Consider the following 127,127-nt stretch of genomic DNA (forward strand, 5'->3'; position numbering starts at 1 on the left):
CAGCCCTTCTGCTATGTAGGGCTGCGCTTTTTAAAAAAAAGTGCAGCCCTTCCTAAAAAAATTTGAAATAAAAAAGTTCGCGGGCTTCAAATATAAAGCAGGATTCGTCAAATATATCCCTCATTCTTCTCTCTCCTCTCTCACGTCCCTCATTATTCCTTTCCTCCTTCTCTCTCATCCTCTCTTCTCTCTCAAAAACTCCCATAAACATTTGCGACAAAAACCATGAAATGATTTGCACTAAACATGCCGACGGAGTCCGATTGCCTATTGTGATACCTTTTCGGAAGCGGAACGGGCCAACGAGTCAAACATTATTTTAAGCCATCCGAGTTCGTTTAAGCCTCCAAATAGGCATTTTAAGTTTTTCCGAATTTTTTTTTTCCTTAATTATTTTGTTTTATGTATTTAAACATTATTAGGTTAATGTTTGGAGGTAGTTCTTGTATTTTCAGATCTATAATTTTGTATACTTCTCTTTGTTTTGATTAAATGTTCTTGTATATTCTCTTTGTTTTGATTAATGTTCTTGTATACTTCTCTTTATTTTGATTAATTAATGTTCTTATACTTCTCTTTGTTTTGATTAATGTTCTTGTATTTTCATCTTTGTTTTGATTAATGTTCTTGTATTTTCAGATCTATAATTTCTTCTCTTCTGTATATTAGTTTTTGTTCCTTTTTTTCATTTTCGTTTCGTTCTATTTTTTGTTTTGGGTTTAGTATTTTCATTTTCGTTTCGTTTCTCTTCTGTTTAATTTCAGAAAATGTGAGATTATGAGTAAAAAAATGTCGAAAAAATTTTTTTTTTGGTAGGAAGGGCTGCGCTTTTTAGGTAAAAGCGCAACCCTTCTAGCTGAAGGGCTGCGCTTTTTTAGCGCAGCCCTACTTAAAGAGTGAAGGGCTGCTACTGAAAGGGCTGCTGTCAAAAAGCGCAGCCCTACATGCCTTTTTCAGCGCAACCCTTCTTCATTTTTCCACTAGTGTATGTTCGGATTATATTCGAGTTGAGATTTTTTACAAAAATTGATTTTCGAATTGGATTGGATTGAGTGTAATTGGATCCAAAAATCTAATATAACAGAATAGTAATATGCATTATACTATGTATCTGGATTTGGGCTTAAGTGATTAACTGATTTCTTTTTTTTTTAAAAAGAGTCTAGTCCATAGCTCAGTAGGTATAGCAATTCAACCCTTCACCTAAAATCCTAACAGTACTTAATTCCGCATTTCCTAAATCTATTAGGCTGTAGTTGCGAATTTATTTCATCTAAAATCAAGAATTTTAAAAAATCGGATTTTCGGGTCGGATCAAATCTAGAGTATGAAACTTCGGATTGAATTGGATCAAATTTAAACTCTAATCGGTTCGGATTCTGATTGAAAAATTGAAATTAAAATTTTGTTCTGATCGAATTGGATTAGGCCCTAATCCAAACCCCTTTTAGTGACTTCAATTAATTTGAGCACATCTCATATTCCACTATATATTTATTACTCTTAGGTTTGATCAAATTGAATCGTGTGTCATATTGAGTTTGAGGCCAAATTTCATGATCAGTTTCAAATTGACTTTTTCAGTGAATTAGTTCCCCTTTTGTCAACTCCAATTTCAAGGGTTTCTGCGCTGCAAATATTTTTCCAATTAACCTTAAGGGAATGCTTGGATTTAGGATAATGGATTAAAGAGGTAATAAAAGTCAAACCACATTAATAAAGGAAAATGGAGGTGAATTGAGATGGTTGTAAAGGGATAATGTGATTTTGTTGTGATGAAAAAGAAGGGAAGAAGAAGTTATCACCTCCAAATGAGGGTGACAATTACTCTAGGGGGTGGTGGATAACTATTACCCCATAATAAAAGTAACAATTCTCATATCCATTCCTTTTTCTTCCTATCATCACTAGTTTATCCCTTTTATCTGTTAGAACTTGTACAAGGGTGATGAAGATGATTACTATGAATGATGAATCTTCTAGGCGTGTGTAGACACTTTCCCAAAAGTGATATTCCGATCCTATACGAAGCACGGGTTGCACGGAATTCAATTTCGAGATACAAAGAAGAACAACAAGAGTCACGCTCGTATGAATCTTGTAAAAATGAGAATAAGTTTTGTGATTTTGTGTTTGATGATCAATGTTCTCAAAGACCTTGAGAGAGAGCTTTTAGAGAATAATAAAAACAAGAAAAAATTCTACATTCATCTGTGGTGAAGGCCACATTTATACACGTACAATAGAAACCGTCAAAAACTGCTCAAACACGCACAACGCTACGAAAAAACAGGCTCTTGTCGCGAGCCGTGACAGAGCTCGGGAGTCGCGAGCGAGCCTGTCGCGAGTCGCGAGCGAGCCTGTCGCGAGTCGCGAGCGAGCCTGTCGCGAGTCGCGACGAGCCATCGCGAGTCGCGACGAGCCATCGCGAGTCGCGACGCCTCCAGCTCACTGCCTGCTGCTTGTGCGAGCATGCTATGCTACTGCTTGTGCGAATTTGTTGTAGCATGCTTGGCTATAACCACCAAGCATAATATGTTTTACATATATTGTTTCAAGTAACATTTTGTACTTGTTTGCGGTTTCTATATTACTTCAAAGCTTATTGTTTACTACACCATAAACAATCTACATGCATACTTAACGTAACTTGAACAACGACACCATAACAGTATTCAAGTTATACGTTTCATGAATTCAATCAACTAAATACTCTAAATTATCCAACAATCCTCCCCCATTTAGAGTATTCTAAAAGATAATAAGCACTAAACATCATCAAACACAAACAATCTCATGCGTAAATGAAAGTGTATAAAACTTGAACTTCATATAGTAAAGTACACATTCCAAGTATCCGTATCCAATTGGTGTCGATAACGATTGAACCAATTTCAATACATAATGGAAACCCGAAGATACAATACACACAAGATAAACTTACTTAAACTCATTATAAACCGACACATAAAGCCTTGTGTCCATATCTATTCATAAGTGTATCAAAGCTATGCCCATTAGCTCCTTGAAGCGGCTAAACTTCACACTTACATAGGTAGATCTCTAAAATACATGCTACTGTGAAAAGCATAAACAAGAGACCTATTAAGTTATACAACCTCCTTATACAACAAATTTATAGAACTATAAACTTAGGATGAATAAAAGTTCTAAATACTTGAAGAAATTAATCTTATTGAACTTAAGACCCAACGTCATATTGGGCGTTAAGTTAAGATTCCCTCATTCGTGATTCTCGAGGGGCTCCAATCCTAAACCGATTGCCATCCTCTTTACATTATCTCTAGCCAAGGCCTTTGTAAAACAATCCGCTAGATTATACGTTGTACGTACATAGTCAACAGTGATTACACTATCCTTGATAAGTCCTTGGATGTAGCTATGCCGCACACCAATGTGTCTTGACTTACCATTATAGACTTGACTATATGCTCTTGCCAAAGCAGCATCGTTATCACAATGAATCGCTATGGCGATATCGGTTTTGGCAACAAAGGAATCTCAATCATGAGATTCTTCAACCACTCCGCCTCTTTGCTTGCGGAAGAAAAGCAATGAATTCCGAAGTCATGGAGGAATCCGCTATGCAAGTTTGTTTCTTGGAAGCCCAAGATATAGCATCCCCCAAGTAGAAATACCCATCCACTTGTAGAAGAGTGATCCTCTTTATTAGAGATCCAACTTGCATCCGAATACCCTTCTAAAACCGAAGGATATCCACTGTAGGTAAACCATAGTCCTTGGTTTTCCTAAATACCTTAAAACCGACGAATAGCTTGCCAATGTTGTACACTAGGATTACTAGTATACCTACTAAGTTTGCCTACCGCAAATGCGATATCCGGCCTAGTACTCGTCATAGCATACATCAAACATCCAATCACCCTTGAATACTCAAGTTGAGATATTGCACTACCTCATTAGGATAATTTCTCACTAGGGTCCATTGGAGTTGACACAAAAGAGCAACCACTAACATCGAATTTCTTAAGAACCTTTTCAATGTAGTGAGATTGAGACAAACTCAATTTACCTTTGCTTCTTTTAATTCTAATTCCTAGAATGACATCCGCCTCCCCCAAATCTTTCATTGAGAACTTAGACGATAGAAAAGATTTAGTCCATTCAACTTGGGATAAATCAGTTCCAAAAATTAGCATGTCATCTACATATAAGCAAATCATCACACCATGACCATTGTCATCAAATTTGCTATATACACACTTGTCTGAATTGTTCAATTTGAATCCGTTAGACAACACTACCTCATCAAATTTTTGATGCCATTGCTTAGGTGCTTGTTTTAGCCCATACAAAGATCTAATTAGTTGCAAACTTTTTGTTCTTGACCTTTGACAACAAATCCAACCGGTTGTCTCATGTAAACCTCCTCATCTAATTCTCCATACAAGAACGCAGTCTTGACATCCATTTGATGGATCACAAGATTATGAATTGCTGCAAGGGCAATCAATAATCTTATAGTGGAGATTCGAGCTACAGGTGCATATGTATCGAAATAATCGATACCCGGCTTTTGAGAAAAGCCTTGTGCCACTAACCGGGCTTTGAACTTGTCAATAGTTCCATCGATTTTCATTTTCTTCTTGAAAATCCATTTGCACCCTATTGGTTTACATTTAGGAGGTAGGTCCGCTAAAACCCATGTGTTATTCCCCATGATTGAGTCCATTTCATCATCAATAGCTTCTTCCAAAATGAAGCATCTTGAGATTGCATGGCCTCATCATATTAAAGGATCCCCTTCCACATTATAGACATATGGAAATTTAGTCAAAACACTATCTCTTGATCCTTCAACCAAATATACATGAAAATCCGGGCCAAAAGATTTCTCTTTCCTAACCCGTTTACTTCTCCTTGGTTGAGTTGATGTAGATGCAACATTTTCATCTAGAATTTGTTCATCTAACTCTGATCATTAGTTTGATCAATTTTGAATTTCGGTACTTGGAGTTATTCTTTGGTCTAGGAACCGATGAATATCTATTTTCATCAAAAATTGCATCTCTTGACTCCACAATAGTGTGAACCGACCAAAAGTCGTTTTGTTCTATAACATAGAACCTATAGGATTTGCTATGAGCAGCATATCCTATAAAGATGCATTCAACTCCTCTTTCACCTAACTTTTTACGTTTAGGTTCCGGCACTTTCACTATTGCCCTACATCCCCAAACTCTAATGTAACTTAGATTTGGTTTTCTTTTGTACCATAATTCATAAGGGGTACTTTGTTCTTTTTCATAGGAACACGATTCAAGATGTAACAAGCGTTAAAACCGCTTCACCCCAAAAACCATCACTCAAACCCGAGTAGATAACATAGAATTTACCATCTCTTGTAAAGTTCTATTTTTCTTTCCGCTACACCATTTTGTTGTGGTGTATAAGCCGCGGTTGTTTCATGTATTATTCCTAAAGCTTGGAAATAACTAGGATTATGAAATTCACCACCTCTATCGGTTCTAAACCGTTTAACCTTGTCACTTAGTTGCAATTCTACTTCATTTTTATAGATCTCAAATTTTTCTAGGGCTTCATCTTTAGTAGACAATAATATACATAACAAAATCGTGAATGATCATCAATAAAGTTATATATATTTTTTGTTTCCTAAAGAAGGTGTACTATGAAAATCACAAAGATCACTATGTACAAATCAAGCAATTTAGTATCTCTTTCCACATTATTAGGGAAAGAACACCTAGTTATTTTGGTAAGCATGCATGTTCTACACTTCTCAATACTTGGATCAAAAAGAGAATTAAATCATCCTTAGCCATAGAATATAATTTTCTATAATTAACATGACCAAGTCTTAAATGCCAAAGAGAAGAATTATCATTAATAACACACACATTGTTCACTAAAGCATTTGAAATGCTGAGTTTAAACATACCATTACATAAATAACCAAGTCCAACAAACAAACCACCCTTAGATAATATAAATTTGTCCGACTCAAAACCATTTTAAAACCTATTCGATTCAAGATAGCTCCTGACACTAGATTACGCCTAAGTTCCGGAGCAAATACAACATCTCTTAACACTAGAGATTTGCCGGAACTAAAGACCAACTCTACTTGTCCTACACCAAGAACTTGAGCTGTAGAGTCATTCCCATGTATAGAACTTCTCCATTGTCCACCTCCTTGAAGGTTTTGAATGAAGACCGTCCTTGCACACATGCCTTGAAGCTCCTGAATCGATTACCATGAACAATCATCCTGTACACAAAAGATTTCAGAAATCATACACATATAATTCAAACTGAATTACATGAAAGTTGTGTACAAGTACCTTGTTTGGCTTGGGATTGGCTAGACTCGCCTTTCCCTCCACCTTGCTCATTCTTTTTTTCATTTTCCTCTTCCATAGGAAGCAATCCTTTTGAAGTGTCCGGGCTTGCCACACTCCCAACAACCACGTTGTTGAACATCCACCATTCTTAGGCTTCTTAAAGTTGTTGCCTTTGGTGAAATTATTAGCCCTCTTCTTAGGATTTGAGTCTTTGAACTTTCCATCCTCCACCATGTTAATGGTAGAAGAATTAGGATTTACCTCCTTTTGTCCATCTTGAACCCGAATGCCCTCTTCAATCCGAAGATGAGCACCCAATTGTTCCACATTTATATCATCTTTCCTATGTTTAAGAGTATTTCTAACATCCTTCCAACTTGGTGGTAATTTGTCAATTATGAAGATACAATAAAAGTTTCATCCATACTAATATTGTGTTGTTTAAAACTTCCTAAAATCCTTTGAATTTCATGGAATTGTTCCATCACAGGCCTTGTTTCATTCATCTTAAAGTTATTAAATTACTAACTAAAATTCTTACTAGATGCATCTTCGGCCATGTATTTGACTCAAGGTCATCCCAAAGCATTTTAGCGGATTCATAAAATTGATAAACATCAAATAAAGTGTCAGACATACCGTTTAAAATGACCACGACATATATAATCTCGTTCTCCCACTTGTTCCTTCTCCTTGAGGCCTCCAAAGTTATCTTCCACAAACTCGGGTTTTGGAGTACTCAAAACATATGCCACCGAAAGAGAAGTGAGAAGAAAATGCATCTTCTTTTGCCATCTACGGAATCCCACACCCTCAAACTTTCAAGTTTCTGAAAATTCGAAGTCATTTCACGTACCGTAGCCATCTTCAAGATATCACTTTTGGATTGTTAGAACTGTAAAGGGTGAGAAGATGATACTATGAATGATAATCTTCTAGGGTGTGTAGACACTTTCCCAAAAGTGATATTCCGACCCTATACGAAGCACGGGTTGCACGGAATTCAATTTCGAGATACAAAGAAGAACAACAAGAGTCACGCTCGTATGAATCTTGTAAAAATGAGAATAAGTTTTGTGATTTTGTGTTTGATGATCAATGTTCTCAAAGACTTGAGAGAGAGCTTTTAGAGAATAATATAAACAAGAAAAATTCTACATTCATCTGTGGTGAAGGCCCACTTTATACACGTACAATAGAAACCGTCAAAAACTGCTCAAACACGCACAACGCTACGAAAAAACAGGCTCTTGTCGCGAGCCGCGACAGAGCTCGGGAGTCGCGAGCGAGCCTGTCGCGAGTCGCGACGCCTCCAGCTCACTGCCTGCTGCTTGTGCGAGCATGCTATGCTACTGCTCGTGCGAATTTGCTGTAGCATGCTTGGCTATAACCACCAAGCATAATATGTTTTACATATATTGTTTCAAGTAACATTTTGTACTTGTTTGCGGTTTCTATATTACTTCAAAGCTTATTGTTTACTACACCATAAACAATCTACATGCATACTTAACGTAACTTGAACAACGACACCATAACCAAGTAATTCAAGTTATACGTTTAATGAATTCAATCAACTAAATACTCTAAATTATCCAACATTATCATCACTTCATCCTCTTCATAATCACTTCTAATCATCTCACTTTTTTTAATTTAACTTTTTTTACCACATAATACATTATACTCCATCCAAGCAAGCCATAAAAAACCAATTGGACGAAACAAGATGGGAACTCGAGATTTAATTTTCACTCGGAAATTGTATGTGTTGACTCTTCTTTTGTAGTACTAATATTAGTGGTCAGTGGACATGCCTTGTCGATGGTCTAGTAGTCGCCTAGTCGGTGCCCGCGATAGTGCAAATGGGGACAATCTTGGCTTGTCGTCCCATCCAACTCGTCCAATTATACGTGCACTTTCTCTTTCACATTTGGTTAAGTGGAACAGGTTAGGTAGCATAAACTAAACATTTTTTAAAAAAAGCTAACATAGTCCATATTCGATTCTTAACACAAAATTAATACATGTAAAATGACAAATTTGACAACATCCTCAACAAAAATTATTAAAAGAAACGGTCTAATTTTAATATAAAAGTAGACCTAATTACTAAATTAATTAAATTAATCACCGAAAGAAATTAAATTAGTCACTATTGGGCTAATTTTCTTTTTAGTATTGGGCTAAGCATTATCTAATTTTAATTTAAAATTAGGCGGTCTCTTACAAGACAAACTCTACTGTCAAATATAGAGCTTTGTCCAATTCATAACAACCATAAATAAATCTTGTTTACAACAAGATAATAAGGCTCCATTTGATTCAACTCATTTTGATTTATCTGAAATAATTTTATCTTAACTGAATCCGTCTTATATTTTCTAATCCTATCTAATCTTAACTTATCTTAATTTATTTTTATCTTATCTAAAGTTATATTCTAGTTTATTGTGTTGCCTAACATAGTCCGTGTACTAATGTGAAGAATAATTGTGTTAACTTGATTATGTTAACCTGATTAAGTTTATATATATATATATATAGGAGGACTCTTGTGAGAACACCCCCTCTATGTGAGAACACTTTTTTATGTGAAAACAAATCTGGACCTTTGGATCTAATCGAATCTAACCATTCTAAATACACTTATGAGTAATGGCATTTTTGTAATTTAGTTTAACCCTTACTCCCTTCTTCTTTACCCCCTCTCACGCTACTTTTTTTTCTCTCTCTATCTTCTCTTTCTTTCTCCTTTGTATCGTCGTTCATGGAGTTTTAGTTCTTCAAAGTTTTAGTTCTGTTATTTGCGGATTCCACACTATTTTTTCCAAAAAGTGTGTTGGTTATTATGATACAGCAGATGGTCCCTATGATATAATAGAGGGTTGTGTTGGTTACTATGATACAGCATAGGGTCACTATGATATAGCAGAGGGTCACCAAGATATGAAAATAGTAAATATTATTTTTTCTTGACTAATTTCTTTAAACATGTGATAGATTGGTTATTATGATATAACACATGATCACTACGATATTTTCTCATAGTTTTGCATCAGGCTTAGTTGCTCAATGTCGTTTTCTTGATTCTCTTGGTAATCTTCTTCAATTTTAGCTTTAATGGACAACAAAAAAAAAACTCGAACACATATGACATATAGTGACTGTTATACATATATAGTCACCCTTCATATATAGTTTTAATGTAATCCTAGAATGTCGTAATTTCCAAAGAACAAGTTCAACGCGTGAGAGAGAGAGAAAAAGTTGCTTGGGCCGACTGTTTTGAAGCAGAGAGAAAAAGTTGCTTGGGACGATTATTTTGGAGGAAAGAGAAAATTAGTTTAGTTTCTATTGTTTGAAAAAACGTGAGCCACTTGATTAAGCCTAAACCTATTGGATGAGATTCATTCTCACATAAAAAAGTATTCTCACATAGGGACCTATTCTTACCTGATCCCAACCCTATATATATATATATATATATATATATATATATATATATATATATATATATATATATAGGGCTACAATACAGACCTAATACGAATAGAATTTATTCTTACCTTGCGTACATACAATATTACACTAATACTCCCGCCCCTCAATATTTACGGGGTGAAACAACGGATAGATTGGAATGATAATGATTAGTAAACAAATCAAAAGATAGGCCTTTAGTAAAATTATCAGCAACCTGCAACTAAGTGGGAATATGACAAACCATAAGATCTCCCTTGGCCACCATTTCACGAACAAAACGGTAATCAACATCAATATGTTTGCTTTGATTATGATGAACTGGATTAGCAGTGAGATAAGTAGCAGAAATATTATCACAATACAATATCATAGGGCGTTGAAGAAAATAACCAAGACCGGCAAGAAGTTGCTTGAGCCAAATAGTTTCGGCAGCAGTGTATGCAACTGCGTGATATTACTTAGTTTCATTGGAGGATTTAGAAACAGTAGGTTGTTTTTTCAAGCGCCGTGAGATCAAGTTCTTCCCAAGAAAAACAGCATAACCAGTAGTAGAATGACGAGTATCAGGACAACACATCCAATCTGCATCAGAGTAGGTAATAATAACAGTGAAAGAGTTGCTGCTATGTAAGAAAAGACCAAACTCCAAAGTGCTCTGCAGATATCTGAAAATTCTTTTCATAACATAAAGATGAGTCGTACGAGGAGAATGCATAAAATGAGACACCACATTAACAACATAAGTAATATTTGGACAAGTCATAGTTAAGTATTGCAAAACACCAACCATAATACGATAATTTGTAGGATCAGCAAGAAGTTTTCCGTCAAGAAGAGACAATGTAACTCTAAAGACAATAGGCGTGCAAACTCGTTATGTAACAGTACGGAGATGAAATTTAAGAAGTAAATCATAAACATACTTATTTTGAGACAAAAATAAACAAGATGGAGTATGCACAACCTGAACACCTAGGAAATTATGAAGACCCCCTAAATCCTTCATAGCAAACTGAGAAGAAAAGACAAAGATGAATTTGTGGACAAGAGCAGAGCTACTACCAATAAGAACAATGTCATTAACATATAAGAGAAGCACAATGAGATGACCACGAAATTTGAGAGTGAACATGGAAGTGTCACAACTGCTGCACTTGAAACCAATAGATAATAAGAAGTTGTTGAACCGAGAGAATCAAGCTCAAGGAGCTTGTTTTAAAAACGACAAATCTAGCTTTGAACCGCTCCACAGAACCATCATAATTGTATTTAATCCGATAAACCCACTTACAACCAAGTGAATTCTTATCATAGTTGCTAGGTACCAACTCCCATGTATCATTTTTAAACAAAGCCATATATTCATCTAACATAGCTTGAACGACAACGTGAGTCTTTAGAAACTTGCTTAAAGTTAGTGGGTTCAAACTCAATGACATCAGTTTTTAAATGCATTAAAATGGCGGGGGTTTGAAACACCATCTTTAAACCGGGTGACCATACGATGTTGATTTAAGACAACGGGATAGGAACCGGGCACTTGGGAAGATGGGGACACATCAAGGGAAAAGGGAGACGACAAAACACAAGAGGATGGAGGAGTGGAGACAAGATAAGGAAAATTGGAGGAATTCGGAGTGGACAACCCAGCAAAAACAATGGGACGAATATAGAGGGAAGCAGCCCTAGGATTCAACGTTAACCCTGCAGCGTGAGTGTGCTCAAGATGGATCGTTGATTCATCAGCGTGGAAGAGGGAAGCGCCAAGGGTTGCTGGTGGGCGAGCGCTTGTGGGAACAGGCCTAGATGAGGATGGAGATCGTCCAGTGGACGCTGGAATTCTAGCGGGCTGGGCAGTGGATGCCAAGGAAGATGGATCAGGCCTAGCGGGAGATGAAACCCCAGCGGGCTGATCAGACTGGCAAAGGAAAAGCGGGTGTGGGCCAGCGAAAGCTGGATGCCAAGGGGAGGGGGAGAGTGCATAAGAAGAGAGTGCCCAACGATGTTACGTGAAGAACGACACGACTCTAAAAGGAAAACACTCACATGAGAAGGCACATTTGACACAATAGCAACATTTGTGGGACTCCAATTAACAAGCAAAATCAATGGGGATGTAAAAGGCATGGAGGATTTGGAACCACCAAGAGAGCGATAAGGGAATTTATGTTCATGAAACAAAACATGACGACTTATATAGACTTTGTTGGTAATAGGATCTAGACAACGATAACCTTTATAATCCACAGCATATCCAATGAAAACACATAGTTTTGACAAGGTTGAAGTTTGTTGATTTCTGAATCCATGAGCAAGTAGAACACGCACAAACCAAAAGTTTTCAAAAAATGATAAGAAGGAGGATAATGAAAAGTTTTTCAAAAGGAGAGACATCTCCTAGAATCGAGCTAGGCAACCTATTTATGGTATAAGTGGCAGTGTGCAAAGCATCAACCCAAAATTCAGCAGGAAAATCAGAGAGAATAAGAATAGTACGAGCCCTTTCAATAATATGACGATGTTTGTTTCGTTCCGTAAAACCATTCTAAGCTTGGGTATGGGGACATGACTTTTGAAAAACAATACCATTGTCACAAAAATGTTGAAGAAGAGGAGAATTATCAAATTACCGACCTCCATCACTTTGGAAAATTTTAATTTTGCAATTAAATAAATTCTCCACCATCTTTTGAAACACAAGAAATTGAGATTGCGCATCTGACTTTCAACATTAAGGATAAATCCATGAATATCGCGAGAAATCATCAACAAAAGCAACATAATATCTATAAAATTGATTTGACAAAACAGGAGATTGCCAAAGATCACTATGAATTTTATATAATGGATAAGGAGAACAATTTTTGAAAGGTAAACGATGTATTATTCTTAACTTACAACCAACGCCAATCATCATGAAATTTTGAAGTACATGAGATAGACTTATTTGAACATAAAGATCCTAAAACTCTAGATGAAGTATGACCAAGACGAGCATGCCAAACTTCTCTAGACTCTTTAGTAGCTAGCAAAGCAGGAACAATTGAATCATTGGTGATAAGGGTGGGTTGAATTGGATAGACACCTTGCTTACTGGATTCCCAAAGCAGAACCTCCCATGTTGTCTTGTCCTTAACAGAAACATGAAAATTTATCCAAACACACAACACAATCATTTTCTTGACACAACTTGTTACCTGATAATAAATTATGTTTCAGATTATGCACATGACAAACAAAAGGCAAATTGAGAGGACTACTGGAAATTTTTGTTGTCAATTTTCCAACACTCTTAATAAGGAGAGAGGTACCATTTCCAACTACAACAGAACTTGAACCAGAGTAAGGAAGAATAGCAGAAAGCTTACCATCCTAAGGAGTCATATGAGAGACACCTCCCCAATCTGGGTACCAAACAGAGTCATTCACTTCACCACCAACAAATAGTGCAGCTAGGGCTCGAGTGACCTATCCCGGGAGGAAGGAACAAAGCTAGAATTGAATCGTTGTGGGCAATAAGCCGCTTGATGACCTGGAAACTAATAATGACCACAAGTATCGGAAGTAGGGATAGAGTTTAAATTGCCATTTGACGAATTATTCCCATTCTGGCGACCCTGATTAGCATTGTCATTGTTGTTATCAGATCCACGAGCATTCGATTGATTACCATTACCTCGATTGTTGTTGTTACGACCATTATTACCTCCTTTATTGTTATTATTCTTGCCCTTATTTCTGCCACCCGAATTATTTTTAGCAGAAGAAGAACTAGAGCCAAATGACTAAACAACGACCAAGGCTTGATAAGAGGATGAATCAGACCCATCCTTGGAGCTTTTGAGAGTTGTTCATAAATCATAAGCTTAGCACGTAAATCATCAAAGCTAAGCAGAAACAGATAATGAAGCAAGGTGGTAACAATATGATCATACTCAGAATCACGATCCAAACCAAACAGAGTGAACTGGACTAAATCTTTATTAGACACTGGACACTGAATTACAACAAGAGAATCAGCAATAACTTTTATCTCACTTAAGTAACTATCTATAGACTGAGATTCGGTCTTTTTAATGTGAGATAATCGTCCCTTTAATTCCATGGAACGGGCCATATTCGCATGCATAAAACAGGATTGTGAACGATTAAGATTTCAAATATCCACAGAAGTATGAAAATCATGAACATCAACAAAAACATCGCGAGATAAAGTGGCAAAAATCCAAGATTTAACTTGTTGATCAATACGAAGATATTCATAAAAGTGCACATTAGGAATCGAATAACCATATTCATCAAGTACAGTAGAGGGAGGAATATATGTCGTACCATCTACGATACCAAGAAATTGATGTGAAAGAAGTAAGCAAGTAATTTGTGTTTTCCATAAAAGATAATCTTCAAGAAAATAGAGAGTATTGGTTACCAGATTGGTAACATTGGGAGCAGACAACTGCGGAAGGCTAAAAATCGTCGACAAAACAATAGGAGATGACCAAGGAGTAGGACCCACGTGAGAAGAATGCAAAGCCGGATGATGAAACCCGGGTGGAAAGCGTGAAGACGCACGCTGGGGGGTGTTGTATGACGGCACATCGGCAGAGGTTGCCACGCCAGAAAGAGAAGCGGGAACCTGTGGGCTGGGCGGTTATGAAGTCAGCAGCCAGAACCCATGGGACCGTGGGTTGCGTTGTGGTATAATGACCGCCATAGCCGTCGAGGCCAGCACACTTATCGAAGCAAGAGAGCCACGCGAAGGCCGCGACGTGGACGAGAAAGCAACGAAAGACGGAATGGATAGGGCGACAACCATGGAGGATGATAGGCCTTGGGATGAAAACATGGAGAAACACCAGATCTTCCAGTTGCTTATCCGACAAGAGTAAATTTTTCCCATAATGAAAATAGAGACACTTTCGTCTCAAGTGATCCACAAACTTCATCCCAAGGGTGCCAAACAAGGGCAAGTCCTTTGAACCCTGGAGGGAACGGTCATGGGAATTTTAGGAGAAATGACGAAATGGCAGCGGGCATGGAGCCAGGCTGGCACGAGGCGTCACGACATCATCAACCTACTTTTCCAATGGGTGATGGATAGTTTGGAGATAACACACACCAACCTGGACCATCACATGGAGGGCAAAGGCATGGAACTTTTGTTACTAATAACAACAGTTCACCTAATGCATTTGTACCCACACATCAGCCAACTATGGCTGGGAATCCTCCTTCTTCTAACTTTATGGCCTTTCAAACGCCTAATCTAGGAGCACCTCATTATGGAACTGTTCCAAATTATGGTCATAATCAGGCACCATTTGCTCATACAAATGGAAGCTATCCTCAAAGCATGCCTAATAATGGGTATACCTTTCAGCCGCAAACGGCACAAGTACAGAATAATCCTAGCTATACACATCGCCAGGATTTTCCAACGGGTGGTTATCAAAACCAACAATTTAATCCTAGTACATCCCCTATGTATGATCAGATGGGGAGTATGGGAAATGGGAACATGAACCACTCAGGACGAAATTCAGATCCTCTAGCAACACAAATAGAGGCCATAGTCTAAAGAATAGAAGGGGAAACTTCTAAGAAAGGTCATAAGCAAATAGGTCAAAAGCCTTACCCTGAATGGATTGATAGAAATAATCCATTCCCTAGGACATTTAAAATACCTGACTTTACCTTGTTTTTAGGAAATGATAGAGTATCAGCTGAAGAACATCTTGTTAGGTTTAATTGTCAATGTAGAGAAGCGGTTGATAATGACTTTTTAAAACTCCGAATGTTCTCTATGTCCCTTACTGAAACTATTTTTTGGTGGTATACAAACTTACCTCTTAATTCAATTCACTCATGGCAGGATATGCAAGTGCAATTTACTAATCACTTTGCACAGACAGAACCTGGAGTGACTTCAAGCGATTTAGCCAGAATCCAACAAAAGCTAGGAGAGTCTGTAGAAGACTATTTAGCTAGGTTCAAAATGGCTAAGATTAGGTGTCATGATAGCATCCCCAAAAGGGAATTTATGCAAATGGCTCAAGAAGGAATGCTAATTCAGTTTCAAAAAAGGTTTGTTGGTCATGTCTTCGGTGATTTTGTTGAATTAGCAAAATTAGCCGTAAGATATGAAAGAAACTTACAAGCTGAAAGTGCATCGAGACACCAAATTTTCTACGCTCAAAATGAACAACCTTTTCTCTTTGAAACATCACCAGAAGTTGATGTGGCTAAGATTGTTCAAGGAGCACCTTATAAATGTTCGCCTCTAGAGAAAAAAGAATTCTCAGCGCTTAAAGATTTAAAATCTGGGCAAAAGAGAACGTATACTTTTGACACTAAAAAATATAGCGCCATCTTTGACTGGTTATTATCTAATAAGAAAATTAAACTAGTAGGGAGACATAAGTTGAAAACAGTTGATGAAGTTAAAGGGAAATACTGTAAATGGCATGATGCAGTTACCCACGATACTTCTGAATGCATTGTGTTTAGAAATAAAATTCAAGAAGATATAGACGAAGAAGAATCTAGCGCCACAAAAATAGGAAATGATCTAGATTTCGTATCAACTAATCTTTGGCCTTTATTGGAAAAGAAAGCCTTGTACAATTTCATGATGGTATGTAAGGCCTAGGGATTGAACATTGTTAAACAATTTTTTCCTTTGGATTTAACCCACAAATACCATAGATAAATTATAGGTGAAAGTGTCCTAGGTATTTTCATAAGGAAATACCGGATGGTTCAGTTGGAAAACAATACTAACTTCAAGAAATTAATCTAGTACCAGTGTACTTGTCGTTTATGGCATGATCATATAAGGGAAACTGGCTTTCCCATGCCATTGATTGATGATTATTCGAATGATGATGATCCAGATGTGGGAGAAGATGAAGAACCACAAATTGTCATCAGTTTTGCTCATCTTAGGATAAATTAGAGTTTAATGGATTATGGAGTACCCTTTCATTTATGTTATTAGGTTTTTATTATCAAGCTAAATGTTCGTAGTCTCTTCTAGATACTATGTAGTAGTTGATAATGATTGAATAAATTACGTTTTATTTTGAACCTTAAATCATTTAGATATTATTTTTCTCTATGCGTAACAAATTACGTACTTGTATTCATGATACTCATGCATTAAACTCAAACGTTTAAAAAGAGTATAATGAATCGAAAAATCGGAATGTAAGCCCTAAGGTTTATAAATGTAAAATCAACATGAGGATGACTATCAAATTAGTCAAGTTCTCTTTTAAACTTCTTGAAAAGTGATCCCAACACTTAAAGTTTAAGCCTTTAAGTTATTGTTAAAGTAATCGTTATGCGAAAAACGTCTATTTAAAGAAGTGTATGTTTAGAGATGTCACCCATTATCTCATCTCTACCTCTCCACTTTATAAAAAAATTTAGAAAGTAAAAACTTTCTTCATCATCTTCTGACTACCTCGTAAAAATTCAAAAGTAGAAGGACTTCGACCATCATGAGGATGTTATAGGCGACGATGATGAGGACTGTTTTAATCATCATCAGGCCCTAAACATTGTCCAATTGGACAAATAAGTCTTTGAAGCAGCAAAGATTCAGCAGTGGAACACCAATATGGCCAGGATTTTTGGGAATAATCCAGTCATGGAGCCAGAAAATCCAGCGCTAGCATAATCAAGCGCTACAAAAGTAGGTGCTAGCATTGGCATATTGGCCACGTACATTTAGCTAAGATCATTAGAAAGTTCACAAGATGAACTTCTATTAGTCTGTAAGAAATGGGGGAAATAAGTATCTAATACAACTTTCCAAGACCCCAAACTCTTACCTGGGCCTATGCCAAGAGTTTAGTCCTTATTTGCACCCAGACATCTGTCAAGGTCATAAGGATGGAACCATGGCGGGACGAACCCGAGGGCATAATAGTACACTTTAAATGCCTCTGCCAACTATGGCAACTATGGGTCTCAGAAAACTTTTTCCCATGAATGTACCTCGCCTTGCTGAATAGAAGATACACCTGGGATAATGCTTATCGAAGGATGATCTTCAGGGCAAGTTTTAACTATGTACCTAGAGATGGCCATCATTTTACCGTTATAAGCTACATGGCAGAACATGAGATTGAAGATGAAGATTATCATGCCATTGTAGGACTTGTACACCGGGACCATCTCCAGAAGATTCCATTAAGGCTTTTGGTTTTAATTAGATATTTGTCTTCAAATAGATAAATGTTAGTTGCTTCTAAAAGCAATTTTCTAATAACGTGAAATATTAATTATTAATAAAATAATTATGTTTTATGGCATCTAAAATTACCACGTGTCATGTGATGATTACTTTTCTCTAATATAATTGTATTCTAATTAGGCGGTTAAGAAAACAAGTGGTTAAGAATTCAGAATTAAGATCTCTATATATAAATATGTAGAAGGAAACAACATATGTGAAAGTCAGGAAAACATTACATATAAAAAGGTTAATAGTGAGTCTTACTCAATTAACAACGTTTCATCCAATATCGTTAACATATAAACCTTATCCATATAAGTGTTTAAATCATCATAAAATGTTGGATTTTCTATCTGAAGATAAGGACAACTTCATGAAAGATTAGTCTATGAGATGGAACGCTATAATTGATAGGCATTTTGGCAATAATCCTACGATACAAAAGGATCCAAAAAATGCAAACAAATCTAAGGCCTTTCAAATAGGGTCAGATGTAGACTTGATGCAAGCATGGATATTTCCAAAACTTGATCTCCAAGTTCAGATGACTTCGTTGTTAGTATGTAAATCTTGGGGGAAAGTCATCATGAAAAAAGCATGACAACCAGATATGCCTTGGAGATGTTTAAAAATGCTCTTTGTTAAAGGCAATGCAAAAAGCATAAAAATCTCACGAATAAGGCATGGATCATCTTCAAGGGAAATAATACAATACATATGTACATGTCAAGTATGGCATAATCTCATGATCCAAGGTTTTGATCCCTCTTGGATGTTGCGAAATCATCCTTTAGGACCACATCTGAAACAAAGTTTTCTAATGGATTTTACAATGGCTAGAAGAAAGAAGGAAGGAATGCACGATAAATTATTCTTCTCACTAAATTTAGTCATCCTAAAGAAAAATTTGTTGATCATCTTAGAATGACGGAGGAAGCAACTTTTAGAACACTTCTAAAACAATTTGGTTATGGCTATTAAGCATATCTCTCTGCTAATAATTTGTGGGTTCTGAGTACATCACCTCACAAATCAGGGGGGTAATTTGTTACTACCATTTTTGTATTATATTTAACATTTATTACGATTATTCATTGAATCAGGCCCCAAAGGGTATAATGAGTATTTAAATATACAGGCCCAATCACATAAAGAAGCCCATGATGAATAGTCAATGAAAGTCAATAGTCAACAATTTATAATCAAGGCCCAGTTCTTAAGAATAATCAAGAGATAGCAGTTGAAGATCAAGCAACGCCAAAGACGAAGACGTGGATGGAAGTTAATCTGATCATAAAGGCATGCAAGAACGTGGGCAAGAGGACGTGACTATCATGGCACCAAAAAACGACAGTTGTGATTTGAATCATAAATGATTCAAATCACTTCCCTCCAAAGAGCAAGGAAGTTATACGTGTCTTAGCAATATAAATACAAGAAGGAACATCAGAAGAAGACAACAAACACATACACAACAAATGTGCAATTTACTTTCTACTAGCGTAGCTTTTCCTAGATTAGCCAACCCCCTTCGGGGGTTATAGTTAGCAAATAGTTTAGAACTAGAGCATATATTGAGTTCCAAAGTTTATTCACTCTCCAATTCGAGTCGAAATCCATGGAGGTATTCATCTTCATGCTTGTCCTTTAATTGTTCATCTTGGTTTATCCTTATGTGTGTTATAAAATCATTCTAAAGAAGCCCATGATGAATAGTTAATGAAAGTCAATAGTCAACAATTTATAATCAAGGCCCAGTTCTTAAGAATAATCAAGAGATAGCAGTTGAAGATCAAGCAACGCCAAAGACGAAGACGTGGATGGAAGTTAATCTGATCATAAAGGCATGCAAGAACGTGGGCAAGAGGACGTGACTATCATGGCACCAGAAAACGGCAGTTGTGATTTGAATCATAAATGATTCAAATCACTTCCCTCCAAAGAGCAAGGAAGTTATACGTGCCTTAGCAATATAAATACAAGAAGGAACATCAGAAGAAGACAACAAACACATACACAACAAATGTGCAATTTACTTTCTACTAGCGTAGCTTTTCCTAGATTAGCCAACCCCCTTCCGGGGTCATAGTTAGCAAATAGTTTAGAACTAGAGCATATATTGAGTTCCAAAGTTTATTCACTCTCCAATTCGAGTCGAAATCCATGGAGGTATTCATCTTCATGCTTGTCCTTTAATTGTTCATCTTGGTTTATCCTTATGTGTGTTATAAAATCATTCTAGAAGTTTGTGTTATAAGTGGGAATATTCAGCTTTAATTAATAGATTAATTATTGCATTAATTGTTGTATTTAATACTCATCGCTTGAATTTATTAGGTGTTATAGTTTAATTACTTTAAGCTATAGCAAAGTACGTTAGCAAGGTTTTATCAAATTAAAACCAGTAACCCCCAGGGACTAAGACTCCCGTGACATTCAATATCTAACTATTGGGTGTGCATTGACTTGTTTGCAAAGTCATCCAACTGAATTTGCACCAAAATATATTATTATATATATTATATAATATATATATATATATATATATATATATATATATATATATATATATTTGGTATTTTAAAACTAGATGTCGAGGTGAAGCTAAAAATATTGCATATGACTATATTTTTTCTTATATAGGGACTCGTTTGGTTGAAGTTAGAAACTATAACTTCTCATGAATTCATTGCCCATGAAATTTTATTTTCGAGAAAGTACTTTTTTTTTTGTTTAGTTGAACATGAGAAATTCTATTTCCCATGGGAATTTCCACTTACCTAGGGGGGCTAGCTAGGTAAGTTATTTCCTACTTGCTTTTGTCAACCAAACAACACCACATATATTTCCCATGCATTTGAAGGTTAACCAAACAAACTCTAGATATCAAAAATTATTTGATTAAAAAGAGTGTGAATAGTGTAAAAGTCAAAAACTTTTCAAGTAACAAATAGTGTAAAAGTCAAAAACTTTTCAAGTAACAAGAAACGGGGAAAGTATACTCCCTCTGGATTTAAAAGGATGCAAGTATACAACATTGTGACTTGTACGTTTGCCAACACGTAACTTTGTCCATTAAATTTTAACTACCTATTAGTTTAAATTATTAAATTTTCATATTTCTTATATATACATTAAGACAAATCAACCTTCAAAAACTAAGAAAGTAGTAAATATTTATAAGACACTACACTATTTAATTTTAGGTTATAAAAACCAGCTTAATTAGTTGTAAATGACGCCACATTAATCGAGATAAGTTACTCAACTTTAATAGTAATCTTGTCGCTTTGGCCGAGTGGTTAAGGCGTGTGCCTGCTAAGTACATGGGGTTTCCCCGCGAGAGTTCGAATCTCTCAGGCGACGTTAAAATATTTTAGTGATCCATTTGCCTTTTGCTTCAAATTACTGCGTTTTCTATTTGATTGTACGGACTACCACTTATAAATTAACCGGAAAAATTGTATTTGTGAAGTTTATGCTTTAGGTCGTAGGTTTATTAATGGGGTTCTGTCATCTGTGTTGGTTTATCGTTGAAATTTTTGATTATCTCATGAAATCAAAATCAATCTTTGGTTTACTTATCTAGAGGATATATAGTTCTGTTTATATATTTGGTCACTTATCGGAAGCATTTGAATTTTGAGCTTTACGACCTTCACCCCATTTTTGTTTTCATATTCCATAATATATATTTGTAGTTTTGTACTTCATATGATATGATCTCTCTATTGTTCTCCTAGAGGCTAGCCGCTAGAGCTTTTAATCTTTTATCTAATCTGCCAATACTTCGATACTCCACTTTAAAATTGACCTGAATATATTTAGAGAAACAATCCATCTTGCATGGACCCGGTTCACACTAAAAATAGTGTGGACCAGGCCCAGGCACGTGACCGGTTAAGAAGTACTCACTTATACACTATATCAAAAATAGATACACTATATCAAAAATAGATACACTATATGATACATAGATACACTATATCAAAAATAGATACACTATATGATACATAGGTACACTATATCAAAAATAGATACACTATATCATACATAGTGTTATGTCCTAAATTTTTCTAAGTAAAAATGCGTAGGTTCGTTGGCTAATGTGACCACCTGGAGTTCAGCTAGAAAGCACCAGTTAGCAGCTGCAGCAAGCACTTGTAAAATCCGAAGAGAGATTCAAAGCAAGGGATAAGCAAGACCAAGTCAAATAATGTTGTTGTGCCTAAAAAATAGGGCTGAAGCAGTCGTTGAGCAGAAGTGGAGATACCCCTTGATATTAGGAGATCATGGCACCTTATTAGGAGTTAGTTGTGCAACGTAAACATGTAGAGCAACGTTCTAATAAATGTATGGGTACAAATAGAAGTAGAAGTACTTGGGGAAGGGCAGTTCATTCACATCAATTACATTCGAACACTTCTCTTTACTTTCATAATATTTACAAGTGTACTTAGTGCAAGCTACAAGCTGCTAGCTACAAGCTGTAATTAGGGATGGCAATCCAATCCGAATCCGACCCTAGTCCGCTCCGGTCCGAAGGAAAAAATCCGAGTTGACTCCGACAAAAAAGTAATCCGACTCCGACTCCGTTTAAAAAATCCGACTCCGAGTCGAGGAGGGTCGGAGTCGGATCTCATAAAATAATCCGACATCCGAATCCGACTCCGACTTTGAGTCAATCAATCCTTTTTTCTTATTTATGTAATGTATTATTTATGTATAATCTGACTTCGACTTTCAGCCAGTTGAATTATATAGGCTTTTCCCACAGAAAAAATGATTAAACAATTGGAAGAAAAATAAGTCGGATCAGGTTTGGAGTCGGATGTTCGGATTTTAAGTCGGTGTCCGGATTTTAAGTCGGGTCGGATCTCGGAGTCGGATGTTCGGATTTTAGGTCGGGTCGGATTCGGATTTTCAAAGTCGGATCTCGGAGTCGGAGTCGGCTCTCGGATTTAAAATCCGACTTTCTGTAGGGTCGGAGTCGGATTATGCATAATCCGGTCCAAGTCCGACCCGTTGCCATTCCTAGCTGTAATCTTCATACATAGTGGATTGGTAGCCTCATTGCTACCCGCGGTTTTTACCCTTTTCCTTGGGGTTTTCTGCGTCACCATTTCTTGGCGTCTCGTCTCTCTTTTGCATTTGTTTATTTCTGCAGCTTGCTTCTTTTATTGTTCCTAGCTGCATTTATATTAGCTGTAGATCCTCAGCTAAGTTCTGGCTGGTCAGAATTTGGCATAAACACATAGGTACACTATATCATAACTACGTACACTATATCATATAGAAGTACACTATATCATAACTAAGTACACTATATCCTATAGGAACACTATATCATAATTAGGTACATTATATCCTATAGGAAAATATTTACTTAAACGCATTACAGAAACATACACTATATCAAAAATAGATACACTATATCAAAAATAGATACATTATATTATACATATACACTATATTTTTTTAACATACACTATATCATTTTAACGTACACTATATCATTTTAACATATACTATATCATTTTAACATACACTATCATAAACTCACATGATATGGATTGGGTGGACACTGATTAGTGTGCACCGGGTTCATATTATTTTTTTTATTAGAGAAATCAAAACTCGACTTGAACTACTAAAAAAAAAAACTTGAACATGATTTAAACCTATCAAGCTCGAAGTTATCCTATACTAAAACGGAGCAACCCCTGTTCAAATTATTTTGATCTTTTATATGACATGTACGGATGTACCCCACTTTGTATTTGACCTTGAACATATTCAGAGAAGCCAAACTCAACTTGAACTAACGAAAGAAACTCAAACCCAACTTAAACCTACTTAGCACAAACCTAATCTAAATCGAAATGGAGCAATCTATATTCAAATTATTTTGAACCATTGGTCATATCTTGTAACTACATTAAATTTTAGATTATATTTGACATAATTCAAACACAACCTAAAATCCACCCAATGAGACAGTGACACAAATTGTCAACCCTGGTTTTTTCCTCTAGTGACATTATTCATATTTGAAGAATCACCTCAATATACTTCCTATGTTTCATATTACTTCAAACATTGCTCTGGTCACGCTTGTTGGTGTGTTACTTAATCATTTAAAATCTCTAATTTCCTATAAGTAAAAATTATATAAATTTGATATTTTGAAGCTAGATATCCAGGTGAATATAACAATATCTCACATGACTATATTCACGAAATATACGGACAACGAGAGTGTATTAATTATCAACAATGTAAAAGTCAAAACTTTTCAAGTAACATGAAACATATAGAAGTATACTCCCTCTGTTTTTTTAAGAGTCCAACATTTGACACATATGCTTGCCAACATATAACTTTTACCATTAATCATTAGTTACCTATTAGTTTAAATTATTGAAATTTCATATTATGTACATTGTACATATACATTAAGACAAATCCAACTACAACTTACATACTTTATTTTGTTGTATACAAAGTATTAGCGATATAAATCTGGTCGAAATTGATGGATGAATAATACAAAAGTCAAAATGTTGTAGCGTCTAAAAACTACATAAAGTAGTAATTATTTAAAGACACGAGATTTTAGGTTATAAAGACCAGCTTAAGGGTTAGAATATTGGGAGTCTTGAGGGGAATCTTGTGGCAAGACTTAGCAAGACGCGATTATTTGGGTGAAGTCTTGGACAGAGTCTTGGGTTTGGTTTTGATATTCAAGACTCCTTCCAATACTCTTGCATGCAATGTAAATTTTTTTGGCCAGTAACAGAATGCCATGTATTTTCTTCTTTTTTGTGGAGTGAGTCTGAAGAGAGTATTAGGAATAATGTATAAAATTGAAATGAGTCTGAAGTGAGTCTGTAAAATTAAAAATTAGTGAAAAGCTGATGTGTCACAGTCTGAATTTTGGAGTTGAGTATGAGGGATGAAATCACCCTTTAGGATATGAATATTGGGCGTTTGAAGGAGAGTCTTGAGCAAAGACTTGGAGAGTTGAGCAAAGATTTGGAGAGTTGAGCAAAGACTATGCAATAATGTTGATAGAAAAAGTTGAGAGTTTTGGAGTGGGTTAGATAATTAAAGACTCTATCTATGACTATGATATCAAAGAGGTTAAATTTTTAGGTCTCTTAAAACTTGACATTTCCTTTTTTCTTTTTGTATAATTCATTGAAAAAATAGTCTGTAAAGAGTATGAGGTATCAAGTATAAAATAGGAATGAGTGTGAAATTAGTTTGTAAAATTAAAAAGTAGTGAAAAAATTGATGTAGCACAGTCTCGATGTTGGAGTTGAGTGTGACTGTGTGAGGGACGAACTCACCCAAATTAGTTGTAAACGACGCTACCTTTCTACGGAAACAAATTACTCGATATTAACAGTAATCTTGTCGCTTTGGCCGAGTGGTTAAGGCGTGTGCCTGCTAAGTACATGGGGTTTCCCCGCGAGAGTTCGAATCTCTCAGGCGACGTTAAAATGTTTTAGTGATCCATTTGCTTTTTCCCCTTAATTTACTGTGGTTTCTCTTGATAAAGCAATTTTGAGGTGAACTAAATTATGTTGCTTTCATAACCTAAAACAGATAATGGAGGATTGTTCCCATAAAAGAAAAAAATACCTTCTCCAGTTCTTTTTTGTTCTTATTATATAAATCTTTTCTTGAAAAAAATTGGTCAAAATAGAAGAAACTTTTTAACCCATATGAGAATTTTTATTTATTAATTTAGAATATATATTATGGTGCACAATAAATTTATTGTGAACTTACTTCATGTTTTTTTGTCAAACGACACTTTTAATCGAATGGTGACTTTTATCTTTAATATATCATATCTGTATAAAATGAAAATGGCCCATTTATATAAGTTCATTTTTGAATTTGAGCTTAACCGTTATGCAACCTAAAACCATGTTTGAGTCCAACGAGAATTTCAAGCGAGTTAAGTCTAACTCAAATTATAGTTTCGTAGTTTGGATCCAATCAAAAATTCCAAACTATCAAAATTCTATTTTATCACAATCATCATAATATATTAAGTAAAATAATTACAAGTCGAAGCATGGACACAGATCTTAATCAAAGGTTTACTTAAAAAAGTGATAAAATTTCTCTCGTTGAGAGTCAAACTCAAGACTAAAATTAGATAATTGAGGGTTGGTTTGTTCCCATAAAAAAAATACTTTTGACGATTCTTTTTTTTCTTTTTATATAAATGTTTTCTTCAAAGATAATTGGTCAAATTAGAAGAATTTTTTTAACCCATAGAGAGTATTTATCTATTAACTTGAAATAAGTATTGTGGTGCACTATAGTTTTTTGTAAAATTACTTCATTTTTTTTTGTCAAACGAAGTCATTTTTAACCGAATGGTGACTCTTATCTTTAAATGTGTTATATCTATATAAATAGAAATGGTCCATTTATATAAGTTCGTTTTTGAATTTGAGCTTAGCCGTTATGCACCCTAAAACCATGTGTTCGAATCCAACGGGAATTTCAATCGAACCAAGTCTATGTCAAATTATAGCTTGATAATTTGGATCCAATCAAAAATTCCAAACTATCGGAATTTTATTTTATCATAATCATCATAACTGCTAATATATTAACTAAAAAAACTACAAGCCGAAGCATGGACACAAGTGATAAAAAAGCTCTCGTTGTGTTTAGACTAAAATTAGATAATGGAGGTTATGTTATCATAAAAACAATACCTCCTCCAATTTTTTTTCTTTCTATATAGATCTTTTCATGAGAGGAAATTGGTCAGAATAGAAGAAACTTTTTAACCCATAAAGAGTATATATCTATTAACTTAGAATATTTTTTTGGTACACAATTAATTTATTGCGAAATTACATCATTTTTTGTCAAACAAAGTCACTTTCAAGTGTATGGTGACTTTTATCTTTAAATGTGTTATATCTATAAAAATGAAAATGGTCCATTTATATAAGTTTGATGGACAATTTGGACTTAACTGTTATGCAACCTAAAACCATGTATCCGAATCTAAATAGAAATTCAGTCATACTAAATCTAATATAAATCATAGCTTGGTACTTTAGATCCAATCTAAAATTCCAAATTATCAAAATTTTGTTTTATTACAGTTATCATAATTGCTAATATACTAACTAATTTTTTCAAAAAGAGCTACAAGCCGAAACATGGACACAAAGTATTAATTAATCAAAAGTTTACTTAAAAGAGTAAGAAATAAAAAGAAAAAGTGATAAAAATGCTCTCATTGAGAGTCGAATATACTAACTAATAATATTTTCAAAAAAAATTACAAGCCGAAGTATGGACATAAAGTCTAAATCAAAAGTTTACTTAAAAGAGTAAGAAATAAAAAAAAGTGATAAAAATGAAAATGGTCCATTTAGATAAGTTTTTTATCAATTTGGACTTGACTGTTATGCAATCTAAAACCATGTGTCTGAATCTAACGAGAAATTCAATCGTACTAAATCTAATTTAAATCATAACTTGGTAGCAGTTTAGATCCAATCTAAAATTCCAAACTATCAACATTTGGTTTTATTATAGTAATCATAATTGCTAATGTACTAATTAATTTTTTCAAAAAAAAATTACAAGCCGAAATATGGACATAAAGTCTTAATCAAAAGAGTAAGAAATAAAAAAAAGTGATAAAAATGAAAATAGTCCATTTATATAAGTTTGTTTTTCAATTTGGACTTGATTGTTATGCAATTTAAAACCATGTGTTTGAATCTAACGAGAAATTCAATCATACTAAATCTAATTTAAATCATAGCTTGGTAGTATAAATCCAATCTAAAATTCCAAACTATCAAAATTTTGTTTTATTATAGTTATCATAATTGCTAATATACTAATTAAAATTTTTAAAAAAAAATTACAAGCTAAAGCATGGACACAATATCTTAATCAAAGGTTTACTTAAAAGAGTAAGAAATTTTAAAAAAGTGATAAAAATGCTAGTCCATTTATATAAGTTTGTTTTTCAATTTGGACTTGATTGTTATGCAATTTAAAACCATGTGTCTGAATCTAACGAGAAATTCAATCATACTAAATCTAATTTAAATCATAGCTTGGTAGTATAAATCCAATCTAAAATTCCAAACTATCAAAATTTTGTTTTATTATAGTTATCATAATTGCTAATATACTAATTAAATTTTTTTAAAAAAAATTACAAGCTAAAGCATGGACACTATATCTTAATCAAAATCTTAATCCAAGGTTTACTTAAAAGAGTAAGAAATAAAAATAAAAAAAGTGATTAAATTGCTCTCGTTGAGAGTCGAACTCAAGACCTCCCGCTTACTAAACGGGTGCTCTAACCAACTGAGCTACGAGAGCTTTTTAATAAAAAAAGTACTTTTCCGTTTTAGACATTTATAGCTAACAACCGCTCATGAAGTTTATAAAGTCTGAGAGAAGAATAAAGTGAAGAAGAAATAGAAAGTAAAATGGAAGACGATGAAGAACCTCCGGTAGCCATCAAAATCAAGGAGATAGAAGACCCTAAATCATCTATTAATCAATCCCAAAACGACAACGTTTCCGTTGTTGGTGTCACCGTCATTACCGGCTACCTAGGCGCCGGAAAATCCACTGTAAGTGAGTCGTTTTTATTTTATTCTGTTACTTTGTAGTATATTAATGATATAATGAAGTTAACATAAGAAAAATGATGTAAATGTAGTTGGTGAATTATATACTGAATTCGCAACATGGGAAGAGAATAGCAGTAATATTGAATGAATTTGGGGAAGAAATAGGGGTAGAAAGAGCAATGATTAATGAAGGAGAAGGAGGTGCCATTGTTGAAGAGTGGGTTGAGCTTGCTAATGGATGTATTTGTTGCACTGTCAAGCATAGTCTTGTTCAAGCTTTGGAACAGCTTGTTCTTATGAAGGAAAGGTATTTATTTATGTTATACAATTCATGTCAGTTGTATGAATTTGTGTTAATTGTTAGTGTTACTCTTTTTGTTGCGTTCTTTGTTTCTGTGTTGGATATGCACCTGTGTGTCCTGACACGAATTGAGACAAGTGAATTATGGTACGAATTAGATAGCGAATTAGGTAATATTGTTTATCATTAGGGCTCCGTTTTACTGGAAAACTGTTTTCCTCTATTTTTAGTTTTACATTGTTTGGTTGGCAAGAAGTGTAAAACCAGTTTCCTTTGGGGTAAAATTACTCTCATAATGATGCAAAACTATTTTCCTTATCTCTCTTGTACATTCCTTTCCCTACCTTCCTACTTTCCTTTTCATTTTCTTTTCACTTTCATCATTTTTCTTACGTGGAACCAAACAACGGAAAACTAATTTTGGACTTGTGTTTTACATTGTAAATTGTTTTTCATGAAATAATTTTACACTGAAAATGTTTTATGTCCTACCAAACGGAGCCTAAATGTGTCTGCTTGTGGCATGGAACTTGAAAAGGATATGAAAACTCAGAAACTGGAATTAAGATGTTCAATAAACAATATGGGGCATTCTTTCCTTTTGATTTATACCGTAGCGTGCAATCTTATTTTCTTGTTAAATTAGAGCTAGCTTTGATAATTGATAGCCTCTAATAGTTGATTTTCAAACTTCTTTTGCTTTTCATAGACTCGATCATATATTACTGGAGACTACAGGTTTGGCAAACCCTGCGCCTCTTGCATCCGTCCTTTGGTTGGATGATCAGCTGGAGTCTTCTGTTAGGCTTGATTCCATCATCACTGTGAGTGCCAATTTTTTAATGTTTGAAGATGTTTTTATATGTGGCGAAAGAGTTTGCAGCTCAGAATTCTGTTTTCTGCTCTTGTAGTAGAATTGAAAACAGTCCCAACTTTGAAATGTTTGCTGGAGACTGTAGTTTGTATCACACAAACTTTTGAGCATATGATCATTTTGTCTGTCTGCAGATCGACGTATGTGTAGAACTACTTTATGATTTATAGCTCAGGCTCTCCTTATGGTCATCTTTAACAGTTTGTTTCCTTTTTAACTTTAGGTTGTTGATGCCAGAAACCTTCCCTACCAGCTGAAGCAACATACCGATTCATCTTCTTTTCCGGAAGCTTACTATCAAATAGCCTTCGCGGTAACGTAATTTTCTGTCTGCTTAATGGGAAAAAAGCACGAACACACTAGTTTTTCGATAAACTGGACCTTGAATCGAAATGGAAGTCTACTAAGATTTATTTTTGATATGGTTGTAGGATGTTGTGATACTTAATAAGGTTGATATGATATCTCAAGAGCATCCTGAAGGTACTCTCGAAGACTTGGAGAAGGAGATACATAAGATTAATTCTCTTGCTAATATAATCCATTCAGTTCGTTGTCAAGTTGACTTGTCTAAGATATTGGATCGCCATGCTTATGATGCTAAAGTTAGTTACATGTGTCTCATTTTTCATTGGTAGATCTATGTTGTTTCATATTGTTGGCATAGATTTGTGATGATTTCAAGCTGTTCATTTCAGCATGCTTCTCATTTGGAGGCTTTATTGGAAGAAAATAGATCTTTATCTACTGGGGATCTTCATGATGTTAGTGTTAGGACCCTATGCATTTCAGATCCACAAGTGGTTTCTCTTGATAAGGTACTTCTGATATTTACCTGTTTCTTGACAAGGTTTGTTAGGTTAAAGCTTTTCCTACTGACTACCAACGTGATTGCTGAGTGTGATGTTCTCTGTACAATGACCTTGACAGAAAAGTTGATTCACGAACAATGTAAAAAATATACAATGAAATAAAGTGAACAATTACTTGAAGCGAGAACTGGAATGGAAATGTATGATACCAGCTCTTTTACTTGTGCTGTAATATCTTTATATTTGTTTCATTTTCTCAAGATCTCTATGAAAGTAACTGACCATTAAATATTTAGTAGGGAAGGGGTGGTTGGGGGGGGGGGTTGGAAGCTAAAATTGAAAACAATAGAAATTCATGTATCTATAAGAACATCCTGTAATAATTAATTTTCCTTTCCATAATTTATGAACTTATATGGATATTAGTAGGGAGTTAGCAAGCTTTGGCCTGATTTATTTCGACAGCTGCAGGTTGTGACAAACGTTATAATCCCCCTCCATTTGTTATTAAGTGCTTTTGATGTGATACACATAAAGGGCCTATTAAGTCAAATGAAGTGGAATAGTAGAAATTGTGGAATGACAGCTAATAAGTCTTTTTAAGGAGTTTTACTTGCTATTGAGAGGTTGGCTATGGCCTATGTGACTAGTGACTACTATTAGAGAGGAAGTACAGCCAATTGGACTCTTGATCTTTCCTCTATCACATTTTGGGTGCTATATGTGGACTCGACATGATTCAGATATTATCTTAGAGTTAAATGTCAATGTGGCGTGTGATGCTTGATTTAGCTTATAGTGAGCGTTTTGAGTGGAGGGATATGCTTCTTCACTTGTAAGTTGTAACCTATGAGATACGACTAAATATGCAGACGCAAATAATTCCAATATTATGATAAGAAGTCTGATTGTGATCAAGTTGCTGAAGTAAAGCCAGAAGATACAAAAAGACAGATTGTGTGAGAGAAGTAAAAAACAAATTGTCTTTACATTTCCCAATACAGGAGGGTTTCTGATAGTCAGAGCCCAGAGGTCTATATGCATTGAAAAGCCAAAATTTTGATATAGGGTGCATTCTCTTCACCTACAAAAATGAGTTTTAGGAGAATTAAATTTAGATAAGGTCCAATAAGTTTCTAATAAGTATAAGTTCAAATAAGTTCCAATACGTTCAGCAATATTCAAGTGAAGAAAACACACTCGTTGTATGTGAAACATGTGCTATTTCATCTTATGTAAAGAGATCATGGATACTTTTTCTTTTGCTCTACAAGTGCTGTTTTCACGTTGAATAGTTTATATTTGGTCCAACCTCATACTTATCTTTATTAAATTAAGGTTCGCGTATGGCTTGAGGATATTCTTTGGGACAAGAAGGCGGGCATGGATGTCTACCGCTGCAAAGGAGTTCTAAACATTCTCGATTCTGATGAACTCCATACTCTACAGGTAATAATTACCTCTCATGTATCAGTTTTTTGGAGACTTTTACTAATCACTATTGGTATAATACGAATATGCATTGTCATGAGTCAGTCATTGAGAATTTTGTGCTGCTGAATGCTGTCCAGGCTGTGAGAGAAATATATGATATTGTTCCTTCTCGTGCGTGGAAAAAAGAAGAAAACCGGATGAACAGAATAGTGTTTATTGGTAATGTTTGGAAACTCGTCTCTCATTCATAAATCTCCTGTATCTTTAACCTCTTCCTACTTTTCATTATGTTCAGGTCGATGCTTAGATGAGAACATTCTAGCTGATTCATTTAGGGCTTGTAAGGCAACCAGCTGACATTTGCATTTCAAGTGTGCTCAATCGACGATGACGCTTTTGAGATTATGCTGATTAGCAAGAAAAGCTCATACAAGTACTATCCATATTGCTTGAAGTCTGAAGATGTGCTTGTATCTGTTATAAAAGTTCTCTATGTTCATTCTGGTTTGCTGATTGTGCAGCAATAGTTGCTATTATATGTAGCTCGCTCAATACAAAATAGGAGTAAACACATAAGAACAATAATTGTGGACGAACTTTTGGCCCTGTTTGTTTAGGAGATACCATTGACCAATTTTTGGAATTTGAGATGATTACATATTTACATCCGAGGTCGGGTTTTATTGTTTTTTTCGTGATGTCCCCATTATTCAACCATGAATTTACTACGAAATTGCCCCTATATGGGAAAAGTGCAACAGAGATTGGTTTCATCACTTGTGTATTATTAACAAGTTGTCCTTGTTTGCCTAAAAAAAACAAGTTGTCCTTGTAAAACCTTCAATCCATTGAACTTCTAACCTTCAATAGATTGAATTTCTATTTTTAGATACCGCCCGTGTTAACTTGTATAGTGAAAGATAAGGTAAGGGGTGAGTTATGATGTCCCCATATATAATTACTTTTGTATCCTTAACTTATCAAAAAATACTTATTTTAAAATATCAAATTTCTTCTTGATCTACAATTATGTGCAATAACTAATAAGGAAACTTAAAATTGCCTAACTTATAATAAGATGTAATGTATGTATAGCACCTTTCAAAAAAATGCTTAAAAATAGATATTCTCGATTGAAAATTAAAGTGATATAAGTAAAGCAATTCCAAATAATTACAAAGTAAGAACTTATAAAGTTTCTTTCTACCTAAACTTCTAATTGCAATTGCAATTTCAAAGAATATACATTAATAATCCATAAACCTACCAAGAAAAATAAGAGGAACATCTCCTTTTTTTTTATTGCCTTTTATAATTGTCGTATATGTCGATTAGGATAATTTATCATTTTATATATTTAAACGTTTGTAGTAGTCTTTTGTGTGATTTGGGATAATCCATCTCATCGTTTTATTGTTATGTAGAAATATGTCATGATTATTAGATATATTATTTAAGAATATGTTTGTAATTTAAATATATTAAAGAAATAGGCTTATATCATCCAATTTTCAATGTAATGTTATGCAATAAATTACACATATATTAAAGAGATTAACATATAGAATTCGATAACATCAACCTATAGTACATTATGATACATGTTCGTTTATCACAATGAAAAAAGTTGTGAATAATCAAATTAAACTACAATAAAATAATATTAATGTTTCTAGCGCTTTTTAATGTTAGTATATATTGATGTTAATATGCCTTTGCCGCGTCGCGTGCATTTGAGGCTGATATTGAAAAGTCACTAGTGGAAAAATGAAGAATGGCTGCGCTAAAAAAGGCATGTAGGGCTGCGCTTTTTGACAGCAGCCCTTCACTTTTTAAGTAGGGCTGCGCTAGAAAAGCGCAGCCCTTAAGCTAGAAGGGCTGCGCTAGTTAGGAAAAAGCGCAGCCCTTCTAGCCCAGAAGGCTGCGCTAGTTAGGAAAAAGCGCAGCCCTTCTGAGCTAGAAGGGCTGCGCTTTTTCCTAACTAGCGCAGCCCTTCCTACCAAAAAAAAAAAATAAAAAAAAAAATTTTTTTTGACATTTTTTTACTCATAATCTCACATTTTCTGAAATTAAACAGAAGAGGAGAAACGAAACGAAAATACTAAACCCAAAACAATAAAAGAATGAAACGAAAATGAAAAAAGGACAAAAACTAATATACAAAGAGAAGTATACAAGAAGTATACAAGAACATTAATCAAAACAAAGATGAAAATACAAGAAATTATATACAAAGAGAAGTATACAAGAACATTAATCAAAATAAACAAAGAGAAGTATACAAGAACATTAATCAAAACAAAGAGAAGTATACAAGAACATTAATCAAAATATATAAACAAAGAGAAGTATACAAGAACATTATAGATCTGAAAATACAAGAACTACCAAACATTAACCTAATAATGTTTAAATACATAAAACAAAACCCAATACATAATTTAAGGGAAAAAAAAATTTCGGAAAAACTTAAAATGGCTATTTGGAGGCTTAAACGAACTCGGATGGCTTAAAAACGCGTAGCAGTGAGTTTGACTCGTTGGCCGTTCCGCTTCCGAAAAGGTATCACAATAGGCAATCGGACTCCGTCGCCATGTTTAGTGCAAATCATTTCAAGGTTTTTGTCGCAAATGTTTTGGGAGTTTTTGAGAGAGAAGAGAGGATGAGAGGAAGAGAAGAGAGAAGGAGGAAAGGAATAATGAGGGACGTGAGAGAGGAGAGAGAATGAGGGATAATATATTTGACGAATCCCCGCTCAATATTTCAAAGCCCGCGATTCCGAAATTTCAAATTTTTTCAGGAAGGGCTGCGCTTTTTTAAAAAAGCGCAGCCCTACTAGCAGAAGGTGCGCTTTTTAAAAAAGCGCAGCCCTTCACTTAGTAGGGCTGCTTTTTTAAAAAGCGCAGCCCTTCTTTACCTACGAAGGGCTGCGCTTTTTTAAAAAAGCGCAGCCCTACTAGTGAAGGGCTGCGCTTTTTTTAAAAAGCGCAGCCCTTCTGCTTAGTAGGGCTGCGCTTTTACGAAAAGCGCAGCCCTTCCTGCGCAGCCCTTTCTGTTTTTCCCCTAGTGAGTGTAAAGCAAGGACCTATGATATACAACCGCCGGTGGTTGGGTTCTACACAACATGGATATTTTCTTTAAAAAAAAGGCTACATATAGTGTTCGAACATTTATAGAATAATGGGTTTTATGCTCATATGGTCATATACTAGAAGAGGAAGAGGTCTAGTATACAAAAGATTAGAGTACACAAAATTACAAAGGCACGTGGAAAAGCAAGGAAAAACATAAGTTGGTCACGGGTCGCGACACCCGTCGCAGGTCGCAACCTGGGGGCCGTTGCGACCTGGGCCTCGCGAGTCGTGACGTGTCTTCTGTCTTGGAACATGAAAAGATGCTTTGACGATTTTCAACCGTTGTGATGTGTACGTTATCCGTTTAATGACTATTAGGGTCCTTAAATCAATAGATTAAAGGTCCTTAATCAGTGATTAGGGGGAGGGTTATGAAAGTAACAATTCTAATCTATGAAGGATATATTTTCTATATAACCTTTGTGATTTCTATGAGGAAGAGGTTAGGAAAAATCAAATTTTCTACACTCTAAAGTACTTGCTTTTGCTTGAGAGAAACTTTGCTACTTTCTCTTGAGTGTTCTTCACAAAATATAAACACAAGTTCTTGTTGATTCACTTAGAAGATCATCTAAGTGGATTGTTCTCTCCATTGTATCCCATTAGTTATTTCGTGTTAACCCGTGATCCTAGAGGGGTAAAAATAAACTAATAGGAAAACATAGTTTCCGTGCCTTGGAGTGATATATCCGGTTCTCTAGTTGATCACACCTCACAATCTATTAGTTTAATTCTTCTCTTCTTTTTTTCCGGATATGTCTCAATCACTCAGGGACATGACTATGAACTTCCAAAAATTGGATAAGTTCGAGGGGGTGGGATATCGTAGATGGCAAAAGAAGATGCACTTCTTGTTGACTACTTTGAATGTGGTGTATGTCCTTTCAACACCCATGCCACCACTCCCGGCGGATGGAGAGGAAGAGTCTATTGAGACTACAAGGAAGAGGATAAAGTGGGAGAATGATGACTACATTTGTCGGGGTCACATTCTCAACTCTCTTACCGATCCTTTGTTCGATCGCTACCAAAACGTGGAGAGTGCAAAGGAACTATGGGATACTCTTGAGGCCAAGTACATTTCGGAAGATGCTTCAAGTAAGAAATTTCTTGTTAGTAATTTTAATTCATTTAAAATGACTAATGATCGGCCTATTGTGGTTGCCTTAATCATCGATAAATTACCAAACTCTTGGAAAGATACTAAACATTGCTTGAAAGATAGGAAGGAAGATATGTCCATGGAGCAACCAGGAACTCATTTTCGTATTGAAGAGGGGATCCGGGCTCAAGATGGGGTTAAGGATACTACTCCTGTATTTCTAAGTCTACCGTAATTTGGTAGAGGTTGGTGGGTCTAGTAAGACCAAGAAATCCAAACAAAACAAACAATAACAAAACCAATGTTGCAAACAAGAAGAGGAAGACCCTCACTTGTTGGATATGCAATGGTCCTCATCTTAAGAGGGATTGTCCTTCTAAAACAAGAAGAAGACAAAGAAGAACAACCTAGTGTTGTTCAAAACCAAGGTAAAATGCACATGTTAATGTAATTGAAGAAATGCATTTTGTTGCTATGATTTCTGAAATTATGTGTGTGCAGGTTGATGATTCTTGGTGGATAGATTCGGGAGCCTCTAGACATGTGTGCAATAACAAGGATTTTTTCAAGTCTTTGAAAGATTTGGATGATGGTCCAATCTTGTATATGGGGAATGATTCTACGGTAAAGGCTAAAGGTATAGGCCAAGTAGAATTGTTGTTAACCTCGGGAAAGACTTTAACTCTCCGGGATGTTTGTTATGTACCGGAAGTTAGGAAGAATCTTGTGTCGGAGGTCTTTGAATAAGTATGGTTTTAAAGTTGTTTTTGAGTCGGATAAGTTTATTATTTCCAAGGGTGGTATTTTTGTTGGACAAGGTTTCTTTTGTAATGGAATGTTTAAATTTAGTATTGAAATAAAATTGTTCTAGTTCTATTTACATGCTTGATGTTTCTTCTCTATGGCACAATCGTTTATGTCATGTGAATTATCGTAGATTATATGACATGTCTAAAATGGGTTAATACCCCCTTTCGATTTAAAGTTAGAGAAGTGTCAACTTGCTGCTAAATAAAATTACAAAAAATCCTTATCCTAGTGTGACTAGACAAACGGTATTGCTTAATTGGTGCATAGTGACTTGTGTGACTTTCATAGTTCACCTTCTTTGGAAATAAAAATATATTGTAACTTTTATTGATGATTTTTCAAGGTTTTGTTACATATATTTATTATTTACTAAAGATGAAGCACTAGAAAAGTTTAAGACCTTTAAAACGAAGTGGAACTTCAACTTAATCAAAAGATTAAAAGACTTCGAACGGATAGGGGTGGTGAATATTATAATCCAAGTTATTTTAGTTCCATTGGTGTAATTCATGAAACAACCGCCCCATACTCACCTCAAAGTAATGGTATAGCGGAAAGGAAAAATAGGGTCCTAAAAGAAATGGTTAATACCATGCTTTCTAATTCGGGTCTTAATGACGGTTTTTGGGGTGATGCAATTTTAACTGCATGTTATATTTTAAATCGAGTTCCTAATAAAAGGAATAAGACTACCCCTTATGAACTTTGGTGTAATAAAAAGCCTAATCTCAATTACCTTAAGGTATGGGGTTGTAGGGCAATTGTCAAATTGACGGAACCTAAAAGGAAAACTTTAGGTGAAAAAGGAATTGATTGCATTTTTATAGGCTATGCGGTACATAGCAAAGCCTATAGGTTTTATGTCATTGAGCCCAATGACTTTGTCTCTATTCATTCCGTGATAGAGTCAAGGGATGCAATATTTGATGAGACTAGATTCTCATCGATTCCAAGACCAAAGGACATGATACCTAGTACTAGTTCCAATGTTGTAGATGACATTTCTAATGATCATGATACTACAACACCGGAAATTAGGAAAAGTAAAAGAATTAGAAAAGAGAAATCTTTTGGACCGGATTTTCAACTATATTTAGTTGAAGGGTCAAGGGAGTCAATTTCGACTCAAATTTCATATTGTTACAATATGGAGGAGGATCCTAGGACCTTTGATGAGGCTATGAAGTCTCATGATTCTGCTTTCTGGAAAGAGGCAGTGAATGATGAAATGGATTCTATAATGGTAATCACACTTGGATTTTAGCTAATTTACCTCCCGGTTGCAAACCCCTAGGTTGTAAATGGATTTTTGTAAGGAAAAAGAAAATCGATGGAACCATACTAAAACATAAGGCCCGGTTAGTGGTCCAAGGTTTTAGGCAAAGATATGGTATCGATTACTTTGATCTTATGCTCCAGTAGCTAGAATAGCTACTATTAGACTATTGATAGCATTAGCTGCGATTCATGGTCTAGTAATTCACCAAATGGATAGTAAAACTGCTTTTTTGGTTGAATTGGAGGAGAAGTGACATGAATCAACCTGAAGGGTTTGTGGTCAAAGGTCAAGAAACTAAAGTTTGCAAATTAGTTAGATCTTTGTATGGTCTTAAACAAGCACCTAAGCAATGGCATCAAAAATTTGATGAGGTTGTGTTGTCTAGTGGGTTCAAAATAAATCAGTCCGATAAGTGTGTATATAGCAAATTTGATAATAACGGTAAAGGAGTTATAATTTGCTTATATGTTGATGATATGCTTATTTTTGGGACTGATTTGGAACAAGTGGAAAAACCAAAGTCTTTCTCCTCTAGCTTCTCCATGAAAGATTTGGGTGAAGCGGATGTTATTCTAGGTATTAGAATAATAAGAGGGAAAGGGTCGTTTTCTTTATCACAATCTCATTATATTGAGAAAGTGGTCAAGAGGTATAATGAGTCAAATTCGACTCATTTTGCTACTCCTATGGATCCTAGTATTCACTTGGTTCCGAGTAGTGGTACTCCAATTTCACAATTGGAGTATGCAAGCTTAATTGGAAGCTTGATGTATGCTATGACTAGCACTCGGCCGGATATAGCTTTGCTATTGGCAAGCTCAGTAGGTATACTAGTAATCCTAGTATGTTGCATTGGCAAGCATTGAGAAGAGTGTTAAGGTACTTGAATAAGACCTTGGATTATGTCATAACATACAAAAGAGAACCTTCTATCTTAGAAGGTTACTCGGATGCTAGTTGGATTTCGAATAAGGAAGATTATTCATCCACTAGTGGTTGGGTGTTTCTTCTTGGAGGAGGTGCCATTTCATGGGCATCCAAGAAGCAAACATGTATAACGGATTCCACTATGGCATCGGAATTCATTGCTTTGGCTTCTTGTTGCCAAGAAGCGGAATGGCTAAGGAATGTGTTGAGTGAGGTGGACTTATGGGTAAACCTATGTCACCTCTTGCTATCCATTGTGATAGTGCATCAACCATAGCTAAAGCATATAGTGAAGTCTACAATGGCAAGTCAAGGCACATTGGAGTTAGACATAGCTATGTGCGGGAAATGATAAGGAATAGTTGTATAACTATTAATTTTGTTCGGTCTAGTTTGAACTTGGCGGATAGTCAAGGGAACTAGTGAACAAAATGAACAAAGGGATGGGTCTTAAGCCTATTGATCAACCTATGGTGAAGGAAAACTCTATTTGATGTCTAATACAACGTTAGATCTCAAATTCAAGGAGGATAGTACTTCTCTAAGAGGTTGGGAGCACTTGTTTAATACATCCCGAGGTTAGTGCTTGTTGCTACAATGATAAAGAGGTTGAATTTATTCTTAATAAATCTTTGATAAATGCTCAATTGTAGGAGCATGTTCGGAAAGATTTACCTATATAAGCTAGAAGTTTGGCCGCTTCACAAGTCTAAGGCTTGACTTGGAAGCTTATGAATGGATATGGACACCAAGGCTTCATAGGTGTCGGAGGTTTTAAGAACCTAGTTTATGTTTTGTGTATTAGTAACTTCAATAATTTGTAAGGTTATATGATTCAAAGCTTTGTCTATCATTATGATCTAAATTATTGTAAAGATTACTTTTACTAAATGGAAATTCAATCGTTAGATATTTCCATGATGCATGAACATGGTGTTTGCGATTTATAGCAAGTTGAAAAACTTTTCAACATTACCCTATAAATGGAGGAGGATTGTTGGAACATTTATAGGGTAATGGGTTTATCTCATATGGTATATACTAGAAGAGGAGGAGGTCTATATGCAAAAGATTAGAGTACACAAATGCAAAGCATGTGAAAACCAAGGAAAACAGAAGCTGGTGCAGTCGCAACTGGGCCGTCGCGGTCGCGACCTGGCCTCCGACTCGCGAGTTTTCGCGAGTCGCGACGTCTTGGAACGTGAAAAGATGCTTGACGGTTTTTCACTTGTGATGTTATTCGTTATCTTTAATGACTTTAGGTCCTTAAATCAGTGGATTAAAGGTCCTTTATAGTGATTAAAGAGGGGTTATGAAGTAACACTCTATCATATGAAGGTATATTTTCTATATAACCTTTGTGATTCCTATGAGTGAAGAGGTTAGAGAAAAATCAGATTTTCTTACACTCTAAATACTTGCTTTTCTTAAGAGAAACTTGCAATTTCTCTTGAGTGTTCTTCAAATACAAGTTCTTGTTGATTCACTTAGAAGATCATCTAAGTGGTTGTTCTCTCCATTGTATCTCATTAGTTATTTCGTGTTAACCCGTAGGGGCGAAATAAACTAATAGGAAAGCGTAGTTTTCGTGCCTTGGAGTGATATATTCGGTTCTCTCATTGATCACACCTAACATATAGTGAATGTATTATGACAATTTATCATCACATATCTTTTTATCAACAATTATTATATGTTTGTTTAAAAGTTTAACACGATTATTTTCTTTATAAACTCACATAAGATTGTATAATGATAATTTGGTAGATGGAAGTAACATTTTTCCCTAAAATTAAGTGGTTTTACAGTAACTCTATAAAACGATCAAGTCTTACACAAAATCTACCGCATGTTAATTTTTGGAATTCACCAAAAATAATTGAAACTTCTCATATAATAATTAGGAAAAAATTGATAATAGAGGTCTGAACTTTGGGCGATAAATTTGAAAAAGTTTGAACTATTGATTGACGTGTGTAGGTCCCAAATTTACTTTTAGCCGGTCTCGGTGACTTAAAACTGACGATTTTTTTTTAAATCTCATTTAGTTCCTACTTCCCTTCCTCAATTAACTCTTCTGGTATGAACCAAGTTTTACAAGTTATGACCTATTAATATAAAATAAGATGATATAATATGATATAATATAATATAATATAATATAATATAATATAATATAATATAATATAATATAATATAATATAATATAATGTAATGTAATGTAATGTAATGTAATGTAATGTAATGTAATGTAATGTAATGTAATGTAATGTAATGTAATGTAATGTAATATAATATAATATAATATAATATAATATAATATAATATAATATAATATAATATAATATAATATAATATAATATAATATAATATAATATAATATAATATATATAATATATATAATATAAATATATAATATAATATATATAATATAATATAATATAATAATATATAATATAATTAATATAATATAATATAATATATAATATAATATAATATAATATAATTAATATAATATAATATAATATAATATAATATAATATAATTAATTATATATAATATATATAATATAATATAATATAATATAATATAATATAATATATAAATATAATATAATATAATATAATATAATATAATATAATATAATATAATATAATATAATATAATATATATAATATAATATAATATAATATAATATAATATAATATAATATAATATAATATGATATAATATAATGTGATGTAGTGTAATGTAATATAATATGATATAATTGAGGATAATAATAGTTTTTAATAATATAATATATTTTCGTCTATTTGCGTGACGATGACGGCAGACTTCATTTCTTGAGGAAGCATTGTGCACTTTCAAATGATTATGTTAATAGGCCAGAGATGCCTATGGATGATAATAATATGTTTTATGAGTTAGATGGTTGTGATGGATAATCTAGTTAAAATTATATGACTTTATGGGGTGGATTGTTTTTGAGTTAGAACTTTTACTTATTTTATGTTTATGATGATTTTATACGTGAAACTTATTGTTATTATCGTATTTTACATGTGGAACTTATTGTGAAACTTTTAGTTATTATCGAATTTTATATGTTTGTCTAAATCAAATTACATTAAATGCATATGTGCCTATGTAGAATGGATGAAGATTTGGTACAATGACGTATATAACATTGCATAAGTTTAAGAGATTAACAACCCAAGTTGAACAGACGTCTTTGCATTCGGGGGGAGAATGGTGGCATCATTATATACCTAGGATCTTGATTGTTGACAGACCATCGTAACATGTGTAAGGAATAATTAACTTCGGCTAAGTAGAGAAATATTTGTAAGTCTTGCTAATATGCTTAGAGCACAACTTCTAGTAGAATAATAATAATAATAATAATAATAATAATAATAATAATAATAATAATAATAATAATAATAATAATAATAATTTTTAATTAGTAATAGTAATAGTAATAGTAATAGTAATAGTAATAGTAATAGTAATAGTAATAGTAATAGTAATAGTAATAGTAATAGTAATAGTAATAGTAATAGTAATAGTAATAGTAATAGTAATAGTAATAGTAATAGTAATGATGATGATGAAATAATCGTAACTGTAATTATATTATTTTATTATGAGAGAAATAAATTAGGAACTGAACAAAACTAATTGGAACCGAAACTCTGTTGGTTGGATGTAAAACATTTTTAATGTAGAATATTTTACATGAAAAATCCAATTCTGAAGCTAATTTTCTTTTGTTTGGTTCAATGACTTCAATCTAAAAAAAGTTATGGAAATCTCTATTCTATATGGGAAGAGGGGTAGGACACTAAAATATTAGAAATCCCATTTTATCCTCATAACATCCCTATTCTAACTACTTACTTTAATGAAAAAATAAAAAATAAAACTACCTAATTAATTTTAAAAATAAAAAAATATTACAAAAAGAAAACCATCAACAATTTAAATATTCCTAATTTATTAGAAATAATTAATAATTAATTTAATTTTTTTCATCTCCTAAAAGAAATTAATTTTCTACGTATCTTCGCACGCATCGCGTGCATATAAAAACTAGTAAGAAATATAGAAGGGGGAGGAAGAGAATGGATAAGAGGAGAGTAAAAGGTTGCTAAGAAGAAGGGAGAAAAATGCGTTTTCCTTTTTTTTTAAAGGAAAATAATTTCCACCTATAGCTATTTTGATTGAAAGCTTGTTTTACACCTCTTAGAATCTTAGCATACCAAACAACGGAAAATGAGATGAAAAGGAAAACTAATTTTCATGGAAAAATATTTTACACTCTACCAAACGGAGCATGAATCCAACTGATTGTAACTGAATTGAAAATAAGATGGAGAGAACAGGCTAGGAATAATAATCCTATTTATATGATAATATTTAGAGTCCTAACAGATCCTCGATGTACAATAAGCTATTACTAGTTTCATATGCATGTTTTTGTTAATGTATAAGTTCTTACTTTTTAATTGTTTGAAATTGCTTTAGTTAGATTATTTTAGTTTTCAATCAAAAATATCTCTTTTTAAGCATATTATTTTGAAAAATATTTTATGTGTACATTATATCTTATTATAAATTAGACAATCTTAAATTTGCTTATTAATTATTATACATAAATATAAATTAAGAAGGAATTGAATATTTTATAATTAACATTTTCTAATAAGAGAAGGGTAGAAAAGTAATCTTAGGACACATATTTTTTTTTGATCCATTGGACACATATAATAGGTCGCCTCAATCCTCATCTCTTCTAAACTTCCAAGTTCCAACTGTCTTCGGCCTGAGCTGTATGCGAGTAACACTCCAAAAAGACGCTCACAGTGCCGGTGCCGGTGCCCAACTCATACGCAAATTGAATTCCTTTAGAACCTCTGATAAGTCATACGCAAAGCTCGAATTGCAGAAGCTCGTTCCAGGTTCTTGTTTTGTTCCTTAGATGAATCTACTTGTTTTGTTGCGGATTTTGGTGTGGAATTGCGATTTTTGAGATTACTTCATGTGATTATTCATGCGATTGGTTTTATGCTGTTTGTTTCATGAATTCAACTTATTTTTTCTTTCTCATATATGTTATCTCATGTTTTTAGTGATAATTTACATGTTATAAACCTATGATTCGAATGAATTTCTGGTATAACTTGTTAATTCATGTTTGTTTGTTTCATGGAAGTAAATGATAAGAAAATTTATGTTACAATTTGTAGATGCGCATATTTGTGTTCACTTGTTCTTGCTTAATTTCATCAGATTAATTTTTCAAGTGTTGTGGCTGGAAATCAGTAATGAATGACCTCATCCCGGGCAATAAAAAATCCTATTATTTACAGTTGAAAAAAAATGAAAACACCCATTATAATGGCAGTCGCGGAATAAGAATGACACCGAAGTAGAAAAATGGCGCTGAAGGAGATGAACAATGCTAGAGTAGAAGAAATAGGTAGTTGAAATTTCTCTTCCTCTACTTTAGGGTTTGATACTTGTAGGAATGGAGTTAGAAACTTTGGGGGGTTGGTGGTTATGAGATTCAAGGGGTTTGGGGTGGAATTAGAATCCAAGGAGTATGAGGTTCCATACCAAATTACCTCAACCAAACACTTGTATGATTTTTAATAGTATGACATCCATCCAAATAAGCTCAACCAAACACTTAGTGAATCAATGAACAATTAGTCGAAACTAGTGAAGAAGATAAAATAGTTGAGATAGCATTGGACATAGAATTCATCCTTCAATTGCAGACAAAGCTAGCTGAAAGTATACTTACTTTTTGCCTTCATTTACTGGAAATCATAGTGCTTTCAGATTAATCTAAATATGTGAGCTCGAATTATGCTGAGGTTTTTTGTCGATGCAAAGGCCCATTTATCATTCACCTCAGTTGTTAATAGTAGTTTAAGTGCCAAATGAGCCCTAATGGATGTGGAGTGTGGTTGCTGCTGATAGCTTTTCATCTTGTTGAAGTTGCAGCTAATCTTTTTCCTCAAAGAGAATGAATTGAATTAGAAAAACACCCTTTTAGTTTCCAGTAGTTTTGTATCTTTTCTTGAATGTGGGGAGGTTAGGAAGTGAAAGTATTACAACAAGACTATCTTAACCATGCATTAAATTACTTTCTTTGATCTCATTGTAGCCATGGATCATGATTTTGTTTTTCTGATTTAAGAATATTGTACCCTTACTTGCTGAAACAGAAGTTGATAAGATATGATCTCGGTGAATGAAAACAAAATGCAATTCAAATTGGAATGATTCCATCCCTGACCTGAAAATTTTGATTCTTATTTTTTCCGTCCAATTTTAAAACAAGTTTGCATCCTTGTAAATTGCATTAAGAATGTGTGCGTGTGTGTGTGGGGGGTTATTTTAGGAGATGTGGCCGTTTGCCTCTCAAAGTGACCTGCTTTCAACCTAAACTATTGGACTTGATGCTTCTTTAATAAAACTGATTGTGGTTAAGGTAGAATTTTAGATGTCAAAGGAATCAGAATATTATTAGTATCAAGTCATCTAAGATCAATGAGGAACAACCTAACAGCTAGATGGTGGAACCTCACCAGATTTACACCTCAACAGAGGGCATTAATGTAAACACTTTTAGCCAATTCCCTTTGCTTTATCTTACCAGCTACCCACAACTACATTTGCATCAAGGATTATGAACTCAAATATCACGTCTTAAAGAGCTCTATAAGATTTTGGATTTTCTTACATTGAAAACGTAATTTTCTCCTTTCTATTGAAAGCTTGTAGTTATAGCCAAAAAAAAAATTACAACAGGAAGGCCCTAACCAAATAGATGGAGTGTAAAGTTCATGCAGGTGCCTTTCCTATTCTATCTTTGGTGAATATAACAAGTTTCGTTCGTCAGAGCCGACAAGTGAGTCTTTCCAGTGTACATCTTATTATGTATTGATTGTTGTTTGCGTATTCAGTTATTCCGCTATCCTGTGAGGAATTCATAAATCAGATAAGGATCTTAGAGAGTTTTCTTACTTGTTGCAGCTTGACTAATGAAATTGGATCCATCACTTAGATTAAATTAGAATTGTCTTTGATCCCCTCTTTCTTCTCTTTTTCTTTGTTTTTTTGTTTCTTCTGGTGGAGAGGGAGGAGATAGGCGTATATTGATGCATTAGGGGTTTTGTTTTTAATCATACATGAGGTATGCTCGTCATTGCTACAGATATAAAGCATATATCAAGCAAGCTATCAATTACTAGAATCATTCAGGAAATACCTTTTTTGTTAATAACTTGTAAGCCTCTGACCTAGCTGCGGAATTATAATAAAGTAACATTTAATTATTTTCGTTAAATGTAGTAACTAGGAAATTTCTTTCCTCCTGTTTTGTTGAAGTGAAGCAATCTGGTTTACTGCCTTTTGATGGACCTGGATCAATCTGATAGAGAGGCCATATATAATGAGCTTGGTCTGATTGGAAATGTGCCAGATAAGTTAATGTCGAACAACTCCATTGGAGTTCATGCATGAACCTGAGCTTTGATTTGGCTGAGCTGCTAACATACTCTCCTGGAGGGGTTAAACCATCAGCTTGTTATATTATTGTAGTCTATTTACTCGATTGATTGTAGGCTTTAGCTGATTGATAAACGTGTGCGCCCTAATTGTTTTCAAAGCCTGAAAAGATACTTTGCTGTTGATGAATTTTTGTTTTCCAGTAGCAAGCCTCTTTTGTCTTTATACCTAATGGCTTGCTTTGTGCATATTTTCATATTTATGTTGCTTCCAGCTTTTTTAAATGCTGAAGGCAAGAAAGGTCGTTGGCAAGGGAGAAGCAATGGCTGCTCACTATGCTTTTAGTCCTCATGAAGATGATGTGATTATAAAGCACAGGCTTCTCACACGCACTACCACCACAAGAGGTGAACCTCCATTGAAGAAGCTACAAAAGAAATTTACTGCATTTGCCCTTGAGATTGAGAAGGATGCAGATAATTACAACGATTGTGAGAGACTTGCAAAGGCCTTTTTGCAGGAGCTTAATACTTTTGAGATTCCTCTATGGAAAAGCAAAGTGGTTATTGATGCAAACGTGAGGGAGAAGGAGCATTTTAACGAGTTGAATGATGAAATAAATAGCCAGATTCTTCAAGTTCAGGCAGAAATTGAAGATCTAAAGAAAGAACTTGAAGCAAGCAAGATTGAGAGAAAACACAAGGAGGAGTGTGAGGCAATACGGAAAATAATTGCAATGCAGCGTCCTAGGTCAGAAACAGAGAGGATGATAGCAGCACTGGAGAAAGAGATAGCTGCCTTGGAAGCAGAAGACACAGCTAGTTCTAGACTGCTGGAACTTCGCAAGAAACAGTTTGCTCTGCTATTACATGTGGTATGTTATAATTTCCATTTCCCTGCTGCTTTATTTGTTGTTTTCCCTGTAGTTATGTCATCTAATCTCTGTCTATATACTCTTGATGGGTGCTGTCTTGGGGTGTTATCATCATACTGAGCTCTGTTTGTAAGTGCAATACAATGGAGTGTTTTTTTACTAATCATTTATTGTGTAGGTTGATGAGTTACAGATGACGATAGAGGATGAGCAGAAGAGTCTAGCTGAAGAGATGAAAAATCTTTCCGACGAGCAGAAGGTTGGTCCAGAAGATATGAACAGTGGTGCAGCAGCTATGAATGTTGATTAGCCATTTACTGTTGTTTTCCTTGGTACATGAATGAATAACTATATAAAATCATGATCATTGTACCATCGTCTTGTTCATGCTCTGAAGTCTGAATGATCCTAAAGATTCTTGCTTTGCAGGACTGAGGTGCCGTTACCATGAACAACACGATCTGCTTATTTCTTATTAGATAAGCAGGATCTTATTGCGATGATCATGAGTTGTGCTAACTCTTGCAAAGCATGAATTGGAAAGTTTGGAAACGATATCGTTTCAAGCTCCATACATGGCTAATAGAAACCCTGAAGCTCCTGAAGTAACACAAGGCTAAGGGATTAAAATTCCCACAAGGAAACATGTGTGCAGGACTGATTGTAGTTTCCTTTTATGCCTCTGGTATTTATCAAATATGAGAGGAAAATGATTCCTCGTGTTTAATTATATGGGACTTTCATTTATATTTAACAAATCAAAGATCCCTTAATTTAAGAAAGAAGAAATTGGTGATGGAAAGTTCAGAATTGATTTTTTTTGTTTAGATAAAGTAATTTCAGGAGAAAACCTCATACATTACACTAGGTCTATATAAGATTACTCTTATCATTCCGAACTTTTAAATAGCATAAATCATTTCCCCTACTTATTAGTCAACCACATAATAACAGGAAATATCATGGAATTTCCTTTCAAACCTGGTTATTAACCAAATAAACAGAAATGTTAACTTGTTTCTTTTCCCCTCCCATTCCTTCCATTCCTATCATCTTTGGCCTCCTTAAAAATCCAAACAAGCTATGGAGTACCCGAGATCGAGCCGCTTCATCATCATCATCATCGTCGTTTTTAGTAGGTTGAGGAGATGATCTTTGTACATGCCATGAGAAAGAAGAGGAAGATGATTTCCCTGACGATGTCATGGACCACCTAGCCAACTTCTCCAGGTAGAATGTGTAATCCTTAATACATTCAGGGTCCAACTCCAACTTAACCTTCAACTTGGGTTTAGCCACCCTCTTTTCCTTTCCCCATTTCCACCTTAACCAAGAAATGGGGAAGCAACCACTCTTATGACCCGAAATCAACTGAAGTCGGGTCAACAAAGATGAAGGGAAGTTTTTGGTATTGGAAGGGAGACTCATGGACTTTACCCATTGTGCTTGGAGTTCTCTTGATGGTGATGAAGAGAAGGAGCTGGATTTAGATAATGCTGGTGATGATGATGAAGATGATATTAATGGTGGTGCTAGTTCATGGGTGTAATGTTGTTGGAACTTCGAAACTCCGGGTCGGGTCTCCCAAGTGAATGGGATTGCTCCTGGTTTCTTGAATGAGTCGTCTGCTACTACTATTTCCATTTCTACTTCTCTATTCTTCACTTACGCATACACACTACATATTTATAGACCATGACCTCAGTGTGTTAGCTAATTTGATTGGTAATGTCTTGAAGGATGATACGTGATATACCAAATGATTAAATATGATCTATATCTCTGCATTGTATGGTCTTTATAGACCATAAATTATAACAATGATGAGCTAATAACATTGTGGTGCTTGCTGTAGTCGGGAAAAGAACGGAGACTCATGCCACTCTTCTAACGTCATGGATAGATTAGAGGTATGTCTCATGCCATAACTAATCATGCTCCTTCATATGTTCCGAAAAAACAAAAAGGTCACAATATTGTACGAAGAACATTTTAAATATAGTTAAACATAGTACTTTGTAAGAATATTATACACATCTTAACATATGTGATCTGCTATATGCAGGGGTGCTTTTAATATACTCCTATATTTCTAAATAACTAGTATTTGGACTCGAGCGTTGCCCCGGATTGGTATTGCATTTTCGAACTTGATATGTATTTTTTTCCGTTCTCACTAAAATATATTAAGGAAAACTCAACATTTAAAAGATATGAATATAATAATGTGGTACTTAAAGCATGATTAAAAGTTTGTTGAGATGATAATTGTGTCATATATAACAGCAAGAGGTCACTGGTTCAAATCTTGTTGCAAGCTAATTTTACTTTTGTTGATTGACATGACTTATGTACACATTGCACAATTCTAGTGGAGTAAAAGTGAGTAACAGAGGTGCCACGTGGTGTGTATGCATTGTCAGGCACGCCTTTTAGTATATTTGTATAGACGGTTACACTTTGACTTTTGGCACCATTCACAAATTTCAATTTAACTATTACTTGTGATTTATGGGTAAGAAAATATAGTCATGTGAAGTCTTTTGATTCATTATGTACTTTAGAATGTCATTTTTTGTAATTTTTACAAATACAAAATTAGAGATATTAATGCTCAAAATTTTACATCGGTAATGTGTGAAAAGTGAAAAGTTAAAGTGTAATTACTTCCTCCGGTTTTTGTTAGTGTACCCATATATTTTGTACAGAGTTTTAGGAGAAATAGTGTTGTGGGATATAGAAAAAAAAGAAAAAAGATTAATTTATATTAAAATTGAATGTGTGTTATGCAAAGTTAGTGGCCCCATTTCAAAAAAAGAAACAAAAAAGGGGTAAACTAATAAGAGAAATCCCAAAAAATAATACGGATAAAACTAATACAAATTGGAGAAAATATTTAGAAACATAGATAGTATCTTTTTTCTTGTAAAGAGGTTGTGAAATTACATCATTTGGCCCCTTAAGGAGCTAGGAAGGGGGAGGAAACAATCAACCGAATTTCTAGCAGGGGGATTTCGGGATCCCACTTCATAGGGGGGTACGAATTGAATCTTTGTTAAAGGGGTGGAAACATGAAGCTAGGAGGCCGGGGTGGAAACATATAGTCGGATTCTTGGGATTTGGGAATCTAACTTTGTAAGGGGTAAGAATTAAACCCGGTCACACAAGTGGAAAGAGAGTCTCCAACTAATTAGGCAAACTTGATTCTTAAAAAGGATTTTGTTTTAAGGGAATAATACTTACGTGTAGAATATATTTAGTACATTTGTTAGAAAACAAAGGGCCTAAAACTAGTAAAACTTTTAGCGGAAGCGCACAAAACACCTCGTAAACTAGATGTTGCATGTATTTAGAAAGAAAGCACAAATAAAGGTGTTTCCTTTGCAAAATACATTCTCATAGAAAGGATTTTATGAGAGGACAAACTAGAGTAACCACCTCAGAACCAAGTAACTAGACTAAATTCATGATCTAAAATAGGGCAAATTTGTAACAATAGTTGAGGTTGTAGCTTATAGCTTTGAGAGTAGATGTTAGTTATTCTAATAACAATTAGTGGTTGTGTCTAGTTGTTAGCTCTTAAAATTGCAATAGTAATATGTCAATGTTCGATTAAAAAAAGTTGTCGAATTGGCTGTTTACAAATAATTAGTCAACGTCTCAGATAAAACATTAATGTAAATTTATATGGCATTAGCCACTATCTTAAAAGTTGCAAATTCACCTTTTAACAACTTGGAACATTATTTCTACAACTAAAAACTACCCACGCTAGTACACTACTACTTTACCAAAATATTTTTCTTAATTAGTGTTCATTTCAAAAGCTTTGGGCTTAAACACCCAACGAAGATAGAATCAGAGAGGTGGTAAACGGGTCACAGAGATAGGGTTATATTCGGCTGCTATTAAATTCAAGGTACGATCAATTCGAGTACGCATCAGGTCCATGAAAATCCTGGTCGGATGCGCGTTTGATGACTCAAGTCAATATTGATCTGGTTGAATCAGCTCGGATAAATTCAGTCAGAAAACTTGAAGTTTGATAATCATATCATGAAAATATCAATTCTACAATCAATTTACTAACTTTTATGCACGAATGATAGTATCTTGTCATAGCTTTGTTGCTATTTGGAAAATCTATCAAAAGCACACAAACTATGCAAGATTGAAATTATTTTTCTAGAATTATGTTTCTTGTTTTTATCCAACAGTAAAGAGAAGGAAACATTTTGAAGCTCTTAAAATATGTCCCACATCAATCATAAAATGCCCTACTATTAAGTATTAATAACTCCTGAGCATTCCAATTAAAAAGATAAGATACACAAATTCGGGGTACAAGTCAGATTCATGTCATAAATTTCAAGTCAATTTCGAGTCGGACAGATTTAAATCGATTTGTCTTAAGGTACAAATCATCTTTAGGGCTACTTGCTTTCAGGGTTGGGTCGGGTTGGGTTATTTCGGATTCTAGTTCTATTTCGAGATGTTTTCACTTGCCAAGGCGAGTCTCGGGTTTGATATTTTGGGGTCAAATATCGTGTACGGATCCGTTTTGTGAGCTCTACGGAAACAGCATCTTCGGTAGGAGAATTTTTCTATCAGAGGCTGGTCGTTGATAAAACGCTATGTTATTAAAGATATGGAATTATATGCGTATGCCTTTCCTTTTTAGTCCTTAACTGAGTTTCTTATTTGTGCTTTGCAATTTAGTTCTATAATTCGCCGGAGCCGACCGCATATTCGCCACCGCCCACCGCCCCCCGCCAGTCTCCGTCGCCGACCTCAGTCAGTTAGTCAGTCGTCACCTCAGTAGTTCAGTCAGGCAGTAAGTTTTCTAAACCCTAAGTTTTAGTTTTAGTTTTAGTTTTAGTTTTTTTTTTCTAGGTAATATTTACATTGTTTGGTTGTGAATTGTGATTCTTGTGAAATGTGAATTTGTGATTGTGGATTTATGGTTGTTGATTGATTTGTTGTTGGTTTGGAATTGGTCATGAACTCATGAATTCATGATTTAGGAAATTGTTAGTTTGTAATTTCGAATTTCTAATTAGGAAATTGTAAATATGAGTTGATTTATAATTGAAATATTGAATAGTTTGGTTTGATGACTTTGATATGTAATTGATTAATGTTTATCAATTTAATAGGAAATTTCAAGTGATTCACATTCATGTGATTGTAACAAGTCCAAAGCTAAGGGAAAACAACCCGATCTTCGACAATTTATCTTTATAAGAATGAAATCCCAAGAAACATCTTCACCCGCTCATAGTGAAACACCTCAAACTGTCTGTATATGATGTTGAATTGTGTTGTACTGTTTTTTCTAAAATAAATTTCCGAATGCTCGACGGTTGGATTTTTTCCCCACTATGAGAATCCCGGCTCCGCCACTGGTAACAGTCAATTAGGGTTTTGATATTTGAGTCTGATTTCTTGTTTTATCTACCTTCTTTTTTTCTAGTTTCTATATTCTCCATTCCAGTTTTTCATATAAAAAGTTGTCCAATTATCGCAGTCAATTTCGGCTTCTAAACTCCATCAAATTAACAGGAACGAATAAGAAGTGTGAGAGAAAAAGAGTGCGGATAAATCAATTTTATCGACAAGATCGAAAGCTGGAATTTTGCAGACATTTGAAGGTTTGTTTAGGAGTAATGATTAAGTTGTAGGAATAAAACTTTGATTTTACATACTTTTGAGGGATAATGCAGATTTTTATATGCTCTTAAGCTTTTATATGATTTTTTTAGGACCTGTTTTTAGTTCTGATTGATTTCACGTTGTTATAGGACAAACTGTATGTTCCTGGATTAGGTTGACCTGATTTTATTTACTTAATTGCTGTTGTGAATCATGTTCTTTTAGAATTTTTGTTTAACTATTATTAGTATCATTGAATGCCCAAATTAGTACACACACGTCCATAGGATGCAACCATACGCATGATGAACATGAAGTACTAGATTATGAACACAAGCAATACCAATGAACATGACCAACAGAGATATACATATGTTCATTTGGCTTGTTAGCCATGTACATGTGTTCATTTGGCTTGTTATATATGTGTATTTGGCTTGTTAGCCATGTACATGTGCGTACCATGCTCTAAGTATAAACTGTGTGCACCATCTAGGCATTGCATAGAATGCCATGCTTATCTATGTTTTAACTTGATATTTTCAGTGTGTAAATTCTTTTATAGTTTATGAACTCTAAATTCATGCTCTATATAGTTAGTTATGCAATGAAGTACATAATTTGTATCAGGACTTGGGAGTGATGGTGTAGCATACATGAATAATGAATTGCTGGTGGATGAGTTTTGGCTGCATAAACTTTGTTCTGGAAGGAAAATTTTTGCTCTATATAGTTAGTTATTCTTCATTAGATTGCCTCTCACCATGGCTCGCTGTCAATCACCTCAAGTAGCCAACCTGGTCCTACTTTCCTTTGTCAATTATAGGATGTATTATATCTTTTGGAATTTGAATTTTAGTGAAATACCTAATCTCTAAGCAAATTTTGGAGTATGGAAAAAGATTCATTGATTTGTTATATTTGAACCTTTGCTACATTCTTATTTGTAAACAAAGTTGTTTGAAGTTCTCTTATGTAGTTTCTAAGTTATAAAATGTTCCGCGATAATATTTCATTTCCTATCAGCTGCTTTTTTTTGCTTTACTAGACAATGATCATAATGTTACTTGCATTTAACTCTTTGGTATATAGAGGAGAGAAGGAAGTTAGAACAAATGATACTATCTTATATGTAATTATTTTTCCCTTCTGGTTTGGGATTTTCCAAGCTACGCAAGGACTATTGAAACTTCTGAATACTTGTTAGGATTTTCAATTTTCAGTGCTTTAGGAAAGGATTATAGACAATTTTGCAATAAAGAAATCTAGTTTTGTTTGCGGTGAATGACATTTGTTCTTGCTCTTCTTTCCATTCTCTTGTTTCTCTATTTGAATCCTCTGTTCAATCTTGAGTCGTTTGCTGAAACTCCGCTTCTGAAGACTAATGCTGAAACTCTTTCTAAACCATGCTTTAGCCAATACGTAGTTGATTGATTCCTTACCAGATGAACAAAGTCTATTTCCAAAAGTTTTAATATTCTGGTTCCAGTCTCGTCTAGGTTGGACCAGTTTGCAGCTTTGGGATAAGAAACTGAAAGATTTTTCTTCGAAGTTTACTTTCATTGATTGTGTCCATGACCATAGTTGATCATATCAATTAGAATTGCTGTCATTGCCTACTGGTCTTGCTGATAATTCCTTTTGTGCTTCAGCTAAGAGGTGTGATTGAACGACCATCTTCAGTAGGTGATAAAAGAGATCTATTATATTTTTCTGAGAAATGGCTTTGGTGGTGATTTGCGGGCAGCCATGCAGTGGAAAGTCAACAGCTGCAACATGTCTAACAGAAGCTCTCAGAGACTCGGAAACTAACTTAGCTGTCCGGATTATCAATGAAGCTTTCTTTCATCTAGATCGCAACCAAGGTTACGCCAATATGACTGCTGAAAAGAATGTAAGAGGAGTGCTGAGGTCTGAAGTCGATAGATCTGTGTCTAAAGAAAATATTGTTATAGTAGATTCCTTAAATAGCATAAAAGGTTACCGATACGAGTTATGGTGTTTGGCACGTGCAGCAGGAGTTAGATACTGTGTGTTATATTGTGATGTGGAAGAAAGTGATTGTCGAAAATGGAATGAAGATCGCAAAGAAAAAGGTGAAGCAGCATATGACGAAGATATCTTTGAAGACCTAGTGAGAAGGTTTGAGAAACCAGAGAGTAGAAATAGATGGGATTCTCCTTTGTTTGAGTTGCAGCCATCTAAAGATCGGATAGAGAAATCCTCTCCTGCCATATTGGATGCTGTCTCATACTTGACAAAAAAGATAGACTCAAAAACAAGGGATGTCAAAGTTTTGCAGCCAACAATTGCCACGCAAAGCGGACGACCTTCAGAAGCGAATTCCCTTTATGAGTTGGATCGCGCAACGCAAGAGGTAATGAATGCGATTGTTGCAGCGCAATCCCAGGCACTTGGAGGGCCTCTTAATGGAATTTCCATTGATCAGGGATTACCAACCATTAACATTCAAAGTTTAGTTGGATTACCTGAATTACGTAGGCTCCGTAGGACTTTCATAAAATTGACGGGGCAAACTAGCTTAAGTGGTCCGCCCCCTCCTGCAGATGCAGCAAGTGCAAAGAGGATGTTTGTGGATTATTTGAACCGAGAACTGGGAGTTTGATATGCTAATAGGATATGTTGTAATGATCCTTCAGGCCTCAGAAGACATTCCAGAGGTTTAGTAGTGAGTTGGTTATGTATATTTGCATGAGCAGTTTTCACTTGGTGCTTTGGAGATACCCAAATTTTGTAAAAGTTGATTATACTCTGTTGCAATACCACATTTTCTTTCTCTGGACGTGTTTGTTTCAGAGTTTAGTACTATTTTTTTGTTCACCAACATAGAGAAAACTACTGTCAAAAACTACCTCCAAAAACGCATCTTCGTGAAAAACTACCTTATAGAGAAGAAATTACCTTTTAAAACAAAAATGTTGTAAGAAATTATTTTTAATCGGTTTTAGTTGACGACCTTTCTCAGCATTGACCTTTTATCTTTTCCCTTCCTTTTCCTCTATTTTCACCCAAATTTTCCCCTCTATTTTTCCCTTCTTATGATTTATTGGTTATTACTCCCTCCGTCTTTTTTTATTTGCTACAAGCACTTTTTCACAAAGACCAAGGAGGGAGTGGGGACCATTGACATAAATGGAATTAACAAAAAAGCATATAGGTAAATTGTGGGACCTATGTATTATATATGGAAACATTTACAAAATCAAGAAGGGAGTGATGGCAAATTTGTAAATAAAGTGTGGGACCTATGTACTATATATGAAAATGTTTGCAAATGTAGCAAATAAATTAAAACACCCCTAAATGGTAAAATGTAGCAAATAAAAAAAGACGGAGGGAGTACTTATTACCAGCTTTAGAGGTACTTGGAAGGACAGCAGTTTGAGATGTGCTTTCTAGTTTCTATTCTACTCTGCTTTACTGGAATTCCATTGCAGGCCCCAACGAGAGGAATTTCTCACATGGTTGCAGTCATTAGACCAGCTCATAATAAGTAAGAAAACGTCTGCCACCTTCCGAATCTCTGAACTATCAAGATCTCTGTTTCCTACTTTCTGTCCATTTTTTAGCTGTACTACTGTCTGTTTGGACTTTGGAGCAATGATCTAAACTCTTGCCTTGTTTTTAATTAAACTCCTTTTTTAATAGATTAGTGTGGGATGTGGATATATAAACACTGCTGTGCTAAATCTTGCATGGATTTAAAATGTCCAAATGAACTTGTCATGAAGTATTTCTCAAAATCAGAGAGATTTTGCTTTAGTTTCTAATAACACATTCAAAAAATTAATCAGCCCGTTCTTGACGTTTTGGAGGTCCTGGGGCGAACTAAAAAAAATAGGCCCTCCCTAATGTCAGCTACTATTTTTGACGTATATTGATTTAATCATATATATACAAATATATTAAAAGACGTGCGTGACAATGTATATACGCCACGTGGCACCTCTGTTACTCCGCTAGAATTGTGCAATATGTACATAAACCATGTCAATTAACAAAAGTAAAATTGGTTTGCAACAAGATTTGAACCTGTGGCACCTCTATTACTCTACAATAATTGTGCTATGTGTACATAAGTCATGTCAATTAACAAAAGTAAAATTAGCTTGCAACAAGATTTGAACCTGTGGCACCTCTATTACTCCACTAGAATTGTGCAATATGTACATAAGTCATGTCAATTAACAAAAGTAAAATTAGCTTGCAATAAGATTTGAACATGTGGCACCTCTGTTACTCCACTAGAATTGTGCAATATGTACATAAGTCATGTCAATTAACAAAAGTAAAATTAGCTTGCAACAAGATTTGAACCCAGGACCTCTTGCCATTATACATGACACAATTATCATCTCAACCAACTTTTAAGTGTCTACATTATTATATTTGTATATTTTAAATATTGAGTTTTCCTTAATATATTTTGATGGGAATAATGAAAAAAATGCATATCAAATTCGTAAAACAATACCAACCAGTGGCAAGTCCCGAGCCCAAATACTAGTTAATGATTAAAGTTTGGTTGAATATGGGTTTCGTAACTCATGAAATTTAGATTCATTTTAGCTTACATTTTGTATAAGGTACCCACTTGATTAATGGTTAATTGGTTGCATTTTTTATGACTTGTCTTCCTAAATTAAGTGATGTATTGCTTCTTAAATTTATCACATCATCCTCTACATTGAGTTATCAATTGGAGCCTCGGTTTTGGATTACGAAATTTGTAAGCGTTTATTACTTCTTTAATATTTTTTCAGGGTTTGAATTGTGAAAAAAGGAAATAAACTTTTTAACAATTCCACTTTGACATTTGCGTTTTTTTATTAACATCTAATATATTTGACTATCCTACTTTATTAATTTGTACAATTTTTTGTAAAAAAGAACATTTTGAATGTAAATATGTAATTTACAATAACATAAATTTATTAATATTTCATATGAACATTTATCCTTATACATTAGTAACTTTATAGTCGAAGTAGAGCAAAAGAACCATGTAAACATAAAAATTGAACAATTATATAAAATCGAAGGGGGTATGAAATAGCAGTAGTTACTCTATATGAGAAGGCAAAAAAAACCCACATACTAAAGATTAAGTAGCTATTTAAAACCATTATTGGAAATAAAAGAAAACCAAAAAGAAAAAAAAATGGCAACTGAAGCTTACAAAGGAAAAAAATAGAAAGTTAAAAGACACAAAAAGTAGAATAAAAGAAAAGTAAAAAGAAAAAAATAGAAAGTAAGACAAAAACTTTACGGGTGAGGATTCGGACCTCGGACGGACGAAATGCAACGAAAACAATCACGGACAACAAACCAATGAGCTACCACTAGTTATAGATAAATGTAATGCAACACTAATTTATTTATTCAATAATATCAAATTGCAAAAACAGTAACTTGGACTTTTTTTTCCTTGACCTGGGCGGGCATCCCTCCTACCCGGGCTTAGGGACGAGTCTGGTTATACACCCAGGTACATTATACTTATATACCATGAGCATAGTACACCCAAGACTATTGTGCTGCTCATTGCTCATTGCTCATTTCAAATTATCTAAGGTAGTGTTTGAAAATTTGTATTTCATTTCAAATAATGGATTTGAAATTTGGAATTTAAAGTTTGTATTTCAATTCCTAATAATTGTTTTGTAAAGGGGGGTTTGATAGAGGAGAGAAATAGAGGTTTAATAGAGGAGAGAGGAAAAGTGTGGCTTAACTAAAAGAGAGAAAAATAGATAGTAGAAAGAGAATGAGTGAAGTTGGGATATAGATACTCATGAAGTTGGGATATGTATGAGGAGAGAATTTCAAATGACAAGGTAATAGCTTGAATTTCAAATTCTACTAATATAGGCTTTTTGATGAGAATTTGGACAAATTTCATAATTTCAAATTCCATGCCATCCAAACAATAGATTTCATCCGAATCCGGGATTTGAAATGAAATCTTACTATCCAAACATAGCATAAATGAGCAAATTTTCCTAAAAAAAAGAATTTCAAATGAGCAAAAATTAGTATTAGATGCAATTGGTATACGTTACTTGTCTTCTTATCCTCTTCTGTACGAGAGAAATACTAATAGCTAGTACACTACCATATAAATATATTCTAGACAAAAGAAGTATACATAAAATTAATTATGACTATAAAAATCTAGATTCTTTTAGCAAATTTGTAAGAATTTATATACTTTTGCGTGTCACAAACTTGTTACTTAAAAGTTTGCTTCAGGATTCAATCTAGTTTTGAAAGCCTTTTTGCTTCATAGCATGTCAAAAATGGAAATCAATTATCAACAAGTTTTAATAGAAGTATACGTCTAAGCAACTACCACGAAGATACCCTTTAACAATTGAACAAGTTAACACCTACAGGAGCAGCAGGTGATAGCCTAGAGATATTGACATCCCCTCTAATTCCAAGAATTCTAGGCCTTGTTTGGTTGACAAAATAAATTACGAGAAGTGCAAATTCCTAGGAAGTAGAAGTATATGAAGTTGTTTGGTTGACAAAACCATGGGAATTTGCACTTCCTAGGAAGTTCTACTTCCTCCAAAATGGAGGAAGTTACTTACCTAGGTCCCCCTAGGTAGAGCTTCCCATAGGAAGTTCTACTTCTCATTATCAACCAAACACAATTTTACACTTCCTAGGAATTTCAAATACATGGAAAAAAATAATTCCTAGGAAGTATGACTTCCTATATACAACCAAACAAGGCCCTAGAATCGAGTCTCATCCCTTGCAAGTAGAAATTCTCAATTTTCCCCCTTCCCTCCTTGCAAGGGAATTCATCTCACCTAAAAAAAAATTAACACCTACGGGCTACAAATACAAGTGGATACTAAGACAAGATATACTCAGTAACTTTGTAATATTTTTCTCAGAATAGAGCGTAAGTTTAAAATTTCTCCTTAGTGGAAAGAAGCTTCAACCGAGTGTTTTGGTTCCCATCAAAAGAAAAAAGGAAAATTTCACTTGGTACTACTGTAATTTGAGCTTTTTTATTTGGTACCCAATTTTATTTTCTTTGAATTTCATATGGTACCATTATAGTTTGGATTTATTCTATAATGTAACATTATATTTAACAGAACATTAGTTTGGGAGTTAAATAGGGTTAAAAGTTTGTCTAATTTTGCGTAATAAACGTTTTGGGAGTCATTTTTGTCCTTAACGACCAAATTTAATGTCCGGTTTCACTAAAAAAAACAAATAGGCATTTCTTGACACGTAAAACGAGATTTTAGTCGTTTTTCTCTAATTTCGACTTCAATTTTGACTCATAAGAGCCAACATGACTCCCACACCTTAGGTGAACTATTCTCGATGCACAAGACACGTAAACGAGGCAAACTAGTAAAAGTATTTAACCCAAAACTAATGTTTTATTTAACGGAATGTTACGGTATAAAATAAGTCCAAACTACAAAATTACCATATGGAATCTAAAAAAAATTGGGTATCAAATGAAAAAGTATAAAATACATTGATACAAGCGGAATTTTCCTTTCTCATTATCACACACCTTCGATAATTTATTTCCCTGATTTCTCACTATAAATCATAATTTTATCTCATCTTTCATTAAATCCACCGCAAATATTAAAATTCTTTTATCAAAACCCTGATTAATCTAGCATATCCACTTCTTAACCATAATTGACCATAAAGAAAGGAAATTTTTTGATGGTTGAAAGTGATGATAAACTTAAAGGGATTATGATTAAAATTTTATAGGTTAGGGTTCTTGGTGGAATTTGGAGCTTCTATACTACTAATTGTATAATTTGTTATATTAAAGATAAGTTACAACAATTACTATGTTCTTTAACTATCAATTGTTATAGTTGACACTCCTTTTCACTTTTCATTGATCAATTACCACTTATCCACCTTAAATGCATGCAAATTTCAATTTGGGTAATGAGCAAAACTTTCTAATCATTCGATGTGTTCAACTTCACCATTAAGCTTAAAAACACCCTTAATTGCCGTCTGAAAAAAATTAAGGGGACTAAGAAGTTTGAATCTTAAATTAATTTGAGTTTAGATGAGAGAATTTTGAAGTTGTCGGATGAATATGGATTAAAGTGGGCTAAAGTTTTAGGTTATAAATAAGGATCGAGGAGAGAAAAATTGGAGGGAGGAGGACAAAATTTTTGGCAAAAATGATCCAATAGGCCAGTGGGACAAAGTGCCCACGAATGTATTATTCGAGCAACAAATTTGTGCTCGAGCTCATAGCTTTGTTTGGCACGTTGTTTTGCGAGTCTCCAACAATTTTTTATGAATCAAAGTTCTCTTTTCTTGTTAACAATGAAGATTTAATTGTTAATAATGAGTCAATTGTTGTAGAAACATGAATCTAATATATGCTTATCCAACCTAGATCTAGTAGGAAACGGGTATACTAACTTGATTATTATCATATCAACCAATACAAAATGTTATATATATGATAGACTTAATTTATCTTATAATCGAAGTAACCTTTTTATGGTAATGTGAAATCTCCCTACATAAGACTTGTAGATCAATCAATTAGCATACAAGTAACATACTCCAAAGTGAAAATTGTCCTTTAATGCTATTTATCCCCAAGCCTCGCCGCCTAGAAGGATATGCTAAAAAGTCACGCAATATGACTATAATTATATTGTTGCCGAGAAAAACGTCCATGTATCTAAAGGAATTCCTACATTAAATGCTAAATGAATAAAAACTTTGTTAAAGGCCCCAACATGAGTAGTTCCGTTGTGGACTTGTGGTGCACCATTGAGACACTGATAGTGACTCCCAGCAACTTGTCCAATTAAATCAATTGTTTATTCATACTACTTCTATAGTTCTAATATTGTTAATTGTTATCAAGAATATCTTCATCTTACTTCATTAACTACAGGTAGTCTGGACCTTATATGCTTATACTATAAGAAGTACTACACATTTGGCTCCATCAACTTGTGCAGAAAAAACAACTTACTTAGATTTTGTTATTATCTCCTGGACCAATACATTAATATGTCAATAATTACTCATATATGTACATATCAAATATATCATGGTGTATCACACTTTGTTTGGAGCTTTGGACCAAGCTATCGAGTGAGAGTATTAGCAAGTTTATTTATTTAATTCCTATGTAATCCAAATAAAGTGTGCTGAATCAAATCATGTTAATTAATAAGAGCCATTCGAACATAAAAAATATATATTTAATAAACAATAATCAATATCATGAATAAATGGTTTGGCTGAGACTGTCTTAGTGTAGCAAATAACTGAAACGGTCAACCATATTCCTCATATTATGTGGTCAGAGACAGAGTTGCTATAAGGCATCAACCAACGATTTAGCGGTTGTTGCTCGTGTTGTAGATTTTTTGTTGGTAGTCGGGACTACTGCTGTTCAAGTCTTTAAGTTACTACATTTAGATCCATTATTCCACATTCTGCAAAAACTTCGTTGCCACTGTATGTCATGCATGACTTTCATACTTAGAGAGAAAATATGTTTGTTTATTTGCTACTAATAATATCTTGTCATGCCTGACTTTCATACTTAAATCCTTTTTTTTTTGGTACAGTTCAGTTTCATTCAATTGCTTTCTTTTCACAATTTTAATTTAGTGCAGTTCAATCCAAAAGACAAGGCTTTAGAGGGGAAAATGTACAACCACGCTGGTTTTGGAATTTAAATGTATGTTTCTAAAATGATAAATTTGTCTTATATATAATGAGAAAATATGTTCGTACACTGACAATGGCTCAAATTGATAGATATACGATTTAAACTGATAGAAAAGGGTCTTAAATTGATATAAAAATATCATAAACGGAAACTCATTTTAGTCATTTTAATTACTGAGATTGCGTCTCAAGCAATATGCTTTGTATCATAAAAATCAATCATTTTGAACCTCTTATCAATTTTTCATGACATTATGCACATATCAAATGTATCATGGTGAATTCTTCAAATATAATTGTATTTTACAAGTGGGTTCGTAATGACCTTAATTCACACATACCAACATGCATAAACCTACATTTTAGTCAATTACAATGCTCAATTGAAGTAATATATAAATAATTACCATCACTTATATTCCCATTACGAGACAAGGTATATAATTTCAGGATCATACACTTTTATCAAATCATATATATTTTGATAAAACTACCAATAGGAATGGGAATTATTTCTTAAATAATGTTATATATATAGTTCATTTTATGTGGCCAGTTGATGTCCGTTCTTGAAACATAACTCACTCTATTTCTTATGAGTGCAATATTACATGACAGGAAGATAGATTAAAGGTGTGTTATCTTCTCCTAAATTTTCTTGAAGTAATGTAAATTGAAGTTAAATTTATTTGAATTGATAAGAACTTATATGTACTTATTAAATTGAAAAAAAAAATCCTCATGTACCTTTGAGGTTTGGCGTAATTTCCAAATTACCCCTCACATAATTGGGGAATTCCTCAGATACCCCTAAGGTTCGGGTTTGTTTTTAATATACCCTTACTATGGACGGAACCCTCACGCCATTAGGTTTTCCCCCTCTCTTTGCGCAATTTTCTCTCTATCCTCTCACCATTCTCCATTGATGAACCTCTAATCTTTCTCTCTCCTCCCACCATCCTCATTTGTGACATTCTAAACCTTAGAACTAATCCCCTTAATCTACAAACAATTGTTGCACAAAAATCAGTTCAAAGCCACGATGGTGGGGCGAATTCGGTAAATCCAAGCGACAAAAGATGGTGCAGATAGGCGGCAAAGGGTGGCGAGAACTGCGGTGGCTTATGGCGAACTGGGCAGCGAGGCAGGGGTGACTGACGACGGGCGATGCGAGCTAGTGGAGCTCCGGTGCGAGCTAGGCAGCAACTCAGGCAAGGAGGGCAAGAGAGAAAGAAGGAGGAAGCAAGCAGGGCGAGAAAGAAAGAAGAAGGAGGAAGCAAGCAGGGCGAGAGAGAAAGAAGAAGACTTCAAGCAAGGTGCGAGCTGCAACAGGGTACCAACGGTGTTGTTGTTCTGACGGTGCACCAGCAAGGGTGCGTAGGTGGTGCAGTGGTTTTCTGGCGGCGTTTGTGGCACAAAGTCAGAGAAGAAGAGGAGATGAGTGGTGAAGAAGATGGGAGGAGAGATGAAGAAGAAGAAGATGGGGAGGGGAGAGGAAAAAAGTTAATGGTGTTAACTTTTTGCTGTCATTAGTAAGGGTATTTTAGACCAAAATACAAATCCAAGGGGAATCTGAGGAATTCTCCAAATGTGGGGTAATTTGAAAATTATGGCAAACCTTAGGGGTACCTGAGGAATTTTCTCTATTAAATTTCATTTTATACGATGTTGAAACTAATTTGATTTAATCGAACTTACTTGACCTAAAACTTGTTAAAATTTTAAAGTAAAGAGAATGGATCCTGAAAGCATAAGGCCCTGTTGTGTTCAACTTATTTTAACTTATTTCAGAAAAATAAGATAAGATATAAGATCGAGATAAGATAAGATAATATCAGATAAGATGTTCTGTTCAACTTATCTTCACTTATTTCAGAAAAAATAAGATCAGATAAAATAAGATAAAATAAATTCAGATAAGACAAAATAAGTTAAATCAAACGGACCCTAACTATGCATTGAAAATATTACTCATTTACATTAAACAAATAACAACAAAACAAGGCCAACCAGAGAAAATATTATTGATCATCATGAAAATCTTGTTAAGTGAAGAAAAACACGACCTATATTTACAAAATCATCCATATACTTCACAAAATTACTAAAACCATCGACAACATACTATTGATAAATAACTCAAACTATATTAATAAAACTACTCATTATTAGCTAATATTATAATAAAAATGTATTGAATGACAAAATATTCTAAGAAATCTATGTCTTGATATACATAATCTATGATCTTCAATGATTAGTTACTAGCATCAACATGTCTGTAATAGTCTAATGAGCCATAACAACTAATTACACTAGAGAACATTATTAGAGAAAAAAACAGAAAATGTGATACGATATAGAGTTTTAGATCTGAACACAACACACTCACTCTCACACCCAACAATCACACTCTGATATTTCCAACCAAAAAAACTGAATAATCCGAATTTCACTCAACTCTTCTTTCTCTCTCTCTCTTCGTCATTGCTGAATCCTGAGCTCTCATTATACTTCTTCTCTCTTTCTCTCTCCTCTTCTTCTCTCTGTTTCTTTGTCTCTGATTTTTTATTCATTCGATTTTTTTTTCCACATTGAATTCCTCGTAACATTGATCACCTTTTCCAACTTTCTTGCTCTTTTTATTTTTGTATCGATCTTAAAACTCGGAGATCGCTTTTTCTCAAACCCTAGGCACTTCCTTCGGATTTTAAGGTTGTATTGTTTTTCTTAATTAGTGTGTAACTGAAGATTGTGATCTGAAATTTTGCAAGTTTCCAGGTCAGATTTTGATTTTTAAATTGTATTGTTATTATATTAGTTTGTTGTTTATTGTTTTTGATAATTCAATTTTATAGCTTATTTATTTGTTTAATGAGTGATTAGTTCATAATCTAATTGAGATCTGTGACATTCTTGTTGTAGGCAAATTGTTGGCGCTGTTATGATTTTCGTAATTCTTGGAGATTTGGGGTAATTAGACTGTAATTAGGATATTAGTTTAATTCTGGGGGAGGGGTTAGTGTTAGTTTTGGTGTTTCAGATGAACTGTTGAAGGGGGCTGGTACAATTTGGACATGAGAAGCTCTTGGTTTAATAAATTGTCGCTCGTTTTTGGTCATCGAATTCGCCATAATTGGTTCCTATTGTGCCTTCTTAGCATTCTTGCATTAGTTGCTCTTTTAGGATCCTCGTCGTCGTCTTTGAGGGACTTTGATACGTTAGGAACCCCTAGATTTCCCAATGTTTACACCAATTATAGGAAGTTGAAGGAGCAGGCGGTGGTTGATTATTTCGACTTGAGGTTTCTAGCATCGGGGAGTAATCCTAGGCAAAAGGAGCTTCCCCTTTGTGGGAAGGAGAGGGAAAATTATGTATTGTGTTACAATTTGAGTGCCAACGTGGAGGGTGGGTTTAAAGATGGTGAGGAGTTTGATCGACATTGTGAGCTGTCTCGTGATGAAGAACGGTGTTTGATCCGACCTCCTAAGGAGTATAAGATTCCCTTGCGATGGCCTGCTGGCAGAGATGTGATTTGGAGTGGAAATGTGAAGATCACAAAAGACCAATTCCTTTCTTCTGGAAGCATGACTAAGAGGTATCTCTTTCTCTTCTACGCTAAATTAGTAAATTGTGTCAAAAATAATTGGATTGCCTCATCTGCTTATAGTGAGCTTGAATTTCCTAATCGACTTTGCTAGGATGATGTTACTGGAAGAAAACCAAATTGCTTTTCACAGTGATGATGGGTTGATCTTCGATGGTGTGAAAGATTATACCCGCCAACTTGCAGAGTCTATTGGGCTGGGTAGTGACTCAGACTTCCTTCAAGCGGGTGTAAGTCTTCATTTGATTGAATTTTTTAGACATGTTGGAACTGACATGTTTTTGTTTGTGTCAACTTTTGGGAAGAAAAAAAGAAGTATAGGGTACCTTATAAGTTTGTTTCACAATTACAGGTGCAAACTGTGCTTGACATTGGCTGTGGTTTTGGAAGCTTCGGGGCTCATTTAGTCTCACTAAAATTGATGCCTGTTTGTATTGCTGCATATGAGGTGACTGGAAGCCAAGTCCAATTTGCCCTTGAGAGAGGTCTTCCAGCAATGCTTGGCAATTTTATTTCTAGGCAACTTCCATATCCATCATTGTCATTTGACATGGTTCACTGTGCTCGATGTGGTATTGATTGGGATGGAAAAGGTATGGGGTCACATGTTTCAGTCGGTTACTTCTTGAATTATCTCTCTCTATATTTGGGTTTGCAGTAGCCTTTTCCGTGCTATATAATTGGAATTAAAGCTTGAAAGGACTGTGTGTAGTATTAATATCCTTCCTACTATAGCTCGTCACTCCAGAGAAAGCAAAAAGAATAATTTGAAACATTCCTTGTCTGAAAACTAATATTTATTCTGAGAACAAGAATGCATCCTGTGATGGTATATTTAATTCTTTTGTGTGCTGATTTAACTATTCGAACAAGTTAAAAGGAAAGGAACGTGATATTTGAAAATATAATAGAATTGTTTGTCTCCCCCCTCTTCGTTTCTTTTCTTTACTTGGGGGGGGGGGGGGATGAGTCTATGATGCGTCATTGATGATTGAGGGATGCTCTCTCTTGCTTGATAACTTTTTCACAAGCTTTTCTTGTTTTGGGGCCTTTGGCTGTACATACCTTTCAGCTTGATACTGTGGTGCCTGTTGGAAATTTGGAATGCTTGGTATTTAGGCTAATGGTGCAGCATTTGGTGTACAACTTGTTGGGAGAAATTGGTACATTAAACAGGCTAACAGCATATCAGAAGTTGTAGGAGTCTTTCGTGATTCTTTTGTTTTCTGAAAAAAAAAAACAATATTCTCTTCATGTGCTGAGTGCAAAAGGGCATGTCTGCTGGATTGTCTTCATTATTGGGCTTTGCTAATTTAATACTATCAGGCATTCGGACCCTCATGGCCTCATGGGTTTCTTTCCGGTGCAATTCAGAGGAAACACACTTCATTGTATTCCCCCCTTCCCCAAAAAGATAATAGGAAAAATAAATTTGGGAATTTTGACTGAAATTGCAAAGGAGGTATGACTTGTGTTGAAGCTGTAGGAAAAGAAAGTAAACTGGTATAAAGGGGTTTGAGTTTTGATGTACCCTGTTGCTATTGTGAGGATCGCAAAATAGGGGTTATGAGGAGATCGTTACGCAGTTTTTGCTATCTAATGCAGTTCACTTTTTAGATATACCAGTTGATCCTGTACATTAGGCCATTAGGAAACTCTCTGCAATCTGTTCCAAGCTGTTGTCCAGCTATGTGGGTAAGTGGGTTTATTGGGTGAGGCTTTTGATATAGAGCTCTTGTGATGGCAAGAAACATTATTGCGTTTAGAAATGCAGAGGTCAATATATGAGAAGCTTGAGATCATATTGGTAATATATTGATATTGAGCGGCTGATTATGGTGAACTTTGTGCTTTATACATTGCTGTTCTTTGATGGTTGGGGTGCCTCTATGACAAAATCTTTCACTTTGTGTGACAAAAATGTATCTAAACTTTAAATAACATCTCAAACTGATCTAGAAATAATAGACTTGCCAGTTTGGCTTGTTTGCCATTACTATTCCAGTGGCTAAAGGGGTCCAGTTCTATATTCCTTGTGTGATGGCTGTAATTTTCGCAACTGAATGGTAAACTCTGTGTCAAGGCCAGTGTGATAGTTAGTAGATATTGATGACGAAGTAGAATGCTGTCTGTTATAAAGATGGTTCTTTATTTATCCTAACAATGGCCTTGTGGAACAGATGGAATGTTTGTTATTGAAGTAGATCGGTTGCTCAAGCCTGGAGGTTACTTTGTTTTAACCTCTCCCTCTACAATCAATCCACAAGGAAGTTTGTTGGCAACAAAGAAAGGCAACATGTTGACGCCAATCGAAGACTTCACCCAGAGGATTTGTTGGAGTCTTCTGGACCAGCAAGACGATACTCTTATCTGGCAGAAAACAGCTGATGCACACTGCTATACAGCTAGGTAAGCTAAGCCACATAGCAACTAATTGATGTTTACTTAATTGATCTGCATTTTATTATTAGTATCTAGATGTTTGTGTTGTAGCACATAAGCCTCACTCCACTACGTTGCTGTTGTGGGGATCGCTGGTCTCATTGGTGTGCTGTTTTGCAAATGTTTCATTCTTCTTTCTTGGTCATATAGGAGACAGGGACTGCCTCTTTGCCAGGATGAGCATGAAAGTCAATCTTATTACCATCCACTCGTCAAATGCATTAGTGGGACACATAGTAAAAGATGGACTCCCATTCGTAACAGGTCCAATGGTTCTCGGCTGACCTCGGAAGAACTTGAAGTTCATGGAAAGTATTGCTCCAATTATATTCTTGCCTAAGCTAAATGCAACTTGTTACTGATAAGGCGACTAAAGTGCTTACTTGCTGACGCCCTCAAAATTCTGCAGGTGTTCAGCACGGAGAGTTTTATGAAGAGAGGGAATATTGGAAGTCAGCCCTTAGAAATTATTGGTCTTTGCTTACCCCCTTGATATTCTCTGACCATCCAAAACGGCCTGGTGATGAAGACCCATTGCCTCCATATAACATGGTACGCAATGTCATGGACATGAATGCTCATTATGGTGGTCTGAATGCTGCACTTTTGGATGGAAAGAAATCAGCATGGGTTATGAATGTAGTTCCCGTGGGGACTCGCAACACACTTCCCCTCATACTTGATCAAGGTTTTGCTGGTGTTTTACACGACTGGTAATACTTCATGTCTAAAATCATAGTCTTGCACCCCGTGGAACAAATCACTATCATCAAGATTTATACTTTGTCCTTATCATGATATACTTATATAAGACAACCACCTTTGCTGAGGTCGAATTTTGACCATTAAGTGATCTCAAAATAAATTGCTAAAATTAAACGTAAATATGATTATACTTTTCAGTAAGAGGCGGCTGTGCAGTAGTTTTTATAGTCTTTATCAATCATGAGAACTTGAGAGGTTCATCGACCTCAAATAAAATAGATGTGTTACGTACTGGAGAAAGTAATTCCTTTTGGAGAGTAGATTCTTTGTGATAAATCATGCTTAATCTAGTGGATTTGAAGTAGTTATTAGTATTTTCATGTGTCGTCATAGTAGACCAAAAGTTACTTTAATTTTCGCCATAATTTCATGAAAAGGAATTTCTGTGCTTGAGTTCTGTTGCTAATTGGATGAATGACATGGAGAAAATGTTAGCCATTATCTGTTTCTTGATCAACTTTTAAGGAATTTGTCATCTACTTAACTCTTTTTTGTTTTTTCTCTTTTTCTGGGAAGTGTCTTGGGCTGCCTTGTAGGAATTATTCTAGTTATTACTCCAGCTTAAGCTGGTGTATGTTGAGAGTAGGATGTGGCCTTTTCTTTAAATTTATCTGGAGACATATCTCGTAAATGGAAGATTCACTTCTTTATTGCAATATTTGGTGTACTCATTGTGTTGATCAAATTTTTGTAGGTGCGAGCCTTTCCCAACTTATCCTCGAACCTATGACATGCTCCATGCCAGTGGGCTTCTCTCACTCCTCAGTTCAGAGAAATGTAGTATGATGGACTTGTTTTTGGAAATGGATAGAATTCTCCGGCCTGAGGTATGTCTTTCAATTTTTGCCTTGATACTTTATGACACGAGTAGTAGTGTCAGATACGGCTACGAGTGGAAATCAGCAGTTTTATGAAAATTATGCATGTTCTTTTTGTTCCGAAATGAATTGTCAAGTGTTAGTACTCATTATGAAGTATTAAGTAATCTGAAAATGGAGGTGAAATATATACATTTTTTGAGTAAAATAGTATCACATCTAAATGTTATTTGATTCTAGAAATTGGTCATCTTGACCTGAAAATATTTCCTTTTGTCCTGTTGGTATCATGGTATGTATTACTTGTACTAGATGTGGGGGAAAGGATGGAAAGTTTCTCTCTCTCTCTCTCTCTCTCTGTCATATACACACTCCCACATTCCCCTCTCTTCTTTTTGAGGTTGTGGTAGAACAGGGTATGGGAATATTAAAGCATCCCCTTCTCTCTGTTCTCTCCCCCCCCCCCCCGCATGTAATCTGTGCAGTAGTTTGTATAAGCTGATGTGTGTCGATCTTACTTTGCTAATGAGTTTTGCTACACATCTACATCTTGCAAAGTTTGACAGAAACCTTGTATTCCTTACTAGGGTTGGGTCATTCTTTCTGATAATGTTGGAGCTATAGAAATGGCACGCTCACATGCTACTCAGATCCGCTGGGAAGCCAGGGTCATTGATCCTCAAAATGGAAGTGATCAGAGGCTTCTTGTTTGCCAAAAACCATTCTTGAGAAAATAATCATTTTATCATCCAGAGCCTCACTCTGCAAGGGCCTCTGATTTGTCAACTCGGGTAACTTCTCTTAAACTGTTTAAGCTTAATTTGGCATAAAAAAAATACTGTATAATGCAATTGCTTTGTGATATGCATACATTTCGACAATTCGGAGGCTTATATTTTGGGAGATTCTACATGGTGACCTTATATGCTTTCGCATATATGCTCGGAGAAAAAATATATAATGTCCAAGAGTGACCGTTTGTTATTATATAAATAAACTTGATGTCAAAATAGTAATATATTGTGGAACATTCCATCAAAACGTTAAGACTGCATCAGTAGCTTTAATTCCATCATTCATGTCTTAGTCGTCATGTGCAACAACATTAGACACAGCTTTTTCTTGTTCACATCAAATATTTTCATGTAGTATTAATGCTTACAAGAATTCACAATCACATCAAGAATAATAGAAAACTTCCACCACATAGAATTTTGCAAGCCACAAGGTCACCACATAAATTTTCTTCTTTTTCTTTTGTCTGAAAATGGTAAAGTGGATGTCAAATGCTCATTTAGCTGCAATGTGGTCCGCATTTGCTAGTCACTGATAAGCCAAAGTTGCAATGTTGTGATAAATGTAAATACTTATAGCCTGTATCATCTGTTGAGTCGACCCCATGAGTGAGATTCAGTTTTCTCCCTTAACTTGCCTTGGGAAACTATGAGTGTTTGGCTGGGAGGAAAACATTATCCAAAGGGTGGAAAACAGTTTTGCCATGGATGGTAATGTTTTCGTTGAATGCCACATGTTGCTCCCTGTTCCTCACTTCCTCGCTTTCCTCGTTATACTGTCCCATCCATCTTCTCCCCTAATTTTCATTTTTCATTTTCTTTTTTAAGAACCAAACAGAGGAAAACTTGCATTGAAACTTATTGAGAATGTTTTTTCTGTCCAACCCAACAAACCTTATAAGACTTTTTTTAGCATATAGCAATCTTTTTCGGCAGCATAGCTGACACATTGATCTATATGATTGGGTTATCGCAGGGCAGAGTTTACATGAATATATATATGTATACAGAAGCTGCTTGGGCTATTGACAAATTTGGAAATGTTCATCCTTGATATGGACAGGTTGAATTTGTAGATTAGGAGAATATATTCATTGCAGAAAATAGCTGCAATTTTTTTGGCCAGGCATTTGTAGCAATTCATTCTTTCTTATTTTTACGTCCTCGTCCCGCAAGGTTTTGGTCCTGTTTTTTTTTTTTTGTCCATTGTTTTTTTTAATATATTTTTTAGTATTGATTTGTAATGAGTATTAAAGAAAGCATAGCAACCACGATGTGTAAGAAACAGGTGACATATTTCTTTTGAGTGGAAGAGTGAAGCTGTCTCAATTTTCGATCATTCTGTGTTGGTTGCTCAAAAATGTCAAGTTGAATTATTAATGATGAATTCCTAGTTGTACAATTGTCAAGTTGAAGGTGAGATGAATGTTGGAACATTTATAGGGTAATGGGTTTGATACTCATATGGCTTTATACTAGAAGAGGAGGAGGTCTAGTATGCAAAAGATTAGAGTACACAAAGTGGCAAAATCATGTGGAATAATCAAGGGAAAACAGAAGCTGGTCGCGGGTCGCGGCCAAGGGGCCATCGCGAGCTACGACAGGCGTCGCGGGTCGCGACCCGGGCCTCGCGAGTCGAACCTGTCTTCTGCCTTGGAACGTGAAGAGATGCTTTGATGGTTTTTTATCCGTTGTGATGTGTACGTTTTCATTTTAATGACTTTTAGGGTCCTTCAATCAGTGGATTAAAGGTCTTTGATTAGTGATTAAGATGGGGGTTATGAAAATAACCACTCTAATCTATGAAGGGTATATTTTCTATATAACCTTTGTGATTCCTTTGAGGAAAGAGTTAGAAAAAAAATTAGAATTTTATATACTCTCTAATCTTCTTGCTTTGCTTAAGAGAAACCTTGCAAACTTCTCTTGAGTGTTCTTCACAAACACAAAACACAAGTTCTTGTTGATTCACTTAGAAGATCATCTAAGTGGATTGTTCTCTCCATTGTATCTCATTAGTTATTTCGTGGTAACCCGGTGATCCTAGAGGGGCAAAATTAAACTAATAGGAAAGCGTAGTTTTCGTGCCTAACAATGAACTCATTTCATATAAGACACCAACATAACTGTACGATTAGTAGTTTCGTTTTCTGTTAAAAATTGTATTAGCTTTCATCAGGCATGCAAATTGTTGACCAAACATTGGCACATCGAAGCAGCTAAACCAAATGTTAAGCTCTTTGTCCATTGAGCCCTAGTTACCAGTCACTACTGCAATTACCTTCTTTTATCCTTCTATATGAGCCATTTCAGGTTTAATATGCAATATTGTGTGACACCAGTACTTATAAAAAAAAAGTGTGATACCAGTTTCCCCGCTTACTCTAGACGCAGGTTATGTTTTGCAGTAGTTGTTGTTGTAGTTCTTACATATGTTGTTGTAATACCGTGGCTCATAGTATAAATAACTCCGGTTCCTTAGATACGGGTAGTTTCTTTATCATTCTGGTTTGACATCAATCTTTTTATGGCCAGTACCAATCCTCATTTTAATTCCATATCCCACTTGTCTGATTTAAAGACCTAATATCCCCATCCTTATTTAAAATATCTAAAACTTTTTCTTCTACATCCATGCCAACTATACTCCAGAATTTTTGATAAAAGAGAGCACACATACCATCAGACCCTGGAGCTTTGGTGGGATGCATTTGATGTAGAGCTTCCTAAACTTCTTCTCGGGTATACGCAGCCTTGAGCTACTATGCAAGTTCGCAATCACCTTTTCGTGTACTTTTTCGAGAACGGGGTCCATGTCAACACCCTCATTTGCACGAAAAAGAGTCTCAAAATGTTGGGCGATCACCTCAGCAATTTCTGGTTCCTCAACATATTCCAGACCCCCTGCATCTTTAATTTTTGTAATGGAATTCCGGGTTTGACGTTGCTTCGCTTTGGCATGAAAAAATTTTGTATTCCGATCTCCATGCCTAAGCCAATCGTGTCTACTTCTTTGCTTCCAATACATCTCTTCTCGGCTTTCGAGTTCATCCATTCGGGAATCAACCATCCTCATTTGTTCAATATCTTCCGACGTTTGTTCACCTTTCATCAACTTGCGCATCTGTTCTTGGCAGCCTTGCATTTCTTTAGCAAAATCACCAAATTTATATTTGCTCCACTCCCTCAGTTTCAAAGAGCGGTTCTCATCAAGTTCCCCTTTGCATCTTCACCCTTACACCATGTGTCTCTTATGACATCCTCACAAGCATCTTCTTTTGTCCACATCTCTTCAAATCTAAAGAGGCATTTTTTCTTTCGCTCTCTAGGAGTATGCAAGCTCGTTCGCAGGCTAAGTAGCAGAGGCAAATAGTCCGATTTCCTTTTCTCTAAATAAGTCACAAACGAACCTCGAAAAATGTCTTTCCACCCTAAACTCTAAAAATTTAAAGTTACCTAAAACACTACTTTACCAATTACCATAATCTACTTTTTATGTCTAGCGATACTTTAATTGAGTCTAAACCCTAAGAAGCTCGTTGAAAAGTTATTGTTGAATAGGGAAAAAGTGAAGAAATTTCTTAACCATCATATATTGCTCTTTTATTTGAAGTCATTGTTGAATTGGTTCAAAATTAACTTTCTATGAAGAAGAATTTACTAGATCTTTGAAACATAAAATTTGAATTAAATCTAAATTATACTCCTAGTACTATGGAACTAGATAACTTAATTTTGACCTTAAAAATCTACATAAATACTGATATAATTAAATTGACTTCATTCCCCTAACAAACTGATTTATAATAAATAATATTATAACTTAACTAAATGACTCCTTACTTGAATATTACCAAAACCTAGTCAATTAAAACTAAACCCGGTTGCACATGTTTTCTAACTCTACCCACAAAAAATTGAATCACAATTGACAAGATAGTAATCCACCCTTCGTGATGTCTTCTCTAAAACCATTTGCAATACATGACATATTCACATCTATGAGACTATATCCAACATAAACTAATGTGTTTCCTTAATATATATCAGTCTTATATGCACGCTATTTATGCGAAAGCATATAAAATTATTCATATATATAACAAAGATAGAGATATAATGATCTTAATGTTTTTTTTGTTTAATTAAAGTAGGTAGTTGTCATATATAATAGAAATTTAAATTGGTTTTGTAATATTTGTTAATAGTTGAGAATATTTAGATAATTAAAAATAGACATTAAAAAGTGAGGAGTTCACTTATAAAATAAAGTGAGGAGTTCAAGTGACCAAACCAAATTTGCAATTGCCCCCGAAGAATATAAAGACCAATGACTTGTTATAAATGAGATCCCCCATTGCCTACATCCTCTTCTGATCTTCTCTTTGTAGTGACTATTGAGTATTGAGCAGCTGAAAAAAGAAAATTAAAGTAAAAACTTGGAGATGCGGGGGATCGAACCCCGTGCCTCTCGCATGCAAAGCGAGCGCTCTACCATTTGAGCTACATCCCCACTGATAAGATAACGATTACTTGTTGATACTTGATTATTATTTTCTCAAGTCTTGTGAATTTGCTATTTAAAGTTGATATATTTAAGGGCTCTGAAAAGCCTTTTTTTTTTTTAACTTCTCCTGTTATAGGAGTTACAACTTACAATATATCAATACACCCCTTGTAAAAAGGTGTATCACATAAACTTCAAATCATTTCTATTTAACTTTAATTAACTTAAAATTAGTTTTTCTAAAACAATAATTTATTTTATGAAACTTGTTTCATGTGACCATGTTATTGCTAAACTTCACTCATTTTACTTGATTGAACTTATTTATTTTGGCTGAACTTAACTTATTTATTTTGGCTGAACTTAGCATATTTATTTTGCTGAACTTTTAATAAGTTAAGAAGCTAAGAAGCTAAGTCTGGAGCTTAAGAGAGGGATTGATGTCATATTTTGGAATGGATGTGATACTATAATCTCTAAAATAGAAAGCTAGTCAATCATCGAATAGAACTTGACAAGTAAAAAAGTAATGGGTTTTCAATGCACACCATACCCACAAAGTTCTCGACTTCTCCTTTTCATTTCATTCTATTTTAATGATTTGAACCAAACACCTCCTAATTTTTAGATATATCCCCGTTCTCAGTGATCTTATTAATACTTATATCCTCGACCTCAGTTTGATGTACCCAGATTATTTTTCAACTGAGCTAAGGAGAATTTCTAAAAGTTGACAAAAACAACTAAGAATGGAGCCGAGGAGAGAATAAGAAATTGCGAAATAAAGGAGAGGTTGGGGTAAGTTGTTTATACATCTATACGCATATACTAAAAGGTATCGTCATTTTATCAAGCATTTCTATTTGCCAGATGAATAATTCACTCATTTAATAAGCATCGATCATTTGATCTCATACATTCGTTAGTAGAATTTGATGTGCAAAAAGGGAGGCTCAATGACGTTTGACTTTGTAATCGAAATATGACGACTAGATATGTATTTAAATTAAAAAAGTCAAATAAGATTCTTTCCCATAAAAAAAAAAACATACGGTGTGTTTTCATTAAAATTATACCAAATAAGGAAATTCTTACATTATTTCCTCAAAATCACGATATACATAAACCATAAAATTATGGTTAAAATTTATTTATGTGAAAGATATAATGAATTTTGTTAATAGAACACTAGAATTTTTTGCACGCGATGCGTGCTGGAATTTTTTTTGAAATAGAAATTCGATTTTCTTCGGCATAAGAGTCAAAATTTGAACATTAGACATACAAAGTATGGTTTAGTTTCTGTCACTTAAGTCTCTCACCATTATTTTTATTTTTATTTTTATTTTTACTTTTCAAAGTTAAATTCTATGAACATTGAATTCATTTATGATTTCTAATATTATAATTTTTTAGTTGATTTTTGAATTAAGTACAATACTTCATAAATTGTAAAGAAAGTGGACACTTTGATTTCAAGTCAATTTTTTCATAGGTTGTAGTTTGTAAGTGAATTTTTAAGTTTTTATAAAGTTTTCTCATTTTAGTGATTTGCATAACGTAAATTTTGCAATTTTATGATTATAGTTGACCTGTGAGTGATTGTTATAATTATATTTTTGGTATTTTTGTTTGAAGCGCCTTTGATTTGTAAGTGAATTTGTAATTTAGAATGGAAAGGGGGGGGGGGCAAAATAGGCATTTCAAAAGAGGACGCCATTGCTTCTCCCTTCCCTTATATAATAGAGATAAAACCATACTAAAATACTGAAACAACTTTTTGTCATTTTGTGTTGTACTCTTTTAAATGGGTTTTATTGATGAACGAGTCATTTGTGTTAGGCCGGTCTCGATTCAATTCGGGGACTTATTAGTTTCAAGCCAGGTAGTTTGGGTTTTGTTGATCAAGTTGGTCATCATGTCTTATTGATTTTTGGTCTTCATTATCAGTTCTAATTTGGACCTCAAGTTGGATTTGCTCTGCAAAGTCCGATGCCGAACATTTTAAATTGTGATTTCGTTGCACATTTTTTGTGCGATAATTTATAGCTCATGTTGTGATTTTCCATTCGAAACTACGACATAGTTATACACACGGCTCAACATGTACGTTGCGCCCAAATTGCAGTCATTTTTTCGACAACATGTACAACAACATTTTTCGATCGAGTTTTTGTAATCATCTTACTTTTTTTTTTAGTAAAAATGGTTTTTTGTCACCTACAAAAAACCTAAACTTATATGAACTGAACTTATTTAACATGATTGATCCTTATTAGAATTTTTTTTAAGTGTTGTATTAAATAGGATCAAACCTAATCTAAACTATTGAAACTTATTCTTTAAGTTGAAGAAAACATACCCTAATAAGTAGTGAATTTTGTTAATTGTGATATGTGTAAAAGTATGGAGGGGAGGGTGAGAAACAATCCAAATTATATCTCGTTTATAGTTGATAAGCCTGTGCCAAAACTAGTTAAGGAAAGAGTTTGTTCATCATATACCCGAGTGTATCATGTGCATGGTACACGTTAGAGATGGCCGATAGTGCGTGCCAATCCAGCTCATCCAGCCCAACCCACCTCGTGGGCTGTGTGGGTCGGGCCAACAAAAAGCCCGGTCCAGCCCAGCTCGAACCATGAAATTGGTGGGTGGGCCGTGGGCCAGATTTCTTGAGCTCAACCCGCTAAAGCCCACTACCAAAACAACCCATCTCGGACCATGAAACCGGTCGAACCCGACCCATGAATCAGACCAACCCAATCCAAGTAAATATTGAACCAAATTGTGTATATTTTAATCAAATTGTATATATTTTAATCAAATTGCATATACTTCCTCCGTTTCTTTTTAGATGTTACACTTTTAAAATCGCGGACTCCTAAACAATTTTTGGAGAGGAGGGAGATAGAGAAAGAAAACAAAAGGTCCCATATGATAGGAGAGAGATAGAGAGAAATTATTACCCAAAATAAAAGTGTAACATCTAATTTGAAACTTCTTAAAATAGAAAGTGTAAATCTAATTTGGAACGGAGGAAGTATTATAATTCAATCAAACTTAAAAATAATGAAATTATTCATTAATATTGATATTTGTACTTCCTCCGTTTTTTTTAGATGTTACACTTTCTATTTTAGGAAGTTTTAAATTAGATGTTACACTTTTATTTTGGGTAATAACTTCTCTCTATCTCTCTCCTATCGCATGTTCACATGGACCCTTTTGTTTTTCATTCTCTCTATCTCTCTCCTCTCCAAAAATTACCTAGGAGTCCTTGATTTGAAAAGTGTAACATCTAATAAAAAACGGAGTAAGTATATATTTTTAATTCATTTTAAATATTTTATGTAACAATAATGAATAATTTCAATGATTAAGAAATTTTTTTTAAAAAAATTCTCATGACGGCTCATCAACCCGATCCAGCCCACCAGACCCACGAACTGTGAAAAATCAATAACAGATCGGTGTGGGCCAAGATTTTTCAGCTCGCAGACCAGTTCACTCAACCCATGAATTTCACGGTCCGATCCTGAGCCATGAAATCTCAGCCCAGCCCACTACGGCCCACGGTTCGACCCGCCTAGCCCGCACCAGTGGCCATCACTAGTACACATTTTTGCTTATTTGCTTTGATCCTCTCATTTCATAATACATTTTGCTATGTGGATGGTTTTATATGAGTAACGAGTAAGAAAATAGATTTGGATGTACCATGCTTAAGGTTCACACAAATATATAATAAATTTTTTCGTTAAGTAACGTAGAAAAGGTGTCCCACAAATGACAAAACTACACCAAACTTGGTCAAAGAAAGGTAAACGATTTTCTAATTAGGTTTTATGTTATTATACCTAGTTAAGGCTGACAATCAGGTCGAGTTAGGTCGGTTCGTGTTCAGATCGATAATAAATGGGTCAAAAATTCCTCAACCCAAACCTAACCCATATAATAAACAGGTTGAAAAACTCAACCCTGACCTGACCCATTTAATAAACGGGTTACCCATATAATTCGTTTAACCCATTTTAATTCATTATATTGAAAAGTAATTATTTTCTTAAAAAACAAAATGAGCAAGTTACTACTAAAAGTATGCATGTTTAGAGTTTCTTGGAATAATTTATGACATATTTTAGAGATATTTTACTATATTTCAACCAAATTTTAGATTTATCAATATATATTTTCGAGAATTTTCTATATGTTTAAGTTAATCAGGTCAAAGCAGATCATTTTCAGGTCGAAAATGTCAACTTGAACCTAACCCGTCTAATTAAACGGGTTAATCGTGTCAACCCATTTAATTAAATAGGTCAAAAATCCAAATCCTAACTCGCTTATTTTGAATTAGGTTCGATCAGGTTGTCGGATTGAGTAAACTTTCCCTGTAACTAGTTTTTTCTCACTAAACTGCCCCATGTCCTCGACGCAAACTAAATTAGACAATACTAAATACTATATTACTATTACATGACACAGGTGGGTTGTACTTTGTAACACACATCCTTCAACTGATTTTTTGAGGGGACATCCTTGAATTGATTTATTTAGACATCAATCTTTGTATTTTACCAAGCTTTGCACTTAACAGGAATACATTCAAAACATAGCATGTTCCAACTTCCAACTTAGAACCAACCCAAAAAGTACTCTTACTATTATTGGTCAAAAAATTCACCAACTAAATCTATTATTGGTTTAGACACATACAACTTACTATTTTTACTCCCCCTTTTTTTTCTTCAAAAACATCCTTTTCTTTTTTTAGAGAAATTGAATAAATCAACCTATTTCTAGCCTCCGATTTTCGCGCTACTCTTTGAAAATTACTCACATCCAACGGTGGAGATTTAGTCTTCAATTTGACTTGCTTAATCCTTTCCCAAAAATATATATAAAAAAATAAAAACAAGGCTCGTTTTTCCTTACCACTTACCACTATATAAACTCCCTCTTTCTCACGCCACAACCCTCATTTCTCTCTCCTCATTCTTCAATTTTTATTTTTTGCAGTTTTGTAACGTTTCATTTTTCTGCAATTTGTTTTTGTTCATCTTCTAAATTTTATTCTCTTTAAATTTGTTCAACAATGTCGACGGAAAAGGAGAGAGAGACTCAGGTTTATTTGGCAAAGCTTGCTGAACAAGCTGAACGATATGAAGGTAGGCTTTGTTTTTTTTTTCTGCGTACTTAATTTTCTGTATTTTTGAGATGAATGTTGTGTAGATCCGTTGTTTTTTTAGATCTTTTATGGTTGATCTTTGATTTTGTGTTGTTGATTTGTTTAGATGATGATGTATTATTCGATGTTTTATTACCAGGAATTGAGGTCAAGTTTAAGGTGTTGAAACGTTTTAATTGGTAATGTTTGGGGTGGATTTTGTTGTCATTACGTAGAAATCTGGAATTTTTTTTTGATTTGATAGTATGTCTTGATTTTGGGAGTAATTTTGAGAAATCAGGAAATAAATTGTGTTTTTTTTTTTTTAATTTAAATTCTGGCTTGTATCATCTGGTTATTGCTCTGCTGATTCTGTTTGTGATAAAAACCATGAGATGATCATCTTAGGGTGATCCTTTTGTCGACGGATGTTCCTATTACACTCGTAGTCCATGAAGGATGAGAAGCCACTATATGTAGCATCTACGTCGAGAATTCAAGTATACGTTATTAGTCTGATCCTTTGTGAATTTGGTTATTGCTTCAGGCGATCTTTAATATGTATTATTAATCCCTTTTTGGAGCCAGTGACGAGGATAATGGGGGTAGGGCGAGGCGAGGGGTGATTTTACATTTCAGTGTCTCAAATACAGTATAGAAATGATAATTTTCTCAGGGTATACATTGTTAATTTGTTATAGGCAACCATATCTTCAAAGAAGTACAAATTTTTTGTAAGAGTAAATGATATGACATGTATCCTGTATCCATATTGAGTAAATGCAGATTGATAGACCCAGTTTCATGCTGTAATACCTTGCATTCTCTACCCATGTTATTAGAGTCAAACTAGGTTGTATTTTGTGATTCTTGTTTTATACCCATACTTTTTTTGTGGGTGAAATATTTTTAGAAACCATGTTATATTATACTTCAATTCTTTATTAATCTCCCCATATGGCTTAGGCACACTTATTAAGGTAATAGAAAGAGTAGAATCAAATAGAAGACAGGTTGTTTCTAATATTATGTGAAAAGTATACGGTATATAGTGATCAGTAGTAGACTTCCATGCAAGAGAAATGTGGTGATTGATAAAACATGGAGGAAGTATCATAGCAATGTAATAAAAGCTTGTGGAATCCAAGTTTTTCATAGCATTGAACTTGGTTTGACTCCTAAACTTATTATATGGGTATGGCTTGCTTATTTGATTGCGACCTTTTGTTTCTTGTCCTTTTAGAAGAATCTTAGTAGTTTGTCATGTGTTTATTATTCTACAGTCGCTTGTCCTCCTCAATATGTTTTTTGCTCACATTGGTTTGAACACCAACCCCTTTTAGAATCTAAGAGGCAAAAGAAAATAGTAGATACTTAATCACCATCAGGTGCTTCATTCCTTTTATGAAATGACAATGATTTATTGCCATCCGACATTTACAGTAGACAACAAATGAATCAAATGCATATCTAATATTCTAATTTAAGAAAATAAATCTCTTCTAAGAATACTAGTTTTTGTCAATTCTATATTCCCTTTCACCATCTTGTCATCTCATGGTGCAACTTATTTGGATTGGTCCGACAATTTGGTATAATATTCCTACGTCAAAATATGCTTTATTGATGTAGTATTCGAATAATTGGTACTCGTTGCAAAGCCATAAGGAAGTAATCAACAAAATTATCAATATCATCAAAAAGTGGGAGGGAATAACTAACAAAGTGGGAGGGAATAACTAACACATGAGGAGATTATTATTAGAAGAACCACTAACAAACAAAATTCTAATTTTTATGGGAAAAACAATCAAAAATTGGGGCTTACATGGCAGCCCCTAGAAATGAGGGTTTCTGGAGGCTAGGGCTTTAGAGAGAAAGAAAGCGAATGTGCTTATATCAACTTTAGGTAGCTCTATAGTGTTTAGACTGAAATGAAAGTGGTGAAAGGGCCGTGATATTTTAGCAAGTATATATGACTCTATTAAGTCTCTAAGTGTATTATGAATTGAAAAGATTTTCCTTGCTCTCCTCCTTTTTTCTTTATGTTGCTATTATTATTCAAACAAGGATCTGGTGAATCCCATCACAGCCACCACCATCCTCACAACTTGTTTATACTATCCTTTTGCTTGCTTCTTGGATTTTTATTATAGCAAGAGTCAGAAGGGAAGTGCGGTTTTTTGTTTACTAGGTTAGTATACTTATATTTCATCTTAAAAGAACACTGATAATCAAAGGTGCTCTCCATCTAACCCTCCATAGAAGGGAAAGTGACTACAAGAAAACCTTATTGAGGGTAACTCACAGCACCCTCCCTCCCTCCCTCCTTATTGCAACCTAAACGTAATGCCTGATCAAAGGGTGCATATTACACACTTTATATAGGAAAATACAGCATCATTTGATACCCCATAGTTGAGATTTTTTATTTGATTCATTGGTAAATGTGAGTTGAATAGTTGATCTCCGATTTATTGATTTTTTTCGGTTTTTTCCATTTTCACAAATCTTTATCATTAGAGAAACTCTCGTGTGGGGTGGTTTGGTCAAGGGAATTTAACTTTTAAGTAAGGGAAAATGAGACATACCTTTGTGGGGGTTCGGTTCGGGTTTTTCACAAATCAACTTCGTCTTTCTCTTGAATGGGAAATCGAAATCTCTAATTCCCCCTTCTCCACTTTGTCATCATGTTCAAAGGACATAATCAATTCAACTATCCTCTTCCACCTTCCACCACCCATCTCCCTCCTCGTTCCCATGATAACATTTATTTTCACCCTAAAGAAGCTTCCCCTACCACCTAGGCTCATCACCACCGCCTAATGCACTAGGCAGCCTAGCCTAACTAGCTAGCTAAATCACATGGTATGCTCCATTCCACTTATGCACACATCAGACCAGCCTCATCCCCATCAAGTACCAACCCACATGACTAATAACATCACCAATACCGAGATCGAGCATCACTTTTCAGCCCCACACGCACCAATCCTACCACACTCAGAACCAGTGCAAACCCCATGTACGACAACCACTAAAAACCAACAGTCCTAAAAACCCAATCTGATGACAGTAAGGAAAGAGAGATAATGGCGGCAGCCCCACACGCACCAATCTTTCAGCATGAGTAAGACAAATTCTAAATTTTCACATTGATTAGGCTAGTGGCCCATGAGCAGTAAAGATGATGGAAGCGGCTAGTGGCAGGTGGCGTGATATGCATTTGTATATCGAAGTGATAGCATACCTAGATGAATAGAGAAACTAGGTTTTGCGTGAGGGGGTGGAAGTGTTCAGGTGGACAAGGATATAAGAGTGTGTAACCATTTGGATCCAGTTTGGCCAAGGCTTGGTTTAAACTTCTTTAGTTTGTTATTAGCCAAGTTCAATCTAAAATTTACAATTCGAATACTTAAGAAGACAAACTTCAACTCAATCGTGTTCAACTCTTCGACTGGTAAGCTCATTTATTCAAGAAAAGTAATATATATTTTTGAAATTTTCATGATAAAATTAGGTATCCTTTACCCATAATACTATTCCAATTTAGTCACATAAAGAATGTGACTATAAACATGAGCTGGTCAAGTTGATGTTAGTTGGGAGCCGTGTAGTCAAATGACTAAAATCGTTAGTATTTTAGCATTCTTATTATTGAAACATATTTCATTGATCCAAGTTCGAGTATGGCTCAAACTTGTATTGTTCTTATCAAGCGAAGCTTGAACTAGGATTTAAAGATCATGGTGAGATCGAGCTCGAACTTGGGGAAATTAAGTTAAACTGAGCTGAGCTATGTTAGTGTTAGGATCAGGTCGGCCCATGGTCAGCCTTATGGAGATGAGAGAATGATATAATGTAAAGGGGATGGGTTGTCTCCCGTCTGATAAATATCATGGGTAATTAAAGGGAGTATTTTTGTTTTTACTTTTTTTCTCTTTCTTGATTTCTTGTCCTGAACCAAGTACCTCTTTATTTTGCTATGAAATATGTTTACATATTGGTAGCCTCATGGACATCTCTACGTACTCACAGAGGACGAATATAAAGCTTTACAGTAGTTCTGTACTTCTGTATTTTTGTTTTGTCCTGTTTTAAAATCATTTATAAGGTTGCACGACAGTTGGCATTGGGATCTTTGTTGAATTTGTGTGATTGAAAACAGACATTAGTTATTAGTTGTCTTTCTTACTGCTACGCCTGTGGTACGCAGAAATGGTTGAATGCATGAAGACAGTAGCAAAACTTGATGTTGAGCTGACTGTAGAAGAGAGGAACCTCCTCTCTGTGGGTTACAAGAACGTCATTGGTGCTCGGAGAGCCTCTTGGCGTATAATGTCTTCGATTGAGCAGAAGGAAGAATCCAAAGGAAATGAGAACAATGTCAAGCTCATTAAGGGTTACCGTCAAAAGGTGGAAGATGAGCTCAGTAAAATATGCCAGGACATCTTGGCTATCATAGACGCACATCTAGTTCCTCATTCCGGCAGTGGAGAAGCCACTGTTTTCTACTACAAGATGTAAGTCATATTGTCCCTTTCAGGATACATATCAGTTTTTGCTGTTCATTGACGGTATTCATAAAAATTGCTTACAGGCTGTACACTATTACCCTTGCTTTAAATTTGTTATTCAGGATCTTGTTAAAAATGAAGTGTCTTTAAATGTGCTGATAAAATTCTTAAAGCAAATTTGATATTCATATATTGTCAGATCTCATTGTAAGTAAGATACATAATTGGGAGCCAAATTTGGCTATTTACTAGTACCACTTCACATCAGGAATGAGATAACCTGGAGAAATTTTAGTGGTTTGGTTGACATATAATTGCACAAGAAGTTGATCTTCGTGTGAAGAGTTATATACAGATGGGTTTGAGCTCGACTAGAGGTACTTGTGAGGTCTACCCTTATGTTTCCCCAAGATGGACTGGGGCATCTGTGAGGGGTCAACCCTAGTTGTAGCATTCAACTTATCTTAAAAAAGGTAAATATATGCAGTTGTTAAATGGAGGAAATTTCTTACCTAGTCCTCCTTAGCCCTTTGGTAATTGAAACTTCCCATGGGAAGTCTAAATTCATGTATTCAACCAAACAAATATTGGCATTTCCCAAGAACTATTATAACTTCCTGGAATGTTAAGTTTCTTACGTGGCTAGTGAAGTAGAAAAATAGGATGGTTTGGTTTTGGCATATAGCAGAGAATTTGTCAATACTTTCGATTAGGTGCTTATTCACTGACTGTCAATTCGCAGGAAAGGTGACTACTTCCGCTATCTTGCTGAGTTTAAGTCAGATCAGGAAAGAAAGGAAGCTGCTGAGCACTCACTGAAGGGCTATGAGGTATTTTAATTTCTCTATATACTGATTCGGCCATAGAAAAGCCAGTTGTATGAAGTTATTCATCTGTTGGTTGTTTATTAATTTGTTTACTTTCTATTTCACTTTGACAATATTTTGTTAAGGCTGCTTCTGCAACGGCAAATACAGATCTGCCTTCTACCCATCCCATTCGTCTTGGTCTTGCTCTGAACTTCTCTGTCTTCTACTATGAGATTATGAACTCTCCTGAAAGGTCACTATACCAAATTCCAGCTTCTTACCTGCTGAATACCTTAGAAATTGCTCATACTCAACTTTTGACTGAACTGATACTTTGCAGGGCGTGCCATTTGGCCAAGCAAGCATTCGATGAAGCCATTGCAGAATTGGACACGTTGAGTGAGGAGTCATACAAGGATAGCACCCTAATTATGCAACTATTGAGAGACAATCTCACTCTGTGGACCTCTGATTTGCCTGAAGATGGAGGTATATGCCCTAACATAGCTACTAATAATGGCCAAGCAATGTTGTGAGTTGAAAGACTCTTGGCATTTAAGCTGAATGCTAAATGTGGATCCCTTTGCACAGATCGTGAGAACTTATGAGCAAGGGTCCACCATATCACATCTGTAGTATTGCACTTTAGCTAATATTACATCTTTTGAATGCAATTAATAATAATTTCTTTATATATGACTGGATGATATACACATTTTGTTGCAATAAATGCTATCGTGTAGGTGAGGAGAATCCCAAGACCGAGGAAACGAAACCCGCCGAGGCAGAAGTAAGTTGTTGAAATTTGGTGGTCTTTTAATTTGTTTGTAATGAAGTTACTAGTTATTAGACTCAGGCTATGCCCCGGGTAGGGAAAATTTTCATTTATTAATAACGTACTTTAAATGATAGCACTAAATTTCGCTTGGTCTAGTGGTTAAGACTTTGATATATGAACTTGAAATCACGGGTCAAAGCCTATACTATGTAATTTCTAATTTTTTTATTGTACATGAAGTAAAATGCCCTTAGGAAGAGCACCATGTGGTACCGTTCCTTGTTTAGGAACGCCTTATAATAGATATATATATATATTTGCTTTTCTGTTAATGTTTTCGTCATATTTTCACTCTCTTTCAGGGGCAACAGTAACGTCTTGATCCAACCTTCCAATTGGCAAGTAATTGTTGTACCAAGGATGCTTAAATTATTGCTGCAGAATTTTGTGCTATATTAGCTTGGAGAGTTTCGGTCAAATGCTCTCTTATCTGCTTCTATCTTAGATTGTTGTTTGAACTTTCTTTTGATTTCGCTGTAGAATCCAAACAGTATTATTTTTGTTACATATTTGCAATTGTAAGCTCTTTTATATTGCAATTGCAATGTTGCTTTTTTCTTTTCACAAAAATTTCAATTGCCCTGATCTCTGATTTTCATGTTCCTTGGAGTGGGTCATATTTAAGAGCTGCGAATTTGCGCGCCGTGAAAGTTGGGATTTGAACCCAAAACTTGCATTTCTGAAACGGGCATGTTTAGGCTCTAGCAACACGAAATTTCGTTTATCCCAAGTCCAACTATGTAATCTAGGAGATTTGGTTTATCTAATGGGTCATGCAATTAGTCCAAAATATTGATTATACAATATTGATTATACAATTACTGTGCTATATGACCAATTCGATAAAAGCTGGGTCATGCAAGTAATAGCTGTATGCTTAAATATTAATTAGTAATACTGTGTTATATTACCAGTTCAATAAACGCTGAAAAAAAGTAGACATGGGATACATATATAGAATGTATTTTTCATCCAAATAAGGAGGTTTATTAAGTAACTAAACTGCTGCTACAACTTATCTCAACCCAAGAATAAACGTGGATACATCATACATGTGATGCAAGTATGCTCATAATATGCAAAAAAACCTTATTTTGAGTGCTACTAGTTACTGGCTAACAAGTCGATCTTGAATAAGTGACGACTACACTTTCACTTCCTCGCCTTGCCAGCAGCCCACCACCCATGTCCTTATAACCGTACCCGTTATGTCCCTTATAAGTGGTAACCGTGTGGAACTTCTTGCGAAGTGACTTACTGAGGCGTCATTTGACCCTATTTATCTAGTTTATTATCATAATCGTCATTATTGTCGGAACCTATATCCAAGTTAATTACGTGAAACTAGTTTTGTTTCTCCTTGCATCCGAACGCCTATATCCAAGACTACACTTGGAACCACCGATAAACACACTCTCATTCGGTCATAAAATCAAAGACTCTAGCGAGTCTGGAAATGGGTGTTGAAATCCAAATTAAAACTCCACTCAAGACTCTATTGTTGTTGAATATCACGTGCGCATGCAACCACTTTTCTTTAACCAAATCAAATCATGCCATCTATAAGTTAATTACTAAATTATGTAATTGCTAAGTCAGCATAGGTTGTTAGTTTGTTAGACTTGCTGTTAATATCATTGTATATATAGCGATGTATTAGGACAAGTTCAACATCTTTTTCTCCTACATAATAAACACATATTCATTTTCTCCCTACAATATAACATTGATGAATTCTTTAGCTCAATTTGTTCTATGGTATCAAAGCTGAATCTCACTTTTGAGATTGAGGTTTTCGCTTAATTACAATCGCATTGTTTTGAATCGATTGCAATTACTGAAAGTTTCTTTGCGATTTAATCGAAATTGTAAATTGTAATTGCTTGATTAAATTTCTAGAGAATCATTAATGGTAATTACTGAAATTTGTTCGCGAATCATATTGAAATTGTGAATCACAGTTTCTTGATTGAAATTTTTGGAGAATTAAGTCATTTTTGAGGTTCTATCAATGCAAAAAATGTTCATAATGCGAACAATGGAGGTAATAATATAGGTAATCTAGATCCTCTTTTCATTACAAATTCAGATAATCCTACTGCATCATTAGTTTGCGCAACTTTTAGTGGCACAAATTTCATTCGATGAAGTAAGAATATTAGGAGAGCTCTTGTAGCTAAAAATAAAGAAGGATTCATTACTGGAATTGTGCCAGTGCTTGATGTAACAAGTGGAGATTATGCTAGGTGGATTAGAGCAGATTATATGGTTATGAGTTGGATTTTAAGTTCAACGAGTTCAAATGTTGCTGATGGTTACATATGTATTTACTTCTGCTGAATTGTGGAGTGAATTGAGTGAGAGATTTGGACAATCTAATGGTCCATTGATCTATCAATTGAAGAAGGAAATTGATGGATTAAGGCAAGAAAATCTGACGATAATTGTCTACTATGAGAAGATCAAGAAACTTTGGGATGAATTAAAGTCATTAAGATCTTTTCCAGTATGTAGTTGTGGTATCTTGAACTAATGTACTTGCCAATTTCTGAAGAAACTACCAGATCTTGAAGCTGAAGACAACTAATGCAATTCTTGCTAGGTTTGAACAGTGGCTTTGATAGTACCATAACTAACATCTTGTCCATCGAACTTTTGCCAACAATAAATAGAGCCTTTTCTATTGATCAACACATTGAGAAACGGAAGGAAATTGCTGGTAATTTGGATATATCTGAGAGATGTGCTATGGCTGCTCAGAGGTATTCTCAAACTGGAAGAGGACAAGGTATGTTTGGTTATGGACAGAAGTTTCAAGGAAAGCGTGATTGGAAGAAAGAGAAATAAGATAAAAAAAAGGTGAACGTTGCAAAGCTAAAGGTCATACTGCTGATCAATGCTGCAAGTTGATAGGGTATCCGAAGTGGTATAATGTAGTTAAGTCTGCTAAAAACACCATTGGACCTGGCTATAATGGAGGGAAGAAATTTGCTGAAAATGTGCATATATCTCAAGAGAATGAGCATATTCATCAAGCTGATACTCCTCAGGATTTTGTTTAAGAATTAGATAGTCAATCTAGAAAGTCTAGCAGTTCAATTGATCAAGAAATTCTGACTTCCATGTGTCAAGAAGTCATGAAAGCAATGACAGGCAAGCAATCTTGCATACAATAACGCTTCATTTGCTAGTTTTGCAGGTACTCTTCTTTCTAAATCTAATGTTTCATCACATGATTTTTCTTGCACTTGAATTGTTGATTATGGTGCATGTGACGATATGGTCTATGATGAAAGAATTCTAGTTAATAAAAGAAGATTACAGAAGGAAATTAGAGTTGGATTGCCTGATGGAACATTTAGATGTGTAATACTGATTGGCAATGTCATATTGAGACAAAACATGGTGATTGATGATGTTTTGTGTAAAGAGCCTAGGCACTAGTATTCTACTTTACTACATCATGTGAGCTGCACATGTTATATTGCTTAGGTGTTTAGTCACGTTTTGTCTTTATTTGTAATCTTTCTAGGGATTGCTTCCCCTAGTTGTTTCTCCACTATATAAGGAGAACTAGGTTGCTTGTAATAGATAGAACAACATAATATAATACACAAAAAAAGGTTGTGCCGTCATTCAAGGCCACCAACCTAAAAATCCTATCTTGCTCACTGCCATTAACTGTCAGCAGCATTCATCCTCTCTCATCAAATTTCTCTTCATGGTATCAGAGCTGAGAGGTAAATGACGAATCTGTTTAAGTTATTTTCTTGTGCATTGCAAGATAGTATAAAGTTTGTATCTTTGAATGTCTATTGAAGAAAAGCATCTGTAGACATCTGTAGTTCTTCAAAGCTTAAAACTTTGCTCACTAAAAAAAAAAAAACTTTAAAGTCTAAGTTATGGCTGGAGGTGACAACAGCAAAACCACTATAGAATGTAGTAGTCCTCTGTATCTACATCCTTCAGATGGTCCTAACACTTTAAAAGTCGAACCACAGCTCACTGGAATTGTAGACTACATACCATGGAAGAGGCCCATGGAAATCTCTCTTGCAACCAAGAGAAAACTTGGTTTTGTCACTGGTGCTTTGACAAAATCAAGTACTGATCCTGTGTTGAAGGAAGCCTAGGAAGCCTGTAATAATATGGTGACAGCTTGGTTGCTTAACAACATGAGTGAATCCATAAAAAGATCAGTCATGTATATTAAGTCGTCTAAGGAAATCTGGATGAGCTTAAGAAACAGGTTCACTGTGAGCAATGGCAATAGAAAATATAGGTTGAACAAGAGCACCTATGAAGTAAAACAAAATGAAAGATCTGTGTCAGATTACTACACAGACTTGAGAGTTCTCTGGGAAGAAATTGAGTCCATGAATGATTATCCTCCTATTACAAATGTTAACTATGAAATTACTGCTTACATAGAAGCAATAGACCAACAAAAAGAAGAACAGAAGTTGTTTCAGTTTCTCAATGGGCTGGACTCAGGCTATGGAGCTCTAAGGAGTCAGATCTTGCTCATGAGTACTCTTCCAACTGTAGAGACAGTTGTTTCAATGGTCCAGCAGGAGGAGTCTCAAAATGAAGTCTTGGGAAAAGAAAAGGAGGAGAGTGCTGGCATAGCTCTCTACAGCAAAAATGAAAACACATCTTTTTGCACAGTGTGCAAGAAAACTAACCACACAGCTGATATGTGTTGGTTTAAGATAGGTTTTCCATCTGGAAACAGCAAAAACAAGCAGAAAAAGAGCTTTGAAAATGCTCAGGAGAAGGGAGTTTATCATGGAAAAGGAAGAGGTCAAGGAAACTATGGAGGACCCAATGCAAAGAAGAAGGGTGGTTACAATGCTCAGCTGAATGTTGGAAGCACTGAGCTTGCTGCTGCTATTGCTCAACAGCTTCAGAGTATGTTGAAACTGAGTGGAAGTTCAAGCAATGCAGCTGCAAAACAAAATGATGACACTGATGAAGAACTTGAGAACCACTTTGCAGGTACGATATGTTGTCACTATGTTAGCAATACAGAAAGTGCCTGGATCATAGATTCAGGTGCTTCTGATCATATGATAGCCAGTCTGGAGAAGCTTCACAATGTGAGGCAATTGTCACATGAACCCAAAATAAATCTACCCAATGGAGGAACAACCTATGTAACTCATGTTGGCAATGTTCATCTCTCAAATGGAATTGAGCTGAGAGAAGTTTTGTTTGTCCCTGATTTTAAACAAAACTTATTGTCTGTTCAAAAACTTTGTGAAAATGATAATTGCTCAGTAATTTTTTACAAAGATTACTGTGTCTTGCAGGATTGCATCACACAGAAAACTAAAGACATAGGGACTGCCACTGGTGGGCTTTACCATCTTCAAAACCAGCCTCTTTCAAGTTAAGATTCAAGATCCTTTTTCAGCTCAAACACAACCCAAGAAAAGAAGCCTAAAGTGTTCAAGAAATCTAAGGCAAATGTTAGCCAAATTCCTAAAACAAGTGTTAGTAACACTGTGAAAAGAGAACAAAATGTAGTTGATTGTTCTGAAAAAATTGCTCTTGTTAATGACAATTCTTGTAATACTTTGTTATCTTACAATGCAAAGTGTTCTGATTACTCTATGTGGCATGTTAGACTTGGACATGCATCTTTAGGCAAGCTTAAGCATATTACATGTTTAAAAAATCACATCAAACAACATAACTCTCATATTTGTCTTTCATGTCCCATGGCAAAACTTACAAAATCTCCCTTCTCTTCCAGTGAAACCACAGTGGCAGGCCCTTTTGACCTTATCATATTGATATATAGGGTCCTTACAAAGTTGCCTACAAACAAAAATACAGATTCTTCTTAACTGTTGTTGATGACTAACAACTTGGGTTCATCTTCTTAAAAATAAATCTGACTCATTTGCAACTATCAAAGATTTTTGTACATATGCAAAGAATCAATTTGATAGGAATGTTAAAATCATCAGGTCTGATAATGCTCTTGAATTTAAAGATCAAGACTGTATTTGCTTTGTTCACTGAAAAGGGTATTGTTCATCAGACTAGTTATGTTGACAGACCACAGCAAAATGGAGTGGTAGAAAGAAAGCATAGGCATCTACTTGAAATTAGTAGAGCTCTGAGGTTTGGTGCTGGATTGAGCTTGTCATATTGGGGTGATTGTGTCCTTGCAGCTGCCTATATTATAAATAGGTTACCATCTCCTGTAATCAAACACAAGACTCCTTATGAAATGATGTATGCCAAGCTACCTGACTATAATCATCTTAAGTGCTTTGGTTGTCTTGCCATGGCCTACAATCCAAATAGAATAAAAGATAAGTTTAAGACAAGGGTTGTTCCTTGCCTGTTTTTGGGATATCCCAAAACCCAAAAAGGTTACAAGCTTCAAAACCTTCTCACAAAACCACATTTTGTCTCTAGAGTTGTTCAGTTTTATGAACATATCTATCCCATGCTTAAAACTCAAACACATAACTTTATGACTCCTGTTCCCATCTAGCTTCCCTCACAAAATTCTCCTGTAGATATCTCTGATGAATCTACATTGACTACACTTAATAACAGTGTGGAACCGGCCAGTTCTTGCTCAACCTGAAAACCAACCTATACCTACACCAACACCTAGTCCTGAAGCTTCACCTGTTCAAACTTCACCTGAACCAGTGCCCTTGAGAAATCTACTAGAGTATCAAGGCCACCTGGGTGGTTAGATGACTTTGTTACTTCAACTCATACAAACAACAATCAACCAGGAGTGGTTTTGCCCTCTGTGACAACCAATGCAACGGAGCATTTTGTCAACATGGTGATGGAAGTGTTGAAAGGAAGAAGGCAAGGCTAGTAATTCAGGGATGTAATCAGAAGAAAGGGATTGAATATACTCACACATATGCTCCTGTGGCTAAAATGAGTACCATCAGGGCGTTGCTAGCTGTTGCTGCCATGAACAAATGGTATACATGTCAGATGGATGTGCAAAATGCCTTTTTGCATGGTGATTTGCAAGAAGAGATCTACATGAAGATTCCATTAGGCTATCATGAAGCTATCCCTTATACAAATGAGAGGGATTTTGGAACACCAGTGTGCAAACTAAAGAAAGCCTTGTATGGCCTGAAACAAGCCCCTAGACAGTGGTTTGCCAAACTGTCAAGTGCCTTGTTCTCATTTGGTTTTGTTCAATCACATGCAGATCACTCTCTGTTTATTAAGGAGAAGGGTGATTCTTTCACTGCTATATTGATATATGTTGATGATCTACTCATCAGAGGCAATTGCAACCAAGCTATCTCTACTCTAAAACATCTCTTAAGCACTTAGTTTCACATGAAGGACTTAGGAGACTTGAGTTACTTCTTGGGAATGCAATTCATCACATCTTCACAAGGCATATTTGTATCTCAAAGAAAGTATGCTCTAGATATTCTGAGGGAGTATGGTGTTGACAAGCAGAAGCCACTCAAACTTCCCTTGGATGCTCATCTCAAACTTGAACCTCACAAAGGAACACCTCTTCCTAACCCTGAATCCTATAGGAGGCTCATAGGTCAATTGATCTATCTCACTATCTCTAGACCTGACATTGCATTCTCTGTACAACTCCTCAGTCAATTTATGCAAGCTCCTACTTCTACTCATATGCAAGCAGCAAGAAGGGTCCTAAGATATCTCAAACTGGCTCCTGAACAAGGTATCCTGCTTGCCAACAATACTGCAGCTACTCTTACTGCTTACTGTGACTCTAATTGGGCTTCATGTCCATACTCTAGAAGGTCTACCATTGGGTATTGTGTCCTTTTAGGCTCTTCTCCTATTTCTTGGAAGAGCAAGAAACAGACCTATGCTTTGTAATAGAGATTTGTAATTTGTAAAGGGAAGGGGGGCATAATAGTCAGTTCAGAAAAGGACACCATATATTCCCCCTTCCCTTATGTAATAGAGATACTTACATGTCACTAATAAAGCATGTGCAAATGTACCTCGTTATACCTCATATGTACCGACTTTTATCGTGAAAATGATTTTTGCATCATCCTATTATTATTATTATTATTGTTATTATTATTATTATTATTATTATTATTATTATCATATACACACACGCTACGTTTAGGGGATAGCTTAGTTGGTTCCACGAGATCATGGGATAGACTCTTACCACTTGTTGTTTGTGGCTCCCTTGTAACTACCCAAAAACATATTGGTGAAAGAGAGCTCAAAAAACATGCACACTACTCTTATTAATACATAATTCTTCTTCACTTTTATTATAGTTTATGTTTAGTATTATTGCACTGGTGCAATGCAAGGTCTGAAATCTATTTTTATCATAGTAACAAAATCAATCTTTATTACTCCAAAATTATAAGCACATTTAATTGCGATACAATGTTAATGTTCCGCATGTAGTGTGGACTGAAAATTTTCCACAATCCTTCATTGCTTTGGGGGAAATTGATTTAACTTAATAATAATGCTTGACTAACATTCACTCAAAAGAAAAATACTAATAAAAATATTGGAGAAATGACAAAAATAAGAAATTTCTTAGATATTTTTCACTTATGTATCATGTAGAACTACTATCCTTAGTAATTTTGAACTATCACCATCCGCTACAATAGTAATAAATTTGAATTTAATAACTTACCATCAAACTTTACTAAAATAATCGACATAACTTAAGAGATGTTTTCTAGGGGCTTAGTAGCCTTCGTGTATGTTTTTTTGAGAATTATTAATAAAATTTAGCCTTTTCTAGAAAATAATAGAGAAAAAATTATAAAGTTAATCTGTAAAATTAATATTGTTATCTCATAAAATAGTATTCTCCCCATTTCTTTGAATTCTTTACGTTTGGAATCTGGGGTACAAGGAGAGAGAATTTTTAACATGAAATATCTCTATGATATGTATAAAAAAATATAGTCATATGGAATCTTGTTAGAATCGTCTCGATATAAAGTCTTTTTACATCTACTTTGATTTTTTTTAAAAGCATAGCAGTAGATATTGATATTTTAACATGTGCATAGGAAATTGCGAAAGTTAAACTGTATAGAACTCAAAGGAACAGATGGAGTAATATATATGAACTATTTAGAACCTGTGCAATAGTAACATCCTCAATTTTTTAACAAACATTTTTAATTTCTAAACACGATTTTGACCCCTAAATTTAGTGTCGGGGCAAACATCCACAATAGATCAAATATGCGCGACACTTATTCAGGAAAATATCATACATTAAGTGATGGAGTTATTATATATTTAATAAATGACATAAAACTACCTTATTAAAATAATCAAAAATATCATTGATGCCAACAAAAATCAAAGAGAAAAATAAATAAAGAGTTTTGCTATTCATAGTCCTTAAGGCTATACATAAAAATTATAAAATGAGGATAATAAATGTGAGGTACACGTTAAAAATTGAAATACATTTATTATATGAAAAGATTCCATTGCAAAGACAAAATATTATCATATAATAAAGGTGTATTTCATTTTTAATGGAATATTTTCATACCCCCTCCGTTTCCTTTTGTTTGTTACACTTAAAATCTTGATACTATTCATAGATGAGAGGATCTTTTAAATTAATTACTTTTAATATATAAAATGTAATATAGTCATATGAGGTCTTGTTTTATTCGTTTCAATGAGTACGTTATTAATATCCAATCATTATTATTTTTACATATATATAACAAAAGATATTTAAGGTCAAATAAGTACATTAGCAAATGTGCAAGTCAAAGCGTAACAAATAAAAGGGAATAAAGGGAGTATAATAAATGTATATTTTTATTTTTTAATACATTTGCTAACTCTTATGCATAACCCTAAAGGTTATGAATATCAAAACCCTGGAAAATGCTAACCGTAGCCCTAAGGGCTATGTTTAATGTACTAAAAACAAAAATAAAAATTTAATTCAAGCATTAATTACATTGTTACATGTGTGATTTTTGCTTACGTTCACAAATAATTACCCAATGTAGATGGATTTTGTCTTTTCAATGGAATCTTTTCAATCTTTTCTCTAGTGTGAAGGAGGCCTCTTTGGTGAAACAAAGGACCTGGAAAAGATTAGCCTGTGGGCCCATGATTGACAAAGGGGGGAGTCAGAAAATGGATATGGATCCAAAATTTATGATTAACAAAAGGCCCCAGAAGATTCTTCCATTGCAGGTAACTTGATTGATGATGCTACAATGAAGCGCCCCAAGGTAAGTGTGTCTCATGATGTTGTCCATGCTGATTTGGTGGAGGTTGGTGATGACCAACGTCCGTCATTATGAATGTTTTGTGCTGAAACTGTCAAGGGATGGACAACCCTTCGTCAGTTCGTCAGCTCCGGAAGTGGAGTATTTCTTATGCCCCCGACATCTTGCTTTTGTCGGAAACTATGATTAATAAAACTGATGCTGAAAATTTGAAGAATCGTTTGGGTTTTTCGAATGCTTTTGGTGTGTCTAGTAGAGGTAGAGCTGGTGGTTTGTGTGTGTTTTGGAAAGAGGAAGTTCTGTTTTCTCTTATTTCATTTTCTCATCATATTTGTGGTGATGTCGATGATGGTGTTAAAAAGTGGAGATTTGTGGGAATTTATGGGTGGGCGAAGGAGGAAGAGAAACATCATACTTGGGCTCTTATGCGCCATCTTTGTGGGGAATCGAGCCGTCCTATCCTGTTAGGAGGCGATTTTAATGAGATTCTAAGGTGGAGTTGATCGAGTTCGACGTGAAATGGAAAATTTTCGGGATACTATGAATGATTTGTCTCTTCGGGATCTTGGTTACAATGGCTTGTGGTATACTTGGGAACGTGGAAATTCTCCATCCACGTGCATCCGTGAAAGGATTGATCGATCTGTGTGCTCAGCTTCTTGGTCAAACTTGTATCCCCATCACATGGTGGACCATTCTATTTGCTACAAATCGGACCATCTGGCCATTTGCCTTCAGCCCAGTTCCTATCGAAGATCCACTGGAAATCATCGAAGGTTTTTCTTCGAAACTAGCTGGCTTCTTAACCCAACTTGTGAAGATGCTGTTCGTGATGCTTGGGCAGATTCTGTGGGAGATTCTATCCCGGGCCGGTTGGTTTTTATGGCCCAAAAGCTGAAGATTTTGGGGGGCCGAAAATGTGGGTAACATTGGGAGATTAATCACGCGTGCGGAAAAGGATTTAAAGAAAATTCAGCAGCAACCCATTTCATCCGAAAGTTGTAATGCTCGCATATCACTTGAGAAAAACTTGATGATCTCAATGCCAAACATGAAGCCCACTGGTTTTGCGATCTCGAGTTTCAAAGATTAGAGATGGAGACCGCAACACGAAGTATTTTCATCATAAAGCCTCGCAAAGGAAAAACGAAATTATGTAAAAGGTTTATTTGATTCTTGTGGGACTTGGTGTGAAGAAGTTGATGATTTTGAAAGAATTTTTACTGATTATTTCTCGTCTATTTTCACTTCTACTAACCCTTCAGATATGCAGCTTAATGATGTTCTTTGTTCTGTTGATCCTGTGGTCTCGGAGGATTGTAATCAATGGCTTCTCAGACCTTTTACAAAGGAGGAAATTTATAATGCACTTTCTCTGATGCATCCCTCTAAAGCCCCTGGTCCCGATGATATGCATGCTATTTTCTATCAGAAATTCTGGCATTTTATCGGTGATGATGTTACTGATTTTGTGAGCAGCATACTACATGGCTCTCGCTCTCCTAGCTGTGTTAATCACACTAACATAGCTTTGATCCAAAAGGTCAAAACACCTACTCATGCTGCTGAGTTCCGCCATATTGCCCTCTTTAATGTTCTGTATAAGTTGGTGTCGAAAGCCCTTGTTGTCCGGTTGAAAGAGTTTCTCCCTAATCTGGTGTCTGAGAGCCAGAGTACTTTTGTTCCTGGGCGTCTTATCACTGATAATGGTCTTATTGCTATGAAAGTTTTCCACTCGATGAAGTATCGAAACCGAAGCCGCGGGGGCACAATTGTTATGAAACTTGATATGAGCAAGGCTTACGATAGAGTGGAATGGGGTTTTCTAAGGAAATTACTGCTTACTATGGGTTTCGATGGTCGGTGGGTGAATTTGATCATGGCATGTGTCTCTTCTGTCTCCTATTCCTTTATCATCAATGGTGGTGTAGGTGGGTCTGTTACTCCTGCTCGGGGCCTCCGCCAAGGTGACCCTCTCTCTCCGTATCTTTTTATTATGGTTGCTGATGCCTTTTCTAAAATGATTCAGAAGAAGATCCAGGAGAATCAGTTACATGGTGCCAAGGCCAATCGCAGTGGTCCAGTGATTTCACACCTCTTTTTTGCAGATGATAGTCTACTCATTACTAGAGCCTCCCGTCAGGAATGTGCTATTATTGTTGATATCCTCAACCGTTATGGATTAGCATCTGGTCTGAAAATTAACTATGAAAAATCGGAGGTCTCCTTTAGTAGGGGAGTTAGTGCTATGCGAAGGGATGAGTTGACAAACTTCTTACACATGCGGCAGGTGGACAGACATGAGAAATATCTTGGTATCCCCTCTATCTCTGGTCGATCAAAGAAAGTGATTTTTGATTCTCTTATGGATAGAATTTGGAAGAAACTCCAAGGGTGGAAGGAGAAATTATTATCTCGAGCTGGTAAGGAAGTGTTGCTTAAGTCAGTGATTCAAGCCATCCCTACCTATCTTATGGGGGTGTACAAACTTCCCTGTTCCATCATCAACAAAATTCATTCTGCCATGGCTCGGTTTTGGTGGGGCAGCTCTGATACTACTCGCAAGACACACTGGAAGAGTTGGGAGTCAATGTGCATTTTAAAGTGTTTTGGTGGTATGGGGTTTAAAGATCTTCGTGTATTTAATGATGCTCTTTTGGGAAGGCAAGCTTGGCGGCTAATTCGTGAACCAAGTTCACTGTTTTCTAGAGTTATGAAAGCAAAATATTATTCTAGATGTGATTTCCTAAATGCCCTTCTTGGAGTGTCTAATAGTTATTCATGGAGTAGTATTTGGAGTTCGAAGGCTCTTTTGAAGGAAGGATTGGTTTGGCGTGTTGGTAACGGTACTCAAGTTAACATTTGGAGGGATCCATGGGTGCTTGATGATTCGGGCCGCTTTATTACTAGTGCGCAGCATAGTGAGTTGACCATGGTGAGTGAGCTCATTGACTTTGAGAGAATGGAGTGGAAAGTCCCATTGATCGAGGCTATTTTCAATGAGAGAGATGTTCGATGTATTCTTGGTACTCCTCTTAGCTCTCTCCCTATGAAGGATGAACTGACTTGGGCTTTTACAAAGCATACTAGTTACTCGGTGAAAACGGCTTACATGCTTGGGAAAGGTGGCAATCTTGAAAATTTCCACCAAGCATGGGTTGATATTTGGAGTATGAAGGTAAGTCCTAAAGTTAAACATTTCCTTTGGCGTTTATGCACTCAAACCCTCCCAGTTCGTGGCTTGTTAAAATACCATCATTTGATTGAGGATGACTTGTGCCCTCGAGGCTGCGGTACTGCTGAATCGCAGACCCATGCGATTTTTGGATGCCCTCATCTACGTGAATTATGGGTTGATAGTGGGCGTGAAAATTTTCGAGCCATTGCCAATGTTGGCCCATTGACTGAAGCTCTTATTAGCTTGCATGATGTGGATATGGGGTGCGCATAAAAGGGGCTTTCCTTGCCTGGATTTTGTGGAGTGAGAGAAATTCGCTTGTCTTTAATGGCACCATCACGCCCCCTACCATCCTCCTGGAGCGTTTGAACCGCCTGGTGAAAGAAAATGACACATACAACAAAAATATATATCCTTCACGGGCCCCTCCTGCTGCTTTTAGCCCTCGGGTTGGGCTGCTCCTCCGCCGGGGATCACCAAGCTGAATGTGGATGCTTCTCTAGCTATAGAAGGATGGGTCGGCCTAAGTGTTGTTGCTCGTGATTCGCTCGGGGCTGTCCTCTTTACGGGTGTTTGAAAGGTTCGAGCCTTTTGGTCTGTGAAAATTGCATAAGCTAAAGGCATTGAAATGGCAATTCGATTGGCCAAGCGATATGGTCTACAGGAGATTATTGTGGAGTCCGACTGCCAAGTGGTGATAAATCGCCTATCGAAGCATACCATCTTTCTTGCTGATCTTGATATTATTCTTCACAATATTATTTCCTCTTGTGGTTGTTTTATTTCCGTTGTATGGTCTCATGTGAAGCGTGATGGAAATTTTGTTGTCCACCACTTAGCTAAGCTAACCCCGTTTGGTGTTGAACAAATCTGGGAGAACCACTATCCCCCGGAAGTGGCTCCCTATATTTTGATGGACAATTTATCCTTGGTTTAATGTTAGCTAGCTTTTTCCCCTCAAAAAAAAAAAATGTAGATGGATTTTGTATTTTCAATGGAATCTTTTCAACCTAAGGACTCTGTATAAATGTGTATTGAAATACAAATAATTACCTAAGGGCTTTGTATAGTACTACCCAATCTGTATTGAAATATAATTAGAATCTTTTCATATCACTGGATAAAGGCTCTTTTCAATGGAATTGAGGAATCTTTCCACAGCAAAAAGACAATCTTTTCATATCATTGGATAAATGTGTATTGAAATACAAATAATTACCTAAGGGCTCTATATAGCATTACCCGAAAAAATAAAGGTCCTAGCTTGTTTGTTGTGGAAACATTTGGTTTGTCATCCCATTCAACATTTCTACGTTTACCCAATAATCTAATACCCATTGTCCTTTTATGTCGTGCTAAACTAGGTACCACTCACCAGGAGTTACTGAGGTAAATATTTTTTTTTTGTGCTAGCCATAAAAGTAGGAATGAAAACTGATTCTAGGACTTCCTGAAATCGAAAAATAAGCTCTAACAAAGTAGTATCCCTCACTCTTTTAAATAAATACTCCATGTGTGTTTATGAACTTTTTTTAAGGATTGTTTATGACCTGTTTGCAGTGGTAATTTACCCTTTTGTGTTTTAAAAAACTTTGAGGATCTTACAAACAATTTTACCACATAAATCAAAATCTACACGTCTTTCCTCAATCCTCATCAACAAGATAACAAATGTGGGAAATAATGCACCAACGAAAAAAGTGAAATAAAAGTAGAGATAACATTTATGGTATTTAATTGTTTACTTTTACTTGCAAAGAAATTAGGCTAGAAAACCTTATGCTTAAATCAAGGACTCTGTTAGACAATAAGTCTATTAGTGCAGTTAATAAGATGTATCAAGTATAAAGAACTTGTCAAAAGCATTCCTAAAAACTTAAAAGGCTAGAAAAAATCGTGAAAAACATTATATTGTGCATCATAGTACTCTCTCCGTTTCAAATTATAAGGCATGTAAACCACTTTTACGCATATTAAGAATTTAGTTAGTTTTAGTTAGATTTGCATAGGTAACTAGTATTTAGGCCCGGGCGATGCCCCGGATTTTCTCTTTGCTACAATTTATTAGTAGTTAAATAAGTATTCTCATACTCATTTAAAAAATCATCTTATTCATTATATGTATTTCAAACGTTTTCCATTCATATGTCATCATTAATTTTGATTACAAAATCAATAATGGTATGGTGGAGTAATGATTGGATTTCTTACTTTCATACTTGAGGTTATCATTACTAATTGTCACTGCAATGTAGAAAAAGGCAACGCAAATTCCGTACTAATATTACCAAGTATAACGTTCTACCACATTGAGTTTATCATGTGTTTCCTAACCTTTTATGTTAGCCAACAAATATAGAAACACGGTATAAAAGCACGTAAAGTGTGAGACTAAAATAGATTTATCAAGGGAATCAAATGGAGTAATCAAAATTATTTTGTACTTGTATGATAGCAATTACACTTGTACCAATTTAAGTGAATCGTTGCTTAGCTTCCTCTTGTTACTTATAATGTGATGTGATGTGATGTATCAATAGTTATAGGAAGAACTTGGATGTCACGTTTCTCAGTTTCTATTATGAGTATTAGTGTATAATACATGTTTATCGAATATAGCATAGACATTCATATCATTTAATGATGACACTCGAATGACTTAACCAATATAGCTTAGTTATTGGAAAGAGATTTAAATATATTTTTAAGATATGAACATATAATCGGAGTAGCTTTACTAAGAATTCTAGTTACAATTGTTATACATAAATATAAGGATAATTTGTCAAAAACAATCTTTTATAATTTTTTTTTTTTTTTTTTTTTTGTCAAAAACTACCTTTTTAAATTTCTTTTTGCATTTTAAAACCTTAAAAAAAAATTATTAAAAACAACCCAAAATCCATAATTCACTTAATTAGCCTCTAATTCTCCCATTTCCTTTAAGTATCCTATAACTAACTTAATTATTTAATAAACTCACTTAATAAAAGGTTGTTTTTAACTTAAAAATAGATTTATTAAATTGTCTTAAAAATTAGGATAATTTGTCAATTAAGTGAGTTTAAATTAATTAAGTGGTGGTTGTTAAAGGGGAGGGGTGGTGGTTGTTTAATTAAGTGAGTTTATTTATTTATTAATTAAGTTAGTTAGAGGATACTTAAAGGAAATGGGAGGAAAGGGTTTTGGGTTGTCTTTGACAAAAATAATTTACTTTAAGGTCTGAAAATACCAAGTGTCTTTGACTTCATTTAATACCAAGTGTCTAGGATAGCTCCTTCCTCTTTTTTTGGGTGTTTTTTGTACTTGTGTTATAGTAATTGTGAAGATTGAAATGAGCTGATTAGACTGAAATTTTATTATTGGTGTTTTTTTTTTTGTGAAAGTATTAGGTCAGACCGTCTGACCATAAGTTATTGTTTTGTTTCAGTTGGACTTTGTTTTGTTTCAGTTGGTTATTGTTTTTGTTTCAGTTAGTTATTGTTTTGTTTCAGTTGGACTTTGTTTTGTTTCAGTTGGTTATTATTTTTGTTTCAGTTGGACTTTGTTTTGTTTCAGTTGGACTTTGTTTCGTAATATGTATACCAACTGAAACATATAATGGACCAACTGAAACAAAACAAAGTCCAACTGAAAGAAATAATGGGCCAACTGAAAGAAATAATGGACTAACTGAAAAAAAAATTAAGACTAACTGAAAAAAATGAAGACTACCTGAAAAAAATGAAGACTACCTGAAACTCAAGTGAAGTCGTACGACGAGAATATTGTGTCGGACTGACGAGAATATTGTGTCGGACGAGTCCGACACAATACGATCTCTTTTTTTTTGGGCAGCGAGCAGATGATACTATTGAAGCTAGCCTTGTGAAGATCAAAAGGCAATTGGCTTCGAATTCGGGCCGAACTTTGTTGCAAGGCCCTCGTATAAACAATTTGAAACTGTACATTTCTTTCTTTTTTAATTTTCGTGTAGTTTCATATTGTTGGACTTTAATTGATCAGTTAGCTTGACATGTTTTTCAATTAAGGAATCATATCATATGATTGTGGAACTTCATGCTTTCGGGAATTTTAATTGATCATTGAGCCACGGATTTATTTTGTGGATGACCACATGGAATGATCGTTTTGGTCCATGTAGCCGACGCAATTTATGGGATTAAGGCTTTGATTGATTGATTGACCTGTGTGTGATTACTAAGTTTAAGTAATTTTGAAGATCGATAAGGTGTTGGATATTTTTTTCATAGACATAGTGTAGTTATCTTTGAGTTGGAGTCCCATGCACGGGATTTGTTGGCTGAATGTTACGTTGGTTGTGTTATTTGCATGTTGTAGGGAAATGTTGTCTCATTCTTTACTACATAATCCATGTATTTCTGCCATCTGTTCTAGAAAAAATATTAGTTGATAGTTAATTAATGGTTAGTTTAGCTAATCACATATATGTTCTGCTTTTCCATATTATCCTTGACTACTTTAAGCATTAGTTAAACATTGTATGAACCTAATATGTGTATAAGAACTATTCAAAAAAATATTAGTTCTTATGTTAATGATGGTGATGCTTATTCGATTATGATTAATAAACTATGTGTCTATGTTAATTATAATGTCGGTGTTATGGTATAAGCATAATAATGGGGTTATGAAGAGGATGATCATATCAAGTTAGCTATGTACTTATATTTTATTATCTGGATTCTATTTCTTTAATGTTGCTCTCCTTTGATGTGATCTAATTTTCTCATGGTGTACTAGCATAATTGCATAAGCTACAAATGGAAATGCAGCATATTTTTTCCAATAATGATCTCATTTCGAGCACTTTTTTTCCAAGACATAACTTATTTATAGCATAATGTGAACCTTGATCCTCAATGCATATGCAGTAAATTTGTCATTTCCCTTCCATTCAAGCATCCATAGCAAGATTTCGACCATGCATCCATACATTCCATAGTAAGTTTGTCTTTAAATTGGGTTTATTTTCTTTTTCATTTGTACTTAATTAGCTATACTATTTAAGAGGTGTCCATGTTGTTTAAGCTGCATGTAAGACTAATCAATTAGTTGGACATGAACTATGTAGTACCTTAGTTTTACGGTATTGTCGGTTACATTAGCTTCAGCATTAATTTAGGTTTAGGGTTGACTTATGAGCAGTTGAAAAGATGATTTATTGAGTGGTATCAAAGAGAAATGCAAGATCTTGCAAGAGTCCATGGAATCGGTGTATGCACATTCCACAACAAAGAGGAATAGTAGAACAAAGAACATAAAAGAAGCTCTGTTGAAGGACTGAGGCTCTTCATTCTATGTAAGAAAGATGGTTCTCTGTTGGTCTTTGTAGCTCAATTTTAATTCACATCTATTGGAGTCTTCTAAAATTGATTGTTATTTTCTCCTGGGTTGTGATTGCTATTTATCATTTGAGTTCTATGTATACTTAATGATAGACATTGTGTTAATGACAATGGATTTTGGTCTATCACCCATCAATTGTATATTTGCCATTGAAAAAATTGTCAAAAATATTTTCTTTGAAACAAACGTTATTATACAACCAGCAAATTCAAGAATCCATGAATTAACTAACTATATATTCGCGCGCGAATGACTAGTTATCCCAAGCATTGTTTTCTTCCTCAAAGTCTTCATTGGTATGTTTTTTGAGCACTCTTGATCATGCTCATAGGGCTAATAAACTCTGATTGTTAAAGGAAATAAATTGAGAGCTCACTGAGTGGATTTTAAGTTCAGGTATGTGTGGTGTCGTTGAGACAATGCAGATTGGACTATTGGATGTTTAATTTGTTTGCTGTATTGTTACTTTGGTTCCTATGAAAATCTCTGTTATTTGGTAATTCATATGCTCCTGGATTCATAGTTATTCACAAGTTAAGTGTAGCTCTGTAGCATGGTTGTTTTGAGTTTTCATGTGGTGGTTTGATTGTTCGAATCCTTGTATGTTGAGCCTCACAAATTTTATATTTGACAATATTAATTGTATATCCTATATATGTTTGTCAACTTGTCGCCTTGAATTGTTTTTCTTACTATTATCTTGATCATACTGATAGTATCATCTTTCGTTTTGTTTAGAATTGGTGGTTACCTTTTAGAGATTTGCTCAGAATAATATTCTGGATTTGGTGTTAGGAACCCTGCACTAAGGACAGTAGGTTCTTGATAAGTTTTTTCTATCCTTGATGATAATATTGAATAATTGAAATCGTAGTAGGTGTTAGAAAATTTTCTTACCATCAAAGTAATATGTTTGGATGATTTGATTTATAAATCTCACTAATAGATAGACTACTGCTAGGTTGATAAGTTTGTGACTTAATAATCTATTGTCAGTATTAGAGGCATGATATAATGTTTACTGAATGGAAAGTTTACTAAAATGGAAAGTTTTTACATGTTATTTGTAAAACGAATAAAGTAACTACAAACTAACATAGGTAGTAGATGAGACGAGTGATGCTCCATTAATTGTCATGATTTTGCTTGACTTCACGAACGACGGTCTCGAGTCAACTAAAACTCCGTCTGTCACATCGTAACAAAACTTCATTTCCTTTATGAACCACTTTCTGCAACGTTTCTTCTTAAACACAATTAAGATCGGAGCGAAAGTGTAGATTTCCTCCAATCTACTCAGCAAGTCGTCTCCTAAAATGGTATGCCAAGTATGTCCAAAATTATCTCTAGACTGCTGAGTTTGGTCAATACCCTGACCTGTAAATATTTTAAGAGATAAATTAAAATATTAATACTATAATTGAAATAAAACATTTTTTTAGATCAGATAATATTAGAAACAATTATTAAAGTTACGAATTTGCGCAAGATGGAAATTGAGATTCAGCCTATGAAAAATGCGCAAAGTAAATCGAATGTAATCTAACATGGATGGAAGTTGACGAATCTTCCAACCATGTTTGATGTACTGATCCCATGAAAGCTTCATAGAATTTTCGGGACAGAACTTGACGTCATTGATACTGTACCAAATCCTATCAATGTCATCTATCAACTCCGAACTCATACGAGGCAATTTACAGCTCCGTATTCCTTTCTGTTCTATACACGGACGAACACCGTGAATAGAAGCCAAGTTAACATCGCGACCAGCTTCTAGAAAATGTTGTAATGCCTCATCCTTGTCATGGCACAGGATGTATCCTTTTGCAATCTAAAGTCAATAAATAAAGAATTAATAATGCATTTAAAAACAATCGGCAAAGTTGACAAATAGGTAACAACATTCGACTTGTGCTTCATGGTTAGTATTACATTCTCCACCCTCTTTATTATTCAATTTAATATATGATTATATAGCTAATACTTTTGTAAATAAAATTTTCCAATAATAACTTTTTATAACTAATTAATTATAAATTCCGATATATCCTTGTAACCCTTATATATATGGTCAATGGAATACACTCCGATCAATGGAGTTTTCCCAAAATCCAATATTAGTATATCCTAATTAATAATTTATGTAGTTCATTAACTAAGAATTTTGTATTGGAATCATATTAATAATAGAACCAAAAAGTATTGAAATTGGAATCATATTAATAATAGAACCAAAAAGTATTGAAATTGGTTTATTGTTAGTGTATTGACTGTACTAGGTTATAAATGAATGTGAAATTTTCTAACTTTTTAATATCTATTTAGGTATTGTTAAGAGTTGTCTATTTACGTGCATAAGGTGAACAAAGGGGGTTAGGTGCGAATATATACTCTATAATATGCGTTACTTTTAAATAATTAAATCTATTTTTATTGAGTAATATACAGTAGTTGTTTACACACTCGTACTCAATATCAGTATATACTACGTACCATAACACGTGCAATTATATTAAAAATTCCAACCTCGTTTTACTTATTTTTTGTAAAGGGAACTCGTTTTACTTTATTTGACATTTAGAATCTTTTTATTAGCGAAAAATGGTCAAAGTAAAACAGACGGAGTACTTAATTATAAGATTAGTGCAGTAGTGTGAGGGTCTCAAAAATATAATTTGCCTAGGGCCCATAAAAACTAAGGAAAGGCCGTGACTCTCTATTCTAGTGTAATGAAACACAAGAGGATCTTAAGGGCTCCAATTTGAAAAACAGCTTTTTAATTTTCTTGCTTAGAAACCCTTTGAGTGAGAAGCCTCTGTTGCGAGCTTACTGTTAGTACTCGTTCTCTTCGCGGGATTAGACGGTTAGATTGAATTGGATTTGATTGGATTAGAATGGAGTAGAGTGGATTGGAATGAATTGATGGGATTAGAATGGATTAAAATTGATTAAAATTTGTTCAACATTATTATTTTTTTATTTAATTTATTATTTCATTTTATTTATTAATTTATTTTTTATTATTTGTTTTATTGTTTTATTGTTTTTTACCTTTTCCTTTATTTATTTGTTTTTATTTCTAATTTTTGATTTTTTTAGTTTTTATTTTTTATTATTTGTTTTATTATTTATTATTTTTATTATTTTTATTTTCATTTTTTAGTTTTTTTGTATTATATTTTTTATATTTTATTTGATTATTATTATTATTTTATTTATATATTTTTCATTAAATTGTAAATTTATTAAAAAAATTAATAAATAAAACACATGTACTCCCTTCGTCTGTTTTTATTTGCTACATTTGTTTTTTCACAATTCTCGAGACACAACTTTAAACGTTTATATTTCAAGTTTTGTGTATGGAAAAATTATAAAAAGTATATATTCTATATAATGTGACGAATCAAATAAGATCTCATATGACTATGTTTTTTATTCATATATATAAAACTAAAGAGAGTCAAAGTACATACATCAGTAGTGTTAAAAGTTAATATGTATCAACTAAAAAAAATGGAGAGAATAATATAAAATTAAATGAAAATAAAATTATAAAATTATGAAATTTAAAAAATATATATTAATTATTAAATGAGAAAAAAATTTAGAAAATCAAAATAAGAAATAAAAATAAAAATGGAAAAACCCCTAAAAAAATGGATTGAAAGAGTTTAAGTAAGAAGAAAATGATTACTTTATAGATTAGAATGATTAGAATGGATTGAAATGAATTGAATAGATGAGATGACATTGGATTGGATTGGGATTGTAAACCCGTGAATAGAACGAAGTCTTAAATTGCTTTAAAAACCAGGAGCTATTCATTCCTAGAGGAAGAATCAAGGAGCTGCATTTACGTTCTAAGTCATAGTGACTACATTCTATCTTAAATAAATCATCTACTTCGTCTAAAACATAAACATTGGCTAATTTTGTCAAAAAAAAACCTAATTATAGATTTTTAAAAATAAATATCTATAATTTTTTATTTAATTTAAATACCTCACACTAAAAAAAGTTTGTCAATCAAACACCCACCAACGTTTTCGTCAAATTCACTTTCCTTCATTAAGCCTGATGAAAATTACATTTATACCCTCTATTTAATTGATCTCTAACTTCCTTTCTTCTCTTTCATTTAATATTTTTTTTATTTGATTTCTCTCGCTCTCGTTCTCTCACCTAAGGGTGCGTTATGTTCAACTTAAAAAATTAAGTTTCAGGTTCAATAAGTTCAGATAAGTTGCAATAAGGTCTAATAAGTTCCAATCAGGTGCAATAAGTTCCAATCAGGTCTAATAATGTCCAATAAGTTCCAATCAGGTCTAATAAGGTCCAAATAGTCAATGTTTGATAAACATTTGTATTATTGTCCATTATTTTGTTATTCATAATTTCATATCATTATTAGCTGATTATGTTATTATTAGAATTTTAGTTAAGTACCACAATGATTATATAGTATTATACTTGTATTAGTGTCTATTATTTATTATTTATTTATATGTCTATTATTTTATTATTTATTTATATTATGTCTATTATTTTATTATTCATATTACTATTAGCTGATTATGTTATTATTAGAATTTTTTATTAAGTACCACAATGTATAGTATTATACTTGTATTATTGTCTATTATTTGATTATTCATTGCTATTAAATAATATTATATTCATGGTCAAATAATTAAGGTTAACAATAATAATAATAATTATAATTACAATATTTTGCAATTCATCTTTAAATAACTAGAGATAACATGTTTTCGTTACTAATAACAATGAAAGATATAAATGTTAATTAATTTTTGATTTTCTACTAGTGTTTTATAAAATCAAACAAGACTATTAGATATATTGGTGGTGAAAGTTATGTATAGGCAAATATATAAATAGTAAATTTTTTTGTTAAATTAATTATCATAAGAGATAATTAATAATCATTATCTTTTAAAGGATGAATTATAATAATTATTACTCCATAAAAAATTTTGAGGGGTAGTATTTTTTTTTTTTTGGCAATTCAAAAATTTTGAGAGGTAGTATTTACATTAGTGGTAATATTTATGTTATTCATGGTCAATGTTTTTTGTCTAATAAGGTCAAATAAGTTTCAATCAGGTCCAATAAGGTCTAATAAGTTTCAATCAGGTCCAATAAGGTCTAATAAGTTTCAATCAGGTCCAATAAGGTCTAAAAAGTTTCAATCAGGGCCAATAAGGTTTGATAAGTTTCAATAAGGTCAATAAGGTCCAATAAGTTCCAATCAGGTCCAATCAGGTCCAATCATGTCCAATCAGGTCCAATAAGTTGAATCGGGTCCAATCAGGTCCAATAAGTTGAATCAGGTCCAATCAGGTTTAATAACTTCCAATAAGTTCAGTTCAGGTTCAATAAGTTCAGTTCAGATAAGGTCCAATAAGTTCAGGTCCAATAAATTGAATAGAACGCACCCTAAATCTGATTATGCACGTCTTCTTCGTCCCCTCTCATATATACCATCTCCTCTCATTTTTGATGTTTTGTGTTGTTGTAATTGTTAGCGGGTTTCTTTTTCTTTTTGTTTTCAATTTCTTTTATGACATGGTAGGAACAAGAATAAAACTTTGGTCAGTCAATCAAGAAATTAGTAATTATGTATAGGAATTTATGAACATCATGGGTAGTTAAATGTTTACATTGTATAAAAAATTTCATTCATTCATTCAACTCAATTGAAAATGATGATCTGCTAATATATATATATATATATATATAAACTAGAATAATGGAAGAGCATAGGGAGCGCCACCTAGGATTTTATATTTTCTAAACCAATAAGATAAATATTAAAAGATAAAATTATTATTGTAAAGATAAGATTTCTTTCATAAAAGACTTTTGTTGAGAGATACAGTCCAAATATGTACTATGTACTTCATGCCTGCAGCCCACTCTATGTAATGGCCCATTTTTATTCTGTGTAGTCCTAGGAAAGATATCTGTTGTTTTGTCGGCTAGTGTTGGACATGTGGCGTGCCTTTATTGCTTCCCTTTATTTATTTAAAGAGGGTGCAACCTTGTTTTGAGAACAAGAAGAAATGAAATGAAAAGGAGGCGAGGGAAATGAGCTGAAAATTATGTCACCATTTAGTTAGTCTTCTCAACATTTCTGTCAACAACTTTAAGAGAGAAAAAATTATGCAAATTAAGATATTAATAATCTATAAATTGAGACGATTCTAACGAGATCTCATATGACTATATTTTGTCTTACAATTAATTAATATATTATATATAAAGTAGACATTAATAATCTAGGCATTGAAACAATTCTAACGAGATCTCATATGATTATATTTTGTCTTACAATATTGGTTTGAAAGAAAACACATGAATAGCATCAAATAATAAAATAATGCGAGTATAAAAAAAATATTGGGATAGTATAATTAGTCTTACAATGTAAAATATTTGACCATAAAAAAAAAGTAGAATAATTAGGAAGCATAAGAATTTTATCCATTCTTAACATATCATAGTTTTAGATAATTTATTTATATTTTATTTAAATAATTCTCATTCCACTTAAGTAAATTAATAAATCTATCTTAATAAATATAAAATGCCATATAAACAAATTTAATCAGTGATATTACACATTATAAATTAATACACAAATATATCTATAAAATAAGATAAATATTAAATAATTAATAGCATTAAGATAAATGTATATTGAGATTTTAAAAATAAAAAATATGGTTAAGATAAATATATATTGAAGAATTTCAGGATATAAAAAATAAATAAAGATATATATTGACAAAAAATTTCAAAACAAAAAAAATTGGTGAGAAATCAAAAAGGATTTGATTGGAATTAAGGGGTTGTTTAATGAGATGACAGTTAGTAGGGAATTTTGATTAATCATGAAATTTGTGGATTAAGAAAATCTATAAGAAAGAGAACATGAGTAAAATTGCAGCTTTGTTACATGTGAGAATTGAGAAGATAATGTTCTCAAAGTAACAACATTGATGATGTGATGGAGTAAACAAGAAAATGGGAGAAGAGCTTGAAGCCTTGAACTACGGTGTGAACAACAAATTAATTCAGAAAGAGAGAATAATAGAGGAGAAGAAAGATAAAAAAAAAAATGGCAGATTAAATAATAAATGGTCATGGGAAGAAGAGAGATAAAAGAGTGGAAGGTTGAAGAAAGATAAAAGAATGAGATGAAGAGAGATAAAAGAATGGAAGGTTGAAAAGAGATCAAAAAAAAATTGGGGAAACTGAAATAAAGTGAATTAAATAATAAAAATATAAAATGCAAAAGTTCTATTGTAAAATTTCTCAAATTAAGTAGAGGACAAAATAGTCATTTCCACAAAAATATGGAGGGAATGTAGCAAGTGGACCCACATGAGTACATGACGGTAAACAAAAATATGTATTTGAAACACGAAATATTTTTTTTTAAAAAAACAAATAAACTTACTGTGACAAAGAGCATAACGCAGTCGTTAGGATCAGCCGAGGATTTGGTTGGCGGCCTAGTAGCATGTGGCTCGACCGGTGGCTCAGCCTCCTGTGGCTCGGCCGGGGGCTCAACCTCCTCTGGCTCAGTCGGGGGCTCAACCTCCTGTAACTTCGCTGGCGACGGGATGGCTCGAAGTCGAAATATCCCAGAGAATACTAGTCTACTCAGTCTCAACATTGCTATTCAGAAATTAAAAAAAAAAATGAAAACAAAAAAAAAGAAAATAGCAGAGTTCGAAATATTAAGAAATGAAAGAAAATGGAAAAAACTCAAACTTGCAATAACAATGAAAAGTTTAGAATCAACTGAACATTTTCTTTAAAATTCTGAACATCTTCTTTAAAATTCTGAATGTTCAGAATATATCAGTAAATCTTCAGAATTGCTGATATTAGTAACATTACAATGCATCTGAACATTTTCTTTAAAATTCTAAACATGTTCAGAATTCTTTATATAAGAATGCATCTGAACATTATACAGAAATTTATGAACATCATTATGTAATGTTAAGATTAAGTCTTAAAATTACTAAAACTTACTATTTTTCGTGTATTCTTGATTGATAATTTCTTGTATTGGTCTTGAATAACTGTATTTTGTTGATTATTTTCTCAGATGTTGTTTTGCTGAACAATTTGCATTGACGATGAATTATTGTGCATGGTTTTGATTTGTTTGATTGATGTGCAGATTTTGAGAACACAAAATTATTGTAAATCAGTTGCAATTTGGAGGAGAGAGAAAATGACAGAAAGATTAGGGTATTATGCAGAGAAAGGAGAGAGAGAGAGAGCTGGTTATTTAGAGAACTAGCTTTATATGCACACTATGCGTGCGAAGTAGTTTATGTAGTTAAACTATTGCATGCTTACATCTAGGTCTTTCTATATAAGTTTTGGGTTTTATGTATATATGTGTGAAATCATTATTGGATCTCTATTCTAGTGTTTAACTATGAAATTTGCCTTCATAAAACTTGGTTGACCACATGCATTCTTCAGCCCAATCGATCTGTAACACATGGCTAACAGTATAAGAATGTTCCGGATTGAACTCTTGCATTGGTGGAGATATGATCCAACAGGAGGTTTTGTATCTAAGATTTGAGACTAATATTTCCATGACTCGTTTGCGTCCATTTGGCTGCAGTAACGCAAACAATTGCGCAATTAACTGTTGTTGTTTGCGTTTTGTTGCGATTTTATAAAAAATTGTCGTTCAGTTAACTGTGGTTATTTTTTTTTTCTTTTTTTTTGTGTATCATACCTCTCTTTACATATAGGAGTACTCTCACATATTGCAAAGAGATGTAATTTCTAAAAGTTGTAGAGGGTAAAAATGGGGTTCTAATATTTTGGTGTCCCCCTTTCTTCCCACATAGAATAGAGATAGAGATATATAATTATGCATTTAAAATAAATTTTTAAATAGTTTCGCACGCATAACAGGGATATAAAGCTAGTATGAGTTTAAATGAAAGTACCCAAAACTTATTAAACCTTATTAGATCTCATTTAAAATTATTAGATTGTCAATAAAATAAGCAAGATTATATTGTATTATACTACTATAATTATATTATTGATATATTAGAATTTTTAAATAAGTATAATAGAGATATAAGTCTTAACTGATACTTCCTCCGTTTCTAAATAAGTGCAACATTTCTTGTTTTCACGTTTGCCAATGTATAATTTTAACCATTAATATCTTCAATTATCAATAAGTAAAAATTATAAAAAGTTGATATTAAAAAAATTCACATTCAGACGAATCTAACAAGATCCCACATGAGTATGTTTTTCTTAAAATGTAAACCACCAAAGCTAATTAAAGTTTGAACTGTGAATAGTAAACACTATGCAAATGTTGCACTTATTTAGAAACGGAGGAAGTATAAGTTTTACAATAAGTATAATAGTGATATAAGTTTAATTGTAAACTATAGCACAATACCCACATAAACTATAGCACAATACAACTACTCTCGTGATACCATACATCAATCCATCATACCTACATGACAATCTCATAGGAGACTTATTATAAAAGTAACCCAATTTCCCAATCTTTCTCTATACCTCATCTCTATTATACCCAACTTTCCAATCTCTCTTTAAATGTCATCTTATAACCCCTTACCACATAAAGTGATAAACACACAAAATGAGCCAAACTCATCATCCAGTATCACCACACCATTTCCACCGTCATCTTCATCATCAATATCCCCAACAATTCTTCCATCATTAACGTCTTCGTTCACTTTCAGTCTCCCAAATCTTTCCAACCCACCCGAACGTTCCTCACCCGAATTCATCCGGATCCTCATCGACCTCCACAAACCTCTAAATCCTATCTTATTCATACTCAATTTATAAACATCATCTTATTTTGGTATATTACTTTTGAAAATCACAGGTTGTAGGTGAGTGTTAAATCTGTTCAATTTCCTTTTGCATGTGTATTCCGAAAGTAACGTTTTTAAATAATTTTTGCTGGGTAATTGTATGTATTGAAGAAATGGTGAAAATTAGATTGAAAGTTTGAAGAAATCAAATGCAGGCTAAGTTAATTTGGGAAAAAAAAAAGATTAGGAGGAAGTAGAATCATTGCAAGATAAGGAGTATAAATTAATTAGTAGTAGTTACATGGTTCGTTTGGGTAAAAATATCTTGGTAGGAAGTAGATTTTTTTTATTTCTCCAATTTGTTTAGGCTCAAAATTTTTAACTTATTTAAGAATTTGTGGTCTGTTTCTTAGTATGTAAATTTCCCATAATGCAAAAATGACGGCTCTTTTTGGCTAAAACACAATCAAATTGAAAGATAATTTTGGCTCAATTTATGTTAAAAAGAAATACCTTTTTTGAAAGTTGAACTTGAGTTTGTCTTGTGGAGGATGAACTTGAAATTGCCTTTAGAACTTGAAATTTTCCTGTCAAGTACTTGTAAAATCAAACCAAAATGTGATTGTATTAGTTATAATATCTGTTGTATAACATTGGAGAACAATATGATCTGTAATTACCTGCTATTGGTAACCTATAATGCTTTTGCAGATAATGGGTGGGAGATTTTGCATAGAATGGTCAGAAGTAGTGGAAGAAGTTTGAAGAAAACTGCGCAAATTATGTAACCTCTAATGGAGTGAATTAGTTTTTTTTTTTTTTTTTAGTTAGCGTGTTGTATGTAGTTGTATTACAGTGTCTGCAATTTGTCTAATTTAGGAAGGGTAAAATAGGGGTTCCATGAGAATTACAGGAGCAGTGATACGTTTACAGCTTTACACTGCCTTCTATTCTACCATCGAGGGTTAAACCTAGCATGTGTATTTTAGACTCCCATGATCGACTAAAAACAGCAATTAACCATGTTTGCATAATTCTAGCATCAATTATATTGAGCCACCACCATAATGTCACTGATTGAGGATTTCTATGGCTGGAAGCCAGGAATTCCATCTTGTTGAAATAATATACGTAAAAGCGATTTTGGTGGAACCTAGCCTAAATTAAAGAACTATGGACCAAGACCGGGGGATACGTGAAACAATAAGTTCTCCAAATTGACAAAAGATATGTGCAAGTATTCAAATGAGGGAGTTGTTAATCATGTATGAAGGGAATTAAGAAAAAATAAAGTGCCAAGATAAGTTTATGCGAAACCAAAGCATTTATATGCCTAAGTTATTGTGAGACAAATGCTGGCACTGAAAGAGCAACTCCATAATAGGAAATACAACGTGAGAAACCGCTATTTCATCTTTTCTAAGGTATTGCTAAAAGTTTTGGGACAAAACTTCTTAAGGGGAGGAGCTTGTAACAGCCGACTTAATTAGGAAATAGTAGAAAGTAAAATGTGATTGATTAAGCGTAACTTATGTGATTAATGTATTAATTAGAAACTATTAATAAAAGTGTGATAAATATTTTCATCTATAAAAGTTTCTTTAAAAACAAGAATTCTGTTTTATTATATTCACACATTTGCGTATGATTATGTTAGAATATATTAACATATATTATATTCTAACAATATGAGATCAAGTATAGGTCGCTAGATGCGAAGGGCATTGTAACCTACTTTGTCTTTAGTTCTTTCCTCTCGTCCACAAATCCATGATCTAGCAAACGACCTAACTATGGAGTTAATTTGCCTTTAGGCTATCTAGACATGCAGGCAGGTTCTATGAGCTCCCAAAAAGAGCACGATGACGACCTTTTTACTTGAATTTCTACACTTTCCGAGCCCAGCCCCATAATAGGGTCCCACAAACCCCTTTACCCCCTCCATATTAAGCTTATTTTATTATTTGAGTTTTATTCACTTTTTTAGGTGAAAGTTTTATTCACTTTTAGATACTTTATTATCCTTAGATTGACAAAGATTTTTTCCATACGTGGTTCTATGATTTTCTATCTTTAATTTTAATCTTTACTACGTAGCTTAGTTTGCATTGCAATTATATATTTTTACTTGTATTATGGAATGTAGGGACTAGGGATTATGTCACGAGAGTCTAGCTTTCCTTAGTTGAGAGCTGACCTACCTCGATAAATTTTGGATTAGTTGTTCAATCCACCATATAGCTGCCCAAAAAGACTACGGATTACCTCAATAACTTAATAGATGCAACAAAGTGAAAGACACAAACTTAGTTTTGAGACCACTTTGAATTCAACAATCCAAAACTTTAATTCAAGCTTCCTAGAATAAAGGGCCTCCTTATTAAATTGGAAAATAATGATTTGGAAGTTGGGTATGTTCGGTATCTTTGTACTTTTCTATTTTCTGGTTTTTTGCTTTTCAAAACCATGTAATATAGGTCATATAACGAATAAAAAATTGGTCACAATTATTAAAATCATGACAATTATGAAAACTGACAACTGAAAAGTGGAAATAACTTTTTCTCGTTTTCTGGTTTTGGTTTTTTATTTTCAAAAAAAAAATAGAAAATTGAGAATGAAAAAGGACGCCAAGTAAGCCCTAAATTGACGGTTTGGATTTTTGGAAAACAAGAAAGTTGTGGAAGTTAATTTGACGATTTGGATTTTTGGAAAACAAGGAATTTTCACGAGCCTCCTTTAGAAAATTATAAAGCTTTGTATTGCCCAAAAAATATTAATAATATTCAATATGCAAAGGGTCCAATTTTCATTTTAAAACATGCCCCGGCCTAACATCATCGAAATTCCTTGATAATTACTCCTCCCTCCCTCTTTATGAGCTGGTGGCGCTTGAAATTTTGGGTAAGAAGAGAGAGAAACTACAACATGAAATATATCTCTATGACATGTACAATAAAATATAGTCATATGTGATCTTGTTAGAATGTTTGACATAAAATTTTTTATCAAATTTTAATTTTTCTTTTATAAAGTATAGAGATAGATATTTATGTTTAAACATATGCAACGAAAATTATGAAAAACAAATTTTGACCAACTCAAAGAAACCGAAGGAGTAGGTGTTTAGCAAAACTCATGTAGTGTTTGTTGGAACTTAGAACCAAGCTAGAGTTACTACAAGACCCACATGAATATCCTAACAAATTCGTCATCTAGTCTCTTAATGATACAACTTAGAAGAATAGTACATGCACCAATACACAAGGTTCTTACCTTAGTTTCAAAATGTAGTTGCATATATAGTAACCAAACACATGTGTAAGCATGAAATTAAGGAGTATAAACACAAACAGAATGAGAAATGGCCTTGGTTTAAGGTAAAGATGTAAGCTATGCTCACATTGTTTGTTAGAAAAACAAAAAAAAGGGCATTAAAACAAATTCTATAGCTCAAAATATGTCTAATAAAATTTACCTTTGTTCAAACAACACTTCAAAGCAAATAGGACTACTAATAACCAAATTGAATTCAATTCCTCCATAAAATAGTAAAAACATACCAAAAGACAAATAAGATCCAAACATTACCTAACAATAAAAATAATTACCTAATTATTAATTACCATCCGGTTACTAAAACATCCAACCAAAACAACCCAAAAACATAACAAGTCCAATAACTGCACTAATCACCGTACTAGAGCTCATTGTAGAGACACCCAATGCATTTGATTTATCGTGCTTCGTGTTCGAAGGCGGGGAATCAGCTGCTGACGGGCTTGGAGCATGGATGCTCGAGTCGGAAGGTGAAAGTGGAGGTGAACCAGATGGGGGTGAGACCACTGGAGCAAGCAAAGCATTGGAGCAGCAGTAGTAGTAGTAGATTTTTTAGGCCATATAGCAAGCAGTGCACCACAATAATAAGTTTTTGGCCTTTCTTACAAAATTCTTCATTTCCACTAATGAAATAGTGGGGCCCAGATCTTTCAAACTTGAGCTCTGATTCGATTTTGGTTAGTGACTTTATTGGGTTATTTGTGTTGCATTGGTTGTAATTTTCTTTTGTTACTTGCAGAACTGAGTCATTCCCTTATTTCAGCTTGAAGCCTAAAATTATAGACGCACAAAATATAATAAGATAGCTATTAATGAAAATTAGAGAGCATTTTTTTTCATGACACTTGGCCATATATATATTTTTTCTTGTATCAAATAAAACCACTAAATTTACAGAATTACCTTAGCATTTTTCGTAATATTTGTTACTTATGACAAGTATGATTCGAAACCTTCTAAAGGTTGAATGTGAGGTATTTACACATGACAATAAACTTCCATGAACACAAATAAGTAAATACTGAACTATAAAGGTAAACCTGCAGCCTAGTGAAGTTGAATTCGGATCAACGTATTAAACTGTTTATTTACACCCTTTTGATTTAAATTATTTAAAATGTTTATTCCTTTAAGTTCATGAATTATACATCATTGTCATTTACTTATCTATTACTAGAATTTTTGAATTTTTTCCGAAACAGAAACTCGATTTTCTTCAGCATAAGAGTCAAAATTTGAACATTAGACATATGAAGTATAATTGTTTTTAGTTGCAAAATTTGATTGGTTAAGTTTCTGTCACTTAAGTCTCTCACCATTATTTTTGTCTTTTTTTTTTTTACTTTTCAAAGTTAAACTCTATGAACAAAATAGAAATTTTATTGAATTTATTTATGACTTCTAATATTATAATTTTTTAGTTAATTTTTGAATTAAGTACAATACTAACTTCTAAATTCTAAACACTATAAAAAAGTAAATATTTTTTTTCCTTGTCTAACTTCTAAATCCTGATTTCACTACAAATACACCTCTATTTTTATCATGATCCACCATTAATTGTAAATGGTTCTTGAGAATAGTGATTTGTAAGTAAATTTTCGTAAATGTTTTTGTATGTATTGCCGTTCTAGGTTAGTAGTTTTAATTTGTATGTTAATTTTAAGTTTTAATAAAGTTTTCTGATTATTTGAGTGATCTGCGTGACTTTTATAATGTGATTTTCTCAATTGTATGAGTGATTTGTAAAGTTTTTTCTTTTCAGTGATTTGTGAGTGAGTGTTATAAATTAATTTTCGGTAGTTTTCTTTGAGTGTCGATTTTGATTTTGACATTCCTTTTGTAATTTAGAAAGGAAAGGGGGGCAAAATAAGCATTTCAAAAGAGGACATCATTGCTCCCCCTTTCCCTTATATAATAGAGATTTTTGTGTGTGTACAAATTGATTCTTTTATGCATGATATAAAAATAACACTACTGGTAGATCCATGAAGTATATTTCGTTGGTTGGTTAAGTGTGGCCAAAATATAAGGAAATACTGTAAATCCTAAATTTTGTACGAAAAATTTCCAGTGCATATTCGAGCATAATCATGGAACCTTACATATTATATACTAGCTTTTTTTGCACGCGATGCGTGCTTGAATTCTTTTCAAGACAGAAACTCGATTTTTTTCCGACTTATATAAAACTCAAAATTTGAACATTAGACATACAAAGTATATTTATTTTTAGTTGCAAAATTTAATTGGTTTAGTATCTGTCACTTAAGTCTCTCACCAGTCTGTTTTTTTTTTTTTTCTTTTCAAGGTCAAAATTCTATGAACAAAATAGAAATTTTATTGAGTTTATCTATGATTTCTAATTTATTTTGTACACTACTTCATATATTGTGAAGAAAGTGGACACTTGGATTCAAGTCAAATTTTTGTGAGTATGTAGTGACGTTGTAGTGTATTGGTTGTAGTTTGTAAGTTAATTTTTGGTTTTTGTAAAGTTTCATATTTGAGTGTTTTGTTATATGTAAATTATGCAATTCTATGATTTAATTGACTTGTAGTGATTGTATATTTTTTTCCAGTATTTTTATTTGAATCTCCCTTTGGTTTGTAATTGGATTTGTATTAGATAGGAAAAGGGGTAAAATAGTTCTTCATTCGGAGACACCATACCCCCTCCTTTCCTTATATAATAGAGATATGTTGTACATTAATTCTTAATGATATTTACATAAACCTTTTTACCTTGATAATTAATCGCTTTATATAATAGAAAGAGATATGTCCAAATATATGTAAAAGTTTCTTATATATAGGAAACACTATGAAAAAGTAAATAATTTTTTTCCTTGTCTAACTTCTAAATTATGATTTACTACAAATACACCTCAGTTTTTTTCCTTGTTTCTAACTTCTAAATTATGTTTGCACATTATTTTTAATAATTTTCCTTATTTCAATTTTTGTCCTTTTCTAAATTTTAACACTTTGAGCTTCAATTATATTTGAAATGAAGTTTTGATTTTTTTTTCATAATTTGATATTGGATTTTTTTTAGAAAAACAAATAGTTACTTTTCGCAAATTAATAGTTTTTTTTTTTCTAAAATGGATTTTTGCAAAAATTGTTCGCAAAAAGTTTGATATTGTTTTGTTTTTCAAAATTTATTTCTGAACATGGACTTTTTGCAAAAGTTATGGGCAAAAATTTAAATTTGGCATTTTTTTAGAAAAAAAATTTTGTTTTATATTAAAAAGAATTAAATGTAAGTTTGATTGTATAAAATCCCTTCTAAACTCATTGTTGTCATCTCCATTTTTTTAACTACATAACAGTCTAATTTGCTATTGTTTATTTCAACTAATGTGAAATAATTTTGAAGTTTAAAAGAATTATGTACCTTTTTCGAAGTTCGCAAATTGTCGATGGATGAATGTGCGATATCGCCGTCAAAATCTTATGTTTTCTCAAATTTGTGTTTATAGGTAACTTTTGTGAGTATGTAATTGTGAATGGTTCTTGAGAACAGTGATTTGTAAGTAAATTTTTGTAGTAAATTTTTGTATGTATTGACTTCTAGGTTATTAGTTTTACTTTGTATGTTAATTTTAAGTTTTAATAAAGTTTTCTGATTATTTGAGTGATTTGCTGATTTTATAATGATTTTCTTAATTGTATGAGTGATTTGTAAAGTTTCTTCTTTTAAGTGATTTGTGAGTGAGTGTTGTAAATTAATTTTCGGTAGTTTTTTTGAGTCCATATTTTAATTTTGAGACTCCTTTTGTAATTTAGTAAGGGAAGGGGGGCAAAATAGTCAGTTCAAAAGAGGACACCATAGCTCCCCGCTTCCCTTATATAATAGAGATATGACGAGGTCAATATAAGTATAGAATTGAAGAAAAAGAAGAAGAAAACACTTACATAGAGTATCATTGACTTGAAACCTATTTCTTTCGGCCCAACGATTATAATTTTCAGATGGATTTAACACCCATCCATCTTTTCCACCAACATAAAATTTGAATCCATGACATGAACTCAATAACATAAACGACCCAAAAATTAAGCACAAAATTGTTTCAACTTTCATTGTAAAATAACATAATGATATGACTAAAGTGACGTAGGCAGATTGGCGGAAAAGTTCGAAAAGGATTTGCGACAAAAAGCCTGAACTGTTTTGCGGAAAATGGGCCGACGGAGTCCTATTGCCTATTGTGATACCTTTTCGGAAGCGGAACGGCCCAACGAGTCAAACTCACCTATGTTTTTAGGCCATCCGGGTCCGTTTAAGGCCAGAAATCAGCTTTTTAATTATTTTCGAATTTTATTATTTCCTTAATTTCGTATTAGGATTTTGTTTAACGTATTTAAACATTATTAGGTCAATGTTTGGAGGCAGTTTTTGACTTTTAATAATATCACAGAGTTCATACTCTTTTCTGATGGATTCCGGAGTTTTACATGTAAATTTGTCTGTTCTTGAACGAGATTAGCGCTTGCTTTTCTCTATAATTTTCGACTGCGTCATAAAGTAATGAAAGTGCAAAGAGAATGTGAGTAATTTCTCGTAATTTGACGAAGAAATTATGTAATTTAGGATAGAATATATTTAGCGAGTGAGAAATGTGATGATGAGAGTTAGAGAAGAATATTGGAATATTATTTATAGGGAAAGAAATCACGAGGTTGCCGTTGTGAATGTCTTAGTTGTAAATTTTGGAAAATTATTATTATGCCACTAATATAGCAACTTTTAGTATATGCGTTACACAAGAAAATCATGGTTTTAATTTACTTAATTGCCATATAAACTATAAAGTTTATCCCTATGTTTCGCGGTAATTTATAATGCGAATTAAAGGTCCTAATTAGATCGTTAAATGAATTTAATGACAAACTTTCAATAATTTTGAAGTTAAAAATTAGTGTACAATGGATGATAAATAAAATGTAGGTCGTGTAGTATATTTGGTACACGAAAATCACAATTTTGCAGAATATTGGAGAAAAAGGGGTACATATATAGTTTATAATAGTATATATTACCATTAAAGGGTATTTGTGCTTTTACGATCAAAGCTTTCAATACTTACTTGCATGTCATTAATACCATTTTATACCCCACAATTGTCGACTTTCACATTAAAAACGATTTTCACGTCATCCTCTTTCTATATATATATATATATACTAGCTGTATATGCACGCGATGCGTGCGTCGACAATATTATGTACGAATAGGCATATATTTTTTAATCTAAAATTATTTGGTAGTAATTTAAATTATTGAGGTTTTTTTGTAGATTATCTTTTTGAACTAAAGGTGACCGATTTTTAATTGTAAGAAAAATTTGGTCCAGATTTAATAATTCTTTGTTAGCGGCTTTAGTATAGTTCTGTAACCATTGTAAATTTTAATAAATCATATTGTTTGAACTTTGTAAATACAAAGTATTATGTTGTCATAATATATCACTGACTTTTTTTTAAATTGAAGATTCTAATTAATTTCGTGAATTGATTGTGTCAGTCTAGTCAAGTTATGACTGGTGATTGCATATTCCATTTTTGAGTTATTTCCTATGGCAAGTTGTATTTTATCATTTTTAAATTTTTTATTAAAAAAACGTTGTTTAAAGTTATTAGAGGGTATTCTAGTCATTTCAAATGGGGACACCACACTTCATCCCTTGGCTTATATAATAGAGATTAACAAACTTAAGTACTACTAACCAAAAAACAAAGCTTCTTCAATTTATTATACTTCTACAAACTTAAGACACTGTCTTCTATTCTACTACCTCTTTCTAACCCCACGTTTCTAAACCAACCACTTCAGGCCTTCTCTCTCCTCCTCCCTCACTTCCATCTTATTTCTTTTCTCTTCTCACTCACCATCTTCAAGCATCATTATCATTATCATCATCATCAAGCTTGGTTTTTAACCCCTCAAAATCTAATCATCCCCATCAACCTTTCTTTGTTATCATCTTCATCAAGATCTAATCATCTGATTTCATCTTTTTAATCCTAGAATTAACGGATCTCACCATCATAAAGCATCGTTTTTTGAAGGAACCCCCCTACCCAGTTTATTCTTTCTCTCCTCTCACTGTATAATTCCACTACTTTTGAAGGAACCCACTACCCAGTTCATCAAACTATGCATGCGCAACAGTTGATCATAACAGTTTATGAAAAATCCATCAGTCATTTGAACCCACTTTTGAAGGAAGCAAACCAACTTCAGTTTTTTCTTGGGTCGATTTTATCTCAAAGAAAGGTAATTCGCAAATTAATGTAATTTTTGTTTTAATCAGAAAAGTATAAATCAATCTTTCCAAAATTTAATCCAAAAAGTATAAATCTTTTTCATTTTTTTCCCCTTGCCTAACATCTAAATTATGATTTCATCAGAGATGAAATTTGAAATTTTCTGTCAGAGTTTGATATTGGAATTTTTTTGAAATAACAAACATCGTTACTTTTATCTTGTTTTCTGATTTAACATGAAACTGAATTAAAGTTAAATTGTATAAAAGCCCTTTTTTTCATTTCAAAATTTTACAGCTGTCTTGGTGCTTAATTTCACTGTTTGTTTTCGCAAATAATCTTTTTTTTTTTTTGAAAATGGTTTTAGCAAATCAATGCAATTTTTTATCCGAAAAAAGATTTTTGCAAAAGTGATTTTTTTTATCCAAAAAAAACTAAATTTGTTACTTTTATCTTGTTCTCTCATTTCATGTGAAAATAAAGAGTTAAATTTAATCCATTTAGTTATAATCTACTCAATGGTTAATGTTCATAAATAAAAAAAATTATTATCTCCCTTATTTCTGTTAGTCGACTACATAACAATTGCTATTGTTTTTTCAACTAATTTGAAATAAATTGCAAGATTCAAAGAATTGTGTACCTTTTTGGAAGTTTGCAAATCGTCGATGGACAAATATGTGATATCCCCGTCAGAAATTTTATGTTTTTTTACATATTGTTATGTATAGGTAAAGAATGATTTGTAAGCGAATTTTGTGAGTTTTTGAGAACAATTGTAAGTGAATTTTGTGAATATTTTTTATGTATCGACACCCTACTGTAAGTGATTTGTAAGTTAATTTTGTGAGTTTTTGAGGACAATGGTTTGTAAGTAATTTTTTTTTTTTTTGTAAAGTCCAGTGATTTGTGTGATTTGTTCAACGTGATTTTCTCAATTCGTTTCCTAATATAAGTGATTTGCATAATATTTGTAAAGTTTCCTGATAATATTTGTGAGTGAGTGGTTTTCTCACTGTCTAATTTCCGTGGCTTTGTTTGATATAATAGAGATTTGTAATTTGTAAAGGGAAGGGGGCATAATAGTCAGTTCAAAAAAGGACACCATAGATCCCCCTGCCTTTATGTAATAGAGATACTTACATGTCACTAATAAAGCATGTGCAAATGTATCTCGTTATACCTCATATGTACCGACTTTTATCGTGAAAATGATTTTTGCATCATCCTATTATTATTATTATTATTATTATTATTATTATTATTATTATTATTATTATTATTATTATTATTATTATTATTATTATTATTATTATTATTATCATATACACACACGCTACGTTTAGGGGATAGCTTAGTTGGTTCCACGAGATCATGGGATAGACTCTTACCAGTTGTT

General features: G+C 34.0%; 8 protein-coding genes and 4 non-coding genes across 18 annotated transcripts; 9 read left to right on the plus strand and 3 right to left on the minus strand.

The window, feature by feature from the left end:
* Nucleotides 1–21,359: 21,359 nt before the first annotated feature.
* TRNAS-GCU (transfer RNA serine (anticodon GCU)) lies at nt 21,360–21,441 on the plus strand. The gene has a single exon. It is a non-coding gene; the product is annotated as a tRNA-Ser (tRNA).
* Nucleotides 21,442–25,493: 4,052 nt separating this feature from the next.
* Nucleotides 25,494–25,575, plus strand: TRNAS-GCU (transfer RNA serine (anticodon GCU)). Its single transcript has one exon. It is a non-coding gene; the product is annotated as a tRNA-Ser (tRNA).
* Nucleotides 25,576–28,387: 2,812 nt separating this feature from the next.
* TRNAT-AGU (transfer RNA threonine (anticodon AGU)) lies at nt 28,388–28,461 on the minus strand. Its single transcript has one exon. It is a non-coding gene; the product is annotated as a tRNA-Thr (tRNA).
* An 84-nt stretch (nt 28,462–28,545) lies between these two features.
* On the plus strand, nt 28,546–32,829 carry LOC104895923 (uncharacterized). Its single transcript, XM_057395922.1, has 9 exons — nt 28,546–28,718; nt 28,808–29,025; nt 29,729–29,843; nt 30,117–30,206; nt 30,325–30,498; nt 30,592–30,711; nt 32,044–32,154; nt 32,277–32,358; nt 32,435–32,829. The coding sequence occupies exons 1-9, from the start codon at nt 28,572–28,574 to the stop codon at nt 32,494–32,496; spliced, it is 1,119 nt and encodes a 372-aa protein (XP_057251905.1). The 5' UTR covers nt 28,546–28,571; the 3' UTR covers nt 32,497–32,829.
* Nucleotides 32,830–44,176: 11,347 nt separating this feature from the next.
* Nucleotides 44,177–54,463, plus strand: LOC104895807 (THO complex subunit 7A). 6 transcript variants are annotated; one of them, XR_007274985.2, is made up of 7 exons: nt 44,177–44,355; nt 47,190–47,789; nt 47,968–48,048; nt 49,645–49,699; nt 52,509–52,623; nt 53,317–53,440; nt 54,072–54,463. XR_007274985.2 is itself a non-coding variant. In XM_048645885.2 (4 exons), exons 2-4 carry the CDS (start codon nt 47,199–47,201, stop codon nt 48,222–48,224), a joined length of 678 nt encoding a protein of 225 aa, XP_048501842.1. In that variant the 5' UTR covers nt 44,177–44,355; nt 47,190–47,198; the 3' UTR covers nt 48,225–48,519. The 6 variants fall into 6 exon arrangements, 4 of the variants coding, with proteins under 4 accessions (XP_048501842.1, XP_010680720.1, XP_010680719.1 ...); XR_007274984.2 differs by having other exon boundaries at nt 53,352–53,440; XM_048645885.2 differs by lacking the exons at nt 49,645–49,699; nt 52,509–52,623; nt 53,317–53,440; nt 54,072–54,463 and adding an exon at nt 48,219–48,519.
* LOC104895808 (hypothetical protein) lies at nt 48,591–49,433 on the minus strand. The gene has a single exon (XM_010682421.4). The coding sequence runs from the start codon at nt 49,431–49,433 to the stop codon at nt 48,765–48,767; it is 669 nt and encodes a 222-aa protein (XP_010680723.3). The 3' UTR covers nt 48,591–48,764.
* On the plus strand, nt 52,510–56,244 carry LOC109135325 (protein KTI12 homolog). Of its 2 annotated transcripts, XM_019250199.3 has the most exons (3): nt 52,570–52,623; nt 53,352–53,440; nt 55,094–56,244. In XM_019250199.3, exon 3 carries the CDS (start codon nt 55,162–55,164, stop codon nt 56,065–56,067), a length of 906 nt encoding a protein of 301 aa, XP_019105744.2. In that variant the 5' UTR covers nt 52,570–52,623; nt 53,352–53,440; nt 55,094–55,161; the 3' UTR covers nt 56,068–56,244. The 2 variants fall into 2 exon arrangements, with proteins under 2 accessions (XP_019105746.2, XP_019105744.2); XM_019250201.3 differs by lacking the exon at nt 53,352–53,440 and having other exon boundaries at nt 52,510–52,623.
* A 9,280-nt stretch (nt 56,245–65,524) lies between these two features.
* LOC104895806 (probable methyltransferase PMT5) lies at nt 65,525–72,938 on the plus strand. Its single transcript, XM_057395567.1, has 10 exons — nt 65,525–65,954; nt 66,099–66,771; nt 66,875–67,010; nt 67,133–67,373; nt 68,961–69,189; nt 69,373–69,529; nt 69,631–69,935; nt 70,682–70,814; nt 71,393–71,596; nt 72,576–72,938. Exons 2-9 carry the CDS (start codon nt 66,251–66,253, stop codon nt 71,540–71,542), a joined length of 1,872 nt encoding a protein of 623 aa, XP_057251550.1. The 5' UTR covers nt 65,525–65,954; nt 66,099–66,250; the 3' UTR covers nt 71,543–71,596; nt 72,576–72,938.
* Nucleotides 72,939–76,039: 3,101 nt separating this feature from the next.
* Nucleotides 76,040–76,112, minus strand: TRNAA-UGC (transfer RNA alanine (anticodon UGC)). Its single transcript has one exon. It is a non-coding gene; the product is annotated as a tRNA-Ala (tRNA).
* Nucleotides 76,113–81,051: 4,939 nt separating this feature from the next.
* On the plus strand, nt 81,052–88,022 carry LOC104895805 (14-3-3-like protein GF14 iota). The gene is made up of 7 exons (XM_010682414.4): nt 81,052–81,274; nt 85,490–85,796; nt 86,533–86,620; nt 86,743–86,852; nt 86,940–87,088; nt 87,343–87,389; nt 87,740–88,022. Exons 1-7 carry the CDS (start codon nt 81,202–81,204, stop codon nt 87,749–87,751), a joined length of 786 nt encoding a protein of 261 aa, XP_010680716.1. The 5' UTR covers nt 81,052–81,201; the 3' UTR covers nt 87,752–88,022.
* Nucleotides 88,023–94,775: 6,753 nt separating this feature from the next.
* Nucleotides 94,776–95,300, plus strand: LOC109135163 (uncharacterized mitochondrial protein AtMg00810-like). The gene has a single exon (XM_019249866.2). It carries the CDS (start codon nt 94,776–94,778, stop codon nt 95,298–95,300), a length of 525 nt encoding a protein of 174 aa, XP_019105411.2.
* Nucleotides 95,301–98,200: 2,900 nt separating this feature from the next.
* Nucleotides 98,201–98,608, plus strand: LOC104895919 (uncharacterized). Its single transcript, XM_010682565.2, has one exon. It carries the CDS (start codon nt 98,201–98,203, stop codon nt 98,606–98,608), a length of 408 nt encoding a protein of 135 aa, XP_010680867.2.
* Nucleotides 98,609–127,127: the final 28,519 nt, after the last annotated feature.

The sequence above is a fragment of the Beta vulgaris genome, chromosome 6 (genome assembly GCF_026745355.1).
Source record: "Beta vulgaris subsp. vulgaris cultivar EL10 chromosome 6, EL10.2, whole genome shotgun sequence".
NCBI classification, from domain to species: Eukaryota; Viridiplantae; Streptophyta; class Magnoliopsida; order Caryophyllales; family Amaranthaceae; genus Beta; species Beta vulgaris.

Bases quoted from the DNA above. Each gene is read 5' to 3' on its own strand.
- LOC104895923 (XM_057395922.1), top strand. From the start codon at position 28,572: ATGGAAGACGATGAAGAACCTCCGGTAGCCATCAAAATCAAGGAGATA. The intron at 30,499-30,591 runs GTTAGTTACATG...TGTTCATTTCAG, and splicing joins GCCATGCTTATGATGCTAAA to CATGCTTCTCATTTGGAGGC. The intron at 32,359-32,434 runs GTAATGTTTGGA...CATTATGTTCAG, and splicing joins GAACAGAATAGTGTTTATTG to GTCGATGCTTAGATGAGAAC.
- LOC104895807 (XM_010682417.4), top strand. From the start codon at position 47,199: ATGCTGAAGGCAAGAAAGGTCGTTGGCAAGGGAGAAGCAATGGCTGCT. The intron at 47,790-47,967 runs GTATGTTATAAT...TTTATTGTGTAG, and splicing joins TTGCTCTGCTATTACATGTG to GTTGATGAGTTACAGATGAC.
- LOC104895808 (XM_010682421.4), bottom strand. From the start codon at position 49,433: ATGGAAATAGTAGTAGCAGACGACTCATTCAAGAAACCAGGAGCAATC.
- LOC109135325 (XM_019250201.3), top strand. From the start codon at position 55,162: ATGGCTTTGGTGGTGATTTGCGGGCAGCCATGCAGTGGAAAGTCAACA.
- LOC104895806 (XM_057395567.1), top strand. From the start codon at position 66,251: ATGAGAAGCTCTTGGTTTAATAAATTGTCGCTCGTTTTTGGTCATCGA. The intron at 67,011-67,132 runs GTAAGTCTTCAT...TCACAATTACAG, and splicing joins CAGACTTCCTTCAAGCGGGT to GTGCAAACTGTGCTTGACAT. The intron at 69,530-69,630 runs GGAAAGTATTGC...CAAAATTCTGCA, and splicing joins CGGAAGAACTTGAAGTTCAT to GGTGTTCAGCACGGAGAGTT.
- LOC104895805 (XM_010682414.4), top strand. From the start codon at position 81,202: ATGTCGACGGAAAAGGAGAGAGAGACTCAGGTTTATTTGGCAAAGCTT. The intron at 81,275-85,489 runs GTAGGCTTTGTT...TGTGGTACGCAG, and splicing joins ACAAGCTGAACGATATGAAG to AAATGGTTGAATGCATGAAG. The intron at 85,797-86,532 runs GTAAGTCATATT...GTCAATTCGCAG, and splicing joins ACTGTTTTCTACTACAAGAT to GAAAGGTGACTACTTCCGCT.
- LOC109135163 (XM_019249866.2), top strand. From the start codon at position 94,776: ATGAAGGACTTAGGAGACTTGAGTTACTTCTTGGGAATGCAATTCATC.
- LOC104895919 (XM_010682565.2), top strand. From the start codon at position 98,201: ATGGAAAATTTTCGGGATACTATGAATGATTTGTCTCTTCGGGATCTT.